This window comes from Rattus norvegicus, chromosome 15 (assembly GCF_036323735.1).
Source record: "Rattus norvegicus strain BN/NHsdMcwi chromosome 15, GRCr8, whole genome shotgun sequence".
NCBI classification, from domain to species: Eukaryota; Metazoa; Chordata; class Mammalia; order Rodentia; family Muridae; genus Rattus; species Rattus norvegicus.
In genome coordinates this window covers 81,483,991-81,628,169 of record NC_086033.1, presented here as the reverse complement: position 1 = coordinate 81,628,169, position 144,179 = coordinate 81,483,991, and the positions used below count along the sequence as shown (strand labels likewise).

Here is a 144,179-nt window from a genome sequence, read left to right as displayed (position 1 = left end):
CTGGAGGCAGGCTTTGAGAGTTTATGGTCTTGCCCCACTTCCGGCTTGCTCTCTTTGCTTCCCGTCTGTGATTTGAGCATGTTATTTGTTTTACTCTCTGAGCTTCTGCGGCCCTGCCTCCGGTACCATTAGGGACTTCCCGCTGGAACTGCCAAATGAACTTTCTTCTGTACTACACTTTAAGTCATGGCCTTTTCTTAATAGCCACAAGAAAAAGTAATAGGACGTCACTGAAAGGATCGTGTATTAAATGCTTGGTCATCGGGATCTTACTACTAGGTGATGCTGGAATGTTTAAAAGGTAGGACCTAGTAAGAGGCCCCTAGGTCACGGAAGGTGTATACCTTCAACAAGAATTATGGTAAAACGGTCTCTTCATTCTTTTTGTTTTCTGACTCCTGAGGGAAGTGGTTCTGCTCCATTACGAGCTTCCCTCACAAAGTGTTTCCTCATTACCAGTTCAAGGCAATGAACTCGCTTGATTATTGTTTGGAACCTCCAAAACCAGGAGCCAATACAACCCTTTTATATGTTAGTTATATCAGGTGTTTCATCACACTAGTGCAAAAATGAACAAAATACCATCTAGATCATCCCCCGGCATCACTGGGTTCACAACTGTGCCTCTGCTCAGCTATTTTATACCCACTGAAAACTAAAATCCAAATGAGTTAACCCATCAAGGAAACCTGCGACCCTGGCAAACAGCAGCCAGATTCCCCTTGTTCCAATCCTGAGGACAAATGGGACCTATAGCCAGCATGCTCATCCATGGACTCCCACATGACCAGAGCCCTAGCTGTCCACAGCGGGAACTAGGGGGGGGCAAAGCTTCTTGGGTTGGTGTTATTCCTTCCCAAGATTATGCTTATCTTCCATTACTGTTCAAGTGATCTGTTGCAAAACAATCTAGCAATAGGCAAACCCTTAACGGTTTCTGGGAAAACCAATGGCAGAAATATTTTAGTATCTTAGCATGCCAATTTACCTATTTCTTGTTGCATGTTCTTGCATTTCTTGCTGAGGTCACAACAACTCCCCCCCCAGCCCCCACGCATACACCCTCAGTTCTTCATTCTCCTAGTTATCATTCAAGTCTTAACGTAAGTGGCATCTTTTGTGCATCCTCTCCAGACTTTCTACTTCTTCAAGATGAGTTTGACTACATCTTGTATACAGTTCTTTATACTTAGCATTATAACTATGTATCACTAAGGTTTGAGAATATTGACAATACATATCTGCTCATCATTCAATTTATATATCATATATTTCAGGGAAGATGCTTGTATGCATGGATATTTGAAAAGGAAGTAATAAAGTATTCTATTATTAATATACAGGTCTGTGTGATATATTAAACTATAAATATCCTTTGTCCCAAGATGAATCTAGATAGCACACTTGTTCTACACTGAGCAATCTAATAGGTTGTTCTTCCTGGGGTCATTTTAGAACAGTTAGCATACAAGATGTTTTTCTTTTATTTTCTCTTTTTCAGTTCTTACAAATACAGGGCCTCATACGGACCAGTCAGAGCTCTCTGAAGAATTCTACCTGCAGCCCAAGATTTATGCTCTTCTTCCTAGCTAAGCAGCAGACGAGATCCCGGAGGCGTCTGCAGGAGTCCTAGTGACCTGAAGGGAGGTCTGACGACCAAAGCTTGGAAGACTTGGTAGCTTAGGAAAAGAGACAAGCAGGGAGATATTTTCCTATCACTACGCGAAACACAGTGTGGATGCTGTGCAGATCCTTAAATGACCTAGTGTGACAGTCATACAAAGAGGACACACAGTTCCTTCCCTCATCTGCATTGTCCTGGTGTTCAGATGACAGAGAAGAAAGCAAGAGCACAAACCACGTGGCCTGGCAGAAAAGAGAGACAGTGATGTCTGGTAACATAAAGGCAGAGCTCTTCCAAGGGGACAGAAGCACTTGACTTTCTGTAACGAATCCTTTTGTGGCACCATCAACACCCAGTTGTGAGGAGGCCCAAGAAACCGAGTTCCCAGCTGATTCATAGTTACTGTGCATGAGTCTGACTTTGGTGGCCAGAAAGGAAGATAATATAAATAGTCCACCATTTTGAATACTCTTTAGCTGCATGACAAATAACGTGTACAGATACCGCCATTTTCCTTATTGAAACCAAATATGAACTGTTTGGGCTTAGGAATTCAAGTGTTATACTTAAACTAAAATGTCCACATATGATAATTCCCTTCAGGCATTTATAGTTGAGAATATAGAAATGTCTTCTTTCATGGTCTTTATTAATTGGTGGTTTTTAGTTTCTCATGTAAAACCATTTATCAGGCCGTATTTAATGCAAAAACTGTGCAGGTCCATTCAACTTATGAAAAGCTTATTTCTAGAGACCGCCCCACCTAGGGACCCATCCCATCTGCAGACACCAAACCCCCACACTATTGCTGAGGCCAAAAGCACTTGCTGACAGGAGCCTATAAGGCTGTTCCCTGAGAGGCTCTACCAGAATCTGACCAATACAGATGTAGAGACTCACAGCCAACCAACAGACTGAGCACAGGAACCCAAATGGAGGAGTTAGGGGAAGGAGTGAAGAAGCTGAAGGGGATTGCATCCCCATAGGAAGAACAATATCTACTAACCGGACCCCTCAAAGCTTCCAGAGACTAAACCACCAACCTGAGTACACAGGGAGGGACCCATGGCTCCAGCTGCTTATGTAGCAGAGGATGGCCTTATAGGGCATCAATGGGAGGGGAGGCCCTTGGTTCTGTGAAGACTTGATGACCCAGCATAGGGGAACGTTGGGATGGTGAGGTGGGAATGGGTGAATGGGTAGAGAAGCACCCTCACTGAGGCAAAGGGAAAGAGGGAGAAGGGAGATGGGATGAGGGGTTTGTGGAGGGGTAACTGAGAAGGGGGATCTCATTTGAAATGTAAACAAATGATGTTTATTTTAAAATAATTTCACGTAAAAAGAAAAGCTTATTTCTCAAAAGTATGTGAATTTAGTATCAATATTAAATTTTCAATAGTGTAAGGTGGTCTCACCTAATGGACTTTCTCTTTTTTTTTCCCACTCAGGACACTAGCTACGATCCTGGCAAATTGGATAAAGAAGGGTCCATTTGGTGCTCCACAGACTTAAAGCCTTGAAGAACAGGGATTTCTCCAACTTCTCAGCCTTTTCTACTAAAATAGCCATTCTAGATTAATAGAGTATCTATTAAAACACATGCATTTTTGTTGCTATGTTTTTAAGCGTATCCATGTCAGGCTGCAGGAGTCAATACACACCAGGTGGATGTGGGGACCCCAGAGGTCAGAAACCATTAGACACCTTGGAACTAGAGTCACAGGATGTTGTGAGTCACCACATGAATCTGGGTGCTCTGCAGGAGAAGTCCGGGCTCTTAATAGCTGAGTCTTCAGCCTCAAAAGAGTACCTTAGTCACTCATGAACACATTGACCTTTGAGTATTTTTGTGAAACCTATTACATCACATTGGAAGCACTGGTCATACAGGTGAGGAGCTCTTATATTAGCAATTTGAAAATTCCAGTTTCTTAAGGCTTGCAGCATAAGTTAGGGTTTTGGTAAAAATAATTTGAGATATTTGACTACCATTGATAATATCTTTATTGGAACAAACATAACATTCTCATAATAAGTGGCTCGTTCCAGAAGCCCAAATGCATTTACATTTCTTAAAAGGCAAAAGAATATTTTAATCAGTTATTTTATTTAGCCAGCAGTTTTTTGCCAAAACTAAAAGCTATTGATTTTTACTGTAGCAATATTCTATATGTTCACAGTAGGAGAGGAGTTGTTGATTGGGAATTTTATTATTATTTGGTGTGTGAATTACTTTCATAGTTTTAACACTTTAGGATTTAGGATTCTGACTTAGATGGTGTCTGTTGGTATTAATAAAATGATAATTACTCAATGAAACAGCATGTGAACTTGCTTATGCTGTCCCACAAGCAAGGGTTCAGAGACCACAAGGCTGGTTACGCTCTTACTGGACAGGAAAAAATGGTCTGCCTCAGACTTGCACAGGCATGCACACAGCTCTCGTACAAACTGCCTCATATCCAAGAAGGACATGGTAAAGGGACAGAAGCTGACAGCCAGGGCAGTTCTCAGCTGCTGAGTTTATCTGCAGCCAGTGTTCCAAGCATCTGGTGAACCTGTGTGAAGAAATATTTTCGGATTGGAAACCAGTCCTGGCTGACCTACTGAACCTGATTGTTCTGCATGGCCAGGAGTGGCAGTGCATCTCTAAAATATTCTGTAGACTCTACAGGAGCACCATGTTTCTCAAATTTAAGTTGGAAAAATAATTGTACAGGAAATATGTCGGAATGCATTGGTTTAGGAATCATGAAATTCCTAAAACATAAGGATGGGAGTCCAGGGAACAAACATCAAGAAAAACTCTCCCCCTGGTGCCCAGAGACCATAGGTGGAGGCTCAACAGTCTGCCTTTCACTAGAAAGCAATTCCCAAGACCATTCTGTGATCACAGGACCTGCTCCTCTGGGCCGCACATGCAATCTGATGTTTATATCCAACATTTTCTCATAGTTAAAGGTTCGTTGTATGTACCTCCCTTTGATCCATTTTAAAATATTTTTTCCTTCTTTCCCATGTCTTAGATACTTCTAAAGGAGTTTAAAACTTGTTTCAGTGGTGTGTGTGTGTATGTGTGTGTGTGTCTGTGTGTGTCTGTGTGTGTGTGTGTGTGTGTGTGTGAGAGAGAGAGAGAGAGAGAGAGAGAGAGAGAGAGAGAGAGATGGGGAGGGAGGGAAAGAGAGAGAGAGAGACAGAGACAGAGAGAGAGACAGAGAGACACAGAGAGAAATGTTTTCCAAACTTTTTTCCACCCCATCCCACAAAGACAAGTGATTTGAGCCGTTAGTCAGTTATTCTACACTACCACAGCATCACTTGGAATCTTCCTCCCTCAGTGCTTCTTTCTCAGTTACATTCACAGCTTGTTACCCTTTCCACGTAGGCTACTTTATACCTGTCTCATGTGGGTTACTTTACAACTGTTTCATCCTTTAAAACAGTAAGAGTACAATTTAGATTAGGTAAATACTCTGCCACATGTTTTCTCCAGTGCAAACAACTGATTTTTGTCTTAGCACCTTGCATCTTACGTATACATCATAATTTCTAGCATATCCCTTACTCATTGCTACATTCTTCTCTGCTTAGATGTATGGGGCATTATTGGTGCTGCCTTTCTGGAGACTTCTCTTCAGGAGTTTTCTGGCCCATTGCAGTCTGCAGAGGCCAGCCTTTACCCTGTGTTCTCTTCATCGTTTCAGCTTGCTCTTATTCTGAAAAGTACCCCGCATTCCATAAAGCCTCTCACAAGAAGCTTTCTTAGAGAAACATTACATTAGTGGTGTGTTCTCTCTACTATGCCTATCCAGAACCAGCATGCTGCGTTCTTCTATGTTGATCATTCCAACACATCAGATACTCTTCCCCATCAGATTCTTCCTGAAACACTCTATTTGCTTCCAGAAGAAGTTTTTTCTCCAATTTTTCTCTGGTATTTTCTCTCTGTTGTTATTAAAAATTTACTATTATTCCCTACTTATATGTTAAATGCTGTAACATAAGCAAGTCCCATTTTTCTCTTTTTCCTCATTTTTTTATTCTTTATAGTCCGTCTCATTTTTCCCATCACCATTATTCACCAATGAACTTAACATTTATATACTGAGTTCTCTCATCTGAATATGTGTTTGATATTGCTGATAGATATCAAAGGGTAGTTCAATTTCTGGATTTCTTACAAGGTATTATTATAAATTCTTTGTTCTTTATCTTATTATATCCCCCAAAGAGCTCAGTACACTGCTCACGTGACTGCTTATATTTCTTGCTTCTGCATCTTCCAAGAGGAGGTAACTTTCAATAATCTATCATTCATCATCTGTCTTTTGTCCATCATTAGTTCTGGTTTGTTTCTACCTGTGATTGTTTGTACATCCTTGGCCCCGGGAGGTAGGGCCTTGTTAGAGTAGGTGTATCTATGTGGGTGTGGGTTTAAGACCCTCACCCTAGCTGCCTAGACTTCTAATAGCAGCACCTTCAGATGAAGGTGTAGAACTCTCAGCTCTGCCTGCACCATGGCTGCCTAGATGCTGCCACACTCCCATCTTGCTGATAGTGGGCTGAACTACTGAACCTGTAAGTCAGACACAACTAAATGTCCTGTATAAGATTTGCCTTGGTCATGGAGTCTGCTGACAGCAGTAAAACCCTAACTAAGACACCACCCAAAGCATTCCTGACTTTTCCTTCTTCTCTGTCTTTATCATCTCCGGCTGGCTTTTACTCACTTCTATGAACATAACTTTCCAATAGTCTGTCATTTTTATTCCCGTCTGAGCATTTCTTCAAACCCTTTCTACAAATCTGATCCCATGAAGGTCATGTTCTCTCCTTTCCCACTCTCCATACACTTTGACTCAAACAATCCTGGCAACATCTTTCTGCTGCTCTTTGTAAAGAACAGGAGTAGGGATCTTCATCTGTATTACTTGTCTTGCTGCTGTGAGTGCTGAGGCAGGAGAGTTGATTGAGCCCAGATGTAGCAAAGCAACCTCACATAGTGAGATACCTAAAGCAAACAAATAAGCAGGCAGAGACTCCTGTAATTTCTTAATATTCACTATACTTCACCTCTGACCTCAGCCAAACCCTGGCTTTCTTTACTTATGTCCCTCCTGGGAGACTTCTTACTCTCCAGCAGGTTTCCTGTCACCAAGGGACAATTAACCATGTCATTTCCTCTGCTGTAATGTTTCATTCACTTCTCTAGAAGTGAACAAAGTGAGCCTGAATGGCAGGTTTTCTGGGGTATCTGTTTGACCCTGATATCAGATGTCTTTTCTCTTTGGCTTTTTAAGAGTGTGCCAAGACTTCTAAAAGGTTACTATCTTTAGGAATTCCTGAGATTAATAGATAACAGCCAATAAGTGTCTGATTTCATATAGTGACAAGGAAATTCTACTTGATTGTGACTTTCAGTCTGTTTAAGCTGATTCATATATTACTCTTCTTTGGCCAAAGTAAAATAAAATTAAAACTATTGCTAGCTAGAGTAGACACACCCACAGTACCATTTAACCACAAATTAGGTGACTTAAAGCTATATAAAGTTACAGATGTAGGGCTATAGTTTCAAAGTTAAGGTTTCAGAAGTGTCAGATTCCCCCCTCCCCTTTTTTTTAATCTGTCTACCTTCAGATGGCCACTGATAGGCTGGATGGACACTCTCCCAGTTTGACTCCACCTCTCTATGGAATTTTCTTTATGATGGAGTCTTTCTTTTCATTCTTTTAAGGACAGTTGTCATTGGATTTAGTTTCTACCCAGACCTCATGTTGATATTCATAATTATATCTTCAAATATATCTTTCCCAAAATTTGACATTCTAGGTGGACATACTGGTCTCATTGGTGTGTGTAGAGTGGAATTATATTAAGGGCAGATGAAAACTGAGAATTGGGGAAGATGAGGTGGTGTGTGTGTGTGTGTGTGTGTGTGTGTGTGTGTGTGTGTTTGTGATAACTCTCCTAATGTAATTCTAACTTATTTCTTCCCTTTAGGTCAAGAACCTCCGCCTTGAAGAATTATTACCCAAATTATTTTTAACTTTTGCATGTGTGCTGAAAACTCTATTTTAGATTGTAGAAGTCAGTCCTCCTTTATACAATATTTCCAACTCATCCCTCGACAGTAAAGAGAAGAGCTCACATGAGGGGTGTTTCTCCTATTTTTAATCACTTGATCTTTGTTTTCAAAACTCAAAGGAAGCTTCAAACTAAAAGGACTGAGAGGATGAGGAAGACAAAGACAGGTTATGTAAAAGAATAAAATATCATCATTCAAAGCTTGGTACAGAGATCAGAAACTATTCTGTGGAAAACACAACTGAAACATGAAAATAAATTTAGTTCTGGTGAAATGTCTGAGTGTTTACTACCAAGCCTAGTAAATCCTTTTTGATCCCTGGAACCATCATGATGAGGGAGAGAGCCAAACCCTGCCCTGTAGTTTTCATAAGCACACCATCGCACATGAACACCACACACACACACACACACACACACACACACACACACACACAAATGAATGCTTTTATGAAAAAGATTAATAATTTAGTTATCAGGGAGTATTGTTAATTAGAATCAATATAGCAAAGTTCCAGGCTCTTGCCTTTAAAGAACAAAAAGGAAACTAATGCACGACTGAGTCCAGCAAGCAAGGTACTTCTATCACACTGGTACTGATAACAACTTCGAATCATGGGTCTAAGACACAGATCCCTGCCTTGGAATCTGTGTTTTTAAAACCAAGGATTCCTATGTGCATCAAAATTCGGAAGGCAGAAGACTAGGGGATTTTCTGTAACTTCTTTCCTGAGTAAAGAGGACCAGGTTTTACATGAGCCACTTGTAGGCTCCATGGATGCCTGGCTCAGCTAAATCAAGATGCTCGCCGAGGACAATCAATATGGATTAATTCTCAGGCTGGCCTAGAATGGTTCTTCCATGGTTTTTGTCCTGCCAGGAGATGCTAGAAGGAATGCAGTTCCAAGCAAGCCTTTCCAAAGGGAGATACAGTGTTCTTTACATAGTAGAGAGCTTCCTCGATGAGGAAACAGGACCCCATTCTTTCTAAGAAACAGAAATGCTGGTTCGTCAGTACAACTCTTTTCATCTCTCACGAGTTACTTTGAGTCTAAGCAACTTGGCTTCCTTCCCAGTTTCTCTACCGTTCTTCTGAATGCAGGCTGCCAGACTCTGACCCAGGGGATTATGTTGCCTTTTTCTTTTAAAACTGGCTTTAGAGCCTAGAAGAAGCTCGCTCTTTCTCAGAAGGAGAGAAGTCGACAAAAGTTACAGCGTGCAGTGTAGAGTAACCGCCCAGACCGACCTGGCTGAACTTGTTTTGCCTAAGAGCTAATCAAATCTGTATCATCGTACAAACTTTTCTGCTTGCTTGGCCTTGTTTTTAAAAACAATATCTTCTAGCTGTTGGGATGAAATCCAATATTGCACAACACAAAGGTGAGCTCCAGAAAATATTGCTCAGTATGAACAGGAATAGGGGAGTTAGGCTTTTCCCAGTAAGCATTTTCACCCCGAAAGCATTGCTCAATACTGTCTCCGTAGTAGTCACGATTTCAATGAAGACAATTTAATTTGCATGAGCTGAGAGCAGAGGCAGCCATTTTAAACACGACCGAAGGCGAGACGCTGGGATTGAGACGTGGTCTCCCTGTTTGGTTGGGATGAAGCACTGTAAAGGGGAGAGAGAACAAGAGAAAGTGTAGGTCCTTTGACTGTGAATATCTTGATCTTCTCCTAGATCCAGGTTTATCTTAGTAAAATGATAAGAATAGAATTGTCATTTTTCATATGTTATTCAGTATCTGAAAAGAAGCCTTTTTAAAACACTAGATAACCTCTAGAAAGGTTAACTATTAATTCCCTTTAATGCCATTTCTACAGGTACTAGAAATAAATTATGTTCTCAAAATTTCTTTTAACCTCCTGCTTATCTACAAAAAGGATATGCTTTACAAATAACTTCTATTCCCATATACTTCGTCTCCTATCTGTGTTTTAAACTTGGTTCAATCTTTATAGTATTGATCTTTGTAGACAAACAAATAGGTCAGGAACCGGTTGGATTAAAATTGGCTTGAGTGCATCTGAAACAATTTGCCAACTTGAGATCTTGGGCCAGTTAACTGGACACTGGGCTTCACTGGCTTTGAAAAGTGGGATGGAGAGACTAAGATTGTTCTTCCTTGCCTGTCTTCTCAGGGCAAGACTTCCTGGGTTTTGCACACTTCAACCGTGCTTTTGCTCTAGGCCGACTCCTCACCAATCCACTCCTCCATGGCTTCACAGCAGCCCAAGAAGATAAGGGTGATGCGCTTGACGGAGCTGCACATAGTAAGGGGTCAGTATTGTATTCTACAACTTCGATTATGTACGATATTTAACATAAAAGATGCAAACACAGATTTGATTAGGGACTTTATTCAATAAGCCTTAAAGATATATGAAAAGCTGATTGGATATTATATTTTAATAAATACTGAATTCTGGCTTCTGAAGGAAGAGCTACATGATAAGAATAATTTAATAATTTCCTCAGAACAATGCATATGAGTACACCTCTCCATAAAATAATAAAAGAATAAAAACACTACCTTTAAAATTAGATGAGGAGATGTCAAATTGAAATGTAATCCAATAGTTTAATGACATTCATGGTAGTTACATTTAATATGCTTGAACAATTTTACTTACAAATATGAGGTCTTTATAAATTAAAAAGCAGTTAACATGTTTTAACATATTCTCTATGCTTTATACATATTATCCAAGGTACACTCATGTATTTAGTTTTCAATAAGCCTGTGATAGGAAGTCATATCTCAGTGTATTATCATGTTAGGCTTGACTTCCAGAATTATGCCCCTTGGAAGTGAATTCGTGTGACAGCTACCATTAGGACAGGAAACAACCAAAACACAATTTTCCAAATATTTAGCCCTATTTGGCATAATTAGATGACAAAAATGTGATGCCAAGACCGAACAGTTGATCAGAGAGGAAGGGAGGGAAACAGAGAGACACACATGCATGCACACACAGACAGACAGACAGATAGGCAGGCAGAACGACAGACAGACAGACAGACGGAGGCTGTAGAGCTAACAGATCATGACTAGTTCTTGACCATGATTTCTTTAGCACATATTTTTCCTCTTGTAAGGTAACAGGATTCTTTGCACTGTTGTTCCCTTGTTCCCATTGTGATTAAATAAAAGGAGCCAGGCTGAATACACGGTGTTTTAATTTTTCCCTGGGCTTGAAATAGGTTATTCTCAACACTTAAGTCCTTAAACCCAACGTCAGGATTAGCATTAGTAAACACTGAATTTCGTTATCTCTGTCTTTTAACTTTAACTACACTGATATCTATGTTGCCAGCTGCCTGACAGAGTGTGTTGGTCATACTTTTGTCAATGCGGTGAATATGTAAGAAAATAAGAAGAGAGTCAGTTATTTGGGCTCCTGGTCCGTGAGCTTTCAGCACTGTTGAGAGGGCAGGAATAAAGCAGCTCACATCACAGCAGCCAGAAAGCACACAAAAAGGAGTGTGCTGCTCCCAAGGGCCTTTCTTCTCTCCCTATCTTTGTTTCCTCGGGTCCCAGAGCAAAGGCATGGACTGACTCACATTAAGGGGAGGGTCCTCTTCTCCTCTTATTCAATCTGTTCCATAAAAGCCCCCAAAGACACACCCAGATGTGTTCCCTACTCATTTTCCCTTTGTTTCTCAATCCAGTAAAATCATCAAACAAAATTGGTCTTCACACAAGGCCACGATGTCTACTTCATCATAATTTACGATAATTTCTGGGGTACAAAGTTTTAAGACAGCCCTTCTTCCGATTCCCCGGGTCCTCCTGCTCCACTTGTGTATTACAGTCTTGGTGGTCATCCGCCTCCCTGCCAGGCTTCTTCATCACCAGTTCCTTGAAGGCTTAACAACCTCTTCTCCCTAACGGGTCTCCGGGCAACTGCTCTGCCTGGCTATGGGATAGCTCCCATTAGGCTGCAGCTTGTTTCTGGAGGAAAATGATCCATTATTTCCAGTTTGTATTTGCAGTTTTTCAGCTCAACACTTGTCTTCACACTTAGCATTCCTTTCTCTCGTGACTTGATTCCTAGTAGCGCCCTTTGGTAAACAGAAAACTTTTAGAGCTGTGACTAAAGTCACAAAAACCTAGCATAGCTGCCCTACACAGTCAATATAACCGTGTGCACCTGAGCTTTTGATTCAGCTACCTCAGTTTCCCTGTAGTTTTAATGTAATGTTTTTCCCTTTTTTTAATTTCATGCTGTGGCCAAAGTTTGTGGTGATTTTTCACAGACAGAACTGGGTTCTAGGCATATATTGGTTCTTCTATTTTAATCTGGGGGTGTTTTGAGGAATACAAAAGCAATTAAGGTGGAAAACGACTGCAGTTAACATTTCTAAAGAAATCACTTAAAATTTGTTTTCCACGCAGAATTCTGAGAAGACAACCTGGGAAAGAAACAATGAACAAAGCACCAGCACTTTACTGTTCTCCTGGTCCCCTTGTTGTTACAGGGAATCATCAGACTGACAAGCAGCAGTCATGGAATTAAAAGCCAGGTGACACGGGTACCCATATGTGGCTTGGCACGACTTTTCTAAAACTCGCCTCCTTGGTAATTAGATCAGCCGTGTTTATTCATCTATCTATTTATTTATTTTAAAACCAATATTATTTTACTAAACCGCCAGCCAAAGACAGCACCTGTAGGCTTACCTCATTCCTGTGGGATCCAACCTCCACATCTGTCCTTAATTCTTAAAGAGGAAGTGACTTTCTTTCCCTCCCTGTGTCCTCCTTCTCTCCCCCATCCCATGGCACTGTGGGTATATTGTGACTATTAGGTGTTTTGTGTTGGTATGCTAATTAGAAGAATGTTAGCTGGAAGAAGCTGAGGAGGAGGGTGGCCCTGTAGGAGGACCAGCAGTCTCAATAAACCGGGACCCCTGAGATCTCTCAGACACTGGATCACCAACCAGGCAGCATACACCAGCTGATATGAGGCCCCCAACACATATACAGCAGAGGACTGCTGGGTTCAGTCAGAGAAGATGCACCTAACCCTCAAGAGACTGGAGGCCCCAGAAAGTTTAGAGGTCTGGTGGGGTGGAGACTGGGGGTGGGGGGGTGGGAGGTATATATGGGAACAGTTGGGGGCTGGAACAGGAGGAGAATAAAATCTGGAATGTAAAAATAAATAAAAAAGACTGGAAAGCAAAAAACAAACAAACAAACAGAAAACAAGAAAGAAAAATGTTAGAAAAACCATCATGATTCCTTTTATTTTATTGTTATTGCTAATTGATTTTTGGAAGTGGTTGTAGACTCATTAGACAGTGTCTATAGTAATGGGACAGGCCCAGTGGAGGGAAAGTTGAAAGCTAGAGAAAGCACCAATTATGAGGTGTAGACTGATGTGTGTAAGCAGAGAAACAGCTAACTCAGAGGAAGGATTCGGGCAGCACCGCAGCTAGAAGACACTTGGTCAGCAAGATGATAACAATGGGACCTTACTCTGGGAAATGCTTGCTTTGGGAAATAAAGTCTTTCTGAGGGCAGCAATCAGGAAGATATTTTAGCCATTTTGAAATCTTTTTTGACTTCCATGGTAGGCCTAGCTCAGATATTTTATCGCTACGAGTTCGTTCATACCTGGATAGGTTAATTTTGATTAAGCCATTTTGTAGGTCAAATACATACATGGTTAGCCTAAACATCTTTTATTTTCTTACATGTGAGGATTTTGCTTTTATTTATGTTAGGTGTGGATTACATATTGGTTGGTAAATCCTAATGGCTATTCTTAATTCAGTCTTCGCTTGTAACAGACTCTAGGAAGCATATTACCTGAATTGATCATCTGCTTCTCCAGTGAGTCAGAGTAATGATCCCTAATTTTCTTGTTATCACATGAGACAACTGGGTCTTATGCTAAATAGTCAGAAACTGCTGGGACTGTTCAGCATAGCCTGTGTGGGAGCCCATATACTCTTAATGAACTGGTGCCCCTTGTGTTCATTGTAACAGACAGTCAAAATCAGAACATTGACCTAGCGGTAAAGTCAGGTTTTAATAAGTCAAACAACTAATGTACTTATTTTGTTCCTAGACAGACAGTATTTCTAACTGAACAGTCTGCCATATCTTATAACATTGAATATTATACATGAATATCTCCTCTCTCTCTCTCTCTTTCTCCTTCCCTCCTTCCCTCCTTCCCTTCCTCCCTCCCTCTCTTCCTCCCTCCCTCCCTTCCTCCCTCCCTCCCTCCCCCTTTCCTGAGATCTCCCTCCCTCTCTTTCTCTGAATAGGGTCTCACGTGATTCAGACTGGCCTTAAACTTGAAATTTCCCAAGGATGACCTTGAGTTTCTCACCTCCCAGCTATTGTGATTTTAGGTGTGGAACTGCATTTGTTTTCGTATGGTGCTGGTACCTGAACCCAGAGTTCCTGTGTTGGTAGACAAGCAGTCTATCAACTTTCTTTCTAAGCTTTTATTCTTGTGTTAAGTTTTACAAATATTATCAAGAACACTCATTTACTTAGTGCTATAATTCTCTTCAGAACTTGTTGCCATAGTAGAAGTTCTAAAAACCAGTATAAAATGTCAAAGTTTGGGATGGTCACTGGACTTCCTTTCCCTCAGTCTCTTCTCCATTTTTGTCCCTGCAGTTCTGTTAGACAGGAACAATTGTGGGGTCAGAGTTTTTGACTGTGGGATGCCAACAGATTCCCTCCACATGATGCTGTCTTTCTATTGGAGGTGAACTCTACAAGTTCTCTCTCCCCACTGTTGGCCATTTTATCTAAGGTCCATCCCTTTGAGCCCCTAGTGTCTCTCACCTCCCAGGTCTCTGGTGCATTCTAGAGGGTACCCCCACCTCATACCTGCTGATGTTGCCTGTTTCCAGTCTTTCTGTCATCCCTCAGGGCTTCCCTCCTGTCTCCCCACAAATACCTGATCATGTACCCCTTTTCCCCTTCCCCTCCCCTCTCCTGCCCAGATCCCTCCCTCCCTCCCTCTAAAATCACCCCCCACACGCACACACATACATCACACACAATTGCTTTCTTCTTCCTCCCAAGTGGGATTCTTCTTCTTCCTCACTTAGTCCCTTTGGCTTGTTAACCTTCTTGAGTTCTGTGGACTGTATCCTGGGTATTTTGTACTTTTTTGACTAATATCCACTTATCAGTGAGTACATACCATGCATGTCCTTTTGGGTCTAAGTTACCTCACTCAGCATGATATTTTCTAGTTCCATCCCTTTGCCTGCAAAACTCATGATTGCCTTGTCTGGCCTCAGAGAGAGAAGATGCACCTAACCCTCAAGAGACTTGAGGCTCCAGGGAGTGAGGAGGCCTGGCAGGTTGGCAGAGGTGGGGACATCCTCTTGGAGACAAGAAAGGAGGAATGGGATGAGGAACTGTCAGAGGATTGACCAGGAGAGGGATAAGGACTAGACTGTAAAAAATGATTAAAGATAATTTAAAAAAAGAAAGTCTTTAAGTTGACACCTGACACAGGCTACTTGAAGCATGACATGCATTTTCCGAGTTCCCCAAGTTCTCGAAGGAGCTTGTTTTTCTGACCCACTTTTATTAGTCTACCTAGTGAACTTTTCTGCTGAGGAAGCAAGATTAGACAGAAACTTTTAGTTCTGAATCACCAATGACAGTCTCTGGTAACGATCAGATTCCCTTAGTGAGGGTGGATCTACCTTCCAGTTAATTTAAGTCTTTACCACCCTGCTGACTCTTTGAAATGGTCTAAATTTACATGTCTTCTGTGTTTATGTGAACAGTTTCAGAGTACTGTCCTAAGCATTCTGAACTTCTGAAATGCTCACCGCCAGAAAGTTTACGACTCTTACAACCTTGTAGGTGGGAAGCTTTTCTCAAAGATTGAAATGAAGCCAAATCGTAGCTTCTAGGTTTCTTGTCTCACTAAAGCATGGCTTGCTTTGGGAAGTTGTTGGACTAATCATATACTATTGTCATGTACATAGCACACAACCTGCATTGTGTTTGACAGGGAGATGATGGCCAACTGTCCACTCTATACTTGTTGAAGGCGTTAACACAGCAAAACTCTGACTCAACAAATGTAATATGGTAAAAATATTTTTGTGAGGCTTTTACACTAAGTGGTGAATGAATTTGATTGTAGGAAAGGTATAGAACAGGGCATAGTGACATGCTTCTAAAAGAATAGGACTAGAGAAAGCCTTTAGTCTTCATGGTAGCATAATGACACTTCAAGACAAATGCTTTCCTTTTTCTGTGAACTTGGGGCAATAATCTCCTGGATGTTTGCTATTTGGTGAAATATTTCCCAATTCTTAGTGTGGTATTTTCCCATGCACTTTCATTGTCTTTGTCACATATACCCCTATGCTTAGAGAAAGTAATTAGTGGTTAATGAAAACAACTGGCTCATTAAGAAAGGAGAAAGTCCCTCCAAGGGAGTTTTAGGAAATATGAAAAGAATTTTGTCCATCGAATTCAGACACTTGCTTCAGTTTTAGACTTACTATGACTAGATATGATTTGGGGCATATGACATCTGCATGCTTTTTTTGATGGAAGGAAGATGGTGGGGCTAAGTTGAGAAAAGAGGATATAAGGATATTTCACAGAAACATGTAGAGAAATTTCCAAGCACTGCAGACTATGACCTACATTGTAACACTATTTTTAAAACATATATAAAAGAATACACACACTATATATATATATATATGTGTGTGTGTGTGTGTGTGTGTGTGTGTGTATTCCAGTCATTTAAATAGCTGAGCTATCTCTTCAGCCCAGCATAGCTTTTTCTAAGGTATTTATTATGATAGTATCAAGAATTAGCTTTTATACATTAAAAGAATTTCATATTTTGATGTTATTTATATCACATAGGTAGTGCCACCATAACCAATTACCATAGCCTACAGAGATTTAATAATTAAAACTTACTTCCACTTAATTTGGGAGGGGAGGCAAAATGGAAAGATTTATGTGCCAGCAGCTCCAAGAGACTTCTTCTGAGTCCCTTTTCTTAGGCATGAATAAGATCATCTTCTCCCTGCTTCCCTGTGTCCCCTCTCTCTTTATGAGAACACCAGTCATATCAGATTAAAGCTCATTCAAATTACGGTCACTTAACATTAATTACCTCTTTAAAAACCTTATCTTCAAATATAGTCCCATTCTGTGGTTCTTGAAGTAATGACTTCTACATATGAGTTGGGAGAAGGTGGGGCAATTCACCCCAAGCAGTGTCTAAATATTTGTGTTAATTGTGGATATTGATTTTATTTGGGAAGGATCTTTTTTGTTACTCTCAATTCTGACTACCTCTTGTTGCAGTAAACTTGATGTTAATCTTGTCATAGATTCACTGAAAGTCATTTTATATATAAAAGATGCTGGCCACAAAGCTCATGTTTTATTTACATTGGATGTATCTTCCCTATTATACTTTAAATATTTAATATTTAACTTTTTTTACCTTTTCATTGTTGGATCAAATTTCTCCTATGTCCTTAGAACATAATGCTGGCCAGCCACATATAATTCATTACACCGTTAATAGCCATATTCTGTGTCTTAACATAAGGTGTAATACAATACAATAAATATAAAGACAACATAAATAAATACTTGTCTTGTAAATGTAAGGATTTTATGCATAATAGAGAAATAATCTCCAGCAAATTTTAAGGTATTTCTGCACAAATCAGGTGATCCAACTCCTCTTCTTCTTCCTTTTTTATTAATTTTTAGCTCTTCCATAGAAAAAGTGTTTATAAAACATTAATGGGCACTTTAACTTCGGTTTCCAGAGAGAGATTTCTGCTGCATCAGATCTTATATTTGCTACAGCACCGTATTCCCTTTCCCAATACTTGTGTTTATTTCCCAGTAGGGCTCACCATCTGCTATGGATGCTTGTCTGAAGGAGGAAATTCCTCCTGCAGCAATTCTCGTCCAAATATTACTCCTCAATACCACCACTTCCCCGGTTACAGATTGGTCCCATACATTTGTACCCCAAAGTCAAATCTTCAGATAACTATCTTCAAAGACATTTAATGACGAAGTGCCTTTTAATCTGCTGAACCCAAAAACAAAAAGGAAGAGCATTAGAAAATTCAGAACTCTAAGGAAGAGAGCTGCCTGGCGTTGTATATACCACAGGGATATTTTTCTCAAGTGGATGCATCAGCTTAAAAAATAATAAAGAAATCTTCATGAACATATATTGTTCCTTTAATTATAAGTAATTTGATTGAAAAGTGGGGATTATACTATACTGGATTTTAAAAATCTTTTATTTCTTTATATCATTAAATTATATCACATTTACATTTTCTTAATGTGAAATGTGTCATATATTCGTTTCTTATTCTATTAGCAATGGGATTTATCAGGATAATCTTTAGTTTTACGGATACAGAAAAGGGAAAGTTTCCCTTTTGGGAAACCTAACAGAGATTATAAGACACTTAACTGATAACCTGTGATTGCTTGCACCAAGCACAGGACAGAGCCTATCTGACTATATAAGTCGATCATGTTTTTCTTTGTTATTATATATAAATCAACATGTATATGTTGACAGACATAGTGTGAGAATTTATTGAAAAATTATTACAATATCAGTATTACAATATCAGTATTACAATATCAGTAAAATCAAAACCTAAACAGAACTTTGCAAATCAATATGGCCACTTAAGTATTTTACAGGGATAAATTTGATTCATTGAAATAATAAGGAAGTAATTCTAATCACATGTGTGCTAATTATCGATTGTCAATACAATGCTTGCCAGCACCCCTCATCCCTCAATGATATACAAAAGCAAGTGAGATTGTTCAGGCATCTAGGAGTTCACTAACTCCTGATTTTGGCTAGCCATGCTCTCCTGTTTGGGGATCTATGTGAGCTGGCTGGCTTGTGCTTACTGATCCCAGTTTCCTTGATTCTGTTCTATATTTCTATTATTTCAAGCAGGGCAGCTAGAGCACAGTCTCATGACAGCAGCATGCCCAGAGAGGAGAAGTAAAATATACACAGCTTCAAAGTCTACAGAGCTGGCACACCATTACTCAGAGATGAAGTGACAACTTCCTTAATGAAGATTTAGAAACTGGTACAGAATTTTATTCTATGAAAGCGTGAAAGACTTTCTATGGGTTTCTGGGTGCAATTCTGGTGGAATCATCGTGGGATTTTATCCATAACAGAACTGCAAGCTTGAATCCCTGTAAATGTACAATTTCTGAAAGATACTGTAAACATGGTTAGAGGGCAGAACATGTGGAAACAGCTAGTTACCTCCAAATAACAAAAGTCTTTCCTTCTTCCGAGGAAGAAGACTGTAGGCAAATAGTTCAGCTGAAGCATCACCTAGGCTGCCAGCTAGGACCGGGAAAGGCCATTACATGTCTTAGATGACTGTCAGGAGACTTCCTTATTAGAAAAGATGTGGGAGATCTCTATGCCTTGCAATTCCAATCTGAGGGTTGAAGCACTAGCAAGTAAGATGGATCAATCATGCAAGAGTAGAATGTGGGATAAAGTCTGATTCCCTGATGATTGTGGAGCTCCCTCATATGTCTCTGATGACATAATGCAGAGCTTCGTAAACATGAAATGATGCTTGTATGGATGCTTGGCCAGCTACTTTAAGGTTTCTTTCTTTGGTAACAGGGCCTACCTACATGTTACATAGTGGACGCAGCCGTCGAACTCTCAACCCTCCTGACTCCTCAGGAATGCTGAACTTACAAGTGCACATCACTAGGATGGTATTTAAGGGTCTTTCCCCCCTTATAATTGCTTGCAGCTTCTAACTCATACAAACAGGTATGCCGTCATCTTTTCTTTACGTATGTCTTGGTATTTGTACCATGAATTTCCTCCAGGATAACCCTGACATGGCCGACAGAATGCACTTGTCAAAACATAAGACAACTCACCTAATCAGAATGGCTAAGACCAAAAACTCCAGCTACAGCAGATGCTGGCGAGGATGTGGAGAAAGAGGAACACTCCTCCATTGTTGGTGGGATTGCAGACTGGTACAACCACTCTGGAAATCAGTCTGGAGGTTCCTTAGAAAATTGGACTTTGGGACCTGAGGACCCAGCTATACCTCTCTTGGGCATATACCCAAAAGATGCCCCAACATATAAAAAAGACACGTGCTCCACTATGTTCATAGCAGCCTTCTTTATAATAGTCAGAAGCTGGAAAGAACCCAGATGCCCTTCAACAGAGGAATGGATACAGAAAATGTGGTACATCTACACAATGGAATATTACTCAGCTATCAAAAACAATGACTTTATGAAATTCATAGGCAAATGGATGGAACTGGAAAATATCATCCTGAGTGAGGTAACCCAATCACAGAAAAACACACATGGTATGCACTCATTGATAAGTGGCTATTAGCCCAAATGCTCAAATTATCCTAGATGCACAGAACACATGAAACTCAAGAAGGATGACCAAAATGTGGATGCTTCACTCCTTCTTTAAAAGGGGAACAAGAATACCCTTGGGAGGGAATAGGGAGGCAAAGTTTAGAACAGAGTCTGAAGGAACACCCATTCAGAACCTGCCCCACATGTGGCCCATACATATACAGTCACCCAATTAGACAAGATGGATGAAGTAAAGAAGTGTAGGCTGACAGGAACCGGATATAGATCTCTCCTGAGAGACACAGCCAGAATATGGCAAATACATAGGCGAATGCCAGCAGCAAACCACTGGACTGAGAAAGGGACCCCCGTTGAAGGAATCAGAAAAAGGACTGAAAGAGCTTGAAGGGGCTTGAGACCCCATATGTACAACAATGCCAACCAACCAGAGCTTCCAGGGACTAAGCCACTATCCAAAGACTATACATGGACTGACCCTGGGCTCCAACCTCATAGGTAGCAATGAATATCCTAGTAAGAACACCAGTGGAAGGGGAAGCCCTTGGTCCTGCCAAGACTGGACCCCCAGTTGTTGAGGGGAGGGCGGTAATGGGGGGGAGGATGGGGAGGGGAACACCTATAGAGAAGGGGAGGGGGGGTTAGGGGGATGTTGGCCGGGAAACTGGGAAAGGGAATAACAATTGAAATGTAAATAAGAAATACCCAATTTAATAAACGTGGAGAAAAAAAAGAAAAAATTCTAAAAACAAAGAAAAAACAAAGCCCTGAAATCCACGTGGTCCTATCTGCCATGGCGTAGTTGGTTCTATTCCTCTTTACATTCCCCATTTCCCACTTTTCTCATACCATTACCACCACTTCTTCCTTGTTTGCATTCCAGCCATGCTGACCTCTTATTCTCTCTCTAATACGCCAGCTTGAGTCCAGTGCTTCCTTCTACATGAGGTATCCTTCCCTGGTTATCCTTGGACCATTAGTTTCTCCATTCATGTCGTTATTTGCTCCCTTTCTGCTTCTCTACACTCGGAGCATCACATTCATTCCACCCTTCCCCCTCATCCTGCAGCATCTCTCCCTCAAAAGGACTATGATCTTATTGTTTTCATAGAACATCAACCATGAGTATTTGGTGCTAACGAAATGTTTTATTTCTTTCACGGTTTGATTCATCAATTGGACCCTAATGATAAAGATTCAGGGATAAGAATATAGCTCAATCCATTGGGGAGGTTTTCAGATACCCACCAGCTTCCCCTCTATTTAAAAAGATTCTAGTGAGTTTATCCTTTTATTTAAATGGGGGGCAGGAGGAGGAAAAGGGTTTATTCAGCTCACACTTCCACATCGCTGTTCATCACCAAAGGAAGTCAGGACTGGAACTCAAGCAGGTCAGGAAGCAGGAGCTGATGCTGAGGCCATGGAGGGATGTTATTTACTGGTTTGCTGCCCCTGCCTTGCTCAGCTTGCTTTCTTATAGAACCCAGGACCACCAGCCCGGGATGGCACCACCCACAGTGGGCTGGGCCCTCCCCCGTTGATCACTAATTGAGAAAATGCCTTACAGCTGGATCTTGTGGAAGTATTTCCTCCACTGAGGCTCATTTCTCTGTGATAACTCTAGCTTGCTTCAAGTTGGCACACAAAGACAGCCAGTACAGGCATCATGAGCATGTACCCTTTCCCGGGGTCCGGAAAAATACACATGATGGTATCCACAGCTGGGAGTGGCTGTGAAGAAGACTTAATGGAAAAAAAAATTCTAGCCTCTCTTCCTAATCGACATTTTAAATATAACAAACATATGGGTCTGACTAAAGTGAGACTCTTTTTCCCCAAACTTACATACTGGTGTCCTCTCGCCTCCACCTCCAAGATTGGCTACATTTGTAAAAACATCTTTAAAGAGGTAAATAGTTAAAATCTGTTGTGGAGGTGAACCCTAATCCAGATGTTACTGGCAACGTATATACAGGGGAACACAGACACAGAGAGGGAACCGTGCAAGGACATGGACATAGGCCAACTGTCAGCAAGACAAGGAGAGAGGCCTTATGAGGAATCAAACTTGCTGATATTTTGATCCCATGGTTTCTAGAACTGTTGGAAATGAGTTTCTTTAAGTCCCCAGCTGTGAAACTATCTTATGGTATACCCAACAAGCTAGTATTCTCCATTTCTTCTTGCAACAGAAGTCAAAGTCACTTTAATGTATAAAGTATAAGTGGCAGAGTAGGAATAGAGCAAACATCTATTGCATAGATAGAGCAAACATCTATTTAGTTGCAGTAAAATCCAACATGTGTAAGGCGCTACAGAGTAGAAAAGTATTGACAGGCTTTGATTGGTTTTGTTTTGTTTTTGTTTTCTAAAATAAAAATCATTTAAGACTTACACTTTAAAGTGACTCTTATGTATATATGCTACCATATTTAAGCATCTCCATTAAATAGCTTGCTGAGACATTAATTGGAATTATAAAACCCTAGATTAAATTGAGAAAAACTGGCAACGTAACGTTGAGCTTTCCAATTCACAAAATTCCCCATTGATTTGTATTTTAAAAATATCTTTCATTAACAGTTATCAATTTCAGCATATAAATCCTGCATATATTCTGTTATATTTCTATGAAAAAGGGTCATTTTTTTGGTACCATTTTGAAGTGAGATTTTTGTGGGCTTTCTTAAATGTCAAACTCTAATGGTCCATTAGTGATACGGTGATGGACGTTTATCTGAAGATCTTACAGTCGGTGACATTGCTAATCTCATCTCGAAATCCTTAGAAGTGTTGTAGATTTTTTTTCCATGTAGATAACAGCAAGAACAGAGAGCTGTGTTTCTCCACCCATTCCCACTTACAAGTACCTCCCCACCGTCCTCTGCGGACCCATGAACTCTGTAAGCTTTTCTTCGAGTTCCCGAAATAGAGATTATAGCCAACAGTACTCATAAATTTGATCAGTGTGCTTTTGTGTGTCTTAAAGAAGCTAGAAATTATATTAAAACAACCTAAATTAATGAGCAGATCTCTGCATTGTACCATCCACTTCTTGCTGCTAAGCCAAGAGAGTGCCAGTCATCCTTGCCTGTTAACTCACGCATCTGACTCCGTCTTTGTACCTCCGTACCTGCCTCTACGATCTCCGTACCTGCCTCTACGGCCTGCGTTTTTCCATCCTTCTAGGAATTTCTTCAATTTTGTTCTACTTAGTATTTTTATAACGCATAGAGTTCGATATTGATAGAAACACCTTAAAAGTATGTATTTCCTAAGAAAAATATAAGAATGATAACCAGAAGCACAGTAAAGCATAAATAACCCAAGAAATATAAAATTATATAAAATTATATGTAGGGCCAGTGAAATGGCTTAGAAGACAAGGGCACTCATTGCCAAGCCTGACGACCTGAGTCACTCCCTGGGACCCACATGGTCAAAGTAAAATCAGTCCTTGATGCCCACACAGTAGAAGGAGAGAACCGAATCCTGTGAGTTGCCCTGTGATTTTTACACAGGCACGATAGCATGCATACCTACATTAATACACACACACACACACACACACACACACACACACAGACACGTGCACGTGCGCACACACACATATATACACACACTATAATATAATAAATATAACAAAGAGTTTTAAATGATATATATATTATAGAAAAATTAAAAGTTTCAGAAATGTTCTATTAAAGGAAATAACTTGAGCTTCTGCCCCTAAAATGAAGAAACTTAGTGTTTTTCCTATTGTTCCTGCCAAGCAGAAGTAAAACCCTACAAACCACGTGTATAACCAATGTAAGGGATTGCACTATGCAGCAGAAGGCTGCAAATCCGAAGGAGCTCAGAAACTGTACTATGGCACAGTGTAGTAATCTAGAGTTTCATTTTCCTTCTCATATTTGGGGCCACCATCCCCCAAGTGTTTGTAGTTATACATAAAGGAAAGTAAGGAGAAAACACAATATCTGCTTTTTCAACTAAAGTTTGCTGGGAGTGACAGGTTCTCATGAAAGGAGACTTTTAGATCATCACTTCTAACACAGACAAAAATAGTCAATTTTCACTCAAGCCAGAAAAACTCAAGTGGTAATTCTAGCCTAGACCCTCACACAGAGCAAGGAGCAATGACGTACCCTATACCTTCACTGGGATAAAGGAAGCAAAAACCATGGAAGCATCAGGATTTTCCTGACCCACGGCGGCTACTTATAAGAAAACTACCATGATATGAGTAGAAACCACATGTAGGTCCTAAAGATCAATTCCTTTGGCGGTAACCAGGTATTGTAGTTTAAACGAAAAGTATTTCTTTTTTTTTTTTTTCTCGGAGCTGGGGACTGAACCCAGGGCCTTGCACTTGCTAGGCAAGCGCTCTACCACTGAGCTAAATCCCCAACCCCACAAAAAGTATTCCTAATAGGTTCACCTGTTTGATTACTTGGTCTCCAGGTGCTGGTAAGTTGTGGAACATTTGGAAGACCAAGCCTGGCTAGGGAATGAGCTATTAGGGCCTAGTCTGAGGGGTTATGTTCTAAGCTCACTTCCTTCTCAGTCCCCTACTTCCTTAATACATATATGATGTGACCAGCTATTCTTCCTTCTCTCAGTGTCATTCCTTCTCTGCCTGCTGTCATGTCCTCTCCGCCAATGAACTATATTCTTCAATTTTAAATAAGCCCAAATAAACCCTTTCTCCCTTGGGTTGCTTTTGTAAGAGGGTTTTTATCACATTAATAGGAAAAGAAATTAAAACTCTAGGTGAGTATCCTCACTGGATGGTGTTGGAGGAGGACTACTGGAGAGCTAAACTTCCATTATCACCCATTTTATGAGGTCATATCCACAAATATCAGTCAAGATCGTGTGTGTGTGTGTGTGTGTGTGTGTGTGTGTGTGTGTGTGTGTGTGTGTGTATAGAGGTGTTGTGGACCGCTTTTTTCTCAAAGAATGGGCCCTTGAGTATTCACTAGGGTGTTGGTTATAAACCTATATTTCTATGTCCTCATAATGGTAGAAACAATGAAACTTCCAAACTTTTTCTTTCAGAAAAGAGAAAGGATCGGCCAATGGAAAACAAGTATGGATATAATACAGGGTCTCATAAGATAATACTTAAAAGTTTGTATTTTTTCTTTGCTGGGTGTGGTGGCATATAACTTTGAGCTCAATGCTGAGAAGGTAGATCTCTAAGAATTCAAGGCCAGGCTGTTCTATATAGTAAGATCTAGGCCTGTATACTTGAGTAAGTTTCCAGTACTAGGCATGGTTTCTTTCCTGTTGCATAGGCCTTACGTCCAATTAGACAACTGTTGGTTGCTGTTGACATGTGAGTCCCACTCATTAGGCCTCTCTGCATGTCTTACCATGCTGGTAATTGGTATGCTTCATAGGTCTCACGGGTGCGGGACTGTTTAATCTCAATTCGAAGCGTATTTCCCCCAGGCAGTGATGTCACGCTTCTTTAATACCAGCACTCAGGAGGCAGAGGCAGGTGGATGTGAGTTCGAGGCCAGCTTGGTCTACAGAAAAAGTTCCAGGACAGCCAGGGCAACATAGGGAAACCCTGTCTTGAAATACCGAAAAACAAAACAAAACCCACAAACAAAACAAAACAAAACAAAAAAACCCAAAACAACAACAAAACCCCCCAAAAATAAAACCAAAACAAAAAACCAAACCAAACCAAAAACAAAACAGAAAAAAACCCCATATCTTAAAATAAAAATAAGTAAACACTAAAAAGACAAGAGAGAGACTCTGTGAACTGAAATATAGAACAGTAGAAATGACACAAAACCAGTCAGAAAACAACAATAACAAACTAAGCTCAGTGAGTCACACAGACTGTGGGGTGAAGAGACAACTCATATTTCTATCTTTACTCTTCCCTAGAGGGAAATGCAAGAATGAAAGTTCAGCAGGAAATGATGCCTAAAAATTCTTCCAAGTCTGTCAAATGACATAAGTGTGTGGATTTAGGAATCTGAGTGAAGCCCAAACAGGATAAACTTAAAGTAATTTAACATCTTAGCTGTCAATTTTGGAAATGATAAAGAAAAAAAATGTCTTGAAAGTGCCAAGGAAAGGGATCACCTTAACTAATGGGGAAAAGGCCTGCGATGGCTACTGATTTCTCAGCTGAACCTAAAGGATCACAGGAAAGGAGAACATTTTTTTTTTTTGGCTTTTTTTCCTAAACATTGAAGAAGTGTTGTTCCCAAGACCTACTGTCAAATAAAACTATCCTTTGGGATGAAGAAAAAAATCAAGACCTTCTTAACGAATGAAGATAAAGGAATTTGTCAACAGAATGACAGAAGGAGATACTCTAAACAAAAGACAATTGAGTAAAGAGACATGACGTGTTAGGAAGGACAGATTTATATATTCACTAATACATAAATATATCCATATGTATATAATATAAAAATATACATAATATACTAAGCAAAAGATGGAAAACACAATATACTTTCTTTTCTTGAATCAATTATGTTTGATGGTTGAAGGAAAGTATCAGAACATGGCAAGAATATCTATGACCACACAGTTATACGGTGTGCTGTTATATAATCTAGGATAGCAATAAAGAACAGAGGGGACATGAAAATACAGGGGCATGCAAATAAATATAGAAAGAAAATAGTTTTTGTTTGTATATGGCATATGAAAATTCCTAGAGCCTCTCTCCAAATCTACAACTAATAAATGCAGTCAATAGTTCCCATGATGACAATAGAAAAGCCTATTGTATTTCTACTCACTGACAAAAACACATAGGCATTAAACACGAAAATAGAATGCTATTTACTACCAATCCAAACACTTCAATATGTTTCAGTAAAACGATAACGAGCCCTATACATTGACAAACACACAGCTCTCACGAATGGAATTAAAGAAAACCTGGAGGCGTTGTTTTCCCAGGATCAACCTCAACGTGGTGAAGTTTTCAAATCTTTCCCAATTATATATACAAGCTTAATGTAGCTCTTTTATAGGCTCAGTAGGAATTTTTCAGAGGTATTCAAAAGACTAATATAGAATTTGAAAAGAAAGCCGAACTAAAATCTCTAAAGCAATTATAAAAATACAAGAAGTAAGCTAAGAGAAATTTCTTAGCCTAATTTTAAGAATAATTACGAAGATCAGTATTCACAACTACAAGGCAGAGGACGATGGAGTGCAGCCTGGTAATTCTTGTAAGCATAGGGGCTGGCTGACTTTCATCCTGAGACTCTATCATCCCCAGAACCCACGTACCACTAAACAAACAAAGAAATTCCTCTACGCAGGGAACTGTATGCTTATGATGTAGATTGTGACCAAGCAGGTTGATGTATCCATATACATATAAACACACCCAGACACACACACACACACACACACACACACACACACACACACACACACACACACACACACTGAGACACAGACACACACACACAGGGATGGGGGAAGGGAGGGAGAGAGAGTGAATATGCATGGTTAAAGACTAGACACAGTGAGACAGAGTCAAACATACAAAAAATCGTCCTAAAAACACGCAAGTCAGGTTTTTAGGAAAGTGCAAAACAATACAATTTTTAGTGAATGGTGCAGGAGTGATTGAATATCCACAAACAAAAACAGTACAAAAACTTTAATCACAGTCTCGTTGCTTGCATAATGTCAACTCAAAATAGACCAAGCTTCAAGTATAATGTACTAATAAACCTTTAAGGAAAAGAAAAACCAGGATAACAATGTGAAGAGTCTAAGAATATAAAACATAACTTATAGTTAACATCATAACAATAATCAAATTGGAAAAGCTTGGTTCAGTTGTCATCACCAAAATTCAATATTTTGAATTTAGAATTTCAAGTTTAAATTTAAAACTTAAATGTTCAAATTTTAAAATATCTGCTCCAGGAACAATCTCATGAGAAGCATAAAAGACAAGTTAACAAAGCTGAGAAAAGAGAAAATCACAGGCATGACGAACAGCTAATGTTTAGAATTCTCTCCAACTCAGTGGTAAAGAAGAAAACAAAAACAAAAACAAAACAAAACAAAACCACAAACCCAGCCAAAGAAAAACACTGTACTTAGAATACAAGCGAAAGATAGGAAAGGGTCTGTCCTTGACAAAGGATGAAAGACATCCAAACGTGAGTGTGGCTGCACATCTGTATTCCCGACACTCGGCAGTGAGGTTAGGAGGATATTTAAAGGCTAACCTTGGTTACAGAGTGGGACCATTGTATAACAGCTCTGTGTGTGTGTGTGTGTGTGTGTGTGTGTGTGTGTGTGTAACTGTGCATGCGTTTATGAAGCATGACTATATGCTTATAAGAATAGCTGAAATCACCAGCAAGTGCTGACAAGGACACAGAAAGCCAGGTCATTCACTCCTTGTTGAAGGGCATATGAAAGAACACATGTCCTCTGGAAAGTAGTTTGTTGGTTGGTTGGTTTATATAACAACAACAACAACAAGAGATCCCTATATAGAAAGATACTGCATGACCCAACAATTACACTCCTGAGCCTTTATTCCAGAAAAAAAAATGAAAAAAAAATCTTCCTATGAATCCTATATATGTGTTTATAGCAACCACATTCATAGCAACTGGTAAATAGAAACACTCCCATGCTCTTTCTTGAGCATATATTTAAATAAAGTGGTATGTCCATACCATAGAATACTAATCAGCAAATACTCGATAATGAATTATTGATCCTTGCCCTGTCCTGGATAAGTCTTCGGTGAGTTATTTTGAGGAAAATAACCAACCCATTAAGACTGCATACATATAATTCCATTCATATGACATTTTTAAAATAAAAGCAGAGTAGGTTGTTCCGGGGTCAGGAGGAGGTGAGAAGAGGGCATGACCATGTAGTGTAACGTGTGAAGCCTTATGATGATGGAAATTACTCATGCCCTGGCCATGTTCATCAGTGTCAAGATCCTGTTTGTGCTGTTACAGTTTTGCAAGATGCTGAAATTGGAGGGGGCTGTGTAAAGAGAGCTCTCTTAAAACTACAAATTTACAACCATCTAGATATAAAACTGTTTCATGGGTTTCAAAAGACGACAAAGTCTTGATTTGATAACCTTAAAATTCAGTAGAAGAAATCACCTATCAATACCTGATTCTGTAAGATTAAAAAGTAAACCATGAATCTGCTGGGGGAATATTCGTAAAGAGAATGTAGGAGTCATAAAGATAATAGATTAATTTAGCCAAGACTTAAATTCAAATAGAACCACTAAGATCTGTTACCTAAATTTGTGTAAGATTGACGAAACCAAACAATCTTCCTGTAAAAACCCAAAGACAAGGTATTAGCTTAACCTTCTAGAGCATTCAGGTAATTCTTCTGAACTTCCTTCTAAAATTTGATTTCACAGGAGAAAACTAGTGTTTGTAGAATTTTTTTTAAAGGAAGATCTTTCTTTAAAAGAGTCTGGCTCTTTTGACCTTTGGATGCTTTTCAACAGCACCCAGAGACAGGTCCAAGACTGATGTTTCAAGAACTGGCTCCTGAAAGAACTTGGATTGCAAGGATTTGGGCCATTAAGACTCAGCCAAGGGTAAAGCTTTCATGGAATTCTCCATCCTGCCAGGGCTGAATCCAGTTATGAGCAAAATCAGCACCCTGATGCCTGTTACCTTTTCATCCATCTGTGGTCAGAAGAGTCTTAGGTAACTTAATAAGCCAAGGAAGGGTAGCAGACTTGTCTCAGATCCTGGGCTGTGTAGGGGGGAAAAAAGGGAATCCAGGTAAGATTTCCATCGATCTGATTTTCATGCCCTAGCTTCTGCTCATGCCAGAAGCATGCCAGGGCAGAGCTTCCTTAACTAAATTATGTAAGAGCCCCATTGCCCAAGTTGGCTTCGTTCAGACTGATTCATCTCTTGTGCCGAGCTATGCAGTAGGCAAAGAGGGTCCAAATCCTACTCCTGTCCACGTTTATGAATTTCTGTCAGTAAGTCCTGCTTCCAGTATGTCTGGCTATTCACTCTCCTTTGTTCTTTGATAGTTTTTTGTTTTTAGTTCAGATGGATTTACAGACCTTTTTATTTATTTATGTTTAGAATTATCTATTGCAAAGTAGAGCGTCGTATTCATCTGAGTTCATTTATGAAATCAGGCTTTTCTTCTTTTATTTCCTTCATTATCTCCCAAGGTCACTTCTCCCTTATCCAATCCAGCAGCTTGCTCATCAAACTCCTACCCTCACTTTAAAGTATCGCCTACTCGCTGCCGACATTGCATCCCCGTGAGACCTTTCCACCGCTAGGACAGGTTTTCTCCATGGATGTATCTTTTTGGTACCTTGCTCTTTTCTCAGCGGGTGGTTTGACTCCATTTACACAATTTGGTCCTTGCTGACCTTCAATGTCCTTATTAATAGTTATTAACAGTTTAAAACGTGAACATGTACATGCTTGAAATTATTTTATCCATGTTGGACGTTCATCTTGGGTCCCAGACTTTACCCACCACTTCCAAATTTTGTTAAGGTAAGAACAATGCATCTTCATATTAAAACTTTAAATTTGCAGAAAATAAAAGCAATCTAACTTCAAAATGAAAAACTTCCACAAAAGATGGTCTTCAAGTTGTCCTCAGATGCTAGGAACCGGATACCGAAGGCAGGACCGCTTCTACCCAACCACTTTAACTGGCTGGAACTTATTTGAAACCTCTCTGACGGGTTATTGAATAACTGTTCTCTGAGTCATGTAAATTCTGCCAGGAAAGAATTAAACTAGACCTAACCTTTCAGAGAACCGCAGGGTCAGGAGAGAGACATTGAGGATATTTGTTTTGTTCTGGTTTTGTTTGTTTGTTTTGTTTTCCTGAATGGCCTTTTAAATTGATAATTAAAATGTATTTTGAAGCATAACAAAAACCCTCTCATTTTTACCCCATCATTATATCTGTACAGAAAAAGAAAACATTAGTTGGTGCAACAAAATGCATACAATTCTGGGATCTAGGCTCTGGTATGAAACTAAACAATAAAGAGACTCCAGGGCATAGCTCTACCTTTAAATGGCCAGGACAGACTTTCACAGCACACTGTCAGTGAGCAGTGATGCAAATGAGTTGACTTCGGAAAGACTCTAATTCTTGGGGTGATCCCCCCACCCATCAACGTTTTCTGTTTCACAAGTGATACAATCAGAACCTATTACACGAGACAGGGCATGCACTGTTTCCTAAGCTTGGGGGCAAATCTTTCCGCCCACAGCAAAGAATTTATCAATTCAACGCCCACTCACAAAAAGAACTGCCTTGAAGTCCCTGGGCCCAGCCAGAGTAGGCCTTGATTGTTTCCTGGATCTGTCCAGTGTGTTCTGGTTTAGAAGGATGTCTTCCCCTTTAGGCTAGAGTCCAATCTGACAGTGGAATCCTTTCTGTGACACTTGCTCTTATAAGGAGTGTGTAGAACACACTCCTCTTACAATTGACATATTGTTTTGAGCACCTTAAAGATGCAGCCTGTGTTTTATCACTGGGAAAAGTATTAGTAAGGTATAATATGAGCATGCAGTCTGAAAAATCAGGAAGCTACTGGGAGCTGCGTTTCAGAGACTTGTACAGAAATTTGAATTTCAACTAGTCCTGCAAAATGTCCCAAGAAGCATTTCCACCTACTGCTCAAGTGGATGGGTCATGAAAGAGTGTATTCCCTTTACACATTTTTCTTTTCTTTTTTAAATTTTTTTATTAATATATTTCTTTACTTACATTTCAAACATTATTCCCCTTCCTGGTTTCCTGTCTATAAGCCCCCATTTCCTCCCCTTCCCCATACAGGAATTCCTCCTATACATCCCCCTTATTGCCCACCCCCTTTACATTTAGAAGACCTTCAGATACACTCTGGAAGGGCGTGGTTGACCAATGTGAACGCTGGACTGCTGCCATTCCCTATAGCTTTATCAGAAGCAAATGTCACTTTCACTACATCAGGCTGTGGATATTACAAGGTATTCTAATTTTTCTACTTTTTGGTTTTTGAGATTATAATTGCATCATTTTCTCCTTCTCCAGATACCTCTCACATACCCCATTGCTTTCTCACATACACCCAGTGTTTTCATGACTTCTTTTCCTTTAACTGTTGATTATATTCTATATGTTCTGCTCTGTCTATATAATGATATATCCATACACATGATTTCATAGCGAAACAAGTACAAGGTGTTCTATTTACTGTTTCAACACCAAAGAACTTTCTTTTATGCCATTGAGAACACGATGAGATGGTGCTGACCTAGTAAGTTATAACACTCACAAAATTCCATTCCAGGATTAAAATTAATTTGTTATTTTAAACCTGAGATTTAAAACATTGTGCTCTTGGTTTAGGAAAAAAATTGCATTCGGCCCAGGAATTTTGCAGGAAAAAATAGTTGGAGTTTTCTTTTTCCTTTCCTTTCAAAACTGCTTTATTGTTTCAGCAGATTATAATTTATTTACTTTAAGAACATGTTAATTGTTATCAGGTGTACCTTTAAATTTACTGTTAAAACACTGATATGGGAATATAGTGCTGACTCTAAGTAAACAGTTGCTTAAGTGCAAACAAAATAATTATTGCGTGCCCAATAATCCGAGTTATAGTGATGAGATGAGTATTGAGGGTACCCAGCGCATGCTCTAAACAAGCAAGCGCTCTAAAGGGTGCAAACTCCAAATTAAATTCACAATATGAAATTTGCATTGCCCCCACTGAATGCTGTTAGCGATCAACACTCACTAACTTTGCTACGTGTTATCTAAGTGGGCAAGGAATCAATGGTATTCTCCCTAGGTTTGTGACAACAGACCTTTAGCGCTATGGGTGGGAGATTCACAGGAAGGGGAGGAAATCAACTAGGGAGAACAGACAAGTTTATTGAGAACCCAGTAAAGAAGAAATGTACTAAGATTACGGTAGCAGAACTAAGTGGCCTTGGAGAGATAAAGGGTTGTGGCGTATTTATTTAGAACATCCTCTTTTGCCCTTTGGATTCCCATCCTGTAACGCCCACCATGCAAATGAGGCCCGTCTTGATTGGTCGATTTGTCCAAGTTTCTTCCGCAGTTCTCAGTTGGGCCATTTTTAATTTTGATTGGGCACATCCATACACCTTCTAACACCACCAGTGATTTTGGCTGGAAAAAATAACCAAACCAACAAAAGCAAAAACAAAACAAAAAACTCTGTTCCCTCTTTTAAGTCTGTCAGCAGTTTTATCAGTTTGCACTATGGAAATTCCCTAACAGAGGTCTCTGGTGGCCATTTCTTTGCTTGTACAGTTGGAGATAAATTCTAGACTGTTGTATGGTGTAGGTACGGCAGCTGAGCATTTCACACAGGTATAGAATTGGGTGGAAAATCGTAAGTTAAAGTGAAGTATGCTTCAGAGGTAACAGACGCAGCAAATATCGAATGGGGAAAAGATTGACTGGAGCCTAGTCAGGGTTTGTTACAATTAGCTGTCTGACCTTAGGTAAATCAGCTAATCTTGAAGGTTCCCTCCTAGTCTAAAATTCAGTTACTCCAATTACCAATAGTGTCGCCTTCATTTGTATTATTAAGCATGCAGGAAGAGCACATGGAAAAGGCACGGTAACCACTCTCATTAATTCACCAGTAAACCTTTGATCATGGCAATTTAAGTACTTTGAAACCCTAGGAAGGAAAACAATGAATCAGGGGTAGCTGTGGCTATTGTAAATAGTCATAGGAAATACACTTCTTTTTAATGAATCTCTTCCAGACGAGTTTCTGGTGCATGCACACTTCTGCTCCCCTGTACACTGGGGAGGTTTCTGTTAGGTTTTTGACTTTATCAGACTCGCAGGTAGAGCATTCTCACCTCTGCAGAAGTAGGAGTCATTGCATTGATTGTCTTGAGTAAAAGGAAATGGCTCATGCATCTTTTCTACATTATAACAAATGTCCTTTTGCATTATAATTGAATGGTGATTGTTGTGTTCAATCAATGGGAAAGGTTAAAAGAGCTCCACTGCCAGCATTTTTAATGGAGAAGTCGATTAAGATTCAGTTTAATCATTCTGGCTGCCTCAGAATTAAAGCAACAAGGACCATCAATGGCACTATAATTACTAGTCTTTCTGTAAGTTTACACTGCTATTTATGCAGCTATAAATTTTATTATAATGCACAATGCATCTGGGTTAACTTGCTGTATTTGCAATGTAAAATATTTGCTTTAATTGTATGGCGAAAAGAAACGGTTCTGATCAAGTATATATAATTTAATCCATTTTTTTCAAAGCCTCCGAGTCTAAGTGAATCAGTATGATACTCTATGTTAAATAGTTTAAAGTCATGGCCTTAACCTTGGGACACTTGAGACATATTTCAGTTTATTGAACATGGAAACTAACATCTCTCCCAGGTGACTGTAAAGGGTCAAATGTATTATTCTAATCCCTGTTCCAAACAGAGAAAAGGTCATTATACAGTACCTACTGCCTGTTGTAAAGAATGAAAAATTCACACTGGGGGCGTGGGTGCAAATCTATTTTAGACTTGGCCTTTAAAATGTTTTTTAAATTGAATGATTAAGTGGTGATGAACCAGAAAAAATACCTTGAAATTGATCCCATTTATTAATTAGTTTGCACATGTAAAGGTCTTTCTATAAATAGTCAGAAGACTAGAGAAAATTGTTCTTCTTGAATGGAGGAATGACTTTCAAATTAACCTTTTTTCACTATAGAAATGATGCTTATAAATGCACTTATTACCATCCAATACTTTACTAGGGAGGGAAGTTAGTTGTCAAAGTTTGTTCTTCTGGGGCCAACGAGATGGCACAGTGGGTAAATGTTCTTACTACCAAGCCCGAGGATATGAGTTCAAAGCCCACAACTCACATTCCCAGAACATGAAAGAACCCACACAATGAAAGGACAGACTTGACCACTGAAAGGTTGCCTTTTGACCTCCAAATGTATATGTGTGTACATACACACCCACATAGACACACAAATAAATAAATAAATATACATAGTTTTTTAAGTTTGTATTTGGTCTCCTGTAACAAGCCACCTATAGAACACATCTCTAGAGAGTGGACGTAAATAAAGACACGTAGAATTGGTTTTACTATTGAAAATGTTAGCTTTGCTGTGGTCCTTGTAGAGCTATCTTTCAAACTAGTGAGTCTGAGATATTGAAGGCTAAAATAAGAAAGCTGAAGAACAAGCAAGGCATTTGTGATTAGAAAGAGGGGGTGTTAGTCATCATTTCATTTATCTGTGAGTAAGGTGAATTGAAAAAGAACACACAAAGGGAAATATGCGATTATAATTCTCTATAGGAAAAAATCTAAAACTTTTCAGTTACTCAGATCTTCATGAACTTTCTATAAACAAAGAGAAAAAAAGAGGAAAGAAATTCATATTACTGAAATAACTTTATTTTTAAAATCTTTATTCTTATTTTCTGGGTATAAAGACTAAGATTTTATGAAGCATAGCGTTTCTCTTAAACCACAAACTGAAAAGGGAGGAAGACTCCAAACCATAATTTTGCCAGTCTAGGACCCCTATAAGGTCATGTTTGGAGACAAGCTGCACGTGTGTGTGTATGTATGTGTGTGTGTGTGTGTGTGTGTGTGTGTGTGTGTGTGTGTGTGTATGTATATGTATACATATATATGCTTCCTTAATGTTGGGTTTTTTCTTTATATTGAAAGTAGATTTTTTTTCATGTAATATATCCTAATTATGGTTTCCCCTCCCACTACTCCTCCCAATTCCTCCCTGTGTCCCCTTTCATATGAATCCACCCCCTTTCTGTCTTTAATTAGAAACCAAATAGGCTTCTAAGGGACAATAATAAAATATAATATAATATTAAGAAAACCAAAGCTAACACACTGGAATTAGAAAAAAGAAGCCATCAGAAGACAAACGGTCTGAGAGAAGTCACATGAAACAGAGGCCCACTCTTTCATACTCTTCAGAATCTCATAAAAAAAAAACAGTAGACTGCAAACCATACTATTAGTACCAAGGACCTACCTGGTGCAGACCAGTGCAAGCCCTGTACATGCTGCCTCAGGCTATGAGCTTTGAATACATTGATTTAGAGAGCCCTGCTTTCTTAGTGTTCTTACACTCTTTCTGCCTCATTTTCTGCAGGGTTTCCTGAGCCCTGAGAGGGGTTATTTGATGGAGAAAACTCACTGAAGGCTGAGTGCTGTAAGTTCTCTCATTCTATGCCCATTGTCTGTTTGTGGCTCTCAGTATTTGCTTCCAGATGCCGCAAGAGAAAGTTTCTCTGATGATGGATGGGCAAGGCACTGATCTTTGAGTTACAACAGAATGCCATTAGGAGTTATTTTAATGTCACTATTTTTTCAGACAGTAGTATTTGGTCTTACCCTAGTTCCATCGGCTATCTAGCACCAGTACCTAAGCAGGGTTGAATGTGAGTTCCATATTGTGGAATGGGCTGAAAGTCAAATCAAATATTGATTGGTCACCTCAACAAGTTGAAGGCCTTCATTCCACTAACATATCTTGCAGCCAGGATAACTTTTTCAGTCAAAGGTTTGTGAAGATATGTCAAATTCTAAACCTACATACATATTACTCTGGGTGTACACAATCAGTCCTTGTAAGAGACAAATAACCCTGCCTTGATTTCTTTGCAGGAAACTAAGGGCAGAAATTGGGCCCCTCATACAAGTCTTCTGTGCACACATACATGAGTATGTCAGGGTTTTAAAACACATTGGACTATGCTATCTTAATATCCCTAACAAGTAGTCATAAATGATGCAAATTTTAACGTAGAAATGGGCTAAGATAGGCAAGACTTAACACAGAACAATAAAACTTGCCCGGGTTTTTAAGTTCTATAGCTTCAAGGCCAGGGTGTCCTAAAGTCCATGCAGTGTCCATGACAAGTAGGTGTGTCCTTGGAACAGCCAATACATGGTCTTCAAGTTTAAACAATAAAGTATTCATACTACACCTTTGATTGTCAGAGAAATCCATATCAATTGATTTTTCTTAAATTATGCATGCATTTTTATAAGTTTTTTCTCTCATTTGTGAACATACAATGCATTTCAATTTCACTAATAAAGTGCTGTGTTTTTTTTTTCTCTTGGAATTATGAAAATTGAATTTCATTGTAAAGTGTATTAGGAAAGATAGATCATTAGAATCATGAAAAGGCTTTTATAATAAATTCTTCTGATGCATGTAAATATTCTCTATTATATCTGAATAGTTTATTTCTGATATATGAATGATTTTATAAGTAACAACAGTTTCTACTAAGATACACTAGGAAATTGTACACCGTCTTTTGTAAGAAATCTTAGGCATCTAGTGAATTTGGTTAATTATGTTTAAAAACTAATTTATAAATGCTATAGTCATAAGAGCTAGAATGAGGACATTTGCTAAAAAATACTAAAAGCAAGGTGTCTTTAAGCTTATTTCTTTCAAATTCCTATGCTATGTAAAATTTAGAACTTGTGCTTTAAGTTTGTGAAAATAGTGTATTACTTGGCTAAAAGTTAATGTATTTATTTGCAGCTAAATGAAATGTATGCCCTTTAAAGGGTTATAATTTCATAAATATTCAATTAAGGCAACATAGTAAATAAGTTAGAAGTACACCTAATGAAAAAATTATTTCAAATATATATATATTGCCCAAGTGAGACAGCTACAGCTGGGGTTGCCCTAAACACAGTTAGAAAAACCTATTTTCATTTTAGTTTTTTTATTGATAGACATTCATCAAGTGACAGACACATTTCATGAATCACTGAGATTTCATAACCAGAGCAACATAAGAGGTAGAAAACAATGGGATTTGGAAGACAGAAAACCTAAACACAGTTTAGGTTGACAATTATTAATAGATTTTAATTTTCATTCGTTTGGATTAATCAGTATAGTGCCAATTTAGGTTTTTGGAATAGTCTGTAAAAATTATTCAAGATAGAGTAGCTGCCTTGCTCTTTGACATCATATACCATAATTTATTATATGTTAAATGCTATAATAAAGAAGACCCAATAAAGAGTTTTAACCAAATAATTAGTTTTTCCTTTTCATGTGAGTATTATTCCATAACAGTGTCATAAAATATATGACAACATCAGCTTGAGCCAGAGGTCCACAGGGAGAAGAATCAAGATCAACAGATATTTTAGACAAACAGTGGACAAGAGTTTAAACGTGGATAATAAAAGTCAGTGTTCCCTACCATTATTTAGACTATGAACAAAAGTATTTACAAAATACCTAGGACTTCCTGAACTTTGACCATCATTTTAATATGTTAGATTTTCTCTTTTATAACAAAGAGAAGTATTCAGTCTGAGGGACTAACAAAACTATCACTGTTTTTGGAATGTTAAATCCTATTTTCATTTTTTAATTTTTTTTATTGAGAAACATTCCTCATGTGACAGGGACAATTTATGATTCCTTGATATTCCCTACCCAGAGCAACAATGGAATTTGGAAGACAGAAAACTATTTGAAAGGATAGAAAGTGGGGATGCATAAAGAACTGGAAGTGCTCTTGCCACCAACTGACTACCAGTGATGTCTCTTATAAAATATTCTATATAAACTTGGACAGAAGTGAACACTGTGCCATAACTTCATTGAAGAGTGAGGGTTCTCTATGTAATTTTTCCCTTTAACAATGATGTTATGTGGACATTTTAGCTATTGTGAGACAAATTCTCCATTTTCATAAAATTCCAAAATGCAGACATTCTCGTTTGAACGTTAGGATTAGGAAAGTAATGGTCAACTTGATGAGAAATATTACCTGGGAAGGTTTGTGAATCAGAGTTTATGTAATAAACTGCTTATGTTTTTTTTTTTTTTTTTTTTTTTAGAATATTTGGCTCTTTTTTTTTTCTCTTGCTCTTTTTTTTTTTTTATTAACTTGAGTATTTCTTATATACATTTCGAGTGTTATTCCCTTTCCCGGTTTCCGGGCAAACATCCCCCTCCCCCCTCCCCTTCCTTATGGGTGTTCCCCTCCCAACCCTCCCACCATTGCCGCCCTCCCCCCATAGACTAGTTCACTGGGGGTTCAGTCTTAGCAGGACCCAGGGCTTCCCCTTCCACTGGTGCTCTTACTAGGATATTCATTGCTACCTATGGGGTCAGAGTCCAGGGTCAGTCCATGTATAGTCTTTAGGTAGTGGCTTAGTCCCTGGAAGCTCTGGTTGCTTGGCATTGTTGTACTTTTGGGGTCTCGAGCCCCTTCAAGCTCTTCCAGTTCTTTCTCTGATTCCTTCAATAGGGGACCTATTCTCAGTTCAGTGGTTTGCTGCTGGCATTCGCCTCTGTATTTGCTGTATTCTGGCTGTGTCTCTCAGGAGCGATCTACATCCGGCTCCTGTCGGTCTGCACTTCTTTGCTTCATCCATCTAGTCCAATTGGGTGGCTGTATATGTATGGGCCAAATGTGGGACAGGCTCTGAATGGGTGTTCCTTCAGTCTCTGTTTTAATCTTTGCCTCTCCCTTCCCTGCCAAGGGTATTCTTTTTCCTCATTTAAAGAAGGAGTGAAGCATTCACATTTTGATCATCCGTCTTGAGTTTCGTTTGTTCTAGGGATCTAGGGTAATTCAAGCATTTGGGCTAATAGCCACTTATCAATGAGTGCATACCATGTATGTCTTTCTGTGATTGGGTTAGTTCACTCAGGATGATATTTTCCAGTTCCAACCATTTGCCTACGAATTTCATAAACTCGTTGTTTTTGATAGCTGAGTAGTATTCCATTGTGTAGATGTACCACATTTTCTGTATCCATTCCTCTGTTGAAGGGCATCTGGGTTCTTTCCATTTTCTGGCTATTATAAATAAGGCTGCGATGAACATAGTGGAGCACGTGTCTCTTTTATATGTTGAGGCATCTTTTGGGTATATGCCCAAGAGAGGTATAGCTGGATCCTCAGGCAGTTCAATGTCCAATTTTCTGAGGAACCTCCAGACTGATTTCCAGAATGGTTTTACCAGTCTGCAATCCCACCAACAATGGAGGAGTGTTCCTCTTTCTCCACAACCTCGCCAGCATCTGCTGTCACCTGAGTTTTTGATCTTAGCCAATCGCACTGGTGTGAGGTGAAATCTCAGGGTTGTTTTGATTTGCATTTCCCTTATGACTAAAGATGTTGAACATTTCTTTAGGTGTTTCTCAGCCATTTGGCATTCCTCAGCTGTGAATTCTTTGTTTAGCTCTGAACCCCATTTTTTAATAGGGTTATTTGTTTCCCTGCGGTCTAACTTCTTGAGTTCTTTGTATATTTTGGATATAAGGCCTCTATCTGTTGTAGGGTTGGTAAAGATCTTTTCCCAATCTGTTGGTTGCCGTTTTGTCCTAACCACAGTGTCCTTTGCCTTACAGAAGCTTTGCAGTTTTATGAGATCCCATTTGTCAATTCTTGATCTTAGAGCATAAGCCATTGGTGTTTTGTTCAGGAAATTTTTTCCAGTGCCCATGTGTTCCAGATGCTTCCCTAGTTTTTCTTCTATTAGTTTGAGTGTGTCTGGTTTGATGTGGAGGTCCTTGATCCACTTCGACTTAAGCTTTGTACAGGGTGATAAGCATGGATCGATCTGAATTCTTCTACATGTTGCCCTCCAGTTGAACCAGCACCATTTGCTGAAAATGCTATCTTTTTTCCATTGGATGGTTTTGGCTCCTTTGTCAAAAATCAAGTGCCCATAGGTGTGTGGGTTCATTTCTGGGTCTTCAATTCTATTCCATTGGTCTATCTGTCTGTCTCTGTACCAATACCATGCAGTTTTTATCACTATTGCTCTGTAATACTGCTTGAGTTCAGGGATAGTGATTCCCCCTGAAGTCCTTTTATTGTTGAGGATAGCTTTAGCTATCCTGGGTTTTTTGTTATTCCAGATGAATTTGCAAATTGTTCTGTCTAACTCTTTGAAGAATTGGATTGGTATTTTGATGGGGATTGCATTGAATCTGTAGATTGCTTTTGGTAAAATGGCCATTTTTACTATATTAATCCTGCCAATCCATGAGCATGGGAGATCTTTCCATCTTCTGAGGTCTTCTTCAATTTCTTTCTTCAGTGTCTTGAAGTTCTTATTGTACAGATCTTTTACTTGCTTGGTTAAAGTCACACCGAGGTACTTTATATTATTTGGGTCTATTATGAAGGGTGTCGTTTCCCTAATTTCTTTCTCGGCTTGTTTCTCTTTTGTATAGAGGAAGGCAACTGATTTATTTGAGTTAATTTTATACCCAGCCACTTTGCTGAAGTTGTTTATCAGCTTTAGTAGTTCTCTGGTGGAACTTTTGGGATCACTTAAATATACTATCATATCATCTGCAAATAGTGATATTTTGACCTCTTCTTTTCCGATCTGTATCCCTTTGATCTCCTTTTGTTGTCTGATTGCTCTGGCTAGAACTTCAAGAACTATATTGAATAAGTAGGGAGAGAGTGGGCAGCCTTGTCTAGTCCCTGATTTTAGTGGGATTGCTTCAAGTTTCTCTCCATTTAGTTTAATGTTAGCAACTGGTTTGCTGTATATGGCTTTTACTATGTTTAGGTATGGGCCTTGAATTCCTATTCTTTCCAGGACTTTTATCATGAAGGGGTGTTGAAGTTTGTCAAATGCTTTCTCAGCATCTAATGAAATGATCATGTGGTTCTGTTCTTTCAGTTTGTTTATATAATGGATCACATTGATGGTTTTCCGTATATTAAACCATCCCTGCATGCCTGGGATGAAGCCTACTTGATCATGGTGGATGATTGTTTTGATGTGCTCTTGAATTCGGTTTGCCAGAATTTTATTGAGTATTTTTGCGTCGATATTCATAAGGGAAATTGGTCTGAAGTTCTCTTTCTTTGTTGTGTCTTTGTGTGGTTTAGGTATAAGAGTAATTGTAGATTCGTAGAAGGAATTCGGTAGGGCTCCATCTGTTTCAATTTTGTGGAATAGTTTGGATAATATTGGTATGAGGTCTTCTATGAAGGTTTGATAGAATTCTGCACTAAACCCATCTGGACCTGGGCTCTTTTTGGTTGGGAGACCTTTAATGACTGCTTCTATTTCCTTAGGAGTTATGGGGTTGTTTAACTGGTTTATCTGTTCCTGATTTAACTTTGATACCTGGTATCTGTCTAGGAAATTGTCCATTTCCTGAAGATTTTCAAATTTTGTTGAATATAGGTTTTTATAGTAAGATCTGATGATTTTTTGAATTTCCTCTGAATCTGTAGTTATGTCTCCCTTTTCATTTCTGATTTTGTTAATTTGGACACACTCTCTGTGTCCTCTCGTTAGTCTGGCTAGGGGTTTATCTATCTTGTTGATTTTCTCAAAGAACCAACTTTTGGTCCTGTTGATTCTTTCTATGGTCCTTTTTGTTTCTACTTGGTTGATTTCAGCTCTGAGTTTGATTATTTCCTGCCTTCTACTCCTCCTGGGTGTATTTGCTTCTTTTTGTTCTAGAGCTTTTAGGTGTGCTGTCAAGCTGCTGACATATGCTCTTTCCTGTTTCTTTCTGCAGGCACTCAGCGCTATGAGTTTTCCTCTTAGCACAGCTTTCATTGTGTCCCATAAGTTTGAGTATGTTGTATCTTCATTTTCATTAAATTCTAAAAAGTTTTTAATTTCTTTCTTTATTTCTTCCTTGACCAGGTTATCATTGAGTAGAGCATTGTTCAATTTCCACGTATATGTGGGCATTCTTCCCTTATTGTTATTGAAGACCAGTTTTAGGCCGTGGTGGTCCGATAGCACGCATGGGATTATTTCTATCTTTCTGTACCTGTTGAGGCCCGTTTTTTGACCAATTATATGGTCAATTTTGGAGAAAGTACCATGAGGAGCTGAGAAGAAGGTATAACCTTTTGCTTTAGGATAGAATGTTCTATAAATATCCGTTAAGTCCATTTGACTCATGACTTCTCTTAGTCTGTCGACATCACTGTTTAATTTCTGTTTCCATGATCTGTCCATTGATGAGAGTGGGGTGTTGAAATCTCCCACTATTATTGTGTGAGGTGCAATGTGTGTTTTGAGCTTTAATAAGGTTTCTTTTACGTATGTAGGTGCCCTTGTATTTGGGGCATAGATATTTAGGATTGAGAGTTCATCTTGGTGGATTTTTCCTTTGATGAATATGAAGTGTCCTTCCTTATCTTTTTTGATGACTTTTAGTTGGAAATTGATTTTATTTGATATTAGAATGGCTACTCCAGCTTGCTTCTTCTGACCATTTGCTTGGAAAGTTGTTTTCCAGCCTTTCACTCTGAGGTATTGTCTGTCTTTGTCTCTGAGGTGTGTTTCCTGTAGGCAGCAGAATGCAGGGTCCTCGTTGCGTATCCAGGTTGTTAATCTATGTCTTTTTATTGGGGAGTTGAGGCCATTGATATTGAGAGATATTAAGGAATAGTGATTATTGTTTCCCTTTATATTCATATTTGGATGTGAGGTTATGTTTGTGTGCTTTCATTCTCTTTGTTTTGTTGCCAAGACGATTAGTTTCTTGCTTCTTCTAGGGTATAGCTTGCCTCCTTATGTTGGGCTTTACCATTTATTATCCTTTGTAGTGCTGGATTTGTAGAAAGATATTGTGTAAATTTGGTTTTGTCATGGAATATCTTGGTTTCTCCATCAATGTTAATTGAGAGTTTTGCTGGATACAGTAACCTGGGCTGGCATTTGTGTTCTCTTAGGGTCTGTATGACATCAGTCCAGGATCTTCTGGCCTTCATAGTTTCTGGCGAGAAGTCTGGTGTGATTCTGATAGGTCTCCCTTTATATGTTACTTGACCTTTTTCCCTTACTGCTTTTAATATTCTTTCTTTATTTTGTGCGTTTGGTGTTTTGACAATTATGTGACGGGAGGTGTTTCTTTTCTGGTCCAATCTATTTGGAGTTCTGTAGGCTTCTTGTATGCCTATGGGTATCTCTTTTTTTAGGTTAGGGAAGTTTTCTTCTATGATTTTGTTGAAGATATTTACTGGTCCTTTGAGCTGGGAGTCTTCACTCTCTTCTATACCTATTATCCTTAGGTTTGATCTTCTCATTGAGTCCTGGATTTCCTGTATGTTTTGGACCAGTAGCTTTTTCCGCTTTACATTATCTTTGACAGTTGAGTCAATGATTTCTATGGAATCTTCTGCTCCTGAGATTCTCTCTTCCATCTCTTGTATTCTGTTGGTGAAGCTTGTATCTACAGCTCCTTGTCTCTTCTTTTGGTTTTCTATATCCAGGGTTGTTTCCATGTGTTCTTTCTTGATTGCTTCTATTTCCCTTTTTAATTCCTTCATCTGTTTGATTGTGTTTTCCTGGAATTCTTTCAGGGATTTTTGCCATTCCTCTCTGTAGGCCTCTACTTGTTTATTAATGATTTCCTGTGTTTCCCTAAGTGTGTTCATGTCTTTCTTGAAGTCCTCCAGCATCATGATCAAATATGATTTTGAAACTAGATCTTGCTTTTCTGGTGTGTTTGGATATTCCATGTTTGTTTTGGCGGGAGAATTGGGCTCCGATGATGGCATGCAGTCTTGGTTTCTGTTGCTTGGGTTCCTGCGCTTGCCTCTCGCCATCAGATTATCTCTAGTGTTACTTTGTTCTGCTATTTCTGACAGTGGCTAGACTGACCTATAAGCCTGTGTGTCAGGAGTGCTGTAGACCTGTTTTCCTCTCTTTCAGTCAGTTATGGGGACAGTGTGATCTGCTTTCCGGCGTGTAGTTTTTCCTCTCTACAGGTCTTCAGCTGTTCCTGTGGGCCTGTGTCTTGAGTTCACCAGGCAGCTTTCTTGCAGCAGAAAATTTGGTCTTACCTGTGGTCCCGAGGCTCAGGTTCGCTCGTGGGGTGCTGCCCAGGGGCTCTCTGCAGCGGCAGCAACCAGGAAGACCTGTGCCGCCCCTTCCGGGAGCTTCAGTGCACCAGGGTTCCAGATGGTCTTTGGCTTTTTCCTCTGGCGTCCGAGATGTGTGTGCAGGGAGCAGTCTCTTCTGGTTTCCCAGGCTTGTCTGCCTCTCTGAAGGTTTAGCTCTCCCTCCCACGGGATTTGGGTGCAGAGAACTGTTTATCCGGTCTGTTTCTTTCAGGTTCCAGCGGTGTCTCAGGCGCAGAAGTCCTGCCGCTCCTGGGCCCTCCCCCACGGGAGCCCAGAGGCCTTATACAGTTTCCTCTTGGGCCAGGGATGTGGGCAGGGGTGAGCAGTGTTGGTGGTCTCTTCCGCTCTGCAGCCTCAGGAGTGCCCACCTGACCAGGCGGTTGGGTCTCTCTCTCACCGGGTCTGGGAGCAGAGAGCTGCTGCCGCTTATGTTTTGACATTGAACATTAAGCTCAATCTCCCAAACTCCAGTGAAAGCCAAGAAAATGGGCTTGGAGAGACATGCATCGATACCTACAACATATTTGGAATAAACCAGAGACATTCAGTAAAGCAATCATAGAAACATGGTCAAGATGCCAGAATTAGTAAGTGAACATCTGAGTGTTTATAATGGAATCCTCTAATGTTTATTTTTTTAACCGTTCGTAATATTTTATTGAGGTGTAAAAAAACACCAGACTTCTATCTGCCAGTTTATGTGGCCAGTTCCAATGATTTTTGAGACTAAGAAACTTCCTTTCAATCCTTGGTAGGCACAACAGCTTGACGAATCAAGGACGATTTTCCATTGACCCTGCCTGTGTTACTGGTCTCCAAGGATTCACATCCTTATCTACCAAGCCACTGGCCGTCCTTCTCAAGCATGTTCCTTCTAAAAGAGCAGAACATAGTCTGAACTTTAGTGCAGGGAATTCTGGATTAAGCTGAAGCCAGAGAGGGTAAATGCAACACAATGAAAGCAGGATTATACAGGAAAACCGAGCCTCCTTCCATACTGGGACACCAAGTCTCCTGAGGTACTTGACCCAATTCAGGTTCCTCATGGCGCTAATGTTATCCTGTTATGCACACTCCTTTTAATCCTAAGTAATGTCAGAACATTTTTAATGAATCTTCCTCTCTTTGATATATTGTTTTGGTTAATCAAATTCAAGAGAAGTTTCTGTGTCATGCAATAAAAAAAATTAGATTAACAAGAGCTGACATTACATGTAAAAATAATAAACACACATGTACGTCTGTATTATGCAGTGATAGGCTGTAGCCTAAAACAAACGTAGTTTCCCTCATCTTTATACAGCAGTCTCCTCTTACATATGGCGTTACAGGATCTATAGCTTGCTTTGCATCCATTAATGTGACAAATGTGATGGCAGATGGCTCACTTGATCATCACATGCTGTAGGACTCTGTCTTCCCACATTAACTTAAGACAATGTTAGACTGAAGAGGCGTATGGCCGTGATGTTAGAGGACCTGAGAGGGAATGACCAGGGAAGGAACCGAGTAACTTCCCTGAAAGCCCTGGAGAACCTGGGAGCCCAGGGCTATAAGCAAGGTGTGAACTCCGCTAACTCCTGTGCAAACTTTGAAGTTTGTTAGGCACTGTCTCCCGGAAAGGTTCCCCTGCATCCCCTGAAGGAGCCTGAGCCAAGGTCCCCATTATTTGTGGCTATACTTTTTTTTTCTAATTTAAATTTTGTTATAAAAACAAAAACGTGCAAATAAAACAAACAGACAAGCAACAACAGCAACAAAAACCTCACACACAAAGCCAGCCCCAGTGTCTGTATATATCAATAGTCTGTACAGTCAGAACAGCCACTCTGAAGACAAGGTGCTTCATGCTGGATTTTAAACTTTCACCAGCGCATATATTTTTATGCACTTTACATGCCTGCAGCACTGATGTAGAAAATGGTGTAATAAAAGTGTGTGTTTGTGGGCTTCTAAATTCAAGGTAAATTTTCACCCATCAGCAGAAAATTCCTCTAGACGCCAGGCGCATGGCACAGGCTAAGCATGATGCTACAGCTTTTAGTACAACTATCTCGTCTAGATTTTATTATAATTTTGAATTTTAGCTGGTAAGACAGTAGAAGAGAGCTTTTAAAAGACTTCATTGTGGTGTCCACAGGACCATATGTTGTTATTACAAACGGCAAACTAGTCTGGTCTCTGAGGCTAATCAGTTCCTAAGCCTTTCCCTAAACCTCTTCCTATGAATGTGTTAACACTATGATTAAAAAAGAAAAAGAAAAGAAAAAGAAAAAAAACACTGCTTTTGTTTCATACTCCTTTTTACATATTCCTTCTCCCATCTTCTACCAAATCACATCACCACTTTGTCTCAAATACGCCAGTTGCTCCTAAGGGTCTTTGGAGGAAAAGCCCTATCTACTGGCAGTATGGTCCTGGCTCTTTCTAAAAATTGGCGACTCGGATGCAGCCGTGTAAATGTTAGATGTGGCATCCTCAGTGGGAGAAGGTGTAGGGCACCAGGGGCGGTTGCCTCCCATCATTGCCTCTTCCAGTTTAGTGGATGAGCTCAGCTATGGCTGTTGTACTCAGTGCGAGGGAAAGATTGAGTAATATGTCTAAATACTGATGGGCTTATGAGTGGGAAGGAGAGGAGCTCGCCAGAATGGAAATCATATGGGCCGGGAATTCCCCTTCTGTTGACCACAGAAGGTATAGCCCTAATCTATCAAGAACAGAATGCATGCCATACTTTGTTCATTAGCATTTAAAGAGGATATTTGGCACCAGACAACAAATACAATACTCGCACGATCTTGGCAGCAGAGGATTTTGTCAGTTAATGACAATCCTCAGCTTTTAAGAAAAAGACTAATGCTCAATGTTACATTGAAAATGGTTCATTTTCACTAACTACAGTGAAATAAAAGGACGTAAGAAGTGTTCTCTTACATTCCACAGTTTTTACAACAGTTGAGCAGTAAAAAGATGAAGAAAAAAAAAAGATTAGTCTCTAAACAGCGGGGGGTGGGGAGAGAGTATGCTTCATGAACTCTAAATTCTGTCAGACCACAGTGACTTAGCAAACCAAACCTGAGGAAATCCATCCAAAGGGACCAAACACGCCACACTTTTTGTAGCAGTGCTAGATGTCAGGGCAGTTATTTTATGTGGCTGACTGACATACAGCCCAGCAAGCAGAGACGGGACAGTATCACGCTGACTAGATTTTGACAAGCAACTGAATTGTATTTTGGGCTTCGTGCGGTTAATAGGTCAGTATTTGCCCATATTAAAAACACAGAAATATCCTTCATAGTATAAATTCCATATCCTAACACATTCATATTTTACTTCATTTGATGCAAATATTAATCTGTGAGATTCAGCGACTTAAAATTCAATACAAATAAAATTTAAAATAGTGCTGGGTTCTTCTTATCGTATGTGTATTTACGATTCTGACACCACATATAAATGGATTGTATATTCAAATATGATCAAATTAATGTTGATGTATCTACAGTATCTTGCATACATATTTAAATATTTAATATTCACTATGGCAAGAATGAAGTAAAATAAAGTTCCTAAATTACTAAAAATACAACTTAACACAGTTGTTTGGAAAATCATTCTGTTGTAGATAATTCTAAAGACACACAGTTACATGTGCCATCTTGGATGAAATTTCTATATCTTCATCATCAGGGTTCTTTTTTCTTTGGTTTGATGTGTAAAGTTACGACCCAATTGAACAGACTAAAGTCGTCACTCTCAATCTTCCTATCATTGCAACCCTTTAATACAGTTCCTCACATTGCAGTGATCTTCCCAACCGAAATTACATTTGTTGCTAATTTATAACTGTAATTTTGCTACTGCTATGAATTGTAATGCAGATATTTTTTGTGATAGAGGTTTTCCAAAGGGTCGTGACTGACAAGTTGAAAACCATTGAAGTAGGATACCTGTTTTTCTGTAGTTGTATGGACAATTCTTGTACTTTTACCTCAATATTTTAACATTTTATTTTTAATTATATGTATATGTGTGCATGCTAGGAGTGTTATATGACATTTGGAATGCAGTTACCCTGCAGGAGGAGTTATAGGCAGTTTGAGTTACCTGATGTGAACGCTGGGAACTGAACTTGGTCCTTCTGCAAAATATATCCCACCTGGTAGTTAAAGATGAGTATTCTCTACAAACTGGTAATGAATTATTTATATTATATTTGTGTTATGTCCACATGCATCATTAGTGTTTCAAAGTTTACTTTTGTTGACATTCATTCTATCTTCCACATGTTTTATGTTAATTGTATCTTAGTTAAATGTTTTAAGAAATAAATGAGATCTTCCTGGTTGCCGCCGCCGCAGAGAGCTCGTAGGCAGCACCCCACGAGCAAACTTGAGCCTCGGGACCACAGGTAAGACCAACTTTTCTGCTGCAAGAGACCTGCCTGGTGAACTCAGGACACACAGAGGCAAAATTCCTCTAGGACCGGGCACTTCCAGTGTTTACCGGGAGTCCCAAACCCGCGGATCCCGGCCCACAGCAGCTCTCTGCTCCCAAACCCCGTGGGAGAGAGACCTCACTGCCTGGTCAGGTGGGCACTCCTGAGGCTGCAGAGCAGAAAAGAGCACCAACACTGCCCACCCCTGCCCACATACCTGGCCCAAGAGGAAACTGTATAAGACCTCTGGGTTCCAGTAGAGGAGGGCCCAAGAACAGCAGGACCGCTGTGTCTGAGACACCGCCAGAACCTGAAGAGACCTACTGGATAAACAGTTGTCTGCACCCAAATCCCGTGGGAGGGAGAGCTAAATCTTCAGAGAGGCAGACACGCCTGGGAAACCAGAAGAGACTGCACTCTGCACACATCTCTGACGCCAGAGGAAAACACCAAACGCCATCTGGAACCCTGGTGCACAGAAGCTCCCAGAAAGGGTGGCACAGATCTTCCTGGTTGCTGCCGCCGAGGAGAGCTCATAAGCAACACCCCACGAGCAAACTTGAGCCTTGGACCACACGTAAGACCAACTTTTCTGCTGCAAGTGACCTGCCTGGTGAACTCCAGACACAGGCCCACAGGAACAGCTGAAGACCTGTAGATAGGAAAAACTACACGCTCGAAAGCAGAACACTCTGTCCCCATAACTGGCTGAAAGAAAACAGGAAAACAGGTCTACAGCACTCCTGACACACAGGCTTATAGGACAGTCTAGCCACTGTCAGAAATAGCGGAGCAAAGTAACAGTAGAGATAATCTGAAGGTAAGAGACAAGCACAGGAACCCAAGCAACAGAAACCAAGACTACATGGCATCATCGGAGCCCAATTCTCCCACCAAAGCAAACACGGAATATCCAAACACACCAGAAAAGCAAGATCTAGTTTCAAAATCATATTTGATCATGATGCTGGAGGACTTCAAAAAAGACGTGAAGAACCCCACATTAGAGAAACACAGGAAAATAATAATAAACAAGTAGAAGCCTACAGAGAGGAATCGCAAAAATCCCTGAAAGAATTCCAGGAAAACACAATCAAACAATTGAAGGAATTAAAAAGGGAAATAGAAGCAATCAAGAAAGAACACATGGAAAAAACCCTGGATATAGAAAACCAAAAGAAGAGACAAGGAGCTGTAGATACGAGCTTCACCAACAGAATACAAGAGATGGGAGAGAGAATCTCAGGAGCAGAAGATTCCATAGAAATCATTGACTCAACTGTCAAAGATAATGTAAAGCAGAAAAAGCTACTGGTCTAAAACATACAGGAAATCCAGGACTCAATGAGAAGATCAAACCTAAGGATAATGGGTATAGAAGAGAGTGAAGACTCCCAGCTCAAAGGACCAGTAAATATCTTCAACAAAATCATAGAAGAAAACTTCCCTAACCTAAAAAAAGAGATACCCAGAGGCATACAAGAAGCCTACAGAACTCCAAATAGATTGGACCAGAAAAGAAACACCTCCCGTCACATAATAGTCAAAACACCAAACGCACAAAATAAAGAAAGAATATTAAAAGCAGTAAGGGAAAAAGGTCAAGTAACATATAAAGGCAGACCTATCAGAATCACACCAGCCTTTTCGCCAGAAACTATGAAGGCCAGAAGATCCTGGACTGATGTCATACAGACCCTAAGAGAACACAAATGCCAGCACAGGTTACTGTATCCTGCAAAACTCTCAATTAACATAGATGGAGAAACCAAGATATTCCATGACAAAACCAAATTTAAACAATATCTTTCTACAAATCCAGCACTACAAAGGATAATAAATGGTAAAGCCCAACATAAGGAGGCAAGCTACACCCTAGAAGAAGCAAGAAACTAATCGTCTTGGCAACAAAATAAAGAGAAGAAAAGCACACAAACATAACCTCATACCCAATATGAAGATAACAGGAAGCAATAATCACTATTCCTTAATATTTCTCAACATCAATGGCCTTAACTCCCCAATAAAAAGACATAGATTAACAAACTGGATACGCAACAAGGACCCTGCATTCTGCTGCCTACAGGAAACACACCTCAGAGACAAAGACAGACACTACCTCAGAGTGAAAGGCTGGAAAACAACTTTCCAAGCAAATGGTCGGAAGAAGAAAGCTGGAGTAGCCATTCTAATATCAAATAAAATCAATTTTCAATTAAAAGTCATCAAAAAAGATAAGGAAGGACACTTCATATTCACCAAAGGAAAAATCCACCAAGATGAACTCTCAATCCTAAATATCTATGCCCCAAATACAAGGGCACCTACATACGTAAAAGAAACCTTACTAAAGCTCAAAGCACACATTGCACCTCACACAAAATAGTAGGAGATTTCAACACCCCACTCTCATCAATGGACAGATCATGGAAACAGAAATTAAATGGAGACGTAGACAGACTAAGAGAAGTCACGAGCCAAATGGACTTAACAGATATTTATAGAACATTCTATCCTAAAGCAAAAGGATATACCTTCTTCTCAGCTCCTCATGGTACTTTCTCCAAAATTGACCACATAATTGGTCAAAAAACGGGCCTCAACAGGTACAGAAAGATAGAAATAATCCCATGCGTGCTATCAGACCACCACGGCCTAAAACTGTCTTCAATAACAATAAGGGAAGAATGCCCACATATACGTGGAAATTGAACAATGCTCTACTCAATGATAACCTGGTCAAGGAAGAAATAAAGAAAGAAATTAAAGACTTTTTAGAATTTAATGAAAATGAAGGTACAACATACCCAAACTTATGGGACACAATGAAAGCTGTGCTAAGAGGAAAGCTCATAGCGCTGAGTGCCTGCAGAAAGAAACAGGAAAGAGCATATGTCAGCAGCTTGACAGCACACCTAAAAGCTCTAGAACAAAAAGAAGCAAATACACCCAGGAGGAGTAGAAGGCAGGAAATAATCAAACTCAGAGCTGAAATCAACCAAGTAGAAACAAAAAGGATCATAGAAAGAATCAACAGAACCAAAAGTTGGTTCTTTGAGAAAATCAACAAGATAGATAAACCCTTAGCCAGACTAACGAGAGGACCCAGAGAGTGTGTCCAAATTAACAAAATCAGAAATGAAAAGGGAGACATAACTACAGATTCAGAGGAAATTCAAAAAATCATCAGATCTTACTATAAAAGTCTATATTCAACAAAACTTGAAAATCTGCAGGAAATGGACAATTTCCTAGACAGATACCAGGTACCGAAATTAAATCAGGAACAGATAAACCAGTTAAACAACCCCATAACTCCTAAGGAAATAGAAGCAGTCATTAAAGGTCTCCCAAGCAAAAAGAGCCCAGGTCCAGACGGGTTTAGTGCAGACTTCTATCAGACCTTCATAGAAGACCTCATACCAATATTATCCAAACTATTCCACAAAATTGAAACAGATGGAGCACTACCGAATTCCTTCTATGAAGCTACAATTACTCTTATACCTAAACCACACAAAGACCCAACAAAGAAAGAGAACTTCAGACCAATTTCCCTTATGAATATCGACGCAAAAATACTCAATAAAATTCTGGCAAACCGAATCCAAGAGCACATCAAAACAATCATCCACCATGATCAAGTAGGCTTCATCCCAGGCATGCAGGGATGGTTTAATATACGGAAAACCATCAACGTGATCTATTATATAAACAAACTGAAAGAACAGAACCACATGATCATTTCATTAGATGCTGAGAAAGCATTTGACAAACTTCAACACCCCTTCATGATAAAAGTCCTGGAAAGAATAGGAATTCAAGGCCCATACCTAAACATAGTAAAAGCCATATACAGCAAACCAGTTGCTAACATTAAACTAAATGGAGAGAAACTTGAAGCAATCCCACTAAAATCAGGGACTAGACAAGGCTGCCCACTCTCTCCCTACTTATTCAATATAGTTCTTGAAGTTCTAGCCAGAGCAATCAGACAACAAAAGGAGGTCAAGGGGATACAGATCGGAAAAGAAGAAGTCAATATATCACTATTTGCAGATGATAAGATAGTATATTTAAGTGATCCCAAAAGTTCCACCAGAGAACTACTAAAGCTGATAAACAACTTCAGCAAAGTGGCTGGGTACAAAATTAACTCAAATAAATCAGTAGCCTTCCTCTACACAAAAGAGAAACAAGCCGAGAAAGAAATTAGGGAAACGACACCCTTCATAATAGACCCAAGTAATATAATGTACCTCAGTGTGACTTTAACCAAGCAAGTAAAAGATTTGTACAATAAGAACTTCAAGACTCTGAAGAAAGAAATTGAAGAAGACCTCAGAAGATGGAAAGATCTCCCATGCTCATGGATTGGCAGGATTAATATAGTAAAAATGGCCATTTTACCAAAAGCGATCTACAGATTCAATGCAATCCCTATCAAAATACCAATCCAATTCTTCAAAGAGTTAGACAGAACAATTTGCAAATTCATCTGGAATAACAAAAAACCCAGGATAGCTAAAACTATCCTCAACAATAAAAGGACTTCAGGGGGAATCACTATCCCTGAACTCAAGCAGTATTACAGAGCAATAGTGATAAAAACTGCATGGTATTGGTACAGAGACAGACAGATAGACCAATGGAACAGAATTGAAGACCCAGAAATGAACCCACACACCTATGGGCACTTGATTTTTGACAAAGGAGCCAAAACCATCCAATGGAAAAAAGATAGCATTTTCAGCAAATGGTGCTGGTTCAACTGGAGGTCAACATGTAGAAGAATGCAGATCGATCCATGCTTATCACCCTGTACAAAGCTTAAGTCCAAGTGGATCAAGGACTTCCACATCAAACCAGATACACTCAAACTAATAGAAGAAAAACTAGGGCAGCATCTCGAACACATGGGCACTGGAGAAAATTTCCTGAACAAAACACCAATGGCTTATGCTCTAAGATCAAGAATGGACAAATGGGATCTCATAAAACTGCAAAGCTTCTGTAAGGCAAAGGACACTGTGGTTAGGACAAAACGGCAAACAACAGATTGGGAAAAGATCTTTACCAATCCTACAACAGATAGAGGCCTCATATCCAAAATATACAAAGAACTCAAGAAGTTAGACCGCAGGGAGACAAATAACCCTATTAAAAAATGGGGTTCAGAGCTAAACAAACAATTCACAGCTGAGGAATGCCGAATGGCTGAGAAACACCTAAAGAAATGTTCAACATCTTCAGTCATAAGGGAAATGCAAATCAAAACAACCCTGAGATTTCACCTCACACCAGTGAGAATGGCTAAGTTCAAAAACTCAGGTGACAGCAGATGCTGGCAAGGATGTGGAGAAAGAGGAACACTCCTCCATTGTTGGTGGGATTGCACACTGGTACAACCATTCTGGAAATCAGTCTGGAGGTTCCTCAGAAAATTGGACATTGAACTGCCTGAGGATCCAGCTATACCTCTCTTGGGCATATACCCAAAAGATGCCCCAACATATAAAAAAGGCACGTGCTCCACTATGTTCATCGCAGCCTTATTTATAATAGCCAGAAGCTGGAAAGAACCCAGATTCCCTTCAACAGAGGAATGGATACAGAAAATGTGGTACATCTACACAATGGAATATTACTCAGCTATCAAAAACAATGACTTTATGAAATTCGTAGGCAAATGGTCAGAACTGGAAAATATCAGCCTGCGTGAGGTAACCCAATCACAGAAAAACACACATGGTATGCACTCATTGATAAGTGGCTATTAGCCCAAATGCTTGAATTACCCTAGATGCCTAGAACAAATGAAACTCAAGACAGATGATCAAAATGTGAATGCTTCACTCCTTCTTTAAAAGGGGAACAAGAATACCCTTGGCAGGGAATAGAGAGGCAAAGATTAAAACAGACACAGAAGGAACACCCTTTCAGAGCCTGCCCCCCATACATATACAGCCATCCAATTAGACAAGATGGATGAAGCAAAGAAGTGCAGGCTGACAGGAGCAGGATGTAGATTGCTCCTGAGAGACACAGCCAGAATACAGCAAACACAGAGGTGAATGCCAGCAGCAAACCACTGAACTGAGAATAGGACCCCCGTTGAAGGAATCAGAGAAAGAACTGGAAGAGCTTGAAGAGGCTCGAGACCCCATATGTATAACAATGCCAAGCAACCAGAGCTTCTAGGGACTAAGCCACTACCTAAAGACTATACATGGACTGACCCTGGACTCTAACCTCATAGGTAGCAGTGAATATCCTAGTAAGAGCACCAGTGGAAGGGGAAGCCCTGGGTCCTGCTAAGACTGAACCCCCAGTGAACTAGACTTTTGGGGGGAGGGCGGCAATGGGGGGGAGGATTGGGAGGGGAACACCCATAGAGAAGGGGAGGGGGAGGGATTAGGGGGATGTTTGCCCGGAAACCGGGAAAGGGAATAACACTCGAAATGTAAATAAGAAATACTCAAGTTAATAAAAAAAAAGAAAAATATTAGAGATGAAAATATTTGAAAATGCTTTCTGAAAAATAAGGAAAGGAAAAATCTTCTTTTTGGGGGTTCACTTAACCTGGTAAGTTTATTTAAACATTTGGCATCTTCCTATAGCACAGACATGAGTGACTTTGTCCTATAGAGCCTTTGTGTGCCTCTAATTCAATATTAAAGCTTATACAACTACTATGTCTGGAGCAAGGCATCTCTGTGAGTGTTCTGGATTGTGTTAATGATGGCTGTTCACCAACCATAAAGAGCAAATGCTTTAAAATATGAAAATGTATGTACTTTTGGCCAAGAACTTTGTCAGTCAAACATAAACTTTCACAAATATATATTATAATATAAAATATAATATATTATATATATTAAAACAGTGAAAAAAGAAATAAATGAAAAAATCACTCTATTTCATGTTTGGAGTTGTTATTTATGGGACCACTTGGCTTTTAAGCTCCCCCTGCTACAACCACCAGAGGTGCTCAAGAGTGCGTATGCAAGCATGCAAGTGCAAGGCTGTCTTCATATTGCTTCCTATGTTACTTTCCTGGCTAGGTTTTATGTCAATGGGACATAACCTAGAGTTAGCTGAAAGAAGGGAATCTCAAATGAGAAAATGACTTTATAAGATGGGCTTCCGGTAGGTCTATAGAGCATTTTCATAATTCATGATTGGTGGGCAAAGGCTCAATCCGTTGTGGATAGAGCCAGCTCTGACCTGGTGATCCTCGGTTCTATAAAACATAGGCCGAAGAAGCCATGAGGAACACATCAGCGAACAGTGCTCCTCCATGGCATCTGCATTGACTCCTCCCTCCAGATTTTTGTCCTGATTGTGTTCCTGCCCTGAGTTGCTTCAGTGAGTAACTGTGTCCTTCGATGAAGAACTGTGATATAGAATTATAAGCCAAATAAACCCACTTCCTCCCCAAGTTTCTTTTTGTGATGGTATTTCATCACAGCAATAGTAACCTTAACTAAGATAAGATACTCTTGTAGATACACACAAAAAGCATCTGCCATGTACCCTTTCCTGTGTTTGATTACAGGTTATTCATTAAGGCTGGTATGGTCACAATACGCAATCAGACATGTCTGGAACCTTTATTACTTCATGACTGAGTAACGAAAGGGCTTGGGCATTCTTACTCTGTAAATCCATTCAAAACAAGTGCACATTTGAAGACCCCCAGATCTGCGTTAGCTCCAGTGCAATGTCAGGTGGGATTCCTGATGTACAGTTTGAAATGAGAGTGTGAGAATAGTAAGAGGAGAATGAGAAAAACACGCAGAACTGAGAGAAAAATAATCAGTGGGAATCACCAGTGCTGTTGAAAACAAAAATGCTTACAAGGATGAAGGGAGACTGTGTAGGATCCCTTGCTCACCATTACACAGTTTGCCTCTTGTATGTGTTGTTTCTTAGTTGAATCTAAGTAGTGTTTGCTTCTCGGGAACAATCTGGAAGGACACACATTGAAATCAAGTCTGTGAACCAAGAGTCATAAAGTGTTCTTTCTTCTGCAAAATATTGTGAGAAGAGTAAACAACCAAGGACAGCAAGACTGAGTTCAACAGGTAATAAAATAACTCAAGGATGAGGGACTAATGAGAATGTGTCATCAGAGACAGGCAACGTTTCTGGCTCTAGGAATAGCAGGGCTGAGCGATGACATGGACCTCATCTCACTTCCGGTAATATAGTTAGTGCCCACCTTGGTGCCAAGAGAATTACCTAATCAAGGAGGAGAATAAGAAAGCAGTGAACCTTTGCATTTAACCCAAACTCCCAGTTTGATCTGGGTATCTTGGTTGCAATGAGAGAATGAGGAACTAAATGGCAACAGAGATGATTAGACCAACAAGGGTGAGGGAGAACAGGCAGGATGGCAAGACTTGCAGAAAACAATCACACTACAGTGTGGCAAAAGTTATTCGGCAATCACTTGACAAAAGGAGTCACAAATAAACAAAATGAATCCATCTAAGAAGGAAAAAAAGACTTTATCCAAGATGGCACATGAAAAATAACTCCAGAATCACCATGAAAGGAAGGCAGAGGAGGACTTGCTGGGCAGAGGGAAGCTCTTGAACAAAGGCCCAGAAGCAAGGAGACTTAATGGTTTTTATTTGAAATCTTGAGCAATTAGACAGTATTCTGAGTATGGCCCAGGGCATGCCTGAATACAGATGGGGGGTAAATGTACCCACGGTAACTAAAACTGGAGTAGCACAGCATCTTATATCTGCGGAGTAGCCCACCTTCTTTGTATGCAAGACAACCTTAAAGACATGGCAGCGACCAGCCTCAGTCACGTCTTTGACATAGCTTCTGGAAGGAAGACTTGACTGCTGAGACAACCGGTTCACAGATTCTCCTAAAAGTTCGAATTCTGGGCCAAAGAGACAGTTCTGTGGGTCAAGGAACTTGCAAAGGCTGAAGATCTGAGTTCAGTCAGTCCTGGAGTCTACAAGGGGGAAAGGTGAAAACCAACTCATGGGAGTCAACCTCTGACTGCCACACTCACAGTTCAACATTTGTGTCACACACACGCGCACACACACACACACACACACACACACACACGCGCGCGCGCATATGCCCGACACCAAATAAATAAATCAGCATAAATATTATACTCCTGTCTAATACCATTTATTGACTTTAGAAGGTTAGATATCACTGTAAGACTTTAATTCTTACAAAACCCCCAATGTAGGACACAAATTATCACATGATTCACATACTCTCTTTTTCACTTTCATGAAAGTGACAGAAACTTAAAATTTACCAGAGAATTCCAAAAATATTTCAGTAGGAAAAATTGATTGTCTTGATTTTATGATGCAACATAAAAATGGACCTTGAACCATTTTTTATTCTCTTCCCGCAGAGTTAAAGCAGACTGTCATTAATCTTCTAAATCTTTTTAATGACATATAAGGTATCTTTTCATTGGTTTACCATATATATATATATATATATATATATATATATATATATATATATATAACATTTAATCATCCAAGAAGATAACCATGTTTTCATACATTCACTTAATTCTCCTCCTATGGTCTTGTTGCTTTGGGAGTTGGAGGAGGTGTTTGTTTTTATTAATTTATAAAAGACTTTTTCCTATATTATTGAGTGTCTATAACACATGTCAGGTTCTCTGCTATGCATTGTAGTTAAAATAGTAAGGAAAACAGTTTGGTCCTGTTCTCCAGCTTATAAAGAAAGAATATATATGTAAATGGAAATGCTTTATAGAGGTAAGTCATTAATGTTGATGAGGAATTCTCTTTAATAGACTGTAAGTCATCAGAGAAGATAATGTTGATGTAGTGAACAGACTGTAGGGACAAGGGAGAAAGTGCACAGCTCTTCTTAGTAACATTCAAAGCAGAGTAAAAGGTATGTATAGACGGATAACTTAGAATCTATTTGAATACTTTTTCCTTGTTAATCTTATGAATTAAAGAACCAAGCTTTTGCTTCAATTGGCTAAGAATGTAATCAGATGTTTCCGTTCTTCTTCCTTCTTCCCCTCTTTCTCCTTTCTTCCTCTCCTTCCTTCTTCTCCTTTCTTCATTTCCTCTTCTGTTTGGTGCTGAGAATGCAACCTAGAGCCTCATAAATGCTGGGCAAACGCTATGTCACTGAGGTATGCCCTCAACACTGCATTCGTAAAATAAAGAAAAATAAAAAGCAACCTGCTAAATAGTAGGTGTTTGGTAATTTTGAATTACACAAGCAGATGACCCTTTCTACAAATAATCTCTTCCTCATGACTCACTATTTCACAGGTTAAGTATTTCTCAATATGGTTGTTTTACCACCTAACATACTAATACTATGCATTTGTAATTTCAGCAACTACTTCAAATTGTTTTCACTGTGAAGATTCTAGTTATGTTTTCATCCCAAGTATTTTAATAGCAAGATTTTTCCATATGGCACATGAAAACATACAGGATTTTTTACCCTGCATCTATCTCAATGAACAAAAGAGGTCTGATTCATTTACCTCTAAAGAGTCCCAGAAAAGGAACCATCTATATTTGGCATATTTGTCTACATGTCCAGAAAGTTTTTGAGGAAGATCTACACAAAATATTTAAGGAGAGTACTGTCTCATTATTGCAGTGTCTGCGTGTTGAGACATGGTTTTACCAAGTTACCCAGACTGATTTCAAACTTATGATCCTCTTTTTCACCCTGCAGGGCAGTGGAGGTTGTAGGCATGAATATCACTGTATTCTTCTATCTTGAAAATTGTGTCACTCTATAATTTTTATTGGACGATGGCATTACTTAATGTTCACTTGTAAAATATGCTGTATAATTATTTTGTGGCTGTACATATAATCTTTTATATCTATAGTTTCACCCCCTACATACAAACCCCTTTATTCATGTTTCATCAAACTATTACTTTAGCTTTCCTCTTTCTCTCATAATTTGCAATTCAGTGCCTTTTGATTCTCATACAATTTCTGAGGTTGGCTTTTAAGATTAGTTAACTCTGGTAGGAGTCACACCCATTTCATTATTCCTTCATTCTTCTCCTTTCCTGTTTTTAAATCTTACAAAGTCTCTCCCCCCACGCCATCTCAGTTTGTCCCTTTATGTGACAGCATGGATTTAATCAATACATATTTTAATTCCATTATATTTTAATTATCATTGAGATGTAATAGTAGGTATTTCAAGCTCTCTTGTACGTCCTCCATTACAATGTCAGTGGGAGACACTTGATCTCTCAGCAGAGATCAATCCTTGTGTTGGTTCTGGGCAACCATCTTATCTACAGAGGATAGTCATTGAAGAACTATAGTGATGAACACAGGCAAGCAATTTCCAGGATGGAAGTTATACAAACAACTTGGTAAGTCATCCTGGATTCGACTCTTCGTTTACTAGCTGGAGAAAGTACTTGTCTATCTCTATTTTTCAAATTAAGATAATAGAATAAAAATATGTTGATTAAACATACAGAATATTTAACAAATTTCTGGTACATGGTAAGTGCTCAAAAAGTTCTGGGTTTCATGATGATTAACACTGTGTTTAATAATGGTGTATCACTCTTTACATATTTTGTGTAGATCTTCCTCACAAGCTGTCTGAGTCAGGATTTCTCTTCATGCACAAACATCATGACCATGAAGCAAGTTTGGAAGGAAAGGGTTTATTCACCTTACTCTACCACATTGTTGTTCATCACCAAAGGAAGTCAGGACTGGAACTCAAGCAGGTCAGGAAGCAGGAGCTGATGCAGAGGCCATGGAGGGATGTTACTGCCTTGCTTCCCCTGGCTTGCTCAGCTTGCTTTCTTATAAAACCCAAGAATACCAGCCCAAGGACAGCACCACCCACAGTGGCCTGGGTCCTCCTCCCTTGATCACTAATTGAGAAAATGTCTTACAGCTGGATCTCATGGAGGCATTTTCTCAAGGGAGGCTCCTTTCTCTGTGATAACTCCAGCTTGTGTCAAGTTGACACACAAAACCAGCTGGTGCCCAAGCTTTCTGGACTTTTAGACAATATTAACAAATTTCCAGATATGGATGATTCTTTTTCTAGGGATGTTAGTGGTGGTTCATTGAGATAAATTCGGGAAAAAATTGCTGTACATTTCAATGTGTTACGTGGAATAATCTAACTATCAAAATACTTGGGATGGAAACATAACCTGAATATTTGCAATGAAAACAATTTGAAGTAGATGCTGAAATTATAAAGTCAGATTGTTAGTGTATTATGTGGTAAAAATAATACATATTGGTAAATCCTTAACTATAGGAATGAGACATGAGCAAGAGTTATTTGTAGAATGGGTGATTCATTTATATAATTCAAAATTACCCAAGACCTACTATTTAGTGGCTTGTTTCTTATCTTTATTTTATGTTTTTTTTCCAGCTTTCCCCACACATATCTTCTCTCCCCCAGATTCATTCCCCCTTGTTTCTTCTTCATAAAAGAGCAGGTCACTTGTATCATATGACTAAAATAATATTTATCAGTAAAATTAGGTGATTGGGCTTCATGAAGTACATGAGAGAAACATAGAAACAAGTTCTGTAACTACTAAATTGCAGTACAAGATGAAGATATAAGATAAAGTATTGTAGGAAGCACAGTAGTGAGTAAGAACTGACCAGTCCAGAGGAGTCCATGAGGAGAGTTAAGGATGGAGATCAAATAGAAGAAGCAGTCCACAAAGAATACAGTGATTTAAGGGAAGTACAAAAACGCTTTCATCCACTGAGAGGAGAAGGCACACGGGGAGTAGAGGTTTGCTCTGGAGATGGTCAGTCGAAATTGGGAAGGCAGCAAAGGATGCACTGCCGATGTTACTTTACTTGGATTTGCTTAACAAAGCAGAAGGATTTAAAGTTTTTAAAGTATGGAACTGACATTACTTGTAGCAGCATTGTATGTGATCTCTTTGTGTCATCTACAGAAGAGTTCTAGAACATAAGAAGGATGCATCAAGGGGATAATTATAAAAGACCCCAAAACCAGAAGCCGTAAAGCAAAAACAAGACAAAAAAAACCTCTTGGGAAAATAATAACCAGGAATTTGAGCCAAAGTAAGACAGGTAGTAGATATTACATCAAATTTTTAGGAGATAACTAAAAATAGTAGACAAAGACCATAGTTAGCTATGTAACATACATTTCAGTCTCCTCGGCAAGACAACAACAACAGCAACCAGCCCCAATGCCCAAACTAAAAATTCTCCAAAATAAAATAGTGCCCCATCAAAACAGCATAGTGAAATACCAATCAATTTATATTAAATGAAAGTGATCAAATTATTCAGCTGGTGTAATGGGCTTCAAAGACTCCCCAAGGACACATGCTCACTGCAAGTTCATCACGAGTTCCTGTGTTCTCACCAAGACTCCACTGGGATCTTGCTCATGAGATCTTTGCGAGGAGGTCAGAGATCATGCAACAGTGACTGAGTCTGGATAGTTCCTGAATGATAAACCTTGAGTGGCAGGAGAGTGATGGATTCTTTGCAAAATTAGAGAAGATGTGTCCCTAACTTCTACCGCAAGCTGTCACTTGGCCCAGAAGATTAGTTGGTGTTCATCCTTTCACACATTTCTGCCTTTTGGCTTTTTTGGGTGTGTTTGTTTGTTTGTTTGTTTGTTTGTTTGTTGTTTTGATTGTTCTCCTGCCCTAGCCTTCCTCAAGGATGGAAAATCCTCAATGACCTATAAGCTGAAATATATCTTTCTCTCCAAGTCGGTTTTGGTCTATCTTTTTAATCACAGCAACATAAATCAGACTAAGACAATAATTTTAAAAATTATATCTTTGGCAAATTAAAATATACAAACCATCTCTTCAGAAAATTGTGATGAACTTCATTTAATAGGCAACAAGTTCACGAGATTATGCAGGCATAGCTTTTAATTCTCAAAAACACAGTGTGGTGTTTTTTACTTGCTTCATTACTTTGCATAAGATATAAAGTAGCAAGTGGTATTCTGGCCTATTTACTGGATCATATACTGGTCACAATAGTATTTATTCTTATACATTCCTGTCATGAGACACTCCATTTCAACTATTTCAACCATAGGCTTAAGAGCAATATCATAGGTATCACAGGTATCTGAAACCAGTATTTCTAAAACCTTTCCCCAAAACATGCAACCAATCTTTGTAAGCTGAATATCTTCATAATGTTATAGAGACAGGATGCTGACTGACATACCCAAGAATCACTAGGACAACTTACGTCCTAAATCTTCTGGTCATAAAGTCCCTGATGCAGGCTTTTAAAGATCTGATGAGGGTGATCGGATTTGTGTTCTCTTTTCAGTTCTAATTATTTTCAGAAAAGTAAATCCATTTACCCATGATTTCACTCTTTATTTTTAAAACATCCCAGTTGTATCTATTATGTAAAGCACAACAACTCTATGTGGGTAGCAGTCCTGACAGGTGTCAGTGAAGATTTCAATCACCTACAGCAGCTTTAAGTGCAATAGTTTTCAGTGACACAGATGGTTTCTCTATGCAATCATTAAAGGCCTAGATATAAGGGTCACATCACAGAGACTCATTGTTCATGTGTGACATGGGTGTTTTCCAACTCTCTGGAAGTTTCCATCCCCATACTTGCATCCATATACATTTTACAGTCAGGGGTGGAAAGGGAATGTGGTACACATAGTCACTACCATGAGAACACAGCAGAAATGCCTACAAAGGTCAAAATGTCTTTTCTATGAGAAATGCTGTCGTTCTGTTCTAGAAGAGGGTTCTAGCATAAAGACTTCTGTATCTACTTCCTGATTTATTTATAGCTCAATCCTCTGGCTACTCAGACAAAAAGATGGTTAAGAAAACAAACCCTTTACCTTCTAGGCTACAAGAGTCAAAGCTGTCAAGGGAGAAAAAGGGTAGAGATGACAGTTAAGGAAAGTCACTTGCCTCCTATAGCTTCAGTACCATGAGCAATCATGTTGGAAGAGACTTGATTCAGACTTGTTTCCTGAAGAAAACATAGACTGCATGGTGGGGCTGAGTTTGCTGTGTGCAAGAAATCCATTAGAATTCCCAACTAAACAAAACAAAACTGTTTCCTTAGTATGATGGATACACAGTGTAATATTTTGGACATTGGCTCATTAAAAATAAGTTGTTGTTCATCTGAGATTCAACTTTACTCTCTAGGTCTCCTGTGTTCTATCCCATGTGAAACCATCTTCTCTTGGTTGTCAAAGTACCTGGTAAATTAGCTACACTTTGTAAGTCTAAGTTGTAAAAGTAACAGTGCAGATTGGTTGCCATGTTTTTACTGCATTGGTTTTTATGTTTTGTTTTGTTTTGCTTTGCTTTTGTAACTCTTTCTGAGGTAACCTGACATACTAGACTAGAACTCTAATCTTTGTATTTAATGAAGTTACAGAAGGCTCTTTCATTACTTCTTAGTTTACCCAAGAAGTTTCACAAACTGTCATTCCACATACAACACACACACACACACACACACACACACACACACACACACAGAGAGAGAGAGAGAGAGAGAGAGAGAGAGAGAGAGAGAATCCTTTGTTATCCACTTCAGAGAGGTTAAAAATTGTTTACTTACAATTATACATTATTATTGTATATTAATAAAAGTTTATTTATATTTGACAAAGAAAATGTCATTCACAAGTATATAGAAACGTAGGGTCTTTTTTTTCCCTCATAGAAGAAAAATTCAGTCCCAATGCTAATTCAAATCCCCAACTGTTACAAAAACAGAATAGTCCTTAGATACTTGAGACTGCAATTTTTCACTTCCCCAGGGCTGTGTGACATTCTTCATCAGCAGCGTTTGCTCACAGGCAATCTTTGCCCACCCGGTCTGGCATGAAGTGCTCAGTCCAGAAGTGATGGCTAAGCTGCACATCTCCATTTCCTTTCCCCTATTACATATGTAATCTGGCAGCATTGCTCCCCGGGGAGGAAATGTCTACCACTGTTTGACAGGAAATCAGTGAGGATTGGAGTCAAAGAGAAAGAGGACTGACTTGTGCCTGGGGGAGGAGGTCACACAAAAGAACCTAGGAGAGCAATGACATGGGAGCCTGAAGTAGTTGGTAGAAGTTACAGCAAGAAACCTCCCCTAGCTCATTATAACACCAGACAATAGGGGACTCTTCCTTGCTACAGGACATTAGAATACACAGGAACCCTTTCTCAGGTCCCGGGATTAAGTATTTACCTGAGGGACATGAACTTGAAGAATTGCTACCAATCAGGAGCCACACTGCATAGACTTCATCTTACTTACCTTAAATTAGACTCTTCCGTCCCCTAGATGAGGATATTGCATGAATCAAAAAGACAAAGGCTCATATGATAAAGATATAGTTGATTAAAGTATATGAAAGCTTTGAAAAGTGACTGTATCATGAATTCCCTGAACTAACAAATTAATCCACGATGGATTAATAATTGAAGGTATTACTGGGCGTTGGTAGAAACTATGGAAAGTGGTCTCCCATTGGAGGAAGTTTGCCATTGTACAGGGGCTTTGAAGGCTTGATGCTGTCCATGGCCCATTCCTCTCCATCCACTCTTGGATTCACAGCTGGAATGGAGCAGCTTCACCCTACCACACACTCCCTACCATGATGTTCTGCCTCAACACATCCTCAATCCGTGGAGTCAGGTGACCGACTGTGGACCGAAACCATGATCCCAAATAGAACATCTTTTTACTCTTCAGTTGTTTTATCAATTGTTTTGTTACAGCAATAAACATCTGACCTACATGGAAAGGCTCCTATTCTGCAATTTCACCATTAGAGTTTATAAGGATGGTACCAAGCTCGACTGAGTCTCTTACATTCACCAGGAAATAAGACCAAGTCATGGCACACCAACTGAGACCCTCTGGGAATCTGAGTAGATTCTCTTGCTCTTTCTACAAAAGGAAATTGGAAGCAGGATGGAACTGAGTGTATGGCAAGCGATCTCTTGGTCTTGGATAATCTGTTGGTAGGGTTGGGCGTTCAAGCCTTACTTAATGTTGTGATAGTTTCTTAAGTTCAAAAAGAAAAGGAGACAAAATAAATTCCTATTTACTTACTTGTTTTATGTGTGAGGCCATGCTGTTTTCCTTAGCCTGAACCCCAAATTCTAAGTTTGGTTATCTTCTGTATCAACCTCTCAAACAGCTAGAACTAAACTCATTTGGCTTAGGATGTTTTTTATATTTACTGGATGCTGCTCTTCAGGCAAACAGTTATGTGAATGTGTATCTCCAGGATATAATTTAATATCCACACACAGTATAGATTTGAGGTATATCTTTCTTCGATAAATGAATAAATTAATTTCTGACTAATTTCTACCTGTCTTCTCAGGCAAGAGAATAAAACCATCTGATTTGCACGAAGACGTTTACTTCAGGAGATTGGAAAGTGAGTTTTCTAGTCACAGCTGAAGAATAGACATAAAATGCATAAGTAACAGTACATTTATAGAACTTAGGTGAAAAATTCCAGATGTCCCAGAAATAATTTCATACACCATAAATTTTGCCACCTGGAAGTGAGCAAATAAAATGTTTAATGATGGAGCAGTTTTTAAATCTAGTCCTTTTAACTCCCTGTAGTGTGTTTCTTTGTGAAATATTTCTAATTTGTAAATTGAAAAACCAAATTTCCTCACTTAATCCTCTCAATATATTCTTCTTCTAGAGTTAAATAGATATGAGAGTATTCACAAAATAGTCTTCTCTGTATTTGTGAGACCTTAAAAGAGCTAGCCTTGTGCATGTATATTTGTGTAGGGGTAAAACTCTATTCATGTTAACTGTGCTTTATAAAAGGTCAAGTTGTTTAAAATGCAGATTTAAAATCATGGCTGGGAGGCCATTGTGCACACCTTTAATCCCATCATTTGGGAGGCAGAGGCAGGCAGGTTTCTGAGTTCAAGGCCAATCTGTTCTACAGAGAGAGCTTCAAGACAGCCAGGGTTACACAGAAATACCTTATCTTAAATAAACAAACAAGCAAACAAACAACATCTCCAAAAAATATATATATAGTGCAAGTGATGTAAAAGAGGTCCTATTTTTCCATATTCCCAACAAAACTGAGTATATTACTAATGCTTTTACTTTTTGTAGTATTGTGGATATAAGCTGATTTTAATATTTAGTATGATTAAGCATTCTTTCTGTGCTTATCACAACATATGCTTTCTTTCTTTCTGTCCTCATCCTGACCTTTTACTTTATGTATGTTTATCTGTTGAGTGTTTGCCTGCATGTGTGTATACATAGCTGTGGCAAAGACCTTCCCCTAATAAATAAAGATTTCAGGGGACCAATCACTGGGCTAGGAGTAAGTGGCACTTCTAGGTAGGAGGAGGGAAGAGAGGAGTACAAAAGAGAGAGAGAGAGAGAGAGAGAGAGAGAGAGAGAGAGAGAGAGAGAGAGAGAGAGAGAGAGAGAAAGAGAGAGAGAGAGAGAGAGAGAGAGAGAGAGAGGAAAGAGGATGGAGGAAGAGAAGGACTACCCAGATCCATGTGGCTTTCAATAGCCACAGGTAGCTATGAATACCTTACAAGGGATGGATAATTACAGGAAAATTTGTCATATCTAGGTGGGCGGTTTATATCAATATCCATTGTGCATTGAGTTTATTGTGTGGACATTTTGTGGGTGAGAATATACTGATAGAAATCTGATTGATAAATTACAAGCCTCTAGAGTTTTGATTTTGCCAGGTTAATGGGAATTGTGACTACAACCCCAGGGGGTAGATGGCTTCATAGGGCTGGCATGACAGTGACCCGCCATGGCTTCATCGCGAGTCAGGTGTAGACATTTCAGGAGCTCCGGGCCAGAAAGTCTGCCGAGATCAGAACACCCCGCTGGTGCCATGTGGCCCGCAGGTTCCTGCGCTAGCATGAGATGGTTGTATCTTTATTATTACCCGCTGCATATACCTTGTGTGTTCCTATGGACACAGCATCCAGAAGAGAACATTGGGTCTCCTGGAGCTGCAGGCATGGATGGCTTTGAGTGGCCTCATGGGTGGTGTGAAATGGATCTAGGTCTCTACAAGGGCACCAAGTGCTCTTAGCCATTCAGCCATCTCTATAGCCACAGCCCTTATTATTTTCCAATAAAAAGAACTCTATTATTGATCATTTGAATCTACTCATAGAAGCAATTTGTTTATGCTGATCTGCAACTATTTAAAAAATTAGTTATGGATAATAAATATCGAACTGAAACCACTTAACATAAACTCCACGATATTATTATGTGCTGGGATCTAACTCGGCCATCTTTTACGTATGAGAAACTGCCAAGAACTTATTTAAAATCTACTAATGTTGAGAATCTTTTTCTTGTACTAATCAATATCAGTGTTGCCTCCATTCATAAAAGGAAAGTGGAAATACAGATGAACTAGGAACATATGGGAAGATTAAATTTTAGGTCCTTACATATATAAATAAGAAAGCAAAACAGCCATCTATTGCTGATACCCAGTAAAACTGAGCTATGCTTAAAGTAAACTATGGCAAAATTTAATCATCCAATGCCTTCTATAAAATGTAAATATATTAAAGTATTTTAGTACAAAATATAAATATAATATTTGTATGTATAAAATATTAATATAATATTTGTATGTACAAAATAGTAATATAAATATGGAAAATTATCTATAGCAAATTTTCTGGACACACACACACACACATATATATATATATATAAATGAAACTGAAGCTAATTATGACTTTAATAGACAAGGATCTATCATTATTTGTTATTCTTTCAACAATATTTTTTATGTATATTGTTCAATTGTGTGTGTCACTTACTTGTGGATTACTGGATATGAGACAATATTTTTCTTGTCTTTTTCTTCTAAAATATTTGTTCAGACACTGTTTTGTGCCTGGTCTGCTATTTTTGTTAAGCTTTTAAAGCTTGATAATACAGCACTGATCCCATGCTTCAATGATGATGACATGATCTTCCGAATGGGGTTCAATACTCTCTGTACCTTGAATGTGTCTACCACTAACTAACCAGTCAAAGCCATGGCCTCTGATTTAAAGGAAATGCTCTAGTTTGAAAATAAAGCATTGTCTCTCAAGGATGTCCCTGGATGATGTGATTGGTCGTGGTGCTTGGGAAAATTTCTCACACCAAAATAATTGTTCTGACAGTCAGGTGTGAATGAATCTGTGTGCAAGCTGGAACTTCAATTCCACCAGATTGTTCACTCTTCTAGGGAACCTTAGAGCAAATAATTTACAAAAAAAGTCATGAATTTTAATGGAACTATGGAATCTGTTTATATAGCAGTAATGGCAGCCAATCACCAAATCTACAAGGTAGACATTGCTATAAGCCACTTTTAGGAAGAAGGAGGAGGAAGTGGAGGAGAAGCAGAAGGCAGAGGAAGAGGAGAAGGAGACAGAAGATGAGGAGGAAGAGGAGGAGGGAGAGGAGGAGGGGAAGGGAATTGAGGTTCCAGCTTGCACCTGACTGTCAGAACAATTATTTTGGTGTGAGACTTTTTCCCAAGCACCATGACCAATCACATCATCCAGGAACATCCTTGAGAGACAAGCTTTATTTTCAATAGGCCTTTGGTGCTGTGGAGACCGGATGCTCCAGCCTAGGAGGTTGGTAGAGTGCTGAGGTGGGAGTGGGTGAGTGAGTAGAGAAGTACCCTCCTAGGAAGAAAGGGGTGGGGGGTCGGGTGTTTGCAGAGGGGATACTGGGAAATGTAAATGAACAAAGTAACCAATAATATAAAAAAAGAAAGTTTCATGGATGAATCCATGGATTTTTCCATACCGTTACATTAACTTGCTATATTGTATCACATTAGAAACTAAGCCTTTGGACAATAAGTGAAAGAAAATATTAAAAAAAAGACTAATATACATTCCCCAATCTTGCTAAGAGTGTACTAAAAACTAACACTGTCCTGTTTTCCTTCCGTGTTTATTAACTTGTTTATAATATGGGCTGTTATGAATTTTATAATAAAGAGGAATCAGAGCAAAAAGGGAAAGCAAAAAAGAGTTTGCTCTCACAGTCCTCAAGTGGTGGGTCGCAACCTCTTTGCTTGGTCACACGTCAGATATTCTGCATATACAATATTTAGATTATGATGATTATGATTTATATAATAAAATTACAGTTATGAGGTAGCTACAAAATAATTTTATGAGGACCCTTTATTGAGGGTCACTACAGTATGAGGAACAATATTAAATGGTGACAGCATGCTCTAAACCAGTTTCCATGTATTCATGTTGTACTGATTTTGACTTAGGTTATGAAAAAAAAAACAAAAAGCAAACCACCGCCATCACTATTTTCTTTTATCTCTGTCTTACAGACCATCAATGGATGTTCAATCTGACAGTGGAGAAGACCCGAATAATAGATGCCATGTTCTTGTTGTGCCTAGCATTTGAAAAACACAAAGGCTGAGATGTGGCATAAACAAAATATCTCCTCTTACTCTTGTGTCAGAAAAAGTGTCTAAAAGGGGCAGTCGCTCATGGGCTTTTGTGTTCATTTTCAGGCCAGTCTACAATGGAGAAGGGGTGAAGAGGCTGGATTAGAAACCTGATACTGTCATATATTCAGAAACAATCTAAGTCATAGGACTCAGCCACACAAGAATTTAAAACCTCTTGACTACAAGTAAATAGAGTAATATAAGCATGATGCCCTAACCTGTTCTAGTTTTTCAACTAAGGGAACAAAGGAGAAGCAACCATCTTAAAGGGTGCTTTGTGTCTGTAAGTTTATTAAATAGAGAGGCTGGCAATCCCCAGTAAAAGAAGACTGTCCATCCAATTAAATCACAGAATATTAAAAAGGTCAGAGCAATATAGAAATCCTCTAATTCATAGAAAACACTAAAATTCTGATTTCTCATACTCCTGACAAAGATTGCCATTGCAATTTGAAAAGGGTAAAATATTTATCTAGTCCTGTGACAGAGGGATGTGACTGGTCACGAATGTAACCTTGCAGATATAACCTCACAAACGTAATGTGAAGAACAGTTTTTTTTTATGTCTTTGTCTTTGAGAGGAAGATCACAGATGCTGGTTAAAGCCAAAATCATCGAGCTTAACCTGTTAATATGTGTTTAGTCATTATGCCTGTCTGCCTAGCTTCCTATTGCTTCACGTGTAAGGTCTCTGCGAGTTTCTGTAGCACATGAGCCTCCAATCTTCACTGTGCACACCATGGAGCAGTGTCTGATTTTCTGGTACTATTTAGCTCACTCTGTGTGTTGCTTAAGACATCCAGAAATGGGAGCCCTGTCTGTGCCTCACATCCTCGAAAGGATGCGAGACAAACTGCAGCATATGCACAAAGATGCTGTGGCTTTGTTTGCAATAAACATTTAAAATGACCGACTTTCTCATAAATACACTAAGTAGGATGATCTATGAGATTTCTAATTTATTCTTGTTTAAAATTTAACCATGCTTTTTTTAAAGCATATCAATTTTGTTAATACCATGTAATTAAAACATGTCAGTGCACAGCAAGTTTTAGTCTAAATTAATGACTATGAGAATTATTTTAATTAAATAACCAATTATAGAAAAATCGCAAGCATGAGAGCTGACATTTAAATGAATTTCATTTAAATTGCTTCTTAACATTGTCCCATCTAGGACACTAATGCAAAATGAACTATTGTATCAACTTAGATTATCACTATTTTTGTATGCACATAATGTATTCACACTCAATCAGTGGAACAGAGCAGAATATTTGGTATTGATCTAAAACTTCTATTAATAAAAACCCAACAGAATGAGCGCAAGTAAAAACAAACCATCTTTCTTTTCTCCTCTCTCTCTCTCTTTTTTAATGTGCTCTGATGAATGCCATTGTAATTCTCACAGAAAGCATGCTTATGCATTTGGGAACCCAGAGATTTGAGACTCCATTTTTAAGAGCTTATATGTAAAAATCATATACATATATATCTTTGTTTTCTGTTTTCAAATGTGCTAGTGTAGCATATGGCACTGGAACAATTCAAGTCCCGTATCAGAAGGGGTCATCTATTCTATGACAGTACAGCTGGATATCAGTCCATATGTTTATTTTTTTATGCGGTGCAAACACTACAATGTCATTTTCTCAACATACACAACTTATTGCTCCCTACTGTTCCATGACTTAATGCAGTCACTCTTCCACAAGTGAGTCAGGATTTGTAAAAGTAACTAATTTATTACAGCTTTCTCCCCTAAAACTCCTTGACTTTACAAAGCTGTTTCTTAGAGAAGAATGCTTGAAAAATAAAAAAGACAAATTTCTCCCAACCATGCCCTGCTTACAGCAAAATGCAAGCACGGGAGGAACTGTACAGAGCCACAGCTTCCTCCATAGACTAAGTTGAGCACATTTGGGTTCATTGTGAAACTATCCGATCGGTGGATTAAACCAGCGGCATTTCATTCTGGCACAGTCTTCTCCTTTTGTTTACGATACTGCTTGATTCAGAACCTGTGATTCACAGCGTGTCGCTGCTACCTTTTAAACTTGAGTTTTCTAACATGGACTTTGTACACTGGGTGAAGGGGGAATCATACTTCGAAGTACGCATCCTGAAATAAAAGGCCCTTTCTGCGTGTTATCTGCAACAAAACAGGACCTTGTTTATCTGTGATTAGTTAATTGTTCGTCCCTGGCAAGCGCTACAGCATTTGTTTGATTATCGTGTTTCTGTTTGCAGATTTCACTTTTTTATCAACAAAAAAAAAATATTTAACATCAGAAAAACTGGAACCTTCTTCTACGTATTTCACCTTGCTATCTCTTTAAAAATAAAGAGGGAAAGAAAAGGCTATTGCATTTGTTGTTCATTGATTAACCAGTAATGTTATGTATAAATAATGTATCTGACAGTATGGCAGCCCACTAGGGACATTATGCCATTTACTACAAAATAGGATGCAACATACAACAGAGCAGTGCGAACAAATTAAACATCTTTCCTTGGTAACTTTAGCATTTTTATTAGGTGATAAACATCACAGTGAGAGGAAAGCAGATGTAGTTATTTCAGTAATATTAACCTTAATCGAAAGCTAACTTGACATATAGTGTAATACTTTTGCATTATAAAATTTTGTCCAATAACAATGGAAACCAAATCTTCCAAGGTCATTACGGGATGATATCTCTAAAAATTAATGACCGTCTTGTATAAAATTTCATCTATAGCTACTGAATTATATTATTAATATTGATGAAAAAATTAAGCACAAACCTAGAGACTTATAAGAGTGAAAAATGCCCATGTATTTTTGGTGTTGTATTTTTTCCGGCCATACAAATGGTGTCCTGTAGTACACTTGATACTGAATGGGATTTGTTCTTTGAAATCTGCATGTATATAATCTCCAATCTCCCATTTAGAAGAAACTGGGGAATGAATAAAATTAAGAGTAGGTAACATCAACATCCATTTCTGCTTTCTTTTCTTATTTTATTCCATCATGTCCTCAGGGGGCTGGAGATTTAAAAAAAAAGCCCAGTTCTTAAACAAATTAGCAATTGACACTTGAGCAGTGAGGAACTCTTATAGTGGATTACTAGCAATGGAAACTTGAGCAGTTGGGAACTGTTATAGTGACTTTAATCTACGTGTCTGTCTTTTCCTGTCCCTCCCTTTCTCCTGACCAGAGTGTGTTCTTACATGGTGGCTGACGCTGTGTTTGGAGCTTCAGTATGTTGCAGGAAACAAAACAAAGATTGTGCTGCCAATCAGTCTTACAAAACAATAACTTATAAACAGACATAGTGGTAGTGCTACAAAGACAAGCAAGTCGTGAAATAAAAAGGTAAAGAAGGTGGATTGAAGCAAGAGGGTAGAGTGGCTGGTTGTCAAAGTCGTTGGCAGGGGAGGCTTCATTGGGAAGGACGTGCTGGGTTTTGGACCTCAGGACATTTGGCTAAAGACAGCAGGAGATAAGAGCTTGGCATTACCTGAGAAGTAGGGCAGGAGACCTAACAATACAAGGTCCATGAATTGTGATTCTGTCTGTTAATACCTGAGGTACAGTGATGAAGGCAGCTCTGTCAGGACAAGGGAAAGCAGGGCAAAGGAGAATTCTTCCAGGAGTTGTTATGTCAAATCACATAGTCTAATAGTTCACTATGAGGAAGTAGGCCTTTGTAGGAAAGAGAAGCTACCACAGGGTGGGCAGCATGGTTAGAAGCATGATCTGAGGTATTTCGCAGTACCACTTTGACTTTTGCATTGGAAATTTACTTGACCAGTCAATGGTAGACTGGACCAGTCTAAAACTGGGTGGCTAATTCCTTAGAAATCTTACAGTTTTGAAGGCCAGAAACCAAAGACCAAGTGCTTTAATCAGTTGGTTCCTGGTGAATTCTTTCTAAGGTTTGCATATGACCTCTTTCTCATTGTGTCCTCTTGTGGTTTTTTGCTGTGTGCACACTACCTGAATTCCTTTCACCCAGAAGACTTCTGCTTCTACTTGATTATAGCCCCATCCTAGGACATGTTTAACCTTGTTTATACTTTTAAAGGGCCCTACCTTAGATAAAGTCACACTGGTGGTTCAAGCCTTAGCATATGATTTTTTTGCAGGGACACATGTCAGTCCATAACGATGTTTGAAAAGTGAGGCTGACTGTACAATACTATCACAGTTAATCGAGAGAGAAATGGTGTTAACCCAGATCAAAATTGGTGGTAATGAAAGTGGTTAAAAAGTGATAAACTCTAGTCATATTTTAATGATAAATTTTAATTTTCTGAATCACTGGACATAAGGCAAGTATGATAAAGTTAAGATATGGCTAACTACAATGTCTTTGAGCTGAGGAACTAGAAGAATAGAGTTGCAATCCTTTGAGATAGATTTAAATGCTATGGAAATAGATTTGGGGCAAAAGGCCACTAAGGGACCATAATTAGACATATGGAACTAGAGATTTCTATTAAATGGACTAGTGGATATGTCAAGGAAACAGGTGGACGTGTCAGTCTAGTAAGATGCTTACGTTAGGCATGGGGATTTGGAAGTGTTTGACATTTAGAACACTGGAGAGGAGTAGGAAAAAAGAAAGTGGAGAAATGTTCGTAAGTGATAAAAGGGTGAGTCTAAATCCCCATGTTCTTCGTTCTAAACGGTATGGTAAGAAGAATAAGCAAAGGGTAAGTGAACATAATGAGAGAAAAGCTAGTTAAAGGTACCAGAAGCCAACAGGAAACAGTACAGCTAAGAAGAAAGGATTTGGTGTTGTAAAATACTGCTTAAAGCAGTAGTTCTCAACCTGTGGGGGATGATTACAAGGCTTACCTAAGACCATTAAAAAAAAACAAAGATATTTACATTGTGATTTATTACAGTTGCCAATTTACAGCTATGAAGTATCAACAAAAATAGTTTTATGTTTGAGGAACTGTATGAAAGCGTCACAGACTCAGGAAGGTTGAGAACCTCTGGCTTAGAAGATTAGGACTGACCATAGGATTTACTCCAGTGGATTGTTGCCGGGTCAGTGCTACCAGATAGAGTCAAATTAGAGAGAATGTGAGGAGAGGCACTAAAACCACGTAACTTTTGGAGAGTGTTTTCCTTGAATCTGAGAACTGCAACGACTGATGAGGACAAAGAGTATTAAGAGAAAGCTGTAGTTTCAGAGCAAGAGAAATTGCATCAGGTTTATTTCCTGATAGACAGGATTTGTAGTGGGGAAAACACTGCTGATGGAGAAGAAAGACTTGCTTGTTCTGGACGATGTGAGGAGAGTGCTTGCAGGAATGGATGTAGAGTACACTCTAGAGAGAAGGCGTGCAAACAAAACCTGCAGAAAGGCAGAGTCCAGAGAGGTGGGATATCAGCAATGGGATAAAACCAAAGCAGCTTTCCTTTCCCATTGATTCACTTTATCACAAATTCAGCACGATGAGTACATATTCTAGATATTAGTTTTCTAGACCTTGGAGCCTAAAAATGTCTATACACGTTGGCCTCATGAAGAAAGATGTCAGAGTGGTAAGAGATATGAGCAGGTAGAGGAAAACATGACTTAGAGAAGATAGTTCCTTCGATTTGCATAACAGATTGCTGTTCACAAAACACTGCTTTATATATTTTATATCATTTTGTACCAATGGGAGGCTATTATTGCTGTGAATCTTTATTATTATTGTGGTAATAACAGTTCCCTTGTTCAATATAGTCTGAGAGCTCCAGAGAGTTTCATGTGTCAGCAAGTGTAATGACAAAGGCAGAAGGACTCCGAGAAGACATTTTAAAGACATCTTCAAGAGACAATGCTAGGCGGCTAAACTTCTAACCACACAGCTTTAAAGCCTGAGAAGTTGCCAAGAAAAGATGAAAGAAAAGTCTTACATGTGATACCTGGACCTTCCGATTCTGGGATTCAGCCACAGCAGTGACTCATTGAAAAATGAAAGTCACTTTTCAAATTTTTATATTTATTTTCTCATCATCTCTCTATTATTACAAAAAGTAACTTAAGGAAAGAAATAGGTCTTTTCTTCCTCCAGTATGAGAACAGTCTGTTATACTGGGGATGCCTTGGCAATGGAAGCTTGGGACAGGGACAGTTGGTTACATTGTGCCCACAGTCAGGAGCAGAGAGATGAATGCCCAAGATCAGCTTACTTCTGTTTTATTTAGCCAAGGACAACAGTCTATGGTGTGCTGGAGAAGTACATGGAGTCTTCCCTTCTTGGTTTACCAGATCTAGAAACTCCCTTAAGGACACATTCAGTTTTTATGCCTACTAAGTGATTCTGTATCTAGTCAAGTTGACAATATTACTGTCAAAATCACCTTCTAAAATGTCTTAATTTAAAAAGAGAAGAGTTACAAAAACTGCTGCAAATGTCACTTTTATTTCCTCAGAGGAAGGTATGAGATGAGAGCCACGCCCATGCTTTACAAATACTCGGATTCAGCTAAGCCCAGAGTGTTTCTACTTATCCCTCAGCCTAGACCTGGAAAATCCTAGCCTCTAATACAATCTAGTTTTATGTAAGCACAGGCCTTGAAGGTTTTAGATTTCAGACTTTGTCTCTTAACCTAGGCTTAGAATGTTTCAGCCTCTGAAATTTAGTGCTGAATAAACTCATATTTTCTAGCTCTTTCTGAACTCTGGTTGGCTGGTTTAACTCAGATGTTTTGGCTCGAACTCCTCTCTAAGATCGAAATTGACTCCTCTTAGATTCTGTCTAAATTGCTTTGCTTGGAAAAACTGCCTCTGACCTAACCGTTCTGAACTGAAGTACACCAAACTGAACCACCTCTCTCTCCCTGAACTGTCTATAAGTAACTTCTCTTTCCTGTCGGTTTTCCTGAGAGTTGGGCATAGCCTATCTGTGAACTCATTCTGTTAAATCTTTCTCTGATTCACCACAGTCTAATGAGCCTACCCCTCAGTGAGAAGTCACTGTTTGTGATCAAAGGTGTGTACTCAGGGCATTCCATCAAGATCACGCAGACCTAGAAGGTATTTGGATTTGGTCCCCTGCTAGAGCAGCCATGTTGCCGGATCAAAATTCCTTTGCAACTACAACATAGTAAGAATAAATATATTAATTACAATCTATAAGATAGGTTGAGGGAAAAATCACTCAATGCATTGATTGATTGTATAAAAGAATTTTTCACCTTTGGAGTAACTGGCTTCTTGGCTCAGGTTTGTTTGGTCATTGATGATGATGTTCATTAAATCCATTTCTAGATTACAAGAATTCCTACTTGTGAGACACTCTACCATACGTAATGTGAATTAGCATTACTATGTTCACTAATATTTCAATGCTTATTAGCTAGGGCAGTCAGGTGACAAAATGACATACCTGCCATGTACAGAACTGCTCTGTGTAAGCATGGCTGCAGGAAAGAGTCCAAAAATCATCACTTTTAAACATCTTACAATGAATCTAGAGTTCTAGAAGATGGTGAAAAGCTCCCAATTGAAAGTTGGAAGTAAAATCTTGTGATATTTTTTAATCCAGTGTTAAATGTTCAGCTAATGAGTCTTAGTATCAATTCAAACCGTTATGTTTCCCATAGAAGATAAATAAATAAATAAATAAATAAATAAATGACTCAGAACGCAATGCTTTGAAAGACATGTCTAATTTATATTGAGCTGAGTGAGGCCGTCATCATTCAAACCACCACAACCAGCAAAACAGTAATGCATGCACCTGTGGAGAGAAGGGTTATATAATTCAATATCTTTGCAAACACATTTATAGTCAGTGTGCTAGGAGAAATATTGTGTAATTGATATAACCTAAAATAATATTTTAAAGCTTTTGAATAATAAAATTAATCCCAAACCATGTGATTGTATAATTAGATGCAGAAAGTGCCTTTGATAAACTCAAATGTGCCTTCATGATACAAGTTCTGGAAAGACTAGTGCTATGAAGGGCACACTCCAATATAATAAGGGACCTTCAACAGTTCCACAACCAACACCAATCTAAAAGCCATTTCCACTCAAATCTGACCTCTGTAAGCATAAGAAAGACATTTCCTGGGGTTGGGGATTTAGCTCAAAGGTAGAGCGCTTGCCTAGCAAACGCAAGGCCCTGGGTTCGGTCCCCAGCTCCGAAAAAAAGGAAAAAAAAAGAAAGACATTTCCTTTACAAACAGAGCACAGTTCTGAGTTAATTCTTCTTTGCATTACTTTTAGACACATATTTATATTGTATGCTATCTAGCTGGGAATTCAGACAGCTTTAAAGGAAAGGGAGAACTATCTGCAAATTAAATCATCCTTACACTCAACTTCTTTGCCGATAATTATTCCTACTGGAATTATAGATTTCTGAGGGTCAAAGTGCTGATGGAGAAGAGCCTCCAGCTAATTCATAGTAGACTAATGAAAGCCAGATGAAGTCGGAGACATGTGCATGTGGAACGTCTTTAGAACAGAGACCATGATATAAACATAGTGCATTACTTTTGGCAGAAACAGGCTGAACTTGATGTTTTCTCACTGTCCCCTTCAGCAACTACCTTGCTTTCCATTTGTCCCTCATCAACAACTGACAGACTCTAACATATGTTCTACATACATGTGTCTTCCACATAGCCAATGTGGCTTCTTCATGATCGAGTGTAGTTTCTTATTCTACCACTTGGTGGCAGTTAGGGTAAAATTCAGTTAAGGAAGGGACAAAGAAAATCCCCAAATGCTGAGCAGGGCCCCTAGGGCTGTGTCCCCTCTGTATTCTTCACATCAGCTATTCAGAAGTCAGAGATCAGCAAAGCATGTGGCCATGCTAGGGCAAACTTACTCACTCATGAGGGGAGAAAATCAGTGTCTGGGAAACAGGAAGAGAAATGGGAAGGCAAGGTGAGAAATGTCATAGAGTGGAAAAGAACAGATTTGAATTCAGCTATAAGTCATGACAGAATATCCATAGTGAAATAACCAGTCTTAGGCATTCTGCTTCCAAGTGTTCTGGTGGAGTAGCCATATAGAGAGGACACACACATACACACACACATACACACATGCACATACACACATACCACTCAAAATACACTTATGCATTGTGATATCTTTATATAACTATAACCATACTCATACTTTAAAAAAATCTATGCTGTAAGGTTAAAGTGTTTTAAACTATTAGGTTTTCTCAATTGTATCATGAAACTGGTTTGTCAACAATCGCACATATATACAAATGTAAATGGGTGTTTTGCTTCCTAATACTCGGAATCAGAAAAACAAGTTAGCCTGCCCAGCATCGAAGGAACATGTAGGCCTTACCTTTAAAACATAGAAGAAGCAATTATGAAGCTCCAAAAATATAAGGAGTTTCTTCTTACTCACGGTTCTTTTGACTTATCATGGATATATTAAGTTTGTTATTTTAAATTAAAGAAATAGTATATTAAAATTTAAATTGTTATCAAACACCTATAATTTATTGTTATTTTGTACATGGTCAGTTTAGTTTTCAAAACAAATCTGAAAGCACTTCTACCTACACAGTGAAGCACCAAAGACTGCGTGACTAATTTATTCTGAGTCCTATGTGCATGTATATTTTGTTCTTGGAACAAAATTGGAAAAACATGCAGAACTCATTCAACCATATTTTGATGCATTTATTTTAATGTGCATGTGTTTTGTTTTGGCTGGTGTACAGGTGACGGTGGATTGAAATGTAAGGGCTTATGGATTGTCTATGTTTTTTTTTTTCTGTCTTAGTCACCATTTTCAGCTGACTTTAATATAGAGAACAAAGATGTCTATGAAATTATTCAGGATCCCTTAGTCCTTTACATTGGATAGTACATTTTTTGCATGTCTTTCTGTATTTGAAGCTACTCTTGCTTTGAATAGATGATGTAACACATTGAAGAAGTCACCACTTACTGCTCAGTAGGAGCTGTAGCAAACCCTCTTGGCACTTGGGAATTCTTCTCAAATGCCCATGTATTGACAGGTCATGGAGTACAGGACTGATGAAGCACTGGGAGATCTGCATAAAAGTCTCTGAGAATGACCTTTAGAGATACCATATCAGTAAAGCATGCATGGGAAAAGCATGGAACTTTGAATTCAATCTCCAGAATGAACACAAGAGCAAACTAAGCACAGAGGTCATACTTGTAGTTAGAACACTGCATCAGCAGACACAGTCTCACCAATCTGTCAGCCTTGGCTTATATGGCAATCTCTAAACCAGTATGAGACCTTTTCTCAAACAAGTAGGAAGGTGGTGCCTGAAAAAGGACACTTGAAGTTGATTATGACTTCTACATGCCTGTATACACTATACGTTTTGATAGGCATGTGCACATTGTGCCCTCTGTCTCTGTCTCTGTCTCTGTCTCTGTCTCTGTCTCTGTCTCTGTCTCTGTCTCTCTCTCTCTCTCTCTCTCACACACACACACACACACACACACACACACACACACACACACATATGGGAGTAAGAATGGTGGCTTTCCACACTGTAGATATGTATCCTTTCATTATTCATGTATCTCATTGTTCCTTTAGAATTCAAACAAAAATAAAGAGTACATAATTGAACTTTTTGTGGGACAAATAGCAAAGTATTAAGCTAAGCACGATTCCTTCTGAACGTAGGGTGTTTGTTGAGTAGAGTTTACAGCTGTGTAGAATTTGTGACTTGGACCTTGTTAATAGTGCTCAATTATTTGAAGTCCATTTGGGGCACACATTGGTACATGATAACCAAGTAGCTACTATAAATAGACATCACTGACCAGCCTCAAAATCTTCCCTCCATTTCGTTGAAAGTCAAGACTTGGAATTGACTTTGATTTTGAAGACTCTTTTGAAATAGCAATTACTGAAAACAATTTTTTTCCTTGGGGCCATGTACAAAGCCAATACCTCTAATCACCCACCTGCTTGGTACCCTGGTACTCTTCAGACCCAGGGGCAATGCAGAGAAGGAAGGCCAATGAGATCCAGGCGTTGTTTTTTAAAGCTTGCTGATGAAAGGGGAAGTGATGGGTCAGGATGCAGTCCTCCATTAACTCCTCCTCAACAGATCAATTATAGAAAGTACTGTGTGTAAAAGTACAGTCTAAAGATTGATTCCCTTAAGGCATGGTTAAGATACCCACACTTGGGTACTCAGAAAGACTTTACATGATGCCAGAGTACTCAGAGGCTTGGTTAGAGGAGTCAAAACAACTCTGTTATTCATTAAAAGGCAATGAAAATGAATTTTAACTTGCGTTCATTTTGTACAGAGTTGTTAATGAAACATTCCTCATTTGATCTGAAGAACTCAAATACAATGAACCCTTGCCGAAGGAACCAAATATTGTCTTTGAGATAAGAAATAATGCATATTCTGATATTTTATTTTTACGACATAACCCCAGAGAATGTGGCTAAGGAAGTTTGATGTCTACTGAGTTCTCAGAAAGGAAATTTCTATTTTTCTTGGCTTAACAATATACATGTGTTTCCTTTATCTTTCAGCTTGGAATTGTTTTCCCATGTAGGACATCTGATTTTTTTCTCTAAAATATGCTTAATTTATGATGTGTTTTGCTCATTTCTCGACCTTCTTTATACATGCAAATACTTTTAGTCCTTTTTTTGTGCTTCATCAGCAATTTCTATAAAGACATTTTAGGAAGGTTATTTAAAATATCCCTAGTATTTTACTTTATAGCACTGTTGGAAAACAAATGTTGACCTTTTAAATATGTAACTTTTATTTATTTAAAAGAAGAGATTATAAATACAACTGTAAAGCATTCTTATTGATTTATTTATTTAATTTACATACTTATGAAGGCCCCCTGTTACCTCCTCTCCTCCCAGTCCCACTCATAAATCCTTCCCCTCATTACCCCTGCCCTTCTCCTCAGGGAAGGGGAGAACCCCTTGGGTACCATACTACTTTGGGATATCCTGTTGCAGCAGGACTAAGGTCATTATCTTGTCTCCCTCTGAGGCCCAACCAGGTAGTCCATTAGGCTAAAGGAATCCAATGGCAGGCAACAGAGTCAGAACAGCCTTGGCTCCAATTGTTAAAGGACCCACATGAAGACCAAGCTGTACATTTGCTACAAGTGTGTAAGGGGACGGGGTGAGGTTGGGGGGGGCTACTTCTAGTCCCTTTGTGCTCTCCGGTTGGTGGTTCAGTCTCTGTGAATCCCCATAGGTCAAGGTTAGTTGACTCTGTAGATCTTCTTGTGGTGTCCTTGATCCCTCTGGCTTGCTCAATTCTATTCCCCACTCTAACACAAGATTTCCTGAGTTCCATCTAATGCTCGACTGTGGGTATCTACATCTGTTTTCATCCACTGCTTGGTGAATCCTCTCAGGATATAGTTAGGTTAAGCTCCTGCCTGAAAGTATAACAGAGTATCATTAATAGTGTCAAGGGCTTGGCATGCTCAGATGGGATTCATCTAAAGTTGTGCCAGTCATTGGTTGACAGTTCCCACATTCTCTCCTCTATCTTTATTCCTGCACATTTTGTAGGCAGGACAAATTTTGGGTTGAAGGTATTGTAGGTATGGTGTCCTCTCCCTTCACTGGAAGTCCTGCCTGGCTATAGGAGGTAGCCACCTCAGTCCCTATATCCTCTGCTGGTAGGAGTCTCAGCTAGGGTCTGCCACTCCATTGGCTCTCTATAGCCTCCCCGATACGGATCTCCAGTCCCAGAGATGTGTCCCTGCATTGATTCCTATTCCTTCTCTCGCACCACCTGATTCCCATTCCAGACAAGCAAGACAGAGGACATGCACAGGTTCAAGCCAGATGGAGTCCCAGTGCTGAGAGGAACACTCACTTGAAAAGAACAACAACTAAACAAATAAAAATCTTTTATCCCATAGAGTCTCGTTGGGTATAATGACCACATTTAAGTATAAGCCCAATGTCCAGCCCTAGTTGGCCAACACTAAACAAACAATGATATTTTTGTATACTTTTTGCCTCATCTTGCTTTGTTTAGGCAGTTTTTGTCTGATTGTCTTGCATGTATATTAAGGTTTCTGATTTTGTGTTTTCATCGTGTCATAGGATGTGTGTGTTTTTCATATTTTCTTTCTTTTTTTATTCTGTTATTTTGTTGTTGCTATTTGCCTGTTGGCTTTATATAGATCATCTGATTTTTGTATACACACACACACACACACACACACACACACACACACACACATATATATATATATATATATATATACCTACATACATACACACACACATACACACACACACATATATATATATACATATATATATATATATAACAGTGTGATGTTTCAATGTATACACTGTAGAATTATCAGCTCAGAAAAAGTAACACTGGTTTTTTTTTATCTTTATTAATTTGAGTATTTCTTATTTACATTTCAATTGTTATTCCCTTTCCTAGTTTCTGGGCCAACATCCCCCTAACCCCTCCCCCTCCCCTTCTCTATGGGTGTTCCCCTCCCCATCCTCTCCCCATTACCGCCCTCCCCCCAACAATCACGTTCACTGGGGGTTCAGTCTTGGCAGGACCAAGGGCTTCCCCTTCCACTGGGTAACACTGGTTTTAAATAGAATCACAATGTTAAGGATTTGCCTGTATGTTGAGTTCAACAACACCCTAGAGTTATCCAAATTCATATCACTCTCAAATGGCATCAATTAGTGTCTTTTGGGGGCCATGTGGGAGCTATGCTAAAGTTCCAACGTGGCCTCACACACGCGAAGAATATCTGTCTTGGGCCTCAGAGAGGGCCGAAATCTATCTCTGAGCTACAATGCTACTTCTTTTATTTATACAAGAACCCTGCCCAATAGCAGATAACAGTACTGCAATGCTCTTTGATATATGGTTTAAAATATTCCTTGAGAATTGTATATATGTTCACAACATATTTTGATTAAATTCACCTCCAAATCCCCCTCCTCCAACTCCTCTCGAATCTTCACCGGGTCCCACTCTTGACCTCTTTGTTATTTAAGTTTTCATAACCCACTGACCCAAATTCCTTCCACAGGCATGAGTTCATAGTGCCATCCACTGAAGCATGGACAACTTATCAAGGGCCACAATCCTCTGAAGGAAGAGAAGGAAGGGGGAAATGATGCCATTATAATCTCAAAAAATAAACGTATGTAAATGACTCTCCTTCCTGCAAAAGCCACCAGCCACTCCCAGCTCTTCAGCAAGCTGTGGGACCTTATGTGCTTCTTGTTGAACCATGCTTGAATATTGCCTAGCTATCTCTTGCCAGCAACCAAAACTACTGGGAGTAGAGCATCTGATTCTAAACCTCTAGTTTTAAAATACTGGCGAAGTCTTCGTACCCTAAGAATTATTTAAGACACATGCTCACTGACAGTTCCTTGATACTTTATCTGTTGTCTTTTTACTCTTTGGCTCCAATGTCATCTAGGTAGGCTTCACATGGAATCATGTTTGTATTTTAAGGCCCAAGCATGATCACAAGCTATTTTCTAAAATGAAGGAAGGGATGTTGTATTAAATTCTTTCTAAAGTTTGTTCTCATAAGCTTTCCGGTACACGGCAAATTGAACTTTCTCAAGATAATGTTTCATAAAGAATAAACAGACCTCAGACATTGAAAGCGACAATTTATTACAAAGTCCCATTTTATTTAACAAAGAAAGATGTGGCCTCTAATGTATGTGAGATGGTTTGTAGGACATTGGTATTGGCATTGAATGCTGATAAAATTAAGAGCTGGGCTAACTTAAGAACACTTGTGGCATGCTGACGTGCCATGGCACAAGACAGAGGGGTCATGTGTTATTCCTACAGAGTGGCCTTCTTGATATTACTCTAGGCTCTACCTGCAGATAAGATCTCTGAGGTATTTGAGAAATGACCTGAATCAGCTATTGTACCTTTTCATGTCACCCAATAACTGATATATATTATGCTGGGGGATTCTCTTCCAGATAATTAAGTGGTTTGATTTCCATGTATTAGAAAATATCTCAAAACGTAATTGATCCTGCTTTTTAATGTTTGTAGGAATAGTAGCATATGATCGACTGTTCAAAACTCAAATTGTGAGCTTGGCAGATGTTCTCCAGCAGTAACTGGCGTGTATCCAACACTTCTGAGGAACAGGTCAAATCATTCAGATTTCTATGGATTTATTCTGCCAATTAATCTTCCTTTCACCTGGAGTTAATTGTCAAAGATGTGGTGTGCTTATAGATACAGCCTGATAGATGTTTTATGTCAATGAAAAGGTTGGGGTAATGGCAAATGGTAGCATGGAATTCATTTTCGTTATATGTCTATTTGTTGAAGCAGAGGGAAAGAATATTTGAAGATGATCTCAACCCTTCTTGTCATAGCTTTGGCCCTCTTCCAAGCAAAGACAACATGGCTTATTTTCAAAAGCATATTTTAAGTGTTGTTTATGATACTTTCAGTGTCAAACATGCAACTTCACTTTGAAATTGCTGTGTTGAATTCTCATAGTCTACTTTTTTTTCCTTGTCAAATAATATTGACCTTGAACACTCTGGTGTCCAAGTCTCAAGGATTCATTTCACAAAACAATATTCATGAAGATATATGATCCACAGATTATTCTATGCATTGTAATTTTATTCGGAGGTCAAGCCAGCTGCATACTTATAACACATTGTTTTAGTATAATAATGATTACTTTTACTGCATTTCTCATGAGAACAGCACTGATATCATTAGGGAACATAATAAAAAAAACATAATAAGAAGCAACAATCATTAGCAGGACCAGCCCTAGGGATACTGAGGACATTTTCACTTTTATCACACATAAAGGAGATCACATAACACTGTGTTTCCCTTACAGGAGTCATGTTTCCTTTGCAGGAACTGTGATGAAAATCTTCTCTTCATGTTCAGAAAGCTCGACTCTACTAGGTGTTCTCTCATTGTCTATATTGTTTCCTCCTAGCTTTGCTGTATTTTCTTTTAAAACAAAAATTCTGGCCCCTCCTAAAATCGAGGTGGTGTCCTTTTTTTGAGAATTTCACAGAACTACTGTATTCATATCATTTCCACCCCTCCCTCTACCGCCTCTAATTGTACTTTGTCCTTCCCCGATTCCATCTCAAATTCGTAAACTCTCATTTCATAATCCTTATTGTTACAAACACAGGCAACCTACAGAGTCCATTTTTGTGTTGTTCTGTGCATAAGAGTGTAGGGCTGACTACTTGGGGTTGAATAACAGATCAGAGCTCTTATTACTGGAAAACAGAGATGATCCATCCCATCTACATGTATGCTTACATGGAGAGTCATTCACTATTGGCTACGTAACCTACCAGTGGCCACAACCCGGAAGGAGAGTGTGATGGTGACTATCCCTTCCACAGTAGGCACAAATGTTAACGGCTCCTCAGGTAGGCCTGAGCCTTATGAGCTCCTCCTCCATCCATCATGGACTTTTAACTGTCTCGATCTTACCCAGACAGCTATCACTGCTGTGCGTTCATGAATGCAACAGACCTGTCACGCCCAAAGCACAGCATTTTACAGTACTCCCCCTCATTGTCAGGCTCTAAATTCTTTTCTCTGCCATCTTTTGAGATATTGGGTTGTGTAGTAATGGTGGTACAGATGTTCTACCTATGGGAAACATGATGATGTCACTTTTCTGTGCCTCGTGTGAGTTTACAATGTCCTCAGTATCTTGCACACAGCATTAATAAGACTACGACCTACAGCAAGTCTATAATCTCTGACTCTAGAGGCTGAGGCAGGAATATTATAAGTTGACTGGGTAGGGTTGTGAGACTTTGTCTCACAAATACTGCAAAACAAATGTAATGGGATGATTTGTTCATTGTGCAAGCCTGTTCTCTGCCCTCATCTTCCCCATTCCCTCGCTCTAACTCCATCCCTGAATTTGCGAGCTCCTGACCTTTAAGATTTCATCATCTGCTCTAGACCCTAAATCCTGTCCTTAAAGCTGATGACAGATTTAGTGTCCTAGTGTGATCTGTGGTATTCCTGTCTCAAATATGATTTTTTTTTTACTGATCAGGGTCTATATCTAGACCCTGTGTGAATATGCATGTGAACCCACACATGTACACGCACACACACATGCACAGACACATACCAAGTAAATACCTTCCAGAGAAAATCTGCTAGTGGAGGTTTCCTCAACCTCAGTCAATAGAATTAAACACTTTGCCATCCTAAAGGCATAATGAGTGAGTCCCTTCTGTCCCTAATCCAATCTTCTGCTTCAGCTTCTCACTCCCTTAACACTCTACTCTGCTCTTTTCTAAGTGAGGGAGTAATCTAATCACACGGTCTCTCCCAGTATATCCTTAGTTCCCAAACTAGGCGAATTCCTCCTAAGGGTTAAATAACTGTGTATTTAACTTGATCGTCTTTAGATCTTTTTGTCATAAAGTGTTAAAATTTCTACTACATGGTCAAGGGAAGTAGTTTGGAGCGGCACACGGCCTTGGAGGGGTTGGGGACTTTAAGGCTAAGAACCACCCACTCCACACTCACAGGGAACCCTTGGTTTCACCTGTTTTCGCCACCCGCCACACTAGAGTGATCCACAGGCAGGAAAACAGATGGGGAGGGGAAATAATACAATAAGAGATGGCACTAGACACGAACTACTTTTCATAGCAACTAGTACTTAATGGTTGCCACCTCCCTCTAAACAGGGCTTATAGATGACTCTGGACATTCCTAACTCGTCAGAATAACAGCAGCAAGGTTATTCATATTTTTCTAGCATTTATATACTAAACAAGTCGATACTAATATCCAAAAAGATACTGCGATATAACCAGGATGGAAAGGACGAACAGCGGCTGCTCGTCAGACGTCTACTTACTGGAACAGTCCTAGTTATTCTGTGTCTGACATCCTTACAATTTCCTGCATTAAGTCATGTAATCATTACAGATATTCCCTTTCACCCATAAGAAACCACGGCACAGAGATGGTAAGTCACTTACCCAGAACACACAGCCTATCAATAACAAAGGAGATTCAGGAAGTCTCCCCCCACCTTTGCTCTTTGCGCCTGAATAGATGCCTTCTTCCTCTTTAAGTTCCAGCCAGTTTTACTAAGCACAGACCCTGTATCAGAGTAGCCATTTAGATTTTCCAGGGAGCAGAGCCACACGAACCAAATCGGGAGGGGAAGGGACCTTGCTGGTGCTCAGATAAAAATGCAGGAAAAAAAAAAAGTGAAAACTGACTATGAATAAATATAGCCCTGAAACATGCCAGTTGGCTGCTGCTGGAAATATGTGTACCTCCCAAGTATCACAGAAAAATAAACACACAGACTTCCCATGAAGCTATTTGGCTTGGGTAGTAATGATTTCTGACATTCAGGAAACTTGCAGTCTATCCCGAAACATAAAGGGCTTCTCATGGTGCTTCTGAGGGGTGATAACATGTTTCATAAATAAACACTTCACTTTGTTTCCTCCTTAGTGGAATTATCTTTGCTGCTTTGATATATTTTTCTCAGTACTTGGGGCAACCTGTCCTCACCTCTGATGAAAGAAAAGGAGAAAATATTCTCCTATGCAAGAAAAGACAAATCTAATAGTTGTGTTTGCAAACATCAAATAGCAGTGTGCTAAAGCAGCATGATAGAAAGCTATCAATTAATTTCCTTGTAACTGTATGCACCTGTGAGAGACTCCTTAATTAAAGAGCCAAAGAGAAGTCTCTCACAGGCTTATGTCACATTACTTGCCCTTCAGTGACTTGTCGATTGCCTGGAGTGGACAAACAGGACTGGAAACCTGCCATGTGGACTTCGAGAAAACAAAATCAAGTTTTGCGTATGGAGAAAGGAAGAAGCAGAGATGAATATGGATCATTCTCTTTGGGCGAAATATCCATTCCAATAAAGCAAATTCTTTTTGGTGCTGAAAGGACAGAACTCCCCCAGTCACTGGAACAAAGAAACTTAAGCTTTCATACACAGATACACATCAAAGGGGAAAGCAGAGGAGCATCTGGGCTGTCTGAGAGAACAGGAGCTTAACACGACTGTTTTATATCTGTATTCAAGAAAACACAGTGAATTCCTCAGCTAGTTGTCTCCCAAGATAATAATATTCTGCCTGTAGAACTTTACCCACAGGTTTTCTTCCTATCCTTGCTTCTTTAGTGTTTTGGAAGACAACTTCAGTGGGTTGCGGAGGGAGAGGAAATTAAGCCCCGTGAGAAGAGAATGTCAAGGTTCCCTGTGGAAAAGAGAGATGGATGGTTCAAGTTGGAAATTTCCAGTTGTCAGCTCTGCTCTGCGGTGATTTATTTTGCTAATTGAAGGAAAAGAACTGTGGAGTTATGAGATTGAAAATTGAACAGGCAACATTTGAATTATGATGAAATTATAGCCCACCACTAAAAGCCTCCCTCAACCTTTGTCATCAGAAGGGAGTGACATTGTAGCAGCTTTAATACAGGGGCTTTGGAGAAAAGTTAAAATGGCTTCTTGAGAAAGTAGACTGTACATCAGGTGTTCACTAAAAAAAAAAACAAAAACAAAAAAAAACAACTAATAGTTCAGTCTCCTGAATCCATGGAAGGATGGAAGGTCCCTAAGGGCAGCATTTGTGTGTGTGTGTGTGTGTGTGTGTGTGTGTGTGTGTGTGTGTGCGCGCGCGCGCGCGCGCATGTGCGCGTGCGTGCTCACACGTGGGCGTGTGTCCACACGTGTGAATGCATATTGTCTTTTCCACAGTTCTTAATACAGAGCCTGGAAAGATAAATGTAAATGAAAAATGCACTTGTAAACATTATTCTACCCCATTATACTCCTTTATGGGGACTTGGGAGAGTAATTTATATTTTAGAAAACACACACACACACACACACACACACACACTCACACACACACACTAAACTTAACTGAATGAAAGCCATCCTCACCTAACGCAGTAGCTCATAGCTTAGGCCTCTCTGGCCAGTGACACAACAATTGAATATCTTTGAACCATCAAGTATTCACAGGAGTTATTTATTTTTATAACAAAGTACATATACAAGTACATGGCTAATGCCTTCCCCGACTTTATCAGAAGGGTGCATTTCAAAGACAAATAAGAAATAATCTATCAAAAATAATGACTGAAGTTATTTCTAATTACACATCTATGATAATATCCTTCAAGTCTTCTCTATCATCTGTCTTTGCAAATAAAGCTTTGTTGGGACAAAGTCTGCTCATTCGCTTATGCATTGTCTATGGCTGACTTCACACTACAATGGAGAGGGGGATTATTAGCAACAGAGACAAGAGAACATGCGAAGCCTATACTATTTCCTGTCAGACCCATTAAGCAAAAGGACTACTGACCCCTGAACAGAGTTGTTGTTGATGTGATTACACTTTCGTTAATCCCACGGGAACGTCACTTGCTGTGGTGGATCTCATTAGCCCATTAACATAGTTTATTTCATTACATTGAGGCAACAAATATTTACTGCTGATTTGATTTGCATTTGGATTTTCTCAGTTGAAGTTCATAAATGTTAAATAATCAGTCTGTTTTTGAGAAGTCACTGACTCCTAAAAAAGCTCTTTGAAGCCACGTGGCTGAGCTGCCAGGTAAAGCCCTGCTCCCTTTCCTACATATCCAAGAACAATCTATAATTACATTCAAAAACGATTCCTGCACAATTGCTGTTGTTGATGGTGTGCCTTGCTATCTGCCAACTAAATAGGTCTGTGTCACACTCATTTCAACTCCGTGTATGTGTTCTCAGTAATTGCAGTGTCGTAGGTATTGGCTAAATTCTTGCTAAATCAATGAGTGGATGCCCATGTCTTCTGCATATTCTAGTGTATCAGTCTGAAATGGCATTACTAAATAACACAGATTGGGTTGCTTAAAGGGTATGAGCAGGATACAAGTGACTGGGTAGGGGAAATGAAAAAGGTACAGCCTTCTTAGAGAAGTGGGTGTGAATACATATAGGAGAAGGGCGAAAGGATAGAAGAAGGTTGAAAAGAAAAAGATATCATACACACATTCAGTGTATGAGTACACAAACATGCGTGCACATGCATGTGGGTGCGAGCGTGTGTGTGTGTGTGTGTGTGTGTGTGTGTGTGTGTATTTAATGAACTGTTTTTCATCTGGAATTGATGGCACTCCCTACAATAGAGAAGCCACCTAACAAAACTTTAATATAGATATTAGAAACCCTCTTTTGAGTTGTTGGTCATGGCTATCTAAGAGAATTTCAAAATATATAGCCTAGTGTTATTGCCCTGGCTTACCCAGCAGAGGTGGAAGGTGCGTCCCTATTCCTGAAGACATCATGCACTTCAAAAACACTTCCCAATGGCCCTTGATCTGAAAGAAATCCAAAGGCAACCAGTAGTTCTACTCAGTTATCATGGCTATCAACCACATCTATGACCAGCGTGGCATGATAGCTTTACACTTTTACCTTGGAAGATAAATAACTGCTATCTAATTGTACTTAAGATCCAATAAACAAGAAGACCATAGCCAGTACTAGAAACCTTTCCAACTAATCAGGGCTAGTGAAATCATGGTTATTGGAGGAGAATTTACCACGAATCTACAAAACCAGCATAATCCCTAACAGCAAGTTATACACAAGTGTCCTTATAGCCACAAATAAATGTAATCTTCATTTCTCATCAGCAAACTATATCTTTGTAACTGAATGAGACCACTACAGAAAACTATGCCCCATCAAAATAAAAATCTATGGAACTCAGTCCAGTGGATACATCTCAAAACCATTCTATCACCTAAGTTTCAGGGAACATCATAAGAGGGTTGAGAGGTTGAACCGGTGGAATTGGGAGCTTTACTGTGAAACTATCCTCACAGTAACCTCAGAATATCATTGTGGACAATCATCCTAGAAACGTCAGACACTACACCTGTAAAGTTTTACCAACAGGACTGCCCAAACATGATCTGAAGAAGGGGGACACAAACAAATATGCCAAACTGTAGGGGACAAATCCTAAGAGACTACAACCTCAATCCTATACAATGAACTATGGGCCACCTAATAAAGCTGAGAGCAGGAAAGGTGCACTTCACAGGGACGAGCAGACCAGTTGATTTTCCAATCCCAAACAGTCAGGCCTGGAACACACATACATGTAACATTATATGAACTTAATAGCTTATATTTAGAAAGAAAAATTGTAATCAAAGTAAAATCTCAAAACTAAAATTCAATGTGTGGACCTTCTTTAGATTCTGATTCAAGTAAACCAAATATTTCTTTTAAAAAAATAGAGATTTTCTGAGCATTCTGATACTTGCAATTCAGAACTTAGGAGGACACAGAGGAAGAATGAAGAACCCAGGGATAGTTTGGTCTATGTAGAGAGTTCCAACAAATTGAGTCCTCATAGGAAAATCTTTCTCAAAAGTGAAGAGGTAAAGGCTAAAATTGAATTTTGTCTCAGTTATGCATGCTAAAATGTCTAAGACCAAGGTGCCAATAGGCTTCATTGTTTTCAGTGTTTGGTAAGGGTTCTCATTCTCCCTGAGAACCTTACAGTTTGTGCCTCACAGTGCACAAAGAGAGGGTGAGAAGGGAGAGGAGAGATAAGAGAATGCAGGTATTATCCTCCCCTTCACCTCATTTCTTCTTTCTCCCTTTCCCTCTCTCTACCTTCTCCTCTTTCTCCTCTTCTTTTTCATAATATCTTTATTATACATTTTATTTTCTTTTTCATCTCACAGTTATAGTTCCATGACAAGAGGGTTCACCTCCTGTGATATTATTTAACCTCATTGGCATATTCTTTTGAGAATTCCTTTTGTCTACCACTCCTTACAAGATCATAAGGACATGCCAAAGAGCAAGAATTCTCCAAAGTAATTGCAGTGGAAGGTCTTCACCTAGCATGGATGCTGGGCCCATAGATGAACATGTCCGTCTTCAGTTAATCATCTCCAGCTGATATAGTCTAGCACTTCCTAATAGTCCCAGGCTATTAGAAAAACTGACAGAGAATGTACACAAATGACTGAGATGTATGGAAAGGAGAGTCTGGTCAGAAAATCTCAGTGAGAGTCCATTGACTCTCCTTAACCATTCCCTCTATGAAGTCAGTCATCAACAGACTAGCTGGTGATGGTCTGTCATTCTCTTGTAAGCAGCATAGCTGATTGGATGAGGACAGTGGTTGTTATTTGTTTGCTTGTTTAGTTTAGGTTTTTTTGTTTGTTTGTTTGTTTGTTTGGTGGGTTTTTTTTTCTTTGAGGACTGTGCTCTCCTATACCTGCTGTATATTATATCTTCAGTTCTTTCCTGTGGGAACATAAAAGCCCAATCTATGAATTTTAGGAGAGACAAAGTTCTGTAAGTTCCTAAAATGTATCACTCATATCACAGATATCATAGCTCGTCTGGTTGACCCAACTTCTCTCTTCAATACCCTCTGCCTTGCTGTTTATATCCTGTAGCTGTAACTGTTGGTTATTTTTCCCAGTTTAAATTATAATAGTCATATGATTAATATCTGCCAATGAGTTAGTTAGTATTTTCTTCATTCCTGGGACACAGTGATAAGATCTATATATGTAATGACCATCTTTGTTGTATGAGGTCTGAAACTACATGGTAATTGTGGGACTATTCAAAGAGTCCTAGATTCACGGTGATGGTGAGACTTGCATGTTGCTAGAGTCTGTGGCATGTGTTCTGCTTGCCAAATGTACTTGCGGTTGATTTAATCACTTGTAACATTACCTAACTCTGCCTTGAGCACACCCTTTGTCTCTAAGGGTTGAGTTAGATAATTCCTAAAGGTCTACTGGGCCAAAAGTGATGTGATCTTATGATTTAGACAGTGATTAAAAAGCCAGGGTGTTCCTAGTAATACAGTGATGATTCCTTTAAAGACAATGCATAAGATTATAGTATTGTTGGATTTTTTAAATATTTCTAAGTTAATTCAATAACATCTGCTTGTTTGGTCAGTATCTTTATTGTGTGTGTGGTGGTGGTGGTGGTTGTTATTGTTTTTGGTATTTTGGGTAATTTGAGAGAATTATCTTAATTTGGTACTGATACCTTTATTTAGAGAGGGAGGTATATCATATAAGATAAAAGAACTAACAAAATAGGTTACATTGTCCTGTTTTGTTAGTAGCTGCTGCTGTTCTCTCATATGTGTCCCTGTGACTCCAATTGACCCTAAAATATACTGTTAAGCACATATTTTAAGCATGACAAGATAATCAATAAATCTCATAAATATTGATGTCTCTGGGAGGAATTGCATCTTCTACTAGAGAGCAGCATGTGGAGTGCAGCAGCACCCACCCAGTAATTCTTCAAAAGTCCTAGAGAGAAAGCCATTGTCACATTATTTTTGCTTGCTTACTATGTCATTACAGATTGTGTCAAGGATGCCTGTCAGGGACTTGTACCAACAATGTTTTGAAGCCATGACATCATTTTGACAGTAATTTCCATTTTTCCATTATTCCATAAGAAGCCCCTCACATCTCCTGTTTTATGGCAACCATTTTACTGTCTAAGAACTCAGACATCAACTCTGTGTATCGCTTCCAGGAGAAAAAAAATACTGAGAAAGGAAAGACAGGTGGGTTGTTAATTAATGTGCTAACGACTGGAGTAATCTTTGTAATGTGATAGAAGGTGATTGAACTGGCCTCCCCCTTTAGGTTTCTGCTTAATGACACCCCTATTTTTCAATCTCTTAATAGCACAAGCCCTACTGAAGGAAATCCTTGGCCTCCCCAGTGCTCTCATTTGCAGGAATCACATCAGTGTGGGTGATATAAGACAGTGGGAGCTGGTGATTGTTCAGTTCTTTTTGTATTGTCAGCCTCTTCATCCTCGTCGTTCACACTTACACTAAGTGGTTACACTAAAATCCTTCAGCTTATTGATGTCTCCTTCATCCTCCACTGCACATTTGCATCTGGCTTTATCAGAATGGACAGTATCACACATCATACAAAAATACACCCTGCAAGATCTCAAAGGAGAGTGGGCCAGGCTTCTTCTTGGAGACTGGGAATGTCACAAACATTTGCTGGTTCTTTTTCATTGAGTGATCTCTGCCCAGGTACAGAACAAGATATTACAAGATATAACAACTTGGAAAGAGACGTAGTGGGAAAGTAATGCTGAGTTCTTTTCCTGAAATAAACGATAGCTTACTAGATAAAACAAATTAAAAACAAAAAAAACGAAACAGAAAAACAACTCACAGCAAACAAATTTAACAAGAATTAAAGTGCAGAGAGTTAGAACTGAGCAGGGATATTTAAAATCGTTCTGGGACAAAATTTGAAGACCTTCAATACCTAAGTAGTTCACAATCATCGCAGTCATGATGCCCATAGATTCTGAAGCTAGCTTCTCTCTGTGAAAACAAGCTCTGTTAATTTAAGGCAGTTACTTAACCTTTCTGTATCTCAGTGTCTCCTGTAGAAAATAGAGTTATTTATAGTGTCTTAGCTTATAAGGTGGTTAATAATGTGTTAATATATAAGGTGTGTAAATCAGTAACTGGCATAGGATAAGTACTTCTTCAGTAATTATTAGATATAATTAGAAATGGTAATTTTTCATCACACTTTATCTGTACTTTACTTTTAGAGGTAATTGTTATAGCAAATACTCTCAGCTGCAAAGCTGTGTCTGGCTAACTCCTCTTCCCATAGCTGACCACATGTAATACATATGTCTACTTGGGCTAGGCCATGTAGTGTTCATGTAGTGTTCTCTGGTGGGTTTCTAGTTAGGCTGAGCTAACAAGATCATTTTTCAAAAGATTTATTTATTTTATTTTATTTGCACTAGCATTCTTGCTGAATGTTTGCATGTGTACTGAATGTATGCTGTGTGCCAAGTATCTTTGGAGGCAAAAAGTGGAATTATAGTTACAGATAGTTCTAAGTGCCATGTGGTGCTGGGAACTGAATCCTGGTCATCTACAAGAACAGCAAGATACTGTCCAGCCTCAAGCAGGACATTCAGAAAAGGTTGAAGATGAGAGGGAGGCAGCCACACATGGCATGCATACGTACCTCTTCTACATCGTAATCTATAGATCAATCTATATGTTTTCATGAAAGCACTTGGTAACTGCAATTAAAATACCTAACCATCTGATGTTAAGTCAACAAAAAGTCAGACCGTCCATTATATCTTTCTCTGATTAGAAATTTTGGCAGCATATGTCAGAATTTGTCTTTTAAACTTTTGTTTTCCTATACTATTCCTGTCTTGTTTGGCTTCCTTGCCTGCAGTGATAAATGTCGAAATAAATTGAAGACCTTCTCTTGAGTCCTAGAACTTTCCTTAATATGGCTTCTAGTTCATTTATGTTGTATGAGAGAAGAGTAAATAAAAATAAAATAAAGAAAATTTAAAGATGAAATCATAATAAAATATTTGCTTATTCAAGACGTTAACAAGATGCATGGAAAATGAACAAACATATCAATCAGGTGTCACAAGTGAGCAGAGTACATTGCATGCAGGTATAATTACAAAATAGTGATTTTGTATACACAGCACACATGTGCATGCATACTCAGAGTTGTTTTCCTCCAAAGAGTCAAGGTTCAAAGCTTTTCCCCTGCTATAATGAATTTTCATGTCATATAGCTTTTTCATATTTTCCCTTAGGTACTCTTTGCTCTGAAAGAGAATATTTTTGTTATTTTTGCAGGGAAATTTTTAAAACTAAAATAAATATGACTCAAGGCTCAAACTAACTTTTGATTGTCTCATCAAATTCAATTTTCTCTTTATATGATGTAAGTCAAGTATTTTATGAATGCATTAAGCTTTAAAACTAATTTTTAAAATGGGATTAAATATATTTTTAAATTTAGATGAGTGAGATCAAAACTAGTTCTCATTGAGATGTGTAAATTTTTTAGCTGTTTTTGGAAATGTTCAAAATATAGCACACTCTTATGACTCATACTTAGAAACAAACTTAAAACTGGGCATGATGCTATACACTTTTAACCCCATCACTTGGGATGCAGAGGCAGGTGGATCTCTGTGTGTGAGAGGCCAGCCTGGTCTACAAAGGGAGTCTTAGGATAGCCTGGGTTCTGTTACACTGAAAAACTCTGTCTTCAAAAAACAAAACCCAAAACCCAAAACCCAAAACCCAAAACCCAAAACCCAAAACCCAACAATCCAAAACCAAAACCAAAACCAAATCCAAAACAGAAACAAAACCAAAAAACAATAACAAAAACAGACTTAAAAATAAATCTTGAAGTAATCAAGGATAAGATTAACAATAGAAGGAACCAAGGTATGAAGACTTTGATAACAGCCTACAAAGAAACAAAGTGACTTAGTCAATGAAGTAATATTAATGATTGTCTTGGACAGAGAAGGTTTACACATGTCTCCTTTGATGAACATCCAAGGTCTCCCATATATGCATAATCCTGGTCTGGATCAGGCAAATCACCAAGTCCTTCAAAATCAATGAGTCACCTTCCTCTCCAATCCCTGGGAATTGGGAGAACATAGTCAGAAAAAAAAATGACATACTGAAAAACCAAGATCTCCTTGGGATGTGGATTTGTGAGAATCAGTTTTGATAGTTAGTTTATTAAACAGGTATTAAAAATATCACCTTAAATATAATTAGCAAAAGGTTATAGAAATTATCTACAAACAAAACTGAACTATCAATAAACAATATAAATTTAAAAAAGGAAACAAAACTGAACTATCAATGAATAAGTACAAATCAAAAGAAGGAAAGAAAAAACAGTTGATTTAACTCTGAATTAAGAAATAAATATTCCCCAAAATTGACAAATATGAATTACAGTGTAAGGGTCCATGACTCACCAAAGAATGTTACCCTGGATTCAAATAATATGTAAATACAAAGAGTGTTTAATTCTCTAGAAGTACAGCACGCTGGGGTCTCACATTGCCAGAATAGAGGGACAACAGAGTGAGCTTGCAGACCTGATTTAAAAGACATTAGGGAATTCCAGGGTAGGTGACCTCTATATTAATCTGTTGGGTCCATCTCTATGGACATTTCAATAGTGGGGGTGTGGGAGCTGGAAACTTGCTGGGGAGGTCTGGAAACTTGCTGAGGAAGTAGCTGAGGAAGTCTGGAAACTGCTGCTGACCCATTGTTCTTGCCTCAGGCCAGGTGGTGGGGCAGCTGGACTTGCCAGGAATTGCCCAGTTCTTGGCGACAGAGATTTAGGCCTAGTCTACTCAACGGCAGATTTGAAGCCTGTCATGGAATCAGCCTAGCCTTCTCAACAGGAAGTTACAAGGCTTCCGCACAACAAAGAACAGTATTAGCAGAGCAAACAGCCTGCACAGTGCGTGGGGCTCTCCCACTTAGAACAGGAAAGGGAGGAAAGTAAAGTGGAGGAAGTGAGGAGTGGGTAAGAATGCAGGTAACATAAAAATGGAAAAGAAACAAGTGGGAGGGGAAGCAGATATAAGGGAGGGGCAGGAGGTGGGTGAGGAAATGACAAACACCAAACTTTGCTGACAAATTACATGCTGAAACCTTGGTTTACTAATGCAAAAAATTAATATCACTGAAGGAAACAAGGATTCAAAGACAGTTTCCTAACCAGAGGAGTGGGAGTCAGCTTATATGAAAATGAGACAATGGAAACCATTGGGTTTGAGGGACAGAAAGCAAACAAACAAACAAACAAACAAAAACCTGTTTAAATATAAATGGAGTCTGCTGTAACTATAGGACCTCTGAGGAACCATCATAGACATTTTGGATAACAGAGGAAAGCAAAAAGGAAGGATAGAAAGAGTACTTTTTAAAGTGACTTAAAACTTTCCAAATTTGAATACTTTATTATCATTGTTGCAAAACTCAACCAACTTCAATGGGATGAATTACAAGCGACCTACACCACAGCACTTTATAATTATGTTGTTAAAAGCTTTTTGAAACAAGCAAAGGGGTGACTTACCGCAAACAAGGGATCTTTGATCAGACCGCCAAAGAATTTCTCATCAGAAATCTCTAAGACACGGAGTCAGTGGACTAAGAGCTGTAAACAAAGCCAGAAAACAACTCATGCCGGTGTTGGAAGAATCCTATATTTAGCAAAGCCATTCTTTTAAGAGAGAAAGAACTGGTAAGGTATGCCCAGTCAAATAGAAACAGAAGAACTTCACTGCCACTAGTTAGGCCATGCAGGGGATATTAAGGGGAGTTCTGAGAGTGGAAAAGAAAAGTGCACTGTACTTGTGGATGAGAGAGACATAAATGTTTCAGGAAATGCAAACGCATGGGTAATTATAAACACTGGTATAAATTATAATGATGTGTAAATCACCTTTTGTTTTCTATAAATATTAAAAGATGAATGCTTTTAAGGTAATTGCTTATATTTTGGACATAACATATGTAGATGTAATTTTGTAAAAACTGCAAGGCAAAGGAGCTGGGATGTAGCTGTTAAAGGAGAAAAGCTCTTTGTGCTATTGACGCTACACTTGCATAAATTCAAATTAGAATGCTATAGATTTAGGATTTCATAATATCTGTGATATCCTTAAAGAATATAGATAAGGCATAGATAAAAAGATAGATTAAGTGTTCCATTTAAGAATTAAATAAAAGAGTGTAATGTAAGAGATTATAACATGGAAAACAAGAAAGTGACAGAAGTCACCCCTTACTTGTAATTATTTTAAATGCAAATGGATTAAAGTCTTCTATTAAGAGACAGAGTAGCAGGATGGATTTGCAAAACCTTAAGAAACTGTGCTCTTTCTACAGCTGATTCACTTTGTGAGATGCAAATCCATTGGACATGAAAGCATAGACAAGGATACTCCATGAAACAATCTTATCAATCCAAATAGCGTTTAAATAGGAGGTTAGGGGATGTAGGGCAGTGTATAGCAAATGACATCTCAGTATGTAGGTGTATGGAACAGTCATCAATGTTCATACATTTAATGACAGTCTATCAAGTGTATAAGGCAAGATCGAACCAACTAGACCATGGGGTTCTACGGTCGAAACAAGAAGTTTCAAAACTTTTAAAATGAATAAAATAACCAGAAAGCAGATAAACACCGTACAGTAAATGTTCTTATTTAATAGCAATGGAATGTGTGTTTGCTTCCTGTCTTTCAAGGAAAGATGGTAAGCTGGGCAAGAATTATCAGTAGAAATTAAACTACGTATCAACAGTGTAACTTCTCAGATCACATTGGGATGAAGTAAATCCATAGCATAAGGAAAGTGAGAAAGTTCATGAATTTGTAGACATTAAACATCAGTATTTTAAAATTTTTTCCAACTTGATTTTAGCGAGAGTTTTGCTGTCAAGCTCAAATGACCTCGAACTCACTGTGTGACCCAGGCTGTCTTGGAAATTGCCATCTACTTGCTTCAGTCCCTGATTGGAATGCAGTCACGTGTCACCACGTCAGTAAGTAAACAGCATGTTCTCACACAGTCATGCATTAAAATGAAAATAAGAGAAATTGGGAAAGAGTTAGAGATGAATGAAAATTTACACCTGAAATATCAAAATATATCAGGCAACAGAAGCAGAGCTAAGGGGGATATTTATATCTATAAACATGTCATAACACAAAAAGGACTTAAACTCAGTGACAAGTTTACAAATCAATTGACTCATAAGAGAAAAACAAATTAAATTCAGAGGTGTTAAAAAAGGGATGGAAATAATAAAGATTGCAGCAGGAAATGAGAGAGAAAAATAATAGAAATAGAAAAGAAATTCAACAAAAGATAGTTCTTTGAGAAGCTCAACAGAATCAGCAAAATTTGACTTAAATGAAATTTTAAAAGAGGCCCAAATTGCTAAAATAGAAAGAGAGAGAGAGAGAGAGAGAGAGAGAGAGAGAGAGAGAGAGGGGCAGAGAGAGAGAGAGGGAGGGAGGGAGAGAGAGAGAGAGAGAGAGAGAGAGAGAGAGAGAGAGAGAGAGAGAGAGAGGGAGAGAGAAGACATTGCTACCAAATCCATAGAAATAAAGGTTCATGAGAGAGAGACTAAGATACGGCTATGTGGCAACACATTCGATAGCTTAGATAAAACTGGCAAAACCTTCGGATACGAAATCACTAAGAAATACCACTATCTTAAATGACTTATAAGTAGTAAGAAAATTATTTGGGGCACCGAATGGCTCAGCTGGTGCATAAAGTTGCTTGCTGTTTAATTCTGTAGACCTAAGTTTGATCCTGAGTCACATGTAGACATGGGCTTAGTGACCCAACCACACTCAGTTGTCCTTTGACATCCATAAGCACCCACACATATCATGTATATTTGCGCACACACACACACAGACACAGACACACACACACACACACACACAGAGTAAATAACTTTTAAAAAGATTGAGTCACTAGTTTAAAAAATGTGAGAAAATTGTTTTTCTTTTTTCTCCAAGACAGTATTTCTTTGTGTATTTCTCTGGCTGTCCTGGAAGTCACTTTGTAGGCCAGGTTGGCCTCGAATGAGATCTGCTTGCCTGCCTGCCTGTCTGGGATTAAAGGTGTATGCCACCATGCCTTCACTTGTATCGCACTTAAATAGAACTAACACCAGCTCTCCCCCAGCCTTCTTTAGTAAGAAGACAGTTATCTGGACACAGACTGACCAAAGTACAGGAGTCATTTGTGATGATTTAGAATGAAACAGATATGGGCTCTTATTCAAGTCCATGTCTGTGTTTGTTTTCATTCCTTCTCCCTGGCTGGAGGCAGAAACCCTCTAGAATGATAATGATACTATATACATTAGAGGAGGAGCAGAGAATTATTTTATCTCCTTCAAGACAGAATGGTGGGGTGTGACGTTCTGCAGCTTTGGCTTTCTCAAATGCACATCCCATTGAGGTGGCCTCTTCTGAGTTTTAACATTATATAGTGGCAGACACTGAAAGCAAGGTCTCCTAGAGATATTTTCTTTCCCTATTGACAGCAACATTGTTTACAACTACAAACGTAACAACCCACCCTTCCACTAACAAAACAAAACAACAACAACAACAAAAACCCATTGAGCTAAATGACCTATATGCCTACAACACAGTATCATCATCCTTAAAAAGGAAGCTTTAACACAGGTCATGTATGTAAAAACTGAAGATACAGTTGTAAGTGAAAGGCAAATACTGTATGATGTTGCATCAATGCAGACTCTTTGGAGCAGTGGTTCTCAAACGTGGGTCCTATGAGTCTCGTATATCAGATACCTGCATAGCAGGTGTCTATATTAGGATTCATAACAGTAGCAAAGCTATAGTAGCAATGAAATAATTTTATGGTTGGGGGGGGTCACCATGACATAAAGAACTGTATTAAGACGTCACGGAATCTGGTAGGTTGAGAACCACTGCTATGGTGGCTATTGGGGTCCGGAAGGAAAGTGATGAGGAAGCCACTAAGTGAGGAGGTACCAAGCTTCACTTCTACAAGTTGAAAATATCTCTGAAGATGGGTGTGGTTGTCCAACAGTGTGAATGCATGGAAAGCCATCGAACTGTACAGTCAGCTCTAAAAAGATGCTCTAAAAAAAAGTAAGAGTATGTAGACTAAGCAGGTGTATTCAAGTGTTTAGGAATATATATGCAAGTACTCATACATATATTTGTAAAGGGAAAAAGGAAATTATGTTATGATCTCAGACCATAAAAGAAATATTTTTTTAAAAACAAGAGAAAAAGATGAAAACAGTCCCTTAAGGTTTTGCAGGGTTCATTCTTAATATTTGTTCAAATATTCAACCTAAAGACAAAGAAAATGCTAGAAATGAAGAAGACCTATCCACTGGATATGGTCCCTACAGGGTCTATCTCCCCTTTGTTGGTTATTTAGGCCTAATGTCCTCCCTTTTGGGTCCTGGGAAGCTCTTGGGTCCTTGGCACCTGGGACTTTCTAGTGGCTACCTCCAGTTCCTCACTCCCCATCGCTACACAACTTTATTAAATTTCCTGACCCACTAAACTTCTCCCGCTCCTCTCACACCTGATCCTGACCCTTTCTTTCCCTCCTCCTCCTGTCTCCCTCTCAGGTCCCTCCCTCCCTCTATTTTGTTCCCTCTTCTAAGTAGAACTGAAGCTCCCACACTTTGGTCTTCCTTCTTCTTGAGCTTCATATGGTCTGTGAGTTGTATCATGGGTATCCCAAGCTTTTGGGCTAATATCCACTTATCAGTGAGTGTTGTGGTAAAAATAAAAGAGGGCTGAAAGTTCAGTACCCTGGCGGTCACTAGTTCCAGCTCCAGATGGCCATTGGAACTGGTGCTAATTTATCTCAGCAGCTCCACACTGCCCCCAAGTACTTTCTGACCTGCAGTCTTCGAGCAGTTCCAACGCAACACCCTGTCAGGCTGCCCACCCTCACTCACAGCTCTCTTGGCTGGTTTCCACCACACCAGGCATACACATCCCAATTTCATGGCGGGCCAGGTGCTTCCTGCCACCATACACTCTGTTGAACTCGATTAAGTTACTATATGAAAAAGCATATCATATAATATCCTCTGTTCCAGTTGATAAGGTATAATTTGCCCATCTAGACAACACAAAATCCTGTACACACCCATCCCTTAAGAATAGTCATACCAACCTGTAATGTGTGCAGAGGAGAATCTTAACGGCTGCTGCTATGTTCTCTCAACTGCCTCCTCTCGCTCCAGCATCCTCTTGCTCTCTGAAACTTTTGTCCTGCCCATCCTTCCTTCTTGTCCAACTCTGCTGCCTCCACCTGCATAATGACATCAACCTACAAGTGAGTACATGCCATGTGTGTTCTTTTGTGACTGGGTTACCTCACTCACCATATTCCGTGCATAGGCATGCCCCTCAGTTGAATGATGGGGCTACCCACCCATCTCAAAAATTTTACCCAATATTGTTCTTGTCTAAAGAAAATGCAGGACAAAGAGTGGAGCAGAGACCAAAGAAAAGGCCATCCAGAGACTGTCCCACCTAGGGATCCATCCCATTTGCAGGCACCAAACCCAGACACTATTGGTGATGCCAAGAAGTGCTTGCTGACAAGAGTCTGATATAGTCATCCCCTGAGAGGCTTTGCCAGAGTCTGTACAATACAGATACAGATGCTTGTAGCCAACCATCGGATTGAGCACAGGGCCCCAGTGGAAGACTTAGGGGAAGGACTGAAGGAGATAAAGGGAATTGTAACTCCATAAGAAGGAAAACAATATCAACTAACCTGAACCCCCAGAGCTCCCAAGGACTAAACCACCAACAAAGAGTAAACCCATGGCTCCAACCTGCTTATGTAGTAGAGGATGGCCTTATCCCGGCATCAATGGGAAGAGCGACCTTGGTCCTTCCGAGGCTTGATGCCCCAGTGTAGGAGACTGCTAGGGCTATGAGGTGGGAGTGGGTAGGTGGGTAGGGGAGCACCCTCATAGAAGTGAGGGTAGAGGATGGGATAGGGAATTTGTGGAGGGGAAACCAGGAAGGGGAACATTTGGAATGTAAGTAAATAAAATAACCAATTAAAAATATTAAAGCAATATCAAGAAAAAGAAAAGAAATGAAGAAAACGAGGGCATTCGATCTGAGACGGGAGAGGGTGGGTGCACTGAGAAGGTCTTTCCACACAGAAGCTTTCTACGCAATCAGCAAATAGAAGCAGGGTCCAAGAGGAGGACTGAGTGACTAGATGAACAGAACATCATTAAACTTAATTATCAGAGACAGAAGAAATCCCCTTAGGTCATCAAGAAAATAATCAAACATAGCAAAGAGAAAACACTTTTGGACCAAATATGTACTCATTCAGAAAAGCTCATTTTGCCACTTGAGTGGGAAGAATTTACCCTGTAAATACACATACTTGATTTCCTCTGCACATAGTAAATACCAAATGCCTCAAAGGCCAAATACAGATACTATGTTTCTTAGATATTCTTTGAACATTGTTAATTAAGAAGTTAAAGGCAGATAATGAACCTCAATTTTCTGTTTCTTCATGCAATTGAAGGTGATAACACTGGGGCCATTGGAAGTATTGAACAGAACTCAGCGTTTATTATTCCCTAAGCATGCAAAAGTAAAATTCCATTTTAAATATTGATTGACACAGCTCGGTTCTGATGGCTGCCTCTGAAATTATCTCTGCTTCCATAGTCAGGGACACAAGTTACCTGACTCAGAACTGTATAGAGCAGGGAAATCTCCCTCTTGCAAGGTCTGAGGCAGTGCTGCTGCCAAGGCAGGCCAATCAAGTTATAATGGGCTCTAATTAGCACTCCGCAAGCTGTTAAATTCTTTACCTGCAGCTGAATGGCAGTTTAAAAGGTGTGAAATTTTTTCTTTCCTTTGAAAACATCACAGAGTTAATTTCTTCCCCTAATCTCTTTCTTATATCTTAAAGTCCTTAGAAAGAACAAAAGTAGAAAGAGAAAAGATGGTTGAGATGTGAAAGGTTGTTATTATATATTTTTTTTAATCTCTCAGGATCAGAGGATACCTGGTTTGGCTACCATCCCTCAGTTTTCAGGTCTATAAAATGGGATTGAAACAAAAATACCTACCTTGAAGAGGCATTGTGGAGAATAATTATTTAATGTTTATTATGCTCCTTGAAGTTGAAGAAAAATGACTTATGTGCTAAGTTGGAAATCATCAACCTAAGCACAGGCAGAAATATTAGAAAAATTAAACTGGTTTTGAATGAAGAGAAATGGTATGTTTAATACATATAGTTTCATTCTGACACTAGAAAAAATTTCACGCAATTGAGATCTAAAGCAAAAGTAGAGAGAAAACTTACCACACTCTCTGTCGCTTCTCTCTGCTGTTCTGAACTGGGTAGCATCCATCTCTTCAGCTTGCAAAGGCAGCATCTTTCACATATTACATCCATTCTTCCATGTCCTTCAATATGAGGAAATGAATTTAGTACATGCAGGTGTAAGTATAATTGTGCGTGAAAAAATATTTACAAAGAGAGAAAAACGGTCCGCTAATCGCATTTGTTTGGCGTCTCTTTTCAGTCCTTCTTTATATTTTGTAATTATAATTACAGTCTTAGAAAATTTGAATCATATTGTGTGTTTCTTTGGTGTCATTTTTACTTGGAAACATCATCACATTAGCAGTGTCATCAATAAACCTGAGGATAACCATTGGATGTTCAGGTTCTATCTAGGTTCTATCTAGACCCCCAACTTTTAGACTGGAAATGTAATTAAGAGTTAATATAATATAGAAAATCATGTCCAAGCATTCTATCTGGAAAACAGACCTATATTCTTAGAGGAAATTTGTGTTGGCCCAAAGAGAGATAAGAGTTTGCAATCTGTATTCATAGTGTGTATTCTGTGGCTATAACTTTCCAGGAAATACTGTGAGGTCTTTACAAAGCACTCATGAAAAAGAAATGACTGAGTTAAAATGAGAGATAGAAAACTCAATAGATGAGATGACCAACTTGAAAGGGACAGGTTAGCCTGCTGGGCTGGATTGTGCTGTTGTGATTGCAATGCTACCAGCCTAGTCTTCTGTATGAGCACTTGTGGGTCAGTAACAGTCACACCCATAGTCTATCTTCTCACACTTGAGTTTCTCACTTAAATTCATACATTCTTGGTCACCTTCAATTGGGTGCCTTGCAGGGACCAGGGAATTATCTGTCTGAATCTGAGTACAATGTCTCCTCCCTTTCTCCTGATTTTATCTGGTTAATGGTTCTGTTTTACGTGGACCATCAGTGACAGACTTTAATATTCTTAACATCATGCCCTACCTACCCTCGTCTAGTGTTTGGCCAATCCCTTGTTGTTCCTGAGCACTGCTCAGGTCCATTCATATTTCCGTAGCCACCCACTTTAGTTTATGTCACTGTCATCCATTATTTAAATGAGGGAGGTTTGTTGGGTGTCAGAATAACTGAACTTTATTTTATTTTATTGTTTTAAATTAAACACATGAGTATCTGGTTGTGTGTGAGGGTGCGAACATGAATATAGTTGCCCACAGAGGCCAGAAAAGAGCTTTGAATCTTCTGGAGTCACTGGATAGAGTTAAAAAGCATTCACTGTGTGCTGGGAACCAAGCTCAAGTCCTCTGCAGGGACGGTATACTCTCTGTACCACAGAGCCATCTTTTCAGGCCTGGGACTGAAAAGACATGACTCTGGAAGGCATCTAAGGTGGCTTTCAGGATGATTTAAATAATACAGCTTAAAAAAAAGACAGAAATGGATACTGAACCACATAAACAAAGAATGGCATCATTGTTGATTTCAGAAAATAGCAAAAGTTTGCAGCTCTTTACTACTTATAGCAAGGGTAAGAGTCCAAGAGAATAAAATGTTGGCCTAGCTTAAACTATGGATTCAACCAACTCTTGGCCAATTTAATGAACCACACTCTAAAGCATGATTCTATGGTGAGTAGGATCAAACTAGGAGGTATCGTACATTATGGCCTAATTCCCATGGTTGCCACTTGTACCTTCCTCCTTTCCATTCTGCATAAATCCCAAGTGAAATTTTTTTAGAACAGAATATAAGCAGAACTGTGATGTCCCATGAGAAGCCTTGCAAATAATGTGTGCTTATCACGAGAAAACAAAATTCTACAGAGCTTTATGAACTGGCATCTTCTTAATCTATAACCTCCCATTTTGTTTTATCATTCTCTTTCCATGTGACCCCGTACCATGAACCCTCTACTAAAGTTACTTGGTAGCAAACACTCTTTGTTCATGGTTTTGAATCTTTCAAAATATACTCTGCATGGAGAACTCCTCTTTTCTTTGATTTGTTCCTCATCAATTTTCCTAGGATAAACTTACACTGAAATGGTTGATGTACATCTTACATTGTTATCTTCACTGAGTGAGTTGAGTACCATTCCCCTTGAAAATGCCTCTTTGCCCAAAAACCTCAGCATGTGAGCTCATTTGGTGACAGGGTGACTCCAACTGCAGTTAGGAATCCAAGAGTGACAACATAGCCAAGGTATAGAATAGTTGGGAACTCTTTAAGGAGAAGTGACAGAGGCAAATGGGGTCTTATGAAGTCAGAGCACAATGTCTATATGAGAGTAAGAATATTAATCCCAATTTTATATCAGTAAGAAATTTGTACCAATGAAAACCTTAAATTTGTATCAAAATAAATTCTGTACCAAGGCAATGACTTCAACTGAGTAACTGTTATAAAGATTTCTACCAAATGAGGTTATGGCTAGACAATCAATTCTAGCTATTTCCTCCCTGTTCAAATCATGACCATTTCTAAATTCCCCAGAGAGACAACTTAGAATAACCACCTCCAGACCCCCAAGTCCGGGAACCAGAGTGACAAATCTTCATAACTACTTCCAGCTGAATATGGGCGTTGAGATATCTTTGAAAGGGGGAGGGTAGGGAAAATGGGGAGTTATTTGACCTTAAGAAGGCCATACCAACGATTGTTGTAGTCTCTGGCATCTGTGTCCGACTGAATCAGGCTAAAGTCCCTGAGATCAGGAGTCCAAGCAGGTCAGTTCAGTGTGTCTGATGATGGGACTCAACAAAGTTGTACATTCTATAATATATAAATCTCAAAACAAAATTTTAGTATCATCAAGATAATTTTTTGTTTGATTCTCTGGAATCTACTTTTTCAGGTAGTCTCCTTTCATCATATCTGATCCATATAACTTTCTGGAAGATGTATAGACACGAATCGCCTTTTCCAAAAACACAAAGACAAAACCTTTCTCCCAAATCAGTAGGCAACCAGGAACGCTTGTATTCTGCCTTCTTTCCCAGAGGAATAATAAAACAACCAAAATCCTCATAATCATACTCATTTTGAAAATCTGTATTCTCTCGTTTTAACTATAAAAACAATTTTATCACACGTTTATTAATACCTGCTAATAAGAAGCAGGCAGCTAGTCAAAACAGGATTTTAACCTCAAATTCCCATGGAGCCCACATTCAAAGAACATGAGTTTCCTGTAGACTTTAATATACCATCTATCAGTTATGCTCTCTACCTGGAGCCAGTCATCCATCAGTACCTGTTCATAGCAGGCAATTATCACTGCTCTTGACTTAAGATCAGTAATTTTCTTTATCCTAGCTCTGAACTGAAGGGTGAAATTCCCCGTGTGATTTGGACAAAATCTGTATGTAAATCTATCCTAAAAGCAAACAAACTAGCCTTTGAAGCGAATCATACTCCAATCAACATCTGCTAAGGAAGCAGGCAGCTTACATTCTCCAGCTCTTTGACTCAGAGCAGCCAACTTGTCTCTTTGTACAGCAGAAGACCTCTGAACCCTCTTTCTTTGTTTCAAGGTTCCTGGGCTTGGGGATTTAGCTCAGTGGTAGAGCGCTTGCCTAGCAAGCGCAAGGCCCTGGGTTCGGTCCCCAGCTCCGGAGGAAAAAAAAAAAGGAGAAACCACCTCTTCCTTCTCTTTGCTGAGAACTAAGTCTCTAACTCTCAGGCTAAGAATCTTAAATTTCTACTGGATTTGTGTCTGCCATGTTGGATGTTATTTGTTGCAGGAAATATTAAAAAAAAACACCATCCCATGCTATTCAGGCTACTCTCTGGCCCCGGTGGTTCTCATGCTGCAGATCTTGCTCATTTTCCCAGCCATCTGTCCCCTGTGGTTAGCTGTCACAAATCCCTGTAACCCAGTAAAATCAAAACTCTAGGGGCTTGTAATTTATTAGTCAGATTTATATTAGTAAATTCTCAACCCACAAAATGCCTGCACAATGAACTCAAAACTCAATTGATATAAACACAAGCTACACTCCTAGATGGGGCAAACACACCCTACTTATTGTTTAATCATCTGTCTGAGAAATCCCTGATACTTATGGCTCCCAGGACTGTGTGGTTCTCGCTCCTCTTCCTCTCCTCTAGATTTCATCTTGTCTCCTCTTCTCCATCTGTTCCTCTGTCGCTCTGTCCCTCTGTCCCTCTGTCCCTCTGTAGTCATCTCTAAAATTCTCAGCCTGCCTTCTTTTTTCTCTGTCCAATCACAGGCTCTAGACAGCAATCTACACAGATAACAAATATCTCAAATTCCAGATCAGAATTATTTGGATAATGAATAGTCTAAGAATTTGGTTAGCTAATACTCAAAACAGAAAACAGTTCTTGGTCCAGAAAGCTAAATAACTGGTAACAGATTCTGCCTCGGAGCCAAACGGAACCTCTATTTCAAATGCCACTTTCTTGGACATGGGCAGTAGTATTTGATTCACTCTGTTTTCATGATCCATGTACTAAATTGATGCCAGTTCCTTTTGAAGCAACAATTTCCTATGCAAAGCAAGGTAGCAAAGACATAGGATGCTGGTATTTTTACACCTGTGGGTCATGTATGTGTGTAATCTCACACACATATGCATACACAGCCACCAAACATAACAAGTTATTTCACTCTATTGCACAAGAAAGTTGAACATCCAGGATATTTTGTCATCAGCTCTGTCATTGTCCAATCTCGCAAATAGAATAAGAAAAACGCCAATGCCATTAGCACTCAGATTGATGAGCTATGGTCAATCTGTTGTAAAGCCTTGCTTTTGAATATTTCTTAGATAACACATTTGAAGATTGCCTTCATCACTGAGTTTATTCAGGACCACTGTAGCTGGTCCTAACAAAGAATTATAAAACGCGCTATATTATTATATACAAGAAAAAGCTAACATTTTAGGTGTAACTCTCTAAAACTAAAATCTATAATATGGGACAAAAAATCTTTTGATAGCTACATAATGGTGCTTTAAAAATTTTATAAATGAAACATTTGCAGATAAATTATAAAATGGAGCCTTTTGTGCTACACTAAAACTCAAGTATGATACTGAAAGTAAAATATAAATTTTGATGTAAATAAAATAGTACTATTTTTAATGTAGTTTGAAAACAAGTATTAGCTATTATATATTCACAGTCAAAAGGAACTTGAAGAAACTTTGGAAAGCATACGGTAAGAAGAATGTACTTATAAGTTGGCCAACTGTTTATGAGTATTAAAGTAATATTTTGTACGAATCCAGCTATCCTAATTTGCTTTTTCTTTCTATGATGAACAGCAATACTAAATGAAATTTATTTTACCTCACCCCCTTTTTTCCTGCCTGCCTTCCTTCCTTCCTTCCTTCCTTCCTTCTTTCCCTCCCTCCCTCCCTTCTTCCTTACCTCAAACCCTTCCTTTCCTCCTCTTCCTTCTCTTCCTCCTCTTCCTTCTCCTTCTGTCTTATGTACTACTAAGTCACTCAGGGAAGTCAGGGCAGAAAATTAAGCAGGACCTAAAGGAGAACCCATAAAGAAATACTGCTTAGTGGCTTGTTCTTAGTTAATCTTCCTGTACAGTGTGACTAGGGAATGGTTCTTCCCGCCATGGTCTGGACCCTTTCACAGTACACATCATTTACTCACAACAATCATTGGTCATTCAGTTTCTCACAGACATGGCCACAGGGCAATCTGACAGAGGCAAATGTTCAAGTGAGCTCTCCTCTTCCCAGGTGACTGAAGATTGTGTCAAGTTGACAATAAAAACAAAGTCATTAACTAGTGTACACAGGCTGTCTTAGAGGGAAACTCGTGTTTTTGAGATTTGCATGCAGCTGCCTCCTAATGACTGGTTGAAGTAATGAAGGGTTCTTCCTCTTAAATTCCCACACACTTTGACATGCCAGATCCGTGGTTTTGTATTTGTAAGGCAAGTGTATTTGTGTGTGTGCATTTATGTGTGTTGTGCACACACGCACAGTGCAGGCCAGAGAGAAGAAAGCAAATAGTCTGGTGTTATCCATTTTTGATTCCTGCTAAAAGCTGTCTGTCCCACCCATCAGCATATATATGATAGCCCAAACCTGCTACCACTCCAGGGATTTGACTGTGTTTTTGGATAACTTTAGTTCCTTTCCACATCTGCTGCCTCTCATTTCTCCTCTGTGTTCTATACACATTTTCTATGAGATTTTCACGTTTGACAAAAACATCCCTCACACCTTTTTTTTTGACAAACCATCTTACTCCCAATTATGTCCAGGTTTTTATTTGCTCTCTTATTATCATTGCCTTAAAGGAAAACCTCTGAAGTCAGGTCGCTTTATGCTACCTCACAAGGAATCACCCAAGCATCTAGACCAACATTCCATAAGGATCCTAGTTCGATGATATTGTAATGACTAGTGTTCTAGTTATAAAAGCATAGGGCAGGGGAAATTCGTGAGTAACTTCTCGCCCACCTAGAGCAAATGCTCAAGAGCTCATTAGTATAGCACAGCCTGAAACAGGCTTTTTGGAGCCTAGGTGGTTATCCTTGCCCCCAGCAAACAATGGTCAGATGCTGATTGTTCTCAGCTATCTATTTTATTTTGCGTGTCCATTTTTAACAGTATCAGTTCTCACAGTTTCATCAATGCATCAACATATACTCAATGCTCAATTGTAAATATGTCACTGTGACCTTTTTTACTCCCCGAATCTTAGTATGTCCTCTAAATGTTCTCAAAGGAAATGCACACTTAATTTTGCATTAAAATTAATCCATTGAAAGCATCAACAACATTTCCCGGAAAAAAGTATATGTTCAATAAAGGAGAACTTTTATTTTCACAGCTAAGATAATTATCCAATCGCTACCAAATCTATTCTTGCCTCTAACACTTACACACCTTGGGTAATTTCTAAGGGTGCAGGTGCCCACCTTGAAAAATACAATTCATCTGAACCCAGTCTTTTCTGTCATCTTATATATTTAAACAACTTTACCCTACAAATATGTCTTGAACTTTTATATTCAGATGTGTATCCCTTAGCATGGCTCTCTCAGGGCCAAAAGGTAGGATAAACATTTCTGAGAATACAAACAATATTACTAACAGTGAAGTCATTTATATTCATAGGGCAGCTTCCCATTGGCCTTTTGTGTGATGTTGGAGTCAGGGTGATGGGGACAAGCCATAGATACCTTATTTTCTTTGTTTGCTTAAAGATAGGGTCTCACTCTAGATCCCAGGATGGATTTGAATTCTTGACTATTCTGCCTTAGTCTCCCGAATGCTGGCATTATCGACTTGTGCTCCCGTGTCTGCTTTGTAATGGAATATTCATTTTTAAAAGGTTCTGACTTTTTGAGACTCTTGAGTTCTGCTTTCTTGTGGTAATGTTCACAATATTATACTTTATCCTCTCGTGAAGCTAGCCAACTTTGATGAAAAAGAAGCCCATGAGATCTTTGGTTCTCTTTTGCAACACTGAGATACTCTGATTTCTTAAGAAGTTTATGATACACTAACTAGGAACAAAAGGAAAATGATTAGAGGAAATACAAGCGTCATTATCACAATTACTTTCCCAAATTACAGGGTTTTTAGCCCACAATTATCAAACCTAGGACCCAAAATACCAGTATAACTTGCTCTCTTTCCCAGCAGTAACATGTCTACTCTTGAGAAATCCAACCTTATCTTTCACCTGCCAAAGATCAGTCTCCCATACAAATTGAAATTTTTTTTTCAAAGCCAATTTAAGGCAAAACTCCAAATTCTTGGGGGACTATTTTGAGTCTCTGTTAATTTCCAATTCCTGATTTGCAGTGCTAGATTCTTGTGGAGATAATTAGTAAGAAGAGTCCCTTGAGCATTGCCAAAATGATATTTTTCTACATAGCCCAAGAGGAATTCCAGTCCCCCATACCCTATTGTGTGGAGTCTCATCTCTTTCGGCTTGCACCAAAATAAGTATATAAGACAGCCTTCATGCTATAATATTCTTAGCACTTGATTCAGAGTTGCACTGATAAGTTATCTTCGTGAGCAGTGCAGAGATACACAACTGGGGCATCTTCAGGAGTCTTCCCTCAGGGACGTGTGTGGGGCAGGTAAAGGCATGTCTATACACCAGACAGGAGCCAGGTCTTTCCACTCCTGTTTTTCTATCTATCCTCTGCACCTCACAGAGAAAAGCTTCAGACAGGGCAGATCTGCTGTCTGATATTCCAGGCCTTTTCGGCTAATTTGCTATTACTTTACCATTTTCATAGCCCTATGACTCAAAACACTGTTGCATCAAGTCCTTTTATTCCTGGATGCTTTTTTAAAAGAAAATTTAGTTTCCTAATGTTTCTAATGTTACCTTTGAAGCTTTATTTCATCATCATCATGACCCTTTCCCCTCCCTACCTCTTCTCCGACTCTTTCTCTAGTTTTAGAATTAATTCTTCTATTATTCAGAATTCTTTTTTCCTGTCCTGGGTTTTTGTGCTTTTCCATATGAAGTTGAGTATTGTTCTTTTAAGGACTTTAAAAAATTGTGTTGGAATCTTGACAGGGATTGTGTTGAATCCATGGATTGCTTTTGTTAAGATGGCTATTTGTCCTTTTACTATGTTAATACTACAGATCCATGAGCAGGAGAGAGCTTTCCATCTTCTGATGTCTTCTGCGGTTTCTTTCTTCAAAGACATGAAGTTCTTGTTATACAGATCTTTCACTTGTTTGGTTAGAGTTTTCCCAAGATACTTTATCTTGTTTGCGGCTGTTGTGAAGGGTGCTGTTTCCCTGATTTCTCCCTCGGCCCATTTGTCATTTGTATATAAGAGGGCTCCTGAACATATATATTCCTGTATCCAGTCATTTTGCTGAAGATGTTTCCCAGCTCTAGGAGTTCCCTAGTAGATATTCTGTGGACCCGGTCTTCCTGGTTGCTACCGCTGCAGAGAGCCCGTGGGCAGCACCCCACGAGCGAACTTGAGCCTCGGGACCACAGGTAAGACCAACTTTTCTGCTGCAAGAAAGCTGACTGGTGAGCTTGGGACACACGGAAGCAGAATTCCTCTAGGACCGGGCATGTTCTGTGTTTACCGGAAGTCCCACACCCGCAGATCCCGGCCTGCAGCAGCTCTCTGCTCCCAGAACCCGTGAGAGAGAGACCCAACCGCTTGGTCAGGTGGGCACTCCTGAGGCTGCAGAGCAGAAGAGACCACCAACTCTGCTCACCCCTGCCCACATCCCTGGCCCAAGAGGAAACTGTATAAGGCCTCTGGGCTCCCTTGGGGGAGGGCCCAGGAGCGGCAGGACCCCTGCCTGAGACACCGCCGGAACCTGAAGGAATCAGACCTGATAAACAGTTCTCTGCACCCAAATCCCATGGGAGGGAGAGCTAAACCTTCAGAGAGGCAACCAAGCCTGGGAAACCAGAAGAGACTGCTCTCTGTGCACACATCTCGGACGCCAGAGGAAAACACCAAAGGCCATCTGGAACCCTGGTGCACTGATGCTCCCGGAAGGGGCAGCACAGGTCTTCCTGGTTGCTGCCGCTGCAGAGAGCCCGTGGGCAGCACCCCACGAGCGAACTTGAGCCTCGGGACCACAGGTAAGACCAACTTTTCTACTGCAAGAAAGCTGCCTGGTGAACTCAAGACACAGGCCCACAGGAAGAGCTGAAGACCTGTAGAGAGGAAAAACTACACGCCCGAAAGCAGAACACTCTGTCCCCATAACTGACTGAAAGAGAGGAAAACAGGTCTACAGCACTCCTGACACACAGGCTTATAGGACCGTCTAGCCACTGTCAGAAATAGCAGAACAAAGTAACACTAGAGATAATCTGATGGCGAAAGGCAAGCGCAGGAACCCAAGCAACAGAAACCAAGACTACATGGCATCATCGGAGCCCAATTCTCGCACCAAAACAAACATGGAATATCCAAACACACCAGAAAATCAAGATCTAGTTTCAAAATCATATTTGATCATGATGCTGGAGGACTTCAAGAAAGACGGGAAGAACTCCCTTAGAGAACAAGTAGAAGCCTACAGAGAGGAATCGCAAAAATGCCTGAAAGAATTCCAGGAAAACATAAATAAACAAGTAGAAGCCCATAGAGAGGAGACACAAAAATCCCTGAAAGAATTCCAGGAAAACATAAATAAACAAGTAGAAGCCCATAGAGAGGAGACACAAAAATCCCTGAAAGAATTCCAGGAAAACACAATCAAACAGTTAAAGGAATTAAAAATGGAAATAGAAGCAATCAAGAAAGAACACATGGAAACAACCCTGGATATAGAAAACCAAAAGAAGAGACAAGGAGCTGTAGATACAAGCTTCACCAACAGAATACAAGAGATGGAAGAGAGAATCTCAGGAGCAGAAGACTCCATAGAAATCATTGACTCAACTGTCAAAGATAATGTAAAGCAGAAAAAGCTACTGGTCCAAAACATACAGGAAATCCAGGACTCAATGAGAAGATCAAACCTAAGGATAATAGGTATAGAAGAGAGTGAAGACTCCCAGCTCAAAGGACCAGTAAATATCTTCAACAAAATCATAGAAGAAAACTTCCCTAACCTAAAAAAAGAGATACCCATAGACATACAAGAAGCCTACAGAACTCCAAATAGATTAGACCAGAAAAGAAACACCTCCCGTCACATAATTGTCAAAACACCAAACGCACAAAATAAAGAAAGAATATTAAAAGCAGTAAGGGAAAAAGGTCAAGTAACATATAAAGGCAGACCTATCAGAATCACACCAGACTTCTCGCCAGAAACTATGAAGGCCAGAAGATCCTGGACTGATGTCATACAGACCCTAAGAGAACACAAATGCCAACCCAGGTTACTGTATCCAGCAAAACTCTCAATTAACATTGATGGAGAAACCAAGATATTCCATGACAAAACCAAATTTACACAATATCTTTCTACAAATCCAGCACTACAAAGGATAATAAATGGTAAAGCCCAACATAAGGAGGCAAGCTATACCCTAGAAGAAGCAAGAAACTAATCGTCTTGGCAACAAAACAAAGAGAATGAAAGCACACAAACATAACCTCACATCCAAATATGAATATAATGGGAAGCAATAATCACTATTCCTTAATATCTCTCAATATCAATGGCCTCAACTCCCCAATAAAAAGACATAGATTAACAAACTGGATACGCAACGAGGACCCTGCATTCTGCTGCCTACAGGAAACACACCTCAGAGACAAAGACAGACACTACCTCAGAGTGAAAGGCTGGAAAACAACTTTCCAAGCAAATGGTCAGAAGAAGCAAGCTGGAGAAACCATTCTAATATCAAATAAAATCAATTTCCAACTAAAAGTCATCAAAAAAGATAAGGAAGGACACTTCATATTCATCAAAGGAAAAATCCACCAAGATGAACTCTCAATCCTAAATATATATGCCCCAAATACAAGGGCACCTACATACGTAAAAGAAACCTTACTAAAGCTCAAAACACACATTGCACGTCACACAATAATAGTGGGAGATTTCAACACCCCACTCTCATCAATGGACAGATCATGGAAACAGAAATTAAACAGTGATGTCGACAGACTAAGAGAAGTCATGAGCCAAATGGACTTAACGGATATTTATAGAACATTCTATCCTAAAGCAAAAGGATATACCTTCTTCTCAGCTCCTCATGGTACTTTCTCCAAAATTGACCATATAATTGGTCAAAAAACGGGCCTCAACAGGTACAGAAAGATAGAAATAATCCCATGCGTGCTATCGGACCACCACGGCCTAAAACTGGTCTTCAATAACAATAAGGGAAGAATGCCCACATATACGTGGAAATTGAACAATGCTCTACTCAATGATAACCTGGTCAAGGAAGAAATAAAGAAAGAAATTAAAAACTTTTTAGAATTTAATGAAAATGAAGGTACAACATACCCAAACTTATGGGACACAATGAAAGCTGTGCTAAGAGGAAAACTCATAGCGCTGAGTGCCTGCAGAAAGAAACAGGAAAGAGCATATGTCAGCAGCTTGACAGCACACCTAAAAGCTCTAGAACAAAAAGAAGCAAATACACCCAGGAGGAGTAGAAGGCAGGAAATAATCAAACTCAGAGCTGAAATCAACCAAGTAGAAACAAAAAGGGCCATAGAAAGAATCAACAGAACCAAAAGTTGGTTCTTTGAGAAAATCAACAAGATAGATAAACCCTTAGCCAGACTAACGAGAGGACACAGAGAGTGTGTCCAAATTAACAAAATCAGAAATGAAAAGGGAGACATAACTACAGATTCAGAGGAAATTCAAAAAATCATTAGATCTTACTATAAAAGCCTATATTCAACAAAACTTGAAAATCTACAGGAAATGGACAATTTCCTAGACAGATACCAGGTATCGAAGTTAAATCAGGAACAGATAAACCAGTTAAACAACCCCATAACTCCTAAGGAAATAGAAGCAGTCATTAAAGGTCTCCCAACCAAAAAGAGCCCAGGTCCAGACGGGTTTAGTGCAGAATTTTATCAAACCTTCATAGAAGACCTCATACCAATATTATCCAAACTATTCCACAAAATAGAAACAGATGGAGCCCTACTGAATTCCTTCTACGAAGCCACAATTACTCTTATACCTAAACCACACAAAGACACAACAAAGAAAGAGAACTTCAGACCAATTTCCCTTATGAATATCGACGCAAAAATACTCAATAAAATTCTGGCAAACCGAATTCAAGAGCACATCAAAACAATCATCCACCATGATCAAGTAGGCTTCATCCCAGGCATGCAGGGATGGTTTAATATACGGAAAACCATCAACATGATCCATTATATAAACAAACTGAAAGAACAGAACCACATGATCATTTCATTAGATGCTGAGAAAGCATTTGACAAAATTCAACACCCCTTCATGATAAAAGTCCTGGAAAGAATAGGAATTCAAGGCCCATACCTAAACATAGTAAAAGCCATATACAGCAAACCAGTTGCTAACATTAAACTAAATGGAGAGAAACTTGAAGCAATCCCATTAAAATCAGGGACTAGACAAGGCTGCCCACTCTCTCCCTACTTATTCAATATAGTTCTTGAAGTTCTATCCAGAGCAGTCAGACAACAAAAGGAGATCAAGGGGATACAGATCGGAAAAGAAGAGGTCAAAATATCACTATTTGCAGATGACATGATAGTATATTTAAGTGATCTTAAAAGTTCCACCAGAGAACTATTAAAGCTGATAAACAACTTCAGCAAAGTGGCTGGGTATAAAATTAACTCAAATAAATCAGTTGCCTTCCTCTATACAAAAGAGAAACAAGCCGAGAAAGATATTAGGGAAACGACACCCTTCATAATAGACCCAAATAATATAAAGTACCTCGGTGTGACTTTAACCAAGCAAGTAAAAGATCTGTACAATAAGAACTTCAAGACACTGAGGAAAGAAATTGAAGAAGACCTCAGAAGATGGAAAGATTTCCCATGCTCATGGATTGGCAGGATTAATATAGTAAAAATGGCCATTTTACCAAAAGCAATCTACAGATTCAAAGCAATCCCCATCAAAATACCAATCCAATTCTTCAAAGAGTTAGACAGAACAATTTGCAAATTCATCTGGAATAACAAAAAACCCAGGATAGCTAAAGCTATCCTCAACAATAAAAGGACTTCAGGGGGAATCACTATCCCTGAACTCAAGCAGTATTACAGAGCAATAGTGATAAAAACTGCATGGTATTGGTACAGAGACAGACAGATAGACCAATGGAATAGAATTGAAGACCCAGAAATGAACCCACACACCTATGGTCACTTGATTTTTGACAAAGGAGCCAAAACCATCCAATGGAAAAAAGATAGCTTTTTCAGCACATGGTGCTGGTTCAACTGGAGGGCAACATGTAGAAGAATGCAGATCGATCCATGCTTATCACCCTGTACAAAGCTTAAGTCCAAGTGGATCAAGGACCTCCACATCAAACCAGAAACACTCAAACTAATAGAAGTAAAACTAGGGAAGCATCTGGAACACATGGGCACTGGAAAAAATTTCCTGAACAAAACACCAATGGCTTATGCTCTAAGATCAAGAATCGACAAATGGGATCTCATAAAACTGCAAAGCTTCTGTAAGGCAAAGGACACTGTGGTTAGGACAAAACGGCAACCAACAGATTGGGAAAAGATCTTTACCAATCCTACATCAGATAGAGAGGCCTTATATCCAAAATATACAAAGAACTCAAGAAGTTAGACCGCAGGGAAACAAATAACCCTATTAAAATTGGGGTTCAGAGCTAAACAAAGAATTCACAGCTGAGGAATGCCGAATGGCTGAGAAACACCTAAAGAAATGTTCAACATCTTTAGTCATAAGGGAAATGCAAATCAAAACAACCCTGAGATTTCACCTCACACCAGTGAGAATGGCTAAGATCAAAAACTCAGGTGACAGCAGATGCTGGCGAGGATGTGGAAAAAGAGGAACACTCCTCCATTGTTGGTGGGATTGCAGACTGGTAAAACCATTCTGGAAATCAGTCTGGAGGTTCCTCAGAAAATTGGACATTGAACTGCCTGAGGATCCAGCTATACCTCTCTTGGGCATATACCCAAAAGATGCCTCAACATATAAAAGAGACACGTGCTCCACTATGTTCATCGCAGCCTTATTTATAATAGCCAGAAAATGGAAAGAACCCAGATGCCCTTCAACAGAGGAATGGATACAGAAAATGTGGTACATCTACACAATGGAATATTACTCAGCTATCAAAAACAACGACTTTATGAAATTCGTAGGCAAATGGTTGGAACTGGAAAATATCATCCTGAGTGAGCTAACCCAATCACAGAAAGCCATACATGGTATGCACTCATTGATAAGTGGCTATTAGCCCAAATGCTTGAATTACCCTAGATCCCTAGAACAAACGAAACTCAAGATGGATGATCAAAATGTGAATGCTTCACTCCTTCTTTAAATGAGGAAAAAGAATACCCTTGGCAGGGAAGGGAGAGGCAAAGATTAAAACAGACACAGAAGGAACACCCATTCAGAGCCTGCCCCACATGTGGCCCATACATATACAGCCACCCAATTAGACAAGATGGATGAAGCAAAGAAGTGCAGACTGACAGGAGCCGGATGTAGATCGCTCCTGAGAGACACAGCCAGAATACAGCAAATACAGAGGCGAATGCCAGCAGCAAACCACTGAACTGAGAATAGGTCCCCCGTTGAAGGAATCAGAGAAAGAACTGGAAGAGCTTGAAGGGGCTCGAGACCCAAAAAGTACAACAATGTCAAGCAACCAGAGCTTCCAGGGACTAAGCCACTACCTAAAGAGTATACATGGACTGACCCTGGACTCTGACTTCATAGGTAGCAATGAATATCCTAGTGGGAGCACCAGTGGAGGGGGAAGCCCTGGGTCCTGCTAAGACTGAACCCCCAGTGAACTAGACTATGGGGGGAGGGCGGCAATGGGGGGAGGGTTGGGAGGGGATCACTCATAAGGAAGGGGAGGGGGGAGGGGGATGTTTGCCTGGAAACCGGGAAAGGGAATAACACTTGAAATGTATATAAGAAATACTCAAGTTAAAAAAAAAATAAAAGACAAAAAAAAAAAAAAAGAAATTCTGTGGACCCTTACCACACCACAGGCAAACAGCAAGGCTTTGACTCTTTCCTTTCCAATCTGTATCCTCTTGATTTCCTTCAGTTGTCTTATTGCTCTAGGTACAACGTCCAGCTTTGTACTGAATAGCTATGGACAGGATGGACAGCCTTTTTGTGTTCCTGACTTTAAAGGAATTACTTTGCGTTTCTCTGGTGCTCCTGAGGAAGTCCTAATTGTGGGAGCAGGGCCTGTCTCTGAATCTTTTGCTTGCTTTTGAGACCCCTTTACTCCTACTGGGTTGTTTTATCCAGCCTTCTTAGGAAGACTGCATCTTGTCTTACTATAAGTGTTTGGATGATATCCCTGGCAGGCTTGCCCTTTTGTGAAAGGAAGAGAGGAGGAGTGGATCTAGGAAAATAAGGAAGGGGTGAGGGAAGGGAAATTGTGGTAGGAAGGAATACTAAATTAAATAATGGAAGAGTAAATGAAAAGGTAAAGAATTAACTCTAGGTCAAACTTCCTTGTAACATTAGTTTGGTGCCCGTGTTGGTTACTTCTTATGTTGTTCCTATGACCCAAGAGGGAAGAAAATAGTGCATTTCTAAGTATAAAGGACGTCAGTCATCTCAGCATTATTGGCAAAATCAAGTAACTTTGACTTTATATTCTGTATTTCTAATATTTAATTTGATTTTTTACAGATCCTAGCTTTTCATAAGAATTTAACAAACTCTGTTCTTCACTACTTTTTTTTCTCATTATTTGTATGCTCAGCGGATGCTTGGGTTATGCAGCTTTCTTGAGTAGGACATCACTTTGAGAGTATGTTTATAGGTCATTGAATGGAACAAACTAGGGCATTCAGATATTTACACACGGGAAATAAGTAGATATCTCCTCTAACAGTTCATTTAATAACAGGAATTGTAAACCATGTAAACAGCTTTAAGCATTGTCCCAGTACAGTAAGGGGAGAAAGTCTTAAAAGTTTTCCAAAGGGGTTGGCCGGAAGTTTTGAGATAGGAGTATATGTGCCTCTTTTACCTACAGGATAGGTGGATTTCACAACACATCTTACTTTAGGAATTAAAAGACATTTTATGGCATTTGAAGCAACATGATCACTTTTTTGAACTCCTGTTACCATATTAAGATAAAAATAGAACTTGGCATCTGTTGCACTTCCCTGCTCGTTTTTTCTTCCTTCCTTTCTTTCTTTCTTTCTTTCTTTCTTTCTTTCTTTCTTTCTTTTTTTTTTTTTTTTTTTTTTTTTTGCAAAAGTCGGAGAGTAGTCCTGGGACTATTTAGCTCAATCTTTTCTTCTCCCAGGCTCAGTTACAGGATAAGTCAATCAGGTTTTCTTTCCTAAGAATCTGAATCTGTAATGAAGTCACAGATGTTCAAATTTATTACATTATCAGATGATAAAAGACAGTATCCTTGAGTTCTTGCCTAGACTTCCCAAGCCCGCCGGTCTAATTCCTTCTAATTTTCACTTTTATTTGTTCATCTTTTCTTTTAGTCATAAAAAAACTACATAAAACCCTTTCAATAAAGTCCGTTCTTCTTTCTCTATTCAATGAAACAGAGGAATTCTGACAGAGAAAAAATAGTCTCATTAATTTTTAGCATTGTCAAGCCTCCTTCAAGGTCCACAGATGTGCTAAACCCATAAGTGGGGATGAGTATTGAGAAGAGTACCCCATTCAACAGAAGTTGATACAAAGATTGACACAAAAGACATTGTAGCTGTCTCAGGAGTCAAGAAGTTTCAAGCTCACTTCTAGCCATGGCCTATATAATGTAATTTATATAAGTTGGCAATTCTCCTTTGCTGTGAAGTTCCATACCCAATTGCGTAATCACACATGCAATGATGTATTGATTGATACATTGTATCATGAACTATTTCTATGCTTACACATGTCCTGCACTATCTGTAATATTCTGTTTTATGTTGCTTATGATTTCGAAGTAAATAAAAATAGGAAAAGTCACAAAAGAAAAATATTAGTAAGTATACCTTAAATATATGTGTTTATTTATTTATTTTGCTTTTTCCTTTACCTTAAATAATTTAAAATTCCAAACATGAAAAAGAAACACTCTAATTCTTTGATTTCGTGGGTCTCTTGGAAATCTACTATCAGAAAAATAATCTGAAATATAAAAGTTCATTAAATCATCAGGCATTTTCAGTCTGTTGAACAATAAGGTGGAGGTATTGTTGGCTAGAACATAGACAAGGTATTATAAATGCTTCGAACCTGAAGAACAAGAGCACACATATGAGGAAGACACGGACTGAGGAGCTTGTATGTAAAAATATATGTGCATCTCCACCTACACATATGCAATTAATAAAAAAAGAGGCCATGGATTTGAAAGAGAACAAGGAGGACTATATCAGAGAGTTTGGAGGTAGAAAGGGAAGGGGAAATAATTTAATTATATTTTAATTTTAAAAAATTAAAGAAACAATTAGAAAGTAAAAATTTTTATGACAGAATTTACCCCCAATTCCCTCAATTTAAAACTCTATGGGTAAGTTTTTTTTTAAGTCTTATCAGACATATTTTTTTATCTTCATGAGATCTAGATGACGATAATGTGTATAGTATTGTGAAATTTGAAAATGTTGATTCATGCTAAATTTTTATAGCACCTCATAGCAACATGAAGGAGGATATAAATCGTGGATATTGCATCATACATTAAAACTATATTTTTTAGAGTAACAACTGATTCATAACATTATTTGAGGAAGAAGGGCAACATATTTGAAACAGTTCAGCATTGCTTAATGAAATAATTGAATAATGGTTGATATTCACATTTTTATTTATCTGTTTTATAATCATCAAGTATGGTGTCACATGTGTATAATCCCAGCATCAATAAATAGAAGCAGAACTACTACAAGACAAGCCTGAGCTATGTAGTAAGACTGTCTCAAAATCGCAAATGGAAGGCTGGAGAGCTGGTTCAGCATTTGAAAGCATGCATTTCTCTTGCAGAACACCTGGACTGAGCTCATATTAGTCATGCTTGGCAGCTCCCAATGTCTTGTAGCTCTAACTTCCAGAACTAACACCCTGACCTCCCCAGGACCTCTACTTGCATGCACATACCTGTAAACACACACACACACACACACACACACACACACACACACACACACACACACACACACGCACACTAAAATAAAAACAAAAATCAATACCATATATTATAATGAAAACTGATCTTTGAAAAATGAGAATTCCGGGAGTTTTACGTTAATGAAATCATCTGAATTACCGAACAAATTTCTATGTACATGTAACTTCATTGGAAGTTATATGGGGGTCAGTTAAGGAAACCTTAGAATTTAAACTAGTCCTAAATGATTTTTCCAGATATGAGTTCTTTATGAAAGATTCATGTTCTTATTAACTCTAGAGTGTGTGCTTTGGCCCATGTTCTTTGAGATATACTAGATGAAAACATATTCAGACACATATAAGTAAGTTTTCTTTAAAATTAGTTGTATATTATTAATTAAAATAAATAAAACGCATTAGAGAAACACTGCATGCTGGGGTACTTAACACGATCTAGTGAGAAAAGGACTTTCTTGGGAAGCGACAGACTACCCTTGGTCAAGATCCATGTTAATACATAGAGAGGCTTTTAGAAGAAAGATTGGCTGATGCAGAATACACTTCTAAAGAACGTAAAGTGCTCCCAGGACTATTTGAAACCTCATTTGCAATGATCAGAGCTGTTTAATACCCACCCTATGATTTCTGATAATGCCTTCCGCATTAATTTCTGTTGTTTTAGGAATTTATGTAGATAAAACTCCTGTAAGCTGTCAGCCTTATCACTCTGAGATGGTAAGAGAGTTAGATGCAGATTAATTGCAATGGCTGGAGTCTACCCAATAAACCCTTTATAACACTTGCCACTAACTGCATGCTTAGAAGATATATGGCACCTCTCCTAGAGTCATTGGGTTTTAGTTCAACTTACCTGATCTTTTCAGCTAACTAATTTTATGCTTTTATCTAGTATATCTCAAAGAACAAGAAAAATGGAAGGGACGTGATGGTTTTTCTAAAAGTTTTTGGCTCTTTCCCTCTACTGTAATCCTTGGCTCTAAGACAAAGATTCTCATAGATTAAAGAGTCAAATGGAGATATGCATGGGAGGCAGCTAGTGTTGGTCACCAGGCCTCTGTGGTATTTCTCCAGAGGCCAGAGTGGAAAGTGTTCCATGCTGGCAATGCTCACTGAAACATCAGAATCCTCAAGGTAAGTGAGAATCCCATTCATCTAAATGTCCCATCGCTTCTGTCTAGTACGATCACAGCCCATCCTTGGATAAGAACATGATGAAGAAAGCTAAACAAGATATTCCCAATGATACAGTTGTGATCTTTTCTTTCTAGCCTCACTCCACTTGTATTCTACAAGGAATAATCCTCACCACATACTCCCAATATATTGATTGAAATACCATAAATGGAAGTCAAAGTCCTAAACACTGGATTTTGTTCTGGGTTCCCAGTAGTCTCACTGGTTGATCAACATCTTCTCTGTGGCATCATGTAGCATTTGAGGTACTGGCATGTCTGATGCTTCATCAATGTCATTTACACTGCACATCTTGCTTTTCTACTGAAAGGAATATCATATATCATTGCTCAGGTGTCAATGACTTATAAGGTGAACTGTGGTAGCATTTTAGGCCTTTATCGACAGCTTTCAATCAGCTAAACGTCAAATTCCTGAAGCTTGAACTGCACGTAAAGATTTGTGCAAAATGAGATTTTTGCAGTAAATTTAAAGAAATAGAACTTAACACATCTTAATTGCTTCTATTGAATCTAGATCTTCAATTGTTAATAAGCCACATCACTGGGGAAATTATTTTAATGAATGGTTATGTGTCTCCTAACTCAATTTTAATTTGTCAAGATCCATAAATAAGAATCTTTTAAAATATGTGAAAAACATCTTCTTAAGTAGTCATGTAGTGCTTTTAAATCAGAAGAAAAGAATTACTGAAGAATGTTAATATAATTTAGGTTATATATATCTTATTAAATTAAATATATTCATTATAGCTAATACTGAGTTATTTTATGTCCTTCAGTAAAAATTTTGTTAATCGATCTCCACTTCACTAATGCCCATGTGATAGAAGTAATGCTGGATAATTCAAGATAAACTCATTTACTTGGTAGGATATCACATGGAAATATGAATAACTAAGTTCTGTAATATGAGGAATGCAGGAAGCTTGAAAGGGTATTGACCGCATGAAGCAATCTACGGTACTCAGTGGATCACTGGACACTGCTGTTGAATAATCTGGGATATTGCTATTCAATACTACATACATTTGATGTGTTCAGGCTCTGATCATTGTTGAATCACTTGTTGTGTGGAATGTTCAACACTACACACATCTCCTATGATCAGGTTTTGAACATTATGGCTTTAGTACTGAGACTTACTAGTTACCACAGTTACACTATCATTCTTGTAGACATAGATCCAAGTTCTGAGGCAGAGAGAGGGAATGTTTGATGGGGTGACTTTTTTTCTTCAGAGTTTCCAGTAGAGACTAGAGATTCTCCTCAAGCTTTCTTAAGAAGAGGTGAAAGGAAAGGTCTTACCTTTTACTAAGACTTGCTCAAAAAGATGTTCACAAGTGAAAGCAACCAATTGGAAATAAGCCCACAAATTAAAAAGGTGAAATGTATCCAGGTAACTGTACTCATTCAGGCCATTGATGCTGCCTTTAAACTTAAGTTTCTCACTTTTAACCAAAACTTTCTAGTGTCTCCTTCCTTCCTTCCTTCCTTCCTTCCTTCCTTCCTTCCTTCCTTTCTTTCTTTCTTTCTTTCTTTCTTTCTTTCTTCCTTCCTTTCTCTCTCTCTCTCTTCCCTTCCTTCCTTCCTTCCTTCCTTCCTTCCTTCCTTCCTTCCTTCCTTCCTTCCTTCCTTCCTTCCTTCCTTCCTTTTTTTTTCAGTGTTCAGTTTCCTTTAATGACCCCCATCTCCCTTGAAGGGTAGGTGCAGGCAGCTAGGCGACTGGCAAGACATGTTCACTTGAAGAGCTTGCTTTGATTGACGGCTTTGCCCACGTGCTAGAAGGCCCCCTCCCAGGAAAAGTACTCTCGAACCAGGGTCTTGGTGTCCTCACTACCAGGATCTAGTTTCCGCCATGTATATGACTCATAGTCCACCTGCCAATCTGGACTCAGCGGAAAGGCAAGCTCTTGGCCTCAGAAGACCCAAATGCCAGAAATGGAGCTAGTGTTGTTGGTTCCAAACACTAGCAAAGGCATTCTTCCTCAGTTTGTCCAATCGCTGGAACATCCCAGTGATGAGGTTACAACTCATGAAGGTCTGGGTGAGCTCTTCAGGGAAGCGGTACTCAGCATACCACAGGGACCAGCCATCCTTATCAAAATGCTCCCAAAAATATGGCAGCGCCACAGAGAGGGTGTCCTCATTGGAGTAGTTATACTTAAACTCACCCAACACAAAAGTGCTCTTGGGCAGGTGAGCGAAAGGGTCCTTGGCCTTGGGCTCAGCAGCCAATGCCTACTCACACTCATCCATCTCTTCCTCAGGGGCTGGGGCAGCTGTCTTTTTTTCCCTCTTTCAGCTCAGTCTGGGTCTTCTGCTTCTCTTCTCGTGAGCCCTTTTCTTTCTTGGGGTATCCTTTTTTGACTGGCTCTCTGCGAACTTAGCATCAAACTGAGCCATCTTTTCGCACAGCTTCTCCTCCCCCAAGATGGCCCTGAACTGTGACTGGTTAATGCAGGTAAGGGACCATCGGTTGGTATTGGGGAAGGCCTGGTGAAAAGAAGGCTCTAAGACCTGTTTATAGAGCCACAACAGGGTACAGACAACTGTGATGTCAGCCAGTGTCACTCTCTCACCAACCAGAAAAGTCCGTGTCTTCAGATGAGTGTCCAGCAGCCCCAAGATTCGCTTCACCTCCTCTTTGGCATTTTCAGTGGCCTGCTTGTTGTGGTGCATAATGCCTAAGGTGGGGAACACCCAGGTGCTGGCTGGAGAGATGATGTCACTGTCAGCAAAGCTCACCCACTGCATCACCTTTGCTGCTGCCTCTGGCGTACTTCCCTGCAGCTCCTCGTTGCTTACGTAATAGGCGATGGCATTGCTCTCAAATACACAGAATCCGTTATCGCCCTCACAGGCTGGAACCTTGCCGGCAGGAAATTTTCTGAGAAATTCGGGGGTGCGGTTGGTTTGGCCGAAGTGGAAGTGGGGTGGTGCGGAGAGCATGCGGACCTGAGTCCCGCTGTACTGAGCAGCGATGAGAGCCCTCCAGTTTTCAGGGTATGTGTACAGGGTCCCAGCCGCCATGGTGATTCTGTAGAGAAAGGGCTAGTGTCTTATTTCTAAACATGACTTTTACATTTAAACTTATTTAATTTGAGTTTTGGGGTAGATACTAGTCTGTGGATTAATTTTTTTCTTACCTTAAGATGCATATGTTTATTCTGCAAGGATGTATATTCTGGCTATAGCTTGACTATGTGATGAAATACTCCAGACAACAAAGAATAAAAGAGATGGGCCATGAATAGAATCATAAACACAAATGAAGAATTATGTGGAGAGGGTCCCTCCTAACTGAGGACACCTAATAATGAGGATCATTTTGTGGCATTTGTTTTCATTGATAAATCAACTTAATGACATATATCCTCTTTTTAAAAAAATTTTATTTTTATTATTTTTAAATGTTATCCTCTTTCCTGGTTTCCTGTCCATAAGGCCTCTATCCCATCCCCCTTCCTCCTTCTTCTATGAGAGTGTTCTCTCTCCCTAACCACCACCCCCCTCTTCCCACCCTGACAGTCTACTACACTGGGGAATCCAGCCTTGGCAGGACCAAGGGCTTCTCCTTCCATTGGTGCCTAACAAGGCTATCCTCTGCTACATGTGAAACTGGAGCCATGGGTCTGTCCATGTGTACTCTTTGGGTACTGGTTTAGTTCCTGGGAGCTCTGGTTGGTTGGTATTGTTGTTCTTATGGGGTTGCAAGCCCCTTCAGCTCCTTCAGTCCTTTCTCTAAATCCTCCAACCGGGACTCTGTTCTCAGTTCAGTGTTTTGCTGCTAACATTCGCCTCTGTATTTGTCATGGAGAACCTCTCAGGAGACAGAGAGAGGGTGATAGAGGGCTTGACATTCAGTGACATGCTTATTCAAGAAGTGTTTAGTAAGCCTGTCAATAACAATGCAGATAAACCCTCATCATACTGAATTGAAAATCTTAAAGATTCCTTCTTAGTACCCTAACAATGGGATATAACTCAACTTCAAATTATTTTATTTTAAGAACTGTCATAAAAGATCCAAATAACTAGGTGTCATATGTTCTTTACTGAGTAAAGCAAAAGTATTCTCTGAAGAATGTTCCAGGACTTTAGAGTATGACTGTATATGACAGTTTTCATAGAATTAAAAAAACCCCAAATACTCAAGGAATCAATTTATTATAAGTTAGAACCAACAGGATAAAAAATTATTGTTTCTAAATCTTGAAGTATTCAGATAAAATCCTTGGAGAGAATGTGCCTAACCTGTAGAGACTTGATGCCCTAAGGAGTAGTGATGCTGGGGTGAGGGCACTCTCTCAGAGGCAAAGGGGACGAAAGAACTCTGCAAGGAGAGCTAGGGAGAGGATTGACATTTGGGATGTAAATAAATAAAATAATTAATTAATAATGTTGCTAAAAGTGATCTGCAGAGTCAACAAAGTTCCCATCAAAATTCCAGCCTTACTCTTTATAGAAATAGAAAAGATCATAAAAAAAAGTCACAGAAGCACAAAATATCTCAAATAGGCAAAGAAATCGTGAGCAAGAAGAACAATGCTGGGGTTATCCCAGCATCTAAGTTCATGAAACACAATCTTCATTTGCTAGAAAAATGGGTGTGTGCAACTGCAGATTAACACATTAAGGAAATAAGCAGGACTCAAAATTACAAACATTGCCCTATTGCATGCTTTCTTTAGTTTTAATTTAATTTAATTTAATCCTTGATTTTTAGTAAATGCTTAAAACCACATGAATACATAGACAGACAGACAAGTACTGACATATGATATTGAAACAGAAAGAAAGTGAGAAGAGAGGAGAATAGAGTGGGTTAGGTAGGACAGGAAGGAAAATGAAAAGAAGTGGGGCAGAAAAATGTCAAAACACATGGTATAATTAAAATCATTTGTTTTTATGACATTTGGTACTATGTGTAATAAATATATAACAATTAAAATTTACTCAGAAGAAGACAGTACCTGCACAAATTGAAAACAATAAAAGACATACATATTCTTATAAATTCACACTAAGATTGTCAAAGTAAAATTTTTATCAATGCAAAGTGAAGAAACTTTAAAAATATAGAATTAAGAAAAAAAGCTCTCAGAGATGAGGATGTTACTCTGTGTCAAGAATGCCTTAATGATTCCCTGGATTCAGAAAATCAATGGGATCATATTTTAAAGTGATGAAACACATTTCCAGCACATAATAACTAGTTCAGCAATGCTGGGATTGAACTCACGGACTAGCACATTTCAGATAAGCACTGAACAGATAGCCTTGCCATCTCTGCTTCCAAAGGTCTATTCTTGTATGTTTCTGTCAGTTGTTGAAGCTTTCCTTGACATGTATTTCATGTTCTTAGTCTCTCTTTCTTGAGCACATCCCACTCTACTCACATAGATTTATGCATCAACTCCTCAGGGGCTGTCTGCAGTTTCTCACTTTCCAGATGTTCCTTTGAAACATGAATGGAAGTTCCATGACCCCCGCTTTACTCACATTATTTGTCTGCAGAAACAACACTATATGAATGATGGACATATCTGATGTCAGTTCAAGAAGTACTTGGCCATCTTTAGATCTCTGATGCAGGTATCCCTGATTACCTAGGCAGCTTATCAAGGAAAAATTAGTCTGAAGGAAATTATCTACCAACCAAGGTGTCAAAGACTTGCTCTATCTTTTTTTTAAAGGCTTTCAAATAAGTTTATGCTTTTACTACTTAAGCCTGGCATGTGGTATATGAATGATTCTCAATATAAAGTCAAGCCATTGTTCTTATTACAATGACACGAAGTAATTTGCTTTTATGTTAATGGTATTATCACTTTAACTGCTACATCGTCCTTATTCAGAACCCTCAAAGGCGGGTTCTTCTACAGGAAGGCCACATTTTTCAGATATCTCTGCTCTGCCTTTTCTTCTGATTCTCACTATAAATGTGGTCAAAAGCCGCTAGTAGTGACTTTAAACAAGCTGCTTGGTGGGTTGCCTTGAAAATTCTTCCACAACATTAAGTCATTCTTTCAATTTTAAGCTTGCATTCACACAAAGCCCTAGGAAAGAACAAAAAGCAGTAAGTTCTTGTCTAGAGTGTAAAATATATAATTTCAAATCTAATATTGGGTCCTTATTGCCTCTAAAACCTTAGGAACACTTATATACTGTGTGCATTTTTATAATTATCCTAGTGGTTCTGAACTTATACAAGAACTAGTATTAAGCTCTACACATGTAGGGACTTTCTAGCTGGCATTTCCAAACTGTCCTAACTTCCTTCCACAAACTAGAACCACCCTTCTGAATCATATGCTCAGGTCACCATGTCAATGATCTTACTCTCAGTATTAGTGTTTTTCAGTATTAGTGACAGTATTTTCTACTTGTCAGATATATATTTGTCAACAGTTTCATGAGTAAAATTTTTTATTTTGGTTCATGGTTTCAGAGGTTACTTCTGTGGTCATCAACCTCTATTCCTTTTAATCTGAGGCAAAGCAGAACATCATAGTGAAATGTTTTAGGACAGCTCATCCATGGCAACCAGGAAGCACAGAGGGAGAAAGGAAGAGTTTGAGGATTGAAGACACCTTTTCAAGGTATATCCCACTGACTGACTTTGTCCAGTTGTGCCCCCTCCACCAGCTCATTGTGAATGTTTCTCCATTAACAAAGAACTAGGACTTCAGTAAATTTATGTATAGAATAGGTTAAATCATATACAATCCATGCATATTTCAATACTGAATTTGCCAGCTAGAAACCAAGCCTTTATATCAGGAGCATTTTGATTGATACTTCATATCCAAATGAACACTGTGATATCTAAATTCCTTATTAAATTATTTATTCTTCAATCTTTTTTTTTACAGTCCAGACTTTATCCCCCTCCCAGTCCACACTCTGACTGTTCCACATCCCACACCTCCTTCCCCCATTTCCAAAAGGATGTCCCAACACCTCCACCCCTACCCTACCAGACCTCCCCACTCCCTGAGGCCTCAAGTCTCTTGAGGTGTAGGTTCATCTTCTCTGACTGAACCCAGACCTGGTAGACCTCTGCTTTATATGTATATGTATATCAGCTGGTGCATGCTGCCTGGTTAGTGACTCAATGTCTGCGCAATCTCAGGGTTCAGGTTATTTGAGACTATTGATCCTCTTATAGGGTCTACCACCTTGTCAGCTTCTTCTAGCGTTTCTCTAATTCAATCACAGTGATCACCAACTTTTGTCCATTGGTTGGGTGTAAATATCTGCATCTGACTTTTAGGTGCTTGTTGGGCTTTTTGGAGGGCAGTCATGCTAGGCTCCTGGTTGTAAGAACACCATAGCATCAGTAATAGTGTTAGGCCTTGGGGCTTTCCCTTGAGTATGATCTCAATTTGGACCTGTCACTGGAACTCCTTTTCCTCAGGCTCTTCTCAATTTTTGTTCCTGCATTTCTTTTAGACAATTCTGAGTCAGAGTTTTTGGCTGTGGGGTGGCAACTTCATCCGTCCACTTGATGCCCTGTCTATCTACTGGAGGTAAACTCTATAAGTTCCCACTCCCCATTAAATTCTTATAGATTTTAAAATATATAAAGACAACATATAAAAATGTATATAGTTTAAGATATGGATAAACAAACTTAACAGTTTGTCTATGAGAAGAAAATAATTATGAATAAATTTAGATTTTTCATTTCATAAGTTGAATGCTGTAAATTATAATAAAATCAGTACAATAATAGTAAAAATTTTGTAACTCTCATCCAACTGGATATGGTTGATGATCAAAACTACGAAACATAGTTATTTCAAAAGAAAAAAAGAAAAAATATGGATAAAAATTAGGAATTATCAGCTACCTAGTTATTCAGTCATATCAATAATTACATTAAGCATGCATGATCTAAAACCTCACACTAAAGATAACAGCAATCGAGGATAAAAAATGAAAGCCAACTGTGTACTGTTTACAAAGATAGATTTGAAATGAAAGAACAAAAGAAAAGATGGAAACAAATACAGAATGGTGCAAGGTGCAGAATCCACATGAAGGCTGAACCAGTTAATATCAAAGCTGGGTTTTAAAAATTTGATAAACCACCTGGCATAATGGCAAAAAGACATTCAAACCATTAGGAATAAAAAGCTGTCATTTAGGAATGCAGTAACATAGCCATGAAGTACGGGTAAATCCAAAATCATGAGCGACTTTTAATAAAATTATCTCAGCAACTCATTTAATAAAAAAGCAGTAAAAATAAAAATATTTGAACAATTTAGATAATAATGTTTACCAATCTAACTTAAAAGGTTACCTAAGGAGAATCTCAAATACTACAGTGTTTTGAGGCACATGGGACATTTTGTTTTTGTTTTTTCTTTTTTAAAATTGATCATATTGTGAATCTCAGCAAATATCATTTTTTCCTTTGAGTACAGTTGGTTTACATTCTATATAATTAATTACCAAGGGTTAACTAGATTATCTCACATGTTCACAAATTGTTAAAAAGTTACATAGAATGTCATGGATTCAATAAAGATATTATCTACAAATTAAGAGATGGGACCAACTCTGAAATAATGGATGGCGTGGTGAAAATCCAAAGATATACTTTAAATATTCATATTAAAAATGAATAAAAGATTAAGTATGTAATAAAGATATAAGTAAGCCTGCCCCACATGTGGCCCATACATATACAGCCACCAAACTAGATAAGATGGATGAAGCAAAGAAGTGCAGGCCGACAGGAACCGGATGTAGATCGCTCCTGAGAGACACAGCCAGAATACAGCAAATACAGAGGCGAATGCCAGCAGCAAACCACTGAACTGAGAACAGGACCCCCGTTGAAGGAATCAGAGAAAGAACTGGAAGAGCTTGAAGGGGCTCGAGACCCCATATGTATAACAATGCCAAGCAACCAGAGCTTCCAGGGACTAAGCCACTACCTAAAGAGTATACATGGACTGACCCTGGACTCTGACCTCATAGGTAGCAATGAATAGCCTAGTAAGAGCACCAGTGGAAGGGGAAGCCCTGGGTCCTGCTAAGACTGAACCCCCAGTGAACTAGACTGTTGGGGGGACGGCGGCAATGGGGGGAGGGTGGGGAGGGGAACACCCATAAGGAAGGGGAGGGGGAGGGATTAAGGGGATGTTGGCCATGAAACCGGGAAGGGGAATAACAATTGAAATGTAAATAAGAAATACTCAAGTTAATAAAGATTTAAAAAAAGATATAAGTAAATGAACTTTTAACATTATTCCGAGAGAAATTGAAAATTTTAATGAAATGCTCAAATTCTTTGTAGAGGAAGTCAACTTGACTGGAGATATAGTTTAGTAGTAGATGGCATGCTAGTGTGTGCAAGGTCTGAGGCTCATGCCACACCGCACAAAAAAGCACAATTTGTCCAAATGAGCATAATTGGAAGCTTGAAATCTCTCTATCTCCACAAGAAATTTTAGATCTAGATGGGTTCATGTTGAATAAAACATTTGATGATGCCTTGATGTCAACAATAGAAAATATTCAAGTAGGAGTTAAGAAGGACGGCAAGGAAGCCATTCCTCCACAGGAACTCAGAGCAGAATTGCAGGAGAGCTCCAGAAGCTTCTGAGAAAAAGTGACCCATGGCACAAAGAAGGCCAGACCCGGAAACATAGAGAAGACTTCCAAAACCAAAACCGAAGAGTCTACTTTAACCTGTGAAGGTGAATTATGCTTGAATGGCCAAAATAGAGAGTGTGGTCATTGTTTTGTCTCAGTAAATGGAGAAACATGTTTGACAAAATTAAGGGAGAGTGAAAGGGTTTTTTTTTTAATATTTTATTTAAATTTTTTTTACACTCCAAATTTTATCCCCCTTCTGGTCCACACTCTGACTGGTCCACATCCCATACCTCCTCCTCACCCCCTTACCCTTTTCTTCACAAGGATGTCGCCAGTGCCCCTCCCCCTACACACACCAACAGACCTCTCTACTCCCTGGAACCTCTAGTCCCTTGAGGGTTAGGAGCATCTTCTCTGACTGAACCCAGACCCGGCAGTCCTCTGCTGTATATGTGTTGGGGGCCTCATATCAGCTGGTGTGTGCTGCCTGGTTGGTGATCCAGTGTCTGAGAGATCTCAGGGGTCCTGGTTAGTTGAAACTGCTGGTCTTCCTATAAGGTTGCCCTCCTCCTCAGCTTCTTCCAGCTTTTCTTTAATTCAGTCACAGGGGTCATCAGCTTCTGTCTATTGGTTGATTGCAAATATCTGCATCTGACTGTTTCAGGTGCTTGCTGGGCCTTTTGGAGGGCAGTCCTGATAGGCCCCTGTTTGTAAGCACACCATAGCATCAGTAATAGTGTCAGGCCCTGTGGCCTCCCCTTGAACTGGATTCCTCAGTTGGGCCTCTTGCTGGACCTCCTTTTCCTCCGGCTCTTCTCCATATTTGTCCCTGTAGTTCTTTCAGACAGGAACAATTATGGGTCAGAGTTTTTGACTGTGGAATGGCAACCCCATCCTCACTTGATGCCCTGCCTTTCTGCTGGAGGTGAGCACTACAAATTCCCTCTCCCCACTATAGGGCATTTCATCCTTTGAGTCCTGAGAGTCTCTCACCTCCCAAGTCTCTGGTACTTTCTGGAGGATCCCTACCTCCTCTCCCTAGATTGCCTGTTTCCTAACTTGATGAAAATTAAGCAATAAAAGCCATAGATTTGAGGGCATGGTGGTGCATGCCTTTGGATTTGGGAGGTCGAGGTAGATGGAGATATGTGGAGTTGACATCACCCTGGTCTATAGAGCAAGTTCAAGGACAGCCAGGGCTTTACATGGTAGGGAGGTGAGGAGGAGGTATGGGATGTGGACCAGTCAGAGGAACCAAGCAAGAGGAAGGAAGGAAGGAAGGAAGGAAGGAAGGAAGGAAGGAAGGAAGGAAGGAGGCAAGCAAGCAAGCTAGCCTTAGAGTGTGGCTGAGAGCATAGCATGAGGGCAGAGCATCTTTTTAGCATGAGTGAATCCCTTTGTTCAACGCTCTCCGCCCCTCCAAAAAAAATCAATCCAAAGAACAAAACCAAAAAGTGAACGTGTTGGCTTAAAACAAGAGCAACCCTAAGCCATTGCATTCAGTGATCAAAAATGGAGACATTTCTGTTTGAAATATGGGCAATGGCACAAAAAGTTGTCTGTTACCATCGCTCTTGATCCAAGAGGTTTTGATCAGGGAAGTTAAGCTAGGAACAGAAATAAAATGTAAATGATGTTGAGGGAAGGACATAAAATTGTCACTATTCAGATAAAATGATTATATTTGTAGGAAATTCAAAAGAATATAGGCAAAAATTATTAGGTTCATAAGTGGATTTAGCCAGATAAAGTAATATTATGGCCAATTGAATTGCTATAAATCAACAATAAATGGAATATAAAATTTAAAACAGATATAATTTATAAACTTTCAAACATCTGTGGACAAAATTGCATAAGACCTTTCTGCAGGAAACTATAAATATTGTTAAAGAATTTCAACAGAGTAACATTTGTGTCTAGACCCTTGCCACCCAGTGTGTGTTTCACTGACAGTCACTTGGACATACTCAGGGACTTTAGAGAATTTCAGATTCCTAAACTCTTTTCCAAGTGTGTGTGTGTGTGTGTGTGTGTGTGTGTGTGTGTGTGTGTGTGTGTGTGTGTGTGAGAGAGAGAGAGAGAGAGAGAGAGAGAGAGAGAGAGAGAGAGAGAGAAAACAGGTATAACACTATATTCTTTACATTCTTAATTTTTCTTGCATAAAGTTTTGTGGTTCTATTCTTTCGTTTGGATTCTAAGCATCCTCTAAACGTCCATGTCTTAAAGGCTTGATCCCCAGACAGTTATGCTATTGGAGGAATTGAGGAATTTATGAAGCAGAACCTCGTGAGAGATCTTTATGGGAATGCATTGGAAGCCAGCAGAGGAAGCCCATCCCTTCCTTACTCTTTATTGCCTCCTGACCTTGAGATGAGTGAAATTTCAACCATGTTGAAGCCAGAAGGAAAAACTGAAAATTCATGAGAGACTGAATTATCTGTCATGTCAATGTAAATAAAGTGTGAACACTGAGAGAAGGTGGAACCCTTTATGCTGGTACTAGGCCTGCTGGTGGCCAGGGAGGGACCTGAGGATCAATGGAATCTTTAGTTACTGTCCAACACCAATGTGAGCCAAAACTAGGAGTGTGGCTAAAAAGCCTGTCTGGGCCCTAGAACCATAGAATTAGCGTGAGCTTTAATTCTCTTTCTCATTACCATATCACAAATGTCTACTATGACTCAATATAACATGAAACAGAAGTCAAGTAGTATCACAGCAAAAAAGGCTAACTTAGCCAAGTTTGAAAAGCCATCATGAGGTATTGAATTTGTTGTAAAGACATGTTAAGATATGCAATAGAATTGGCAACGTAGAAACAGACAAATATAGACACAGTTATATATGGATATTTGGCTGACAGTAAAGCTGACAAAAGAAATGTGTACATTTTAAGTTTTCTGTATTTGGTTTCTCTTTCCTTCGCTGTTTTCTTTCACGTGGTCACTGATAATAAAAGAAGACTACTCCTAATACTCACAATAGCCTGAAGCTTGGCTTCTCTAATCCTCACCAATATCAGAAATAAAGAAAAGGAGTAGGAAACAAGATGCCTGCCACTTCTGCCCCAGGTGGAACTCACACCAGCTGTTTATCTATTTTCAATTTTCCTAATGCAGAAAAAGGTTAGAGCTCACACTCACACTTTTGGTAGTGTCAGTCCACAGCAACTTGGGTGGCTTTGTTTCAAGCATGTGACGGAGCATAGGGTAAAGAAATCCACCCACTTTGTGTTGTCAGACAAGCCAAGAATAGGGCTATATGGGGAGAGAGGTCTCAAGATGGGGCCTCCCTTTGATGACATATGGGTATGCTCCCAATGACTGGTTCTTTCGATAGTTCCTAAAGTCTCTACCAACTTCCAGTAGTGCAGAGACTGGGAAATGACCCTGTACCATATGGGCTATGGTAGATACCTCAGAAAGCACAGAAGGGAAATGACGAATGTTTAGCTAGAGGGTGCACCGCACTGCAGGGTTAGCTCAAGGCCAGCAGAGAGCTAGAGTGTAAATAGGAACCTGATATACAGGGTTTATAAACTGATACATTTGGTGAACAGTTTGTAATTCTGAAAAAAAAATTAAACCTGCAGCATTAGTGAGATGGGCTGTGCTTGTTTGGGTCATCTTCAAAACATTTAAAGACATAGAGGCCATCTTTTGCTCATAAAATTAAGAATTAAGAAATATACATGCAAACAAAAAGTTAGAGAACACATTAGTACCTTGATGAGCCTTCTCTCACTGTGAAAATCTAAGGAAAAATTAAATATCAGGCAAAACACTGAAAATCAGACTACAGTTTAAAGACATGATTTCTTATTTACTAATCAGGGGTAAAGTTCATCAAAATAGTCTTTGGACAAAACAAAACAAAATAACAAAGGTGTTATTTGTATGTAGGGCATTCAAATCATGTTGTCAACATTTGCTCCTACTTGGGTGACTGATGCTTTGACCCCAGAACTCGTGTCACGCAGATGATAACTTCCTGTAACTCCAGAGTCAGGGCATTGACACCCACCCACACCTCTGAGAGGTCTAGCACTTATGTGCCCATTCTAGCCCATATACTCAATACACATGATTGAGAAACGAAATAAATCTTTGACAAAATATCTGATGTCACTGTCATACGACCAGTGCCATGATTTAATTGGTCTGAGACACAGCGTGGGAGCTGGGAGAGCATCTTGGCTGGCTGGATGTTGAGAATCACTTCTACACCACTCATCTACAACCTCAACAAACTTGGCTCTAGCCTGGTTTCAGCCCCTTCTCCAAACTCACCAAGAGCTCTGCATACTGCATGTTTCTTTTGAGGCCATGCCTTCCTATGGACTCAGGAAAAAAACCTAATGGCTACCTCCATGACTAAAACTTATCTCCCATCCAGAGGTTTGCATTCATTTGATGCAAAACTATTCTCTTTCTTGGAGTAGGTAACAACCTTGGGAGAAAGCCTGGCTGCCTCCAACTGTTCTTAATAAGCTCTCAGTTTCCTTTGTCTTGTCTTGGAAACAAGATGGCTGCCACTTCTGCCCCAGGTGGAGCTCACACCAGCCACTTATCCTAAAGGTCTATTTTCAATTTTCCTAATGCAGAAGGAGGTTAGAGCTCAAAATCTTTACTCTTAATGAAAAAAGGTCAAAAAGGCAATAGGTATTATTCTTATATCATCATCTTTGAAAAGGGGATGATAAATGAATTATTATGTGGCTCTTTAAAGCCTGCATGAATTTACTCGCACTGAAGGTCAAATGACATGTTCCAAAGCTAATGAAGGTCCAGAGAGCCTGGATACTAAGATCTGCTACTCCATCCCTTAAGCACTGCTTTCTATGAGTGTTTCTGCTTTATTTGTGTGGTCCAGCTTGCTCTCTTAGCATTCTTGGGTTCTCCCCATCATTATTTTAATCAAAGCAGCTTGCAAAGTGCACGGAGGTAAAAGTCTTAGTGCTCAAACTAATATTTTTTTTTTCTGAACCCACGCAGTAGCCAGATGTATTCTGTCACAGCATGCTAGGATATGCTGTTTGATGTTGCTCTTCATAGTATTTTTAAATTATTCACATATTGAATTTAAATTTATGCAATAGAACGAAGTAGAGAATATGCACGTTCAGTATGCCTTTAAAAATTTTTTTGGCAGATATTTTTCCATACCGCTTTTTTTTATTTAAATGGCAAATCTCCAATTCTGAAGCTTTATGCTCGTACCCAAAGTCCGTGGAGGATGAGTGTTGTTATTTTCATTGTTTGGGAAACAAAAATGTACCTCTGATAATTTTTGTCTTTGATTACTGCTTCTTCAAAGGATTTAAACCGGAGTGAAAGCCTTTGAAATCTTCAGAGATGAGGAGACATGAGAGTTATTCGGTATGCACTGGATAAACAGATGTCTTAGCTTTTCAAACCAAACCTGAAAAAATATAATCACAAGCTTCAGCAGCAGCCCACAACAGGCTTTGCAGGTGTACACTGTTTTCTATTACTAATATGAAATGGAAAAATAATGTCATTTTATTCCTTTTTCTTGTCTAAGAATTTAGTTCCAATTAACATTTCAGAAAACTTTTTTTTTGTAAATACTTGGGAAGCAAAATACACTACATAGGAAGGAGGGAAAAAAAACCCTCTTCTTGTCATTTTGAGTACAAATAGGCGCCATTAGAAACATATATACAAATTGCTTGGGAAGTTGAGGTCCTAATTGAAAAATTCCAAATTAATAAAAGCCAAATTTCATTCATTTACTCAATGGACCAAATCTTGTAATCAAATTTATTCTGAGACACCCATTGACTTCAGTGTGTGTTTCTCATATGGAATAATTATAGAATTAAGCACAATGGTACTGAAAAAAATGGAAGCGCTAATAGACTGCATTGTGGCAACCGATGGCCTATACTGGATAACCCATTCGATGGACGTGGAGAGCATAGCTGTTCACTGAGTCACAGCAGTACAGAAATGGGCTTAATGATGCAAAAAGGAAATAAGCTCTATCCATTATCTGTTCAGCCTTTCCAAGATAAAAGTCTACTTACACACTTATGGGGATAAAGAAAATAAAACAAAACAAAGAGCCATACCACCCATTGGCTGGGATGAATCCTTAAGCCAAGAAGACCTGAGTAGTTTTCAAGGTTACGTTGTACCCCAATGACTCTCAGTAATATGGTATCATTCAATGTAGCAGTGCATTAAATATCTACTTTATTCAAGCCACTTGCTATGAATACTGAAAGCAGCTGCACTTTGGATTAACTCTAAGTCTCCCTTTTTATTTGTTTAGTTTTTAAAACGTTAGGAGTATAGACACTATCCCATCCATGTACCACATACATGTGTCTTTTGCCGTCACAGACAGAAGAGGGTCACAGCCCTCCTCCCAATGGAGCTACAGAGAGTTGTAAACTAGTAAGAAGGTGCTGGGGATTGAGTTTAGGTCCTCTGGAGGAACAACCAGACCTCTCAATTGTTTAGCTATCTCTCCAGCCACAATTTTAATTTTTTAAATGCCAGACTGATTAAATAAATCCTCCAAGGAGTAGGATTTCAACACTGACCCCCAAGGCCTGTAATACAAGTTCCATTTAACCTTTGGAACATATGTAAATATAGAAAATTTAAAATCTACAAATATAAAGGAGATAGATTTTTTTTTCTACTGGCAAAACGGGCTATAGACTAGGCACAAATCTTCAAGTCAGGCTTGGGCAAGACAGCTAACCCAGTAGAAGGAAAAAGTTCCCAAGAGTGGGAAAAAGAATCAGAGACGTCCCCCACTCAAACCAATAGGAGTTCCACAAAACACCAGACGAAGAACCACAACATATATACAGTTTCTGTGAGCCCCTAACAGTTCGAGTTAGATTTTTTTTTAAGAGAGGGAGAGAGAGAGATCGGGTTAGATTCTTCTTAGTATTCTGACATCCTTGACCCCCCCTACCTCCAGGCTCTTAGAGTTCTTACTTCCCCTCTTCTACAGGGTTCCCTGAGCTCCAAGGGGAGGTACTCAATGGATATCTCCAATCTGTGCTCTTTCTAAACGTAATGGGAAAACATATTTTCTTTTTTTTCCCATCTTTATTAAATTGGGTATTTCTTATTTACATTTAAAATGTTATTCCCTTTCCCGGTTTCCATGCCAACATCCCCCTAACTCCTCCCCTTCCCATTCTATATGGGTGTTCCCCTCCCAATCCTCCCCCATTACCTCCCTCCCCCCAAGAATCCCATTCACTGGGGGTTCAGTCTGAGCAGGACCAAGGGCTTCCCCTTCCACTGGTGCTCTTACTAGGCTATTCATTGCTACCTATGAGGTTGGAGCCCAGGGTCAGTCCATGTATAGTCTTTAGGTAGTGGCTTAGTCCCTGGAAGCTCTGGTTGCTTGGCATTGTTGTACATATGGGATCTCGAGCCCCTTCAAGCTCTTCCAGTTCTTTCTCTGATTCCTTCACAGGGGTTCTGTCATTGATTTCAGCTCTGAGTTTGATTATTTCCTGCCTTCTACTCCTCCTGGGTGTATTTGTTTCTTTTTGCTTTTAGGTGTGCTGTCAAGCTGCTGATATATGCTCTCTCCTATTTCTTTCTGCAGGCACTCAGAGCTATGAGTTTTCCTCTTAGCACAACTTTCATTGTGTCCCATAAGTTTGGGTATGTTTTACCTTCATTTTCATTAAATTCTAAGAAGTCT

General features: G+C 39.1%; 1 pseudogene; it reads right to left on the bottom strand.

Moving 5' to 3' along the window:
• Nucleotides 1-128,581: 128,581 nt before the first annotated feature.
• On the bottom strand, nucleotides 128,582-129,890 carry Eef1g-ps9 (eukaryotic translation elongation factor 1 gamma, pseudogene 9; annotated as a pseudogene).
• Nucleotides 129,891-144,179: the final 14,289 nt, after the last annotated feature.